This window comes from Gavia stellata, chromosome 7, assembly GCF_030936135.1.
Source record: "Gavia stellata isolate bGavSte3 chromosome 7, bGavSte3.hap2, whole genome shotgun sequence".
NCBI classification, from domain to species: domain Eukaryota; kingdom Metazoa; phylum Chordata; class Aves; order Gaviiformes; family Gaviidae; genus Gavia; species Gavia stellata.
The window spans coordinates 42499070-42629912 of NC_082600.1; the positions used below are offsets into that span (position 1 = coordinate 42499070).

The 130843-nt window shown below is 45.6% G+C and overlaps 2 protein-coding genes across 6 annotated transcripts; both read right to left on the reverse strand.

The window, feature by feature from the left end:
* Positions 1 to 531: 531 nt before the first annotated feature.
* On the reverse strand, positions 532 to 14530 carry JMJD7 (jumonji domain containing 7). Of its 4 annotated transcripts, none has more exons than XM_059819904.1 (8): positions 13644 to 13765; positions 12428 to 12681; positions 11539 to 11595; positions 11031 to 11126; positions 9861 to 9937; positions 8605 to 8764; positions 3107 to 3309; positions 532 to 1765 (listed from the first exon to the last, which is right to left on the reverse strand). In XM_059819904.1, the coding sequence occupies exons 2-8, from the start codon at positions 12597 to 12599 to the stop codon at positions 1163 to 1165; spliced, it is 1368 nt and encodes a 455-aa protein (XP_059675887.1). In that variant the 5' UTR covers positions 12600 to 12681; positions 13644 to 13765; the 3' UTR covers positions 532 to 1162. The 4 variants fall into 4 exon arrangements, with proteins under 4 accessions (XP_059675887.1, XP_059675886.1, XP_009807390.2 ...); XM_059819903.1 differs by having other exon boundaries at positions 12428 to 12611; positions 13644 to 13697; XM_059819905.1 differs by lacking the exons at positions 532 to 1765; positions 3107 to 3309 and adding exons at positions 6087 to 6924; positions 14464 to 14530 and having other exon boundaries at positions 13644 to 13797.
* Positions 14531 to 15665: 1135 nt separating this feature from the next.
* Positions 15666 to 117333, reverse strand: MAPKBP1 (mitogen-activated protein kinase binding protein 1). 2 transcript variants are annotated; one of them, XM_059819887.1, is made up of 31 exons: positions 117198 to 117333; positions 88331 to 88422; positions 64805 to 64867; positions 64152 to 64209; positions 60876 to 61046; positions 58158 to 58295; positions 57151 to 57333; positions 55826 to 55986; positions 53363 to 53552; positions 52189 to 52335; positions 51084 to 51268; positions 50881 to 50972; positions 50369 to 50494; positions 48564 to 48634; positions 47991 to 48112; positions 46820 to 46895; positions 44048 to 44159; positions 43398 to 43461; positions 40333 to 40458; positions 33989 to 34137; positions 33232 to 33281; positions 32485 to 32721; positions 31281 to 31450; positions 29490 to 29635; positions 28832 to 29002; positions 27875 to 27953; positions 26010 to 26320; positions 24973 to 25215; positions 24304 to 24843; positions 20741 to 20826; positions 15666 to 19735 (listed from the first exon to the last, which is right to left on the reverse strand). In XM_059819887.1, exons 1-31 carry the CDS (start codon positions 117312 to 117314, stop codon positions 19442 to 19444), a joined length of 4770 nt encoding a protein of 1589 aa, XP_059675870.1. In that variant the 5' UTR covers positions 117315 to 117333; the 3' UTR covers positions 15666 to 19441. The 2 variants fall into 2 exon arrangements, with proteins under 2 accessions (XP_059675870.1, XP_059675871.1); XM_059819888.1 differs by lacking the exons at positions 24304 to 24843; positions 24973 to 25215 and having other exon boundaries at positions 20741 to 20838; positions 26265 to 26320.
* Positions 117334 to 130843: the final 13510 nt, after the last annotated feature.

Below are 130843 nucleotides of genomic sequence, written 5' to 3' on the forward strand. Positions count from 1 at the left end.
ATGCACGAGGTAGATTACAGCCACCCTTGGCAGGTTTGGACCTCAGTAAAGGGTGAGATAATGCATTCTCCCCAGAAGGCAAGGTCAGTCCTCTCTGAAGAGTGGCATTTCCTAGCTGTCACTGAGCCCACAGCTGTCTGCTATAGTGGCAAGACCACTGAGACAGCCCACTCCACAGTGCTTCTGGGAACTCAGCCGCAGCGGTGGCTTTATTCTTCCTCCCCAAAACAGGGATAAACTGACTTTCAACATTCAAGGGCAGGTACTTAGCACATCTCTATCACCTCCATCTTGAGCACTGTGCAGACCCCTACTGCAAACTCCACCACTCCTCTTACCAATAGGAGGTAAAAGGCTTCTGTATACAAACTCTTCAGCCAGGCGAAGCGACAGCTTGTGACTACACCGGGATTGCTGCCTATGTATTTGTAGGCATCAAGACAGTCGAAGGCTTAATTCAGATAATTTGAAGTAAACTGTGCATACACATATACATATTGTATTTATTGAGTAGTGCAGTGGAAACTTTACCCTGATACATAACTTTTCTGAAGTCAGCAGAAATACAAAACCAGTGTAACCCAGGTAAGATTCACTTCTGTTTTTTGAGGTACCAGAAAAAAAAGTTATCGCTGCACTTCAGAATAAGTCGGAAGAGTGCCTCTTTACTTAGTTGAGATCAGAACTGCCACAACCTTTTTACTAAGAAATGTGACAAAATTATATACCAAGAGGAAAGGTGAGTGTACTAATGTGTTGTCCCAAGAAAGCATTGTTTATATCTAGGTTAGTTAAAGGTGCAAGACTAAACAATTCAATAGAAAACTCCTCCTATGAGTGTATTTCCTGCTACCAAAGGAGATGGTTGGAGATTGAGGGCAAAGATAGCTCAGAACAAATGCAATCCGCATGACGGGATGCTGGGTTTTTCTCAGATGACTACAGCACATAGGCAGATCAGATGGTGACAATCTACCACACAGCTGGGGCCAGAAGACAACTTAAATTCAACTAAAAAATGGAAAATTATTTCGGGAATGAAAATAAACAACTATGCAACAGTGGGGTTTAGAGGAAGGCAAGCCAGGAAACTTTTGATGAGTTTCCAAGATTCAGTGAGAGCTGAAATACCAACCCTGCTCAGTATCTTTGACAGCTTGCACTACAGCTTGCTCTTAGGGATGTCTGAGTCCATCAAGTGTTGCCAGAAAAAGGCCTGTATCCTGCGCCATGCATCTTCTTGGGCTTTGGCATGCTCCCTCCATTGCCCTCCCCAATGCACAAACACCCCAAGCACTTTGTGGATCGAAGCCTGGCACAGAGGCAAGTATGGTGGCTCCAAGAGGTGTCCTGCTCCAGAATAGGAGCAAAACTCCACTTCCCGTCCATACTGCTGAAGGCGCTGAACAGCATCCCGGCAATAGAGGTCACTTTTCCAGTTTGTGTCATCCAGTCCTGACAAGAAGAGGAACTTGGCCAAGGACCTCTCCACTGGAATGCGACAATCCCAAGTCGCTGGGTCCCTGTGATCATCTAGGACATCTGAAAAATCTACTAGGCCAGACTCGTCACTGGTCTTCATCCTCCCCAAATCATATGGGTGGGGAGGAACAGTGAAGCCATCCCCCCGCAGGGGAATGAAAGAATTAAAACCACTTCCAGATATGCTGACAGCTGCCTTGATGCCAGGTAGAAATGTGGCCATGGAAAGGGCTAGATCAGCTCCTTTGGACAAGCCCAAAACGCCAATCCCAGTATCTTTCACCTGAAACATAGTTATGAAACAACCATTATCAACTACTCCTCATTCCTGAGCTGACATAATGTCCCCAGTTCTGCTTCCTCACTCCTCATCCAACTAAGACCACCCATATTTTACCCTTCCCTCTCTCTATTCAGGTTACATCACTCCCATATCTATCCCTTTGCTGAGCCTCCACAAGAGTGACTATGAATTCTACAGTGCCTCAACATTTCTCCTCCTGTAACACTTTTTCTCCCTGGTGACCTCTATAGACAAAGCCTCTTTGCTCCCTCCACATCCTGGCTCGACACTTGCTCTCAGTATTGTATCTTTTACTGCTCCTGTCTCCAAACCTCCTCGATCTTCTCTCCTTAGGTCCCCTTTGGAAAACCACTTTTTCATGGGTTTACTTGCATTGATTTTCTTTCACGCCATTGTTTTTTGATACTCTCCTACTGAGAGAGTAGGAGCTGACCTGTTATCTTCTGTTTTGTCTTGGAACACATAAGGTTGATTACACCTGAGGCTGAGTAAGCCCAACAACTGTTTAAATCAACTTATTTATAGGGAAGGCTCTTCACACCAAATTAATTTTGTAACGTGTGCCTTGTAAGATACTCTGGAAGTTTCAGAGCTCTATGAGGAACAAAACAAACAAGCAAGGCTGTATTCTGCTCTCACACCGGCAACATTCCTGGTGTTCACGTGCTAGAAAATGAATAACTTTGTGAAATGAATACCGCATTAAGTAGCATTCAATTCAAAGTTAAAATGCTACTTAGTTCTCTTGGTCTCTTTTGGTTTAAGTATGATGATATATTGCTGTAAAGTGCCCTTCTCATCCCACATACTTGTTCAAATACAGCCCCAGATTCTTAAGACATGGCACACTTCCCAGTGCTACAACCATAAGGGATTCTGTTGTTAAAGTGTTTTATTACTGTCTTGTGAAATTTACACAGAATCAAAAGCCTGTAACGTTTCAGAAATAGTAGAAAAAGTCAATGGATTTTTTTTTCCCCCTTCTAAAATCTTGAAAGATGCAAAAGTAGGGAAAAAACATAAGCAGTGTTATGCTTCTAGTCCAGGAACTGCTTTGATTTAATCTTGCACAAACACTGGTTTGCACAACACTCAACAGACTATCATAAGATGCTGTGCAAAACCAGCTATCCAACCACTTACAAAATTGGAGTTGAGGCACATGCTTTTCCATCTCTCTCAGCTCACACTGTCTTTCAGACAACGCTATCTCCTTCTAACATCTCAGAAACTTAGTTGCATTCAGTGACATACAGCATTTCACATTAGAAAACTGGAAAATAGTTTCCAACAGGACGAGCTTCATCATTTGTCTCTTACCTGCTGCTGCTTCCGCAAAAAGTTTACGGCTTCCTCAAAATAGCCCAGTTCAAGAACCTCTGGCATAGCAGGGAGATCTTCAAAGGCCATGTAAGCAAGAGCCAGAGTCACGAAGCCTCTGCTAGCCAGAAGACTTGCTCTGTATTCAACAAGACCTCCTCCAGATCCATACAAATCGATAAGTCCAGGGAATGGACCAGGTCCTGCAATGAAAGGGGGGGTGGGGGGGTGGGGTGGGGTGTATGTATATACACACACACTCTCAAAGAGAAAAGCTTCTACAGCTGTCCTTTCAGTTTTGCCCCCTCAGCACATATCAGGACAGTAGACATCACAAGGAAAGCATCCTCTGAAGCTTTTCATGAAGGTTCTCATTCCCAAGCACACACACAATCACTGTAAGGACACCAACTTGAATATTTCTTCTCTCTCTTAGGAACTCGCTATAGGAAGTTCATATGTTGGGCATTCTTTTCTCACCATGATTTCAGCTGAAATTGACCTAGATGTTCTCAGGCCATTGGGGATTGATGAACAAACAGTATCGCTGCATGAGCTGCGCTTCATTAGGAACTGTGCTAGCAGGTTTTCCAGGGAGGGAATACTGGAGTTATGAAGTGCACCCACAAACGCCAGCACTGACCTACACCAATTCAGGCTTCAGTCTGATCTGGGTAACTACCCCTGGGCTTCTCAGTTTTCCTCCTGCAGCCACAGAACCTTCCTTTCCTGCTGCTGCTCTGCCCCTTCTTACAGCCAGACTTCCTGTTCAAGATTTGGTGTCGCAGCAGCCGCAAGGGACTTTTTAATTCATTACAGAGCAAGACATTCATGTTTAAGTACTGCTCAAGGAACATAAACAGTTCAGGGCTCAGAGCAGCTTTCCACAGGATCCAGTCTCAGCACTGTCTCCGTACAGAGCTGTGGAATGTGATGCTTGTTTAATTAAAGACCTTGCTTTTTTCATCTGTCTCCCATCTTTCCTAAGTACCCCATGCAGCCAAGCTGCTCAACCAGGTAGAGACTTCTTTCTTTGACTTTTCCTTAACCAAAGAGAGAAAGAGAGAGACAAGTCCAGAGCCTGCAGGAAGATCCGTGGCAGCTGTTGGAGCAGCCTAGACTGGCTGCAGCCCAAATCCAGCGCTCCCACCACACCTCGTCATTCCTCGCTCCGCAGCTGGAGCCGTCACACCTCACAGCTCTGCCGAAGACCAGGGGCCTCTCTGTCCTGTCAGCTGAACAGAAGAGCTAGGACATAAACACACCTTTTCCCAGAGCTCTCGCTGCAGGAGAGGTCCTGGCCCCCTCAGCAAGAGCAAACAGGTCGGGCCTCGTGTTCCCACCGCTGCCCTCCCTGCGCCCCCCGCCTCGGCGCCTGACCCGCCTGGGCAACGCCTGCCTCTCCCTGCTCTGCTGTGGGGATCCGAGCCGCGGGACCAAGGCCAGGCTGAGGGAACCATTAGTCCAGGCTTTTCTCTGGGTTGCCGAGGGCATCCAGGGACCACGGGGCACAATACGTGGCGTAAGTCACGCCTGGGAAACCAGAACGGAATTAAAACTCACCAGGAGGGAGGAAGAGGGTTGCTTTCAGACGACCTTCTCTGACCGAAATCCTCTTCACCCCCTCTCCTAAAAACCACCGTTCGTTGGTGCACTTTCCCAGCAAGCGGCTCGTGTCCCCGTGGCCCTCATACACTTCCAAGTCCACACAGAAAGGGGTCAGGACGTTCCTCTTTGCCAGCCGCTTATAGGGCGCTTTGGGCTGCAGAGACCAGAGCAGCCCCATCGGCTCCACGCCCGAGTAGCTGCCCCCCAGCGCCGGGGAGCGGCTGAGGTCGAGCTCTCCGCTGCTCCCAGCTCTGTAGCGAGCGTGGGCTTGGAAGAGCTCCCCGCTCTCGTCCACCAGGCTGGCTCGGAGGGTGACCGCCTGCTGCGGCTGGAGACCCGCCACGCGGATCTGCACGGGGTCATCGAACAGGCACCTGGGGGAAGGCAGAACCGCCACCCGCACCGCCATCCCAGCTCTCCTGCCGGGAGCCGAGCCGCCCGCTTCTGTGGCGAGACACGGGCCGCGCCGCACGGGCCGGCCGGGAACCCGCCGCCTCTCGGGCTGAGCGCCTCTGCCCCCCGTCCCGAGGAACCACCCGGCCGCTTCCTTCAGCCGGCGCGCAGGGGCTGCTGGGAGACGTAGTTCAGCGCCGGCCTCCCGCCCGGCGCGCAGAGCACCGTCCGCCCGCCCAGCCCCATGGCGGCTGCTCCGGCGTGCTTGTCATCACGGAGAGAGACTGAATTAAAAACCCCGGAGGGACAGAAAGAGATATTCAAGCCGCCTTTCCCCGCGACTGTGGGGCAGTCCAGACTCGGCTGCAGAACTGGCTCGGGCGCCTTTGCCCGGGCACCGCGGTCACAAACAAACTGGAAAGTCTGAGGTAAGGCGGCATCTTCATCTCGCTGTGAAACGAACCCTGCCCTTAATCCCTCTTGAGTTTTCAGCAGTTTTTGGGCAAGACGACAAGGTAAGATGATGCTTTGTGCTTTAACTGTGTTTCTTCAAAAAACAAAAGAAAGAGACGAAGCAAAAGAATTACCTTTTTTCTTCACAATCATCAATCTTGTCTAAAGGGGACCTGCATTTTCCTAATTAATACCTGGAAAATAAACTTCCCACCATATCACTAATGTTTCTAAGGAACTCTCTGAAGATTTGACGATAAACACCAACTTTTGGGTTTCATAAACAACAATACTACATTTTTGCAATGTCCACATATTTAATAGCCTTCTAGTCCTACCCCAAGGGTCTCAGGCACGTGAGTAGTCTCATCCTGTATTGTGGAAATATAAACGGGAATTAAGGCTGCCGACGTAGGCTCCTGGTTCACACAACTCGCCTGACCGTGTGTTAGGCAGCAATTAACGGCAAAGGAATAGCACAATCAATGAGCCGACAAGCTGCACATCATGCATCACGCCACGAGACCACAGGTGAGTGCACGTCATAGATCTGGCAAAGCAACTCTAAAATCATCACTCGATGTAAGAGAATGCAGCTACATTTAAATACAACTGTGGAAAGAAATAAAAACCAGCAATAAAAACACATAGCTTAACATGGAAAATAGCCAGCATCAACTTCTGCATGTCCTCCTAGATGTCCTTCACCCATCACATGATTTGAAAAAAAGGTAAGAAATTAGTCCAGAAATAAGTTTTTAAACTGACCTTTTATTGCAGAAGTTGTAATTTCTCACCATCAAAACACCACAGCCACTGAACTGAGTGAATTACAACTGGACAGGACTTTTGCCTTAAGCGGAACGCGTGTGTTGGGCTGATGCAGCCTGCTGCATCAGGTAAGTGGTGGAACAGATTCTTCCTTGTCCGCTTGGATTGTTACAAAAACAATCTGTAGATCTGAACAAACAGTCATGGCTTCTGTTTTGGGATTTCCAAAATCTAGATTGCCTCCCTTCAAATTTTATTTCGCTCACCATCACAGAGGCAACATGCAAAGACCTAAAAATGCTATTATCAAACCTTCTACTCACAAGCCAAAAAATCTGGCCGATTGATCTGGACTCTGAAATCAAGCAAAATAGCCATGATCTGTTTGACAGATGTTGTTGAGAATAATTCAATGTTCAGTTCTTTTCACTTGAATCACGTTTGTACTCCAGTCACAGATGCTGATGATTGTATCACATCGGAGAGAGAGGTCACCCACCTCCGCTATAACACTTTCACGGTTTTTGTGAGACAATCTAGTAGTTGATAATAGCTGTACTTAAGGTCATATTCCATGTCATACCAATAATTGACTGAGGAGACAAGAAAAAGGAAAAACACTTCTAAGGCTAGAATGTAATGATTTACAAATGTGCTCATAGACTGTTTTACACAGTTCAGCTAGTACAGGCTTTTCCTTATTACTGACTGAACTTTGAAATGAGCAAATCTTTGACTACAGCCAAAAATAACGTAAGCAAACACTGGAGTTCTTTAATAGTGCTGCCAATGCAACTCTGTCTTAACCCAAACCAACTCCTCTTCAGACTCTATACTGGGGATTCCTTGGAGCAGAAGCTGGCAAAATGTTTAGGAACAGAAAAACGTATGCTTCTATTTAAACCAAAAATACCAAATACGCTGCAAAGTTTAATAATCTGGATAGGAACCTCTCTTCTTCTGAGTGTGTAAAGGATGGCAAATTCACCACTATTTCACAATAGTCATCAATTAGACAGTGCTTTAATTCTGCTTCTCATTTTAATTTTGGTGTACGTCTCCTAGAAAAAATAAGCCAAGCAGTATAGTATTGTACCAATGGTTCTTGGAGGAGGATATACTTTAGCTTCAGACATTCACTGGACCAGACCCAGAGAATATTGATTTTTCAAGTGTGTACAGACCATAGTGCAGTTAACAGACTAAAGGCCAAATAAACTCATGAACTCTTTAGCATTTCTGCTAGACGGAGAAAAAGAGAGTGGCCGGGGGCTTGCAACTGGAAACAACTCTACTTTTTCTAAAAAATCTTTAAGGTAATCTGCAGCAGTACCAGGAAAAGAGGATCAGAAATACTGCTTTACTGCTAGCTTGTCTTTTTATCACAGTATCGCAAATACTGGAGAAAAGGGCTTGCAATATTTGCAATGTTACACAAATACTGAATTTACCTTGTTCAAAATACTGTATTTACTCTTCCTGGGCAGACAGGATTATTTCAGGTAAAAGACAGCAAAAAACTCTTCCTCAAACCTTGCAAAACTTACAGGATATAATGATAATGCTTTGCACCACCCCCACCCCTTCACCTGCATCAAATGAGCAATGCTTGAAATTCTGGAATTCTCTTTGGGAAGAAAAAAAAAAAGAAGATAGAGAAAGATGATGATAAATCCTATGAAGAAAGAGATTACTTTAGATAAGTGCAGGGTAATAGTAACACAAACATAGGCTTATTAGCAAGGTAGGAGACAGGGTCGGAGCAGATTCCAGCTCACATGACAACAGAATATATTCCACGTTGTGTCTGTATCCATGCCTAAAACTCATACACTTTCTGGTTTCCTTTTCTTCCCCAGATCCTTTTTTGTTAATGTGATAACAGCACACACAACATACGGTTTCTTTGTGAAAGGTATGTAGATGACCAATTTGCAGTCAGCAGGGTAGGCAGACAAACTGCTTAGCTCCATGTTATGAACAGAAACTGGATCATGATCACTGAGTTAGCTATCCTTCTGCAGACTTGACAACTTAGAAAGACTTCTTCTGCTACATCCCTAGCACTTGTCAACAACGCTATGAATTATAAGCAAAAGAGACTGCAAGGAGGTAGCCCCATGGCATCTGCCAAGATTGCTACTTCCTCCTGAGGGGAGGTAGATGATCTTAAAGGGACCATTGGTCCCAGTTATGCTTTGCTGTAGCTGTTTTGCTCTAGCTGCACACCCACCACAGTTCAAAAACATATCTGGAAATCCTGTGTATTTTACCTGCTATACAGCCATGTGATTGCTGAACATGATGGAACCAGAGAGAAGGCAGGTATAACATCTCACCAGCTTTCACTGTACACCGCAAAGGTTTTGCCTGAGCATACTCTGGATACTGTTCCAGATTTGGGTTCAATGGGTCCAGGGGGATCCAGGGCACCTAAAAGCAAAAGAGTATGTATATGGTACTGACCCTGGCAAAAAATTCCAGCAAGCTTCCAGAAAAACAACTGATAACCAAACTTACTAGGTTACAAAACATTTATTTTGCCTAGCAAAACACATACAGCTACACAGCTTTCCACATTCAACTGGGAACAGGTCAAGGATGCAAAAATTTGCCTCCTTCAGTGAAGCGTTTCTGATTAGGGAAAAGGTGCTAAATGTCAGCCATGAAATTTCAGTCTCATGGCATACTTTCAAAACACCTCCAGCCCCTTAAGTCACTTGTTCCTCCTACATTCAGTACTTGAGTATTTTATCTGCACCATTCTTTTTAGAAATTCCTTTCTTCTTCCAAAGCTCTCTGGTCTAATTTTATTCCCAGCAGCTAAAACCCCGCTTCCTGCTAGGAAATCCCTCTTGCCTGCACTCATTTCTTCTATGCCCTACAGAGTTATAAACCTCAGCACTCCACCTTACTGCGTTACAGGAATGCTCCCATGAGATTCCATGAGCACCACTCTGGAAAGAGGGAAAAAGCCCAGCTCAAATTCAGCTGTAATGAGTCACACATTGCAGAGGCAAAAGGAGAGAGATTAGATACCAAAGGCTACTGAGTTTTTGTAAAGTGCCTCCAGATCTATACATACTAATCAAATAGATATTGCTACTGCTAAGAAAACACAACTTATTCATTGACACAGATACGGTTTGTTGCACTGACTGATACTGCTGTAGAGCAAAATCTAGCCCTGAGTAGAAGGGCAAAAGAAAGTGAATGCAGAGGAGTCTATTTCAGTCTTAACGAAATGAATTCCTTTATTGTCAATTCATTTAAAAGTCCTTTACTGGATCTATTTAAGTTTGGTGCAAGGAAGACAGTTTATGGTATCAGTGGTTTCAGGCGTGCAGTAAAAATCTTTTCTGGAAGCTGGGTATCCTTTGCGAATAGCAAAATACAAGTGAAATATCTGGGCATTCTTTTTCCAGTAATGAAGGATTTCTAAATATCAATCAATATGCTCAGTTTGAGGGCTCAGCAGTGCCCAAAACTATCTTTACTGTAGTGACTCTGTTCTTTATATACTTTTTACCTTATCTGCATTCTTCTCATCCACAATTTCAAATGAGCCATCTTCTGATACCTGGTAGGTTGCTGGCTGATAGAGCTCTGGAACCACAGAAAGAATTAAATGACACAACTCAAGAGTAGTACTCAGAAAAACTAATGGCAGGGCACGTCACACTTTCACCAAGTAAAAGAAAAAATTAAGACAAAACCATTTACAACTTACTGTCTTCACTGTCCTTCCCTTTGTCTATTTCAATTTTTATCCAGTTTCTTAATTTTTTTTTTTTTAAAGTCAATCTGAACACTGAACTGCCTTCCTGTTTGGAATTCCAACCTTCTCTCTTCACAGGAATTATTCTCCTCAAAAGCCATGTTACTCCTGGTCCTATTTGTTCCAGTAACTGTCTTGTTTCCCTTTCAGAAGTCATAAATGCATCCCTGACTTACACATCGTTCTATATTCTGGCGTTTCTTCTTAGGTCAGTCTAGCATGATAACACTCACAAGAGTTATTAGTACCTTGTGGCCAGCGTTTCACTTCTAATTTTATCTGATAGGGCTCATCAACTGCTTCAGATACTGCAGGTTGCTTTTCTTTCATTGCTTCAGCACATGTGGTTTTCTAAGCCCTCCCTTGAGAGAGTTTCTCTCCATTAACCTGATGTTCAAAAAGATGGAGTCATCTTTTTACTACACACTATAAAATGTAAGCATTGTATCTGTTCTATGCTTTAACAGTAACTTGTTTTACAAAGTATGACTCATATGACATTTGTGTGTTTCATACATTCACGTACAGATGACACCACCTCTCCTGTGTAGAAAGGCTGAGACAGATGGGGCTGTTCAGCCTGGACAAGAGAATGCTAAGGGGAAACCTTATAGCGGCCTTTCATTATATAAAGAGGGCTCATAAGCAAGACAGAGAAAGACTTTTTACCAAGGCCTGTAGTGACAGGACAGTGGGCAACAGTTTCAAACTGAGAGAGGGTAAATTTAGATTGGATATAAGGGAGACATTTTTTACAATGAGGGTGGTGAGACACTGGAACAGGTTGCCCAGAGAAGCTGTGGATGTCCGTAACACTGCATAAACATAAAAATGTTATCTCTGCTTCCTTTTTCATATCTTTCAACATTTTAGCCTCTCCTCTTTCCAACCTCCAGACATACTGCATAGTAAATTAGGTACCATATGGGATGAAGGGACGGTCACTCGGTGGATGCAGTAGAAAATGTTTCTCTCCAGATATCACACAGTACAAGTTCTCATAATGATCTTTATGTACTAGGATTAAGGAAGAAAAAGATGTGGAGAAAGAGAGAAAATCAGTGTTATTTCCTTCTCTCCATCAGAAACCATAGTAAACTGATAGCGTCAGCTTGCCCTCTTATTATCAGGCTGCTTCCTCCTCCTGCAGCCACTGGGAGTAGAAAGTAACAATATAATGTTGTAGCAAATGTATTCAATAAAGCAAATTGTCAGCGTCTTGCCTGACACCATGTCAGGTAGATGCACTCAGAGACACAGCAGCAAGAGGCTGCAGCAGTGCAGGAGACAGAATGCAAAAAAGCATGTTAAAGTAGAACTGCCTTGTCAGAGAAAACACACAGTCCTACCGAGCCACTAACTCAAAACAAGTCCGCTTAACCCTGTGCTGAAAGCACACAGGAGACTTACAGTGCCATACAATACGTACAAGATGTCACAGCAGCTGATTCCCCAAGCCAGAAATTCACAGCATCGGGCTTCTTCCCTGTATGGTTAGGGAACAGAGGAACGTTGTCAACAAAAAAAAAGAATTTGGAGTGTTGTGTTTAAAAGCGTTTCAACTAGTTTTCTGCCAATTGCTGCCAAATTCTGTCCTTTAACTTCCTTCATAACTGTGACAGGTTTCATTGCAAATAGCACTCTGTGAGCAACAGCAAACTCCTTCCACACTGGAAGCCAATGTAGTGCCCTTCAGACTTCATGACATAGTATTATCCATCCCCAAACAGATGGTTACAACCCTCTGTTTCCACGTTCTGAATCCCCAAGACTTAGCTCACAGAGAAAACCACAGCACATCCACGTACAGTTGCAGAAAGAAGGTGAGACCACAAGAAATCATTTTCATTGACAATTTAAGGAAAGACATGCGGTCAACTAGAAACCAACCGAAACACAACAGCGTTTAACTAGAAGCAAGCATCTGTGATTTTACCAAAGGGGGTGGGAGCTGTGTGGTATTCCGCTCATTCGTTACGCTAGCTTTGGTAGCAACAGCATGAATCCGAGTCGGAACATGACTCTAAATCAGAGAAAAGCCACTAAATGAAAAGAATTGCTATATGGCACTATCAACACGTTGTTTCAGTTGTGATGGTCCCAATACACAACTGAGAGACTGATCCTGGAGTAACCCAAACCCAAAACATGGATCGCTCTATTATGAAGTATTTTACCTCTCCTACTTTCTAAGAGGATGAAACCAAACTGAGCTGTGTCATCCAGAAACAGAACAAACATTCACCATGTACCTAGCCTGATTGTTTTAAAGCTCCATACAAAATATTTACTGAATATAGGAGAAATAGAAGGTTTACCAAGTGCCTCACTCATCCATGGTATGTCAGGCTGCACATCACAGACAAGTTCGGGGAGCTCCTTGGTGAGGTTTGAACACTGCTTCTGCACATAGAATACGTTGGGAGAGGTCACTTTCTTCTCCACTACGTCCAAAAAGTCCATGAAGGGCATTTGGCGCTCCTCCGGCATGACAAAACGGTCCTGAAACACCGCATCTGCATAACCATTTGGTGTCACTGCCACACTCACTACCTTGGCACCTACTACCTCCCTGCAAAATAAATCAAAGGTTTATAGCCAGACCTCCAGTTGGCCCATATATATTGGACACGGGTTACTTTAAAAAGAGCACGTTTCATGGCCAGCAAAAATAAGAAGCCTGGCTTTCCACGGATGGGTGTCTCTAGACTAGATTTTTCTGCTGTCCGATAAGGACTCTGGCATTCTGCTCCGATTGATCCCTGTGGTCAAGGCAACCGTAGCATCTCGTGCCTCTCTAAATTCTCGCGTCTAACAAGTGAGCTGACAAAGGAGCTCCCTTCTCCTCCCCTCTCCTCCCTCCCTCCATGCAGGCAGAGGGCCCTCTTCGGCTATTTCTTTTCATGAATCGTGGTGGAACTTGATATTCTCGGGACCACTCAACCCAGCCAGATCTCAGTGGTCATGTATGTTCAAAAGCAATCGAGGAGGGAGAGAGGGCGGACAGAGACCGATGGGGACACACACGTCGTGAGGTTAACAGCCCTTATTTCTGTGAGAAATTTAATTTCAAACCCACAGATTTTAGGTCTAACCAGAAATCCCCTCTCAAAAAAAGAACTTTTAAAAAAAAAACATCAGTCATTGTTAAAACACTCATCATTTGGTGTTTTTTATTAAAGAAAACAAGGTGTACTCAGTCACAAACAAGTCAGTCTGTTCTCACAGTGCTACAGCCCCACTCCAACCGGGAGGCTAGGAGTGCTGGCCAGAGCGCAGCGATGGGACAGGTTTTGGATAGCCTGAGCCTGCTGGCTGCACACAGCCAGGACACCCACCCTTCCTACTGCATCGCAACGGGGCAGGGCAGATTGTTTGCAGGAAGAAAGTTACACCGGAGTTTGGCAAGACTGACACCTTCACACAAAAGCAGGGAGGAATCTGAGCTAATCTTACAGATCAAAACAAAGATTAATGAGTAAACCGAGGTCAACCGAAACTGACCACCAGTCCTGCTCCAGAGCTCATTCATACCTGAGGTACGCTGAGGTCCATTTCTTCAGAGCCGGCCAGTGACTGATGGCATTCTGAATTATACAGGGTTTATTCGGACTCACCCATTCTCGGTAAAACTCCAGCGGGGACGGAGGCCTATCAAGATAGGGTATGAACTCCGTCCACCCCAGCTCTGTCCAGGCAAACAAGAAAGAGTTTTACTCAGCGTCCCGAGAGAAGCACCCTCTGCTAGCGCACTAGCCGGCTTCAAATCCTGCAGCACGGGTGCTCAACCGAAAGCAAGCAGTGTCCCGTCCCCTCCCGGCTCCAGCAACCTCTGTTAAAGCCCAGAGGCCCTTCGGGAGGGCTTCAGCGCCCGATGGATACCTGAGGCCATCGCCCCGCTCCTCCTCTGCTCTCAGCCACAGCTCCTCCGTGGGCCCACGGACATACGTTACAGGAGATGCACCTCCGATACGCAGATGATACCACAGGAGGGTTTTTGGAAGCTGGAACAGTGCTGTGTTTTGCTATTCTATACACACAAAAATAACCTGGAAGGGCCATTTTCCCCGAGTTCCCTTTCCTTTTTGCAGCGGCCTTTCTACCGCGCCTTCACCGGGGAAACATTTGGCAGAAAACGGAGGAGGAGCGCGGACGCCCCAGCCCAACCCATGCAGGGCCATCTGCGGCTGCTGCGGCCCAGCCGGGACTCCGAGGCGGCCGGAGACCCACTCTTCCTTCCCGCAGCGCGGGCTGGGGCCCGGCCCAGGCCCCGGCGCCCGCCGCTCCCGCGCGGCCGCCACAGGCGGGCCCAGCCCCGCGGCCCCCCGCCGCCCTCCCCTCTCCCCGCGCTCACCGCGGGCCTCCCGCGGGAAGGCGGCCAGGCAGCCCCTGACGGCCCGCAGCGCCGCGCCCTCCGCCATGCCCGGGCCCCCGGCGGAGGAGCGGAGTGGGCCCCAGCCCGGCCCCGGAGGAGGAGGTGCCGCCCGCCTCCGCCCTCCTCCCCCGCCGCGGCCTCCCGGCCCGGCCCGGCCGCCCGCCCGCGGTAAATGAAACCCCGGGGTCGCGAGGGGGTCGCGCACTCAGCCGCAGCTCGGTAACAAATGATCACATTTTTATTGAAACGGTTTAAAGACACGGAGTACAAATGAATATAGAGTTAAAAACAGCGCCCGGAGGGAGCCTCACAGTGCAAAAAAACAAACAAACTGTTTTTACTGTTTTTTCCCCAAATAATTAAAAAAAAAAAGACATTTTAAAGGATTACTTTACCTAAAGCCGAAAGTATAAAAACACACATTTATAAATAAAGCAAGAAGGATTTTTTTTTTTTGCTTTCTTTTTTAAAGGGGTGAAGGAAAAGGGCAGTGTCGGAGAAGACAGGTAAGGAGGTGCCTGCCTGGTGCCTCGGGCGCAGGTACGACATGCGGAGTGGACATGGCTTATTCCTAACGCTGCTGCCCCACGCAGCTCCCCTCCACGCTTTACAGCAGGTTACCCACAGGAATACAGTCCCAGCCGCCCCCCCGTTACTTACACACACGATCTGAAGTACGGGACGTGTTGGTCTTACCCAGAGAAGGAAGCACCTGCTCGCTCAGGGGCCGCTGCTATGAGACCTGTCCGTTAATTTAATGAGGTTTTTGTCATTTAGTATCCTGGACGCTACACATCCAACGGGGCGGGGTGAGGGGAGACACCATATACATGCATGGGTTTACCAATGGTGTTTAAATACCTGTATTTCGATTTTTCTTATATATAATTATATACATACTCTTTCTCTTAAAAAAATCAAGTCTGTATGTCTCTACTCCCGGAAAGAAACGTCCCGATTCCTCTGAGTCACAATGAAGTCTGCAAAACAAGGGACTGGGGAGGGGGCTGCTGTAAGGCCGGCCCCAACCATCACCTGGGAGGTTGCATGGGAAGGAGAGGACAACCTGAGAGAGGAGGTGGAAGAAACGCAGACTCCCATACACACAGCTCCTGGGTGCTACTGAGGGATGGGGAGGAGGAAGGTGTTAGCCTGACTGCAGCAGGAAATAAAACAGAGTCTGCTGCCCTCTCAGGTTGCAGCCCTTCCTACTGCACCAGTTCAGAGGGCCCAAGAATGAACCATGGGGTCCCACAGGCAAAGTAACACTATTTACAAGATGGAAAAGAAAAAAACAAACCCAACAACTATTCTCATTTTGACCAGGAATGTTGGGTTGGAGGGGACAAAAATGTATGTAAAGAGGATAGGTAGGTCCAAATTATTTTTGCAGGCTTTATGTTAAACAAATAACTTGCCTTAATAAAAATATCTGGTTGTGCCTATGCTAACATCCACACAAAACCAGTAAGAGGGATCACAAACCAGTAAGAGGGATAGACTCAAGTTTATTACCTCCTCCCACAAGGCTATTCACTTCCCAGGCAGTTACCATTCAGTACTTCTCTACCCGGCCCAATGGACAGCCTGTGGTGAAACATATTCACAAGGTGCAACAAAATGTAACATATTTACGCTCTCTTTGTTCTGTAAACTAGAATTTTTAGGAATATTTCCTACTGCCAGCAATAGGAATTTAGCAGGGAAGAATCAGTTGGATCAGTCCTAAATTATAAAGAGCAACACTATCTCCTCACCCCTCTCAGCAACAAACTTGCGACACCAGCATCTCCTTCACTGGACTTCTACTACTCAAGTCGTAACATCCAAGCCTTGGGCAAACAGCTCCTGACTTTGCCATTTAAGAAAAAACAGTTGCTTAGAGGACAGCAAGCAAAGAAATGAGAGGTCCAATAGGACATATTTAAAAACAAAAACCCCTTCCAATTCATTCTTCAGTTACAGATCACCACCTCAGTCCTAAATCTACTTTCCTCAAGCCTTTCTGTACTGTATCTTTCACAGGTATTGGCCAAATGGTGTTCCTCAGGCCAAGACTATCTCTACCTCTACTTTGTTTTCCTGTGTATACTACCTATACTATTCTAATTTATTTTAAACCACACAACCATACTCCAGCTGATCTACTTGCCCGACACTTCTCTTACCATCCCTCTGATCGGATTTTACCTCTGATTTCCCGTATGCAGCCACGACCCCAAGCAAAATCCATTCCAGGAAGCAAAACCCACTCTGATCAGCTTAAAAATCAGATTTGCTTCACGCGACTCACATCCAAGGAGCTTTGTTCCATATCGCTATGCCAGCTTCACTGGTTGTTGCTCTTCACCTTCATGGGAATTTCATTCTCACCACTGGCTCTTCTGCATCATCTCTGACCCTTTCTGTCACTACGTCAAAGTTTAAATAATAAAACGGAATAAAATTGCACAGGGAAGTAATATAAAGGACCCTCAAACCGTTATCACCAGTACCAAAAGATACCTGGGTTGAAGGGATTGCTATTTTACCTGAGTGTCTTGTGGCCCCAGTACAGCAAGAAATTCCCTGTATACTAGGACATATGTTCACAGTCTGAAAGTGGAGGAACTAAGGACCTCAAAAGCAAGCTTGACCCACACTAACTCCATCACAGACCCAACATGACTGCCATCATACATTCCACTCACGGCATCTCCAGCACACCTTTTCACTCAAGGAAACTGCCAGAAGTTTCCTCTCTGGTTTTCAACTTGCCTTCCTTTGCAAAACCTGTCTGTGCAAGAGAAGCTGCCCATGGGACCGAGCACACCAGCTGATTCAGCACAGTGCAATGCTGAGACAGGACTAGAAAATGACACTTTTAAAGTTTCAGTACAAGCCCAAGGAAGGAAAGGTTAGCAAGGACACCTGAAACGTGATTAGGCCAATTTAAATTACAGGCAGAAGTAGCTGGAAAGCTCTCAAAAGTGCACCCCATACTGCCAAGTCCTGAAGCACTCGGCAGCGGTGATCAGCCAACAAACCTGTTAGGGGGAGAGCGAGAACTGCAGATTATTCAGCCCTGGAGTTATTCGGAAGAAACACCACTCTGGCCAGCCCAGGAGAAAAAAAGGCTGCACTGCAGACCTCCAGTCACAGAAAGATGAGAAGTCAACAGACCGCATTTCCGAGTGCCACAGAGTTTCAAAGAGATGACAGCCAGGACAGGAAGATGAAAGAAAACTGCTTCAAGCCTGTAACCCGTGGAACCAAGTGATGCAGTCTGACTGCCTTTGAATGACTTCCACAGATGCCAGCAGTCTCTCTCTAACCTAAAGCTTGTTCTTGCATTAGTTTTATAAACTGGGATTATACTGCTCTGCTTTAAAATAAAGACAAGACAGACTGGAGATGGAGGAAGGAATAAAGCATTTTGCGTATCTGTCCCTATTGTGGAAAGGAATGGGAGTAAGGGGGAAGGTGCTGAAGAATTTCATTGGTTTGAAATTTTTTTTTTCTTAGCTTATCATTGATCAGAAACACATCATTGGACAGTTTTAAGCCACAACAAACACAAGTTAGCATGGGCTTAGAGAAACTCCACAAGGTGAGAAGAGTATTGCACACACAAATGCAAGAAGTGAAGACTTTCTGTTTCTCGGACAAGAAATTAATGAAAAGCAAAGAGGCTGGGGGCATGGGAAATGGTAGTAATCACATCCCAAAATATCTTGTTCGAAGTTCTTGGGAAACCATTTTCTATGGGTAGTTGAAATAGCTTTACAAAAGGTAAGAGAATCCCAGCTTTTGGGGGATGTAAATACTCTGTTTTCCTGGAAAAGCAAGAAGAAAACATTTTCCTATCACAGTGAAATGAACAAATTACATGGATGAGCCGTTGCACTGAAGATCTCAAATCCAGAGTTACACTGTAAGAGCTGGAAACCAGCTTTTCCATGTCACTTCTCAACAAATAAATCATCACCCCAAATTTCCCAGTCATGATAACATCAAAGTCAATATCCAATGCCTAATCATGAAAGGTGGCTGAAACAAACTTTCATATTTGTATCTAAATCCCATTTTTAAAATGTCTGCAGAAAACCCAGTCCGAAGTAACAATATAGCATCAAATTCCAGATTAAAAACACCACTACTGAATTAATTAAGTAATCTCCAAAGCATGGTCCAAGGGTTGCAGAGCCTCTCCCCCGGAGGTGAATGCAGATAAAATACAGTGTGGAGACTGTCTTGAAACAGGAGAAAAGCAGACAGGGTTGTCATGACAACAGTAGGATTACTCCAGGTAACAAAACTAAGGCAAGAAAAGAAAGAACAGCAAGACAAGATTTAAGCAGAAAACAGTTCATTAATTGCACAGACACTCCAGCCTGTCTCCCTGTTGGGGGTTTATAATACAGAGATTGTTTCTCGCTGGGATATGGCAAAGGGATTGACAGTTTTTGTTAAAGGACAAAGATAATAGCCACAAATGTGACATAGAGCAACAGTCAGAAAAATAAATTAATAAATAAACCCATAAAAAGTCTGCTTCTTGATTCTCATGAAGCCTTGGAGAGGAAGGGATTGGCTTCACTTGGACTCCTTTATTTTTAGTCAGCAGTTCAGAATTTCTTGGATAAACTGGATTTTCTTCCTTTCTTTAGGTGCCAAACATCCTGACCTCCTGGCTATGAAGAAATTTCAAGGCAATTTCTCCAAACTCCTCTTTTCAAGACTTTCTCTAGAGACAGGAAGTTGAAGACCATTGGGGAAAAAAATATTAAAATTGTGGCCAGCACATTGCTAAGAATTAGAGCAAGTCAGTTGTAGGGGCCTGAGGAAATCAATTTATAAAGGTCTCCCCACCAGCCCTAGACCAGTGCCATGATAGCATCAGTCTGAAGCTCTCTCTCTGTGGTCCTCTTCTTGGGATCATTTCTGTGTATTCACAAACACCTAAAAGCCACCCCTCTTAGAGTTTCTTGTCCATGCGTCGTTCCACAGCTTGTAGCAATAGCTCTGAGTACTGTTCCAGCAAAGCTAGTGTCTGCTCATCTCCCAGACTCTTGGGACTCGGTAGATTGGCACCACATCCCTCATTCAGAGGGCTAGTGGTATCTTGTGGCTTCACCAGTACCTCTTTAACCTTTGGAAGATCTTCCTCATCCTTCAGAGAGTCCAATTCTTTCTTCATTGAGGAGAATGTTTCTGTCAGGAGGCCTGCTATTTTATCTTTGTCAGTAGAAGACTCCATATCGTTTAACACCTGAAAATAGAGAGGGAAAAGAAAAAAAAGAATGCATTGGGGTTTAAGTAGAGGACCAAGTAAGCAGTTTCAGCCTTTTACAGAAGTGAAGCCATGAAGATTTGCAGATGACTCAAGTGTCCTTTTCTTCAACATTCAAGACTGGCAATTTAGTCATATAGCAGGGCATGCATCCAATACTGCTAGTCACACAAAATCCAGAGGCATTACTCCAATAGGACAGAGATGGGAAGCACATTTCTGGGTAGTGTTCTCCTAACACTGGGCCTAAGGAGGTGCTATGTTTCCCAGCTGCAGCACAGGGCCACAGTCTCCTTTTCTTCCTGTCTGCGAGACGCAGCTAGTCACCAGAACAGAGCAAGGTCAGAGCGCTAATGCAAGCGCTAAGGCCAGGGCTGCGGAGGACCACATGGCAGAAGCTCACTGTGGAAGTTTCACGCTCGTTACAGGAGACTTGACAGATCAGCGCTGAGCGAAGAAAGGAAGAACTGTTACGTTGCTCTGCATGTAATTCTGGTCTGGCAATGAGAGGGACAGGCGAGTGGTTGCATGTTCCCTCTCACAGCTGGATTCCCATGGTATCTCACATTTGCTAACCCTTTTCCCAGGCATCAAAGACAGAGAACCGATGGGGATAATAAAACCTAGAGCTCCGCTAATACTTTGTGTCTCTGAAGCACCATACAAATATTAACTGATTCACTAATACCCCTTTGAAAAAGAGTGTACTGCTATCTTCAGTTTACAAATAGGCTAAACAGACTGAAAAGTTAATTGATTTACTCAGAGTACCATAGCAAGCCACTGGAAAATCCAAAAGTTGGAAGTCAGGAGTTCCTGCCTCCCCAGTTCAAGCTTAAGGTGCAGTCAAGTGGACAACCAGGCAGCTTGTGTCACTGAACACCCAGTCAAGAGAACACCTTGAGGCAGCAAGCACATACATTGGATGCTCGCGGGCTGTAAAGCCAATCTACTGCAACAGAGCCCGTGTGTGAGGTCACTCACCATGCGGTAAAGATGAATGGCTTTGCGCATGCTGTCCTGGAGTTCGGATACCACGTGCTCACACTGCTCTACACTGATGCACGATTCTGAAGGGGAGGAAAAAATAAAAACCCAAACTAAGGCACAGACACACTCCAATCTCCACGATCTCACAGATGGGTAAGAAAACTTTTTTTTTAATATATATTTGAAAGACCATGTGCACACACTTCTCATTAATTTTTAAGGGCTGGTTTGAGCCAATCATTAAAGAGGCAAGTTCTACATAAGCTTTCCTTCACACTACCTAGGGATGCTGCTTGTTTCAAACACTCCTATTTTTCCAGTGTTTAGCCTCTCCAAAGTCCACAGTGTTTTTTCTCAGATTGCACATTTTTGTTACAGTCAAGGGCAGTCACAGATTACCCATGCCATTCTCAATTATAATTCAAGTCAAGTTTTAATGAAGGCTTTCTGTGGCAAAAGGGACAGATCTGAGGAGCCTCTAATTTAGCCTCCACCTAGTCAGAAATCTACACACTCCCCCTCATGTACCCTTCTGCATAGTGTACAACTGAGTGCTGAGGATGAAGGATTGTACTGAATTATTACAGTATTCTCTAGTGAGGACTGAGGTCCAGAGGAGTATTGACAGAAACTGTATCACAACAGAATCACATTTCTGAGCAACCCAGGATATACACTGCTGATACACTGTAATTTGAAAATGAAAAATAAAAGCAAGCAACTGAAGAACACCGTCTTCTGCCTGCCCCCACCAGATATTATCTCCAAAGGATCAGAGTTGAAGGCCTGCAATGTTTTAATAAAGTAAACACTTTCATGAGTTAGACATAAACCATGAACAAAGACACAGACACACACACAATCTGCAGTTATCTTCAATTTGCAAAGGCCTGGACAAAGGCCATTCAACTTCCTTTAGTTACCTAAAAACAAAACTTGGTCACATTAGCACTATTATTTCTGCACTTCTAAGAACGTCATCTTTGAACAGGCTGGAGGGGACCTTAGCTAATTTTATGAATACATCTAGATGATATATAAACAAATACAGCTAGAAAAACATCTATTTATACATAAACAAACACATCTAGAAGAACAAAGGGGCAGGAACAAATCCTTCCATCTGCATTTTTTGTTCCCAAAACACCGAACCTTGTAGAGTTTGAGCACAGTGGGCTTCAGTGCAGTCCAAGATTCTTGCCTTTTTCTTTTTTTTTTTCCATTTTTTTTTTTTTTTCTGCTCCCCTCCTCCCCTCTTTTTGTTTTAAACCCAGCTGTTTCTTCTCATGATCATTTCTGGATTTCTCCTCTGATCATGCTTTTTATGCTGGTCTCCAGCTCTGAGCTGCCAGTCTGGAGAAAGGTCACAAATATAACATAAATGCTTCAGTAACAGGCATTTTCTGCCTTTTGGGTGTGCAGAGCAGAGCTCTTCAGAAACCAGCAGAGAATATTAAACACAGCAACAGTACTAAGCACATCTACAGCACTTTAACTGTAGATGTCAAAATGCTTTAACAAAAACAATTAAGTCTCTTTATCTGCAGCCGTTATACAGGCACGAAAATGGAAAGACAGAAAAACTGAGTGGAAACCCAAAGTCACAGAGCAAGTCAGAAGCAGAACAGGTCTTTGTCAACCATACAGTTCTAATCTAAACTGCCACACTATGATCCACAGAAGCCACAGTAAATTGTTCACAGCAATAGCCAACTTGGATCTAAACAGCTTTTCCAGCATGTACTGCTAAAAATCTGGGAAATGTGGTCTGCAAGAAGTTGAAGGCTGTCAGCTGTCTGTTGAGAAAAAAAATTGAGGATCCAATGTGCTAAATCATCCTAACTCACTAAACAATTCTGCTAAATATTCTGTCAGGGCGTGCTATGTATTGGGAGCTGCTTTAAAGAAAAATAATAATCACTGCTGCAAAAAATTGCCCTCTCTCTGCGCTATCTGCGCTAATTCTGCAAACAAAGATTCACAGCAACTGACCAAAACCCATGTGATACGTAGCTTGACTCCCAAGCCTAGAAGAGAAAACTCAGCCTAAAGAGTACAGGCAACTGGGCTGTTACTTTTCTGCTGTGGAATGCGATTCCACAGCTCCAGGCTGCATCTGCTGTTGGAAGAAACCTCACCCCTGTGGGGGTAGGGTCTGAAAGTTTCAGATGCACTTGCCATTCTACAGAGCAGCTACCCTACGGTGTAAGAACAGCAGGTCCCTCAGACAAAACACCACATTTCCTGTTTTACATGAGAGTGCTTCAATCTTAGGATGTTTGATACCTCTAGAAATGCAAAAAGAAACGTAACAGTGCATCAAAACCAGATTATCCCTCTGCAATGCTTTGGTGCAGAAATATTGCACTTAACCATTGTGATGAACGGCGGAGCAGCCTGGCGCCGCAGAAGGTAGTTGATCAGAGGATTACAGAGGTGTCCCTTCTCAGAAATGAATAAGAACAACATAGCAAAAGGGATTAAAAACTGTGCACTGTATAGTCGTCTGAAAGTACAAGGTATCAGCGCAGTGGTTAACATCCAGCTTCCTACTGCACGACTCAGCTGAGTATTTCAGGAAGGCATATTTCCTTTCAGGTTGTTACACAAAAGAAAAACCTCTGGAGGTTAAGCATTTGCTGTGGGACTAAACTGTGTCTTCTCTGCCACTGGCTGTTTTCCTGCCTTGGAGGGCAGGATTTTTGCTTCAGTTTGAAGTTACCTGCTAGTTTTCATTTGATTGAAATACCTTCAACCAGGGCCTGTAACAGATCCAAGAGCTGTTTTCAGCAGGTAAAACAGTTTCCCACCTCGTACCTTTTTCTCCAAACTAGAGATAATTCAAAAATTAATCCATGTTCTTTATGCTGAAACCCAAAGGCTAGGCCTGGACGTGCAATGCATACCCAGTTTGCAGACATGTCCTCAAAGCAGAGTGATAGCAACACAGAGACTTTCTCACTCTCACAGGTGGCTACAGCAAGGAACTCGCCTTGGTCAAGCCTCATCTGCAAGAAAACTGTATGCAAACCCTTCTGGAACCTGCACACTTGCACATTAACAAAGTAAAGCCTGAGCTGCCTGGTGTAACTTCACTGTCACTATTTTTCTGTGCTTGCTAGGTTCAGCTAGCACATGTTGGCTTGCACCTTCATCTGCTGGTCAGACGTGCTCTGAGGGGGGCATGGGAGATGTAACCTACACACACCCACGGGGATTCCCAGCACGTCAGCTTTTAGCATTGACCAGAAAGAGGTTTTAGCCCCTACAGGTAACTGTATGACTAAAAACATGAGAGTGTCATGGTCTACAAAACATTCACCTAAGAAGGACCTTCAGACATAAGACCCAGAGGCAATGGAAATTAAAGACTGAGAAAAAGATGTCAGGCTGACGAAGTGTCTCACCATTGAGGGGATGGCTTATGGAACGAGACAGGTGCAGACAGGACGAGACAGGCCAGAAGCTGGACGTAAAGAAATGTGATGGGATCGTGAGGCGGTTCACAAAGACAGGAGACAGAAGGGGGAAGATAAGAGATGGGTATCCATGCACACCTGAGACCTGTGCCGAGGCAGTTACAGATGTAGGAGACCTCGGCCTGACGGGATCTAGTGGGCAAAGTCCAGGTTGGTTGTCTAGCACACAGCCGATGCCGGTGATCCTCTCCCTGCACCTGGGCAGTGTGCCCTCAGGAGACCTTAGGTGCCGGCCCTCTGACAACTCCCTCAGTTTTGGATTAGTGACCCCTGGCTCATCCTGGCAACTTGTCCTTGAGACTGGACTCTCCGCTGGGTTCTCCTTAGCAAGTCCTGTTGGGATCTCTCTACCAGGAACCAGAGACCCAGCAGTTTGATTCTCCCTCCTGGAGGTTCGGACCTCAGGAAAAGAGGGTTTCTTTTTACAGGCCCCAGCAGGTGACTGCGGAGACTGTGGCTCAAGCAGGGTTTTTATTTTGGTAGTGGGTGAGAAGGAAGCCAGCGTGGGTCTATCAGGCAATGGCTTGGGAATGTCAAGAATCAGATGTGCTCGATTTGATGATGCCAACTTGCTATGGAAGGACTTGGGAGATGAGCAGTTTACAACTGGCTGAAGTGCTGGCTTCACTGGAACATTTTCTTTCACTGGTAACTTAATCTTCTCAGCATCTGCTGTGGAACTAAACTGTGTCTTCTCTGCCACTGGAGGGCTAGTCCTCCCATCAGTCAACATTTCGGCGGAGTAACCAAGGTACAGATTTTCCCCTACAGATACGCTCCTTGACATCTTAGCCCGGAAGCTGGTTGTGGGGTTCATGTAGGACTTTGGTTTTGCAGCCCTGACATCTTTGGCCAGCAGAGCACCAGATCCATCCATCTTCAACATACTGGCTGATAACACCCTGCAATTGTTAGGTCTGGGATCCTTCTCAACCACCATAAGAGTCTGAGGACGCTGCTTGGCAGAGGATATCACTCCAGGACCCTTATCTGTGAAAATTAAACAGACAAACATACCAAAAATAGACAAGAGCCTGCAGTGAATTCCAAAATCGGAATGTAACAGAGCTGCTCCAGCCTATATGCCTCAGCTCAGCCACTGGGAGAGGTGTACAGAACCACTACTTCAGGTTAATATCACCAAGCCTCAACAGCTTTCTTTTTCACCCATCCCTCATCCTGCTCACACACCTCTGCTTACCTGATGAGAAAGACTTGTTCTTAAAGTGTATGGCCAGAAGACCTCAGACCACTGTGACCGTTAACTGAGAGGCCAGAGGAAGCAGGCAAAAACTTATATATGGTGTTGCAGTGATAAGATTTTTTTTTTAAAAAAAAAAACCAAACTGAGTGCTTATTGATGGTTCATGAGTTGACTTTTTCAAAAATGGAGTTCTTTCACACAGAGTGCATGGATACAGTAAGCTCCCTCTTACTGCCCCCCCTCCTTTCCTCTTTCTCTCCTCTCCACCCTGGGGAGCTTCAGTCTTGGCCTGGAGCAACCACTCACAGCAAGAGAGAATTTCTTTGCAAATAGTTCATTTCACCCTTGGCATTGCTCCTCCCACAACTGCCAGACAAGTATCAGAGATTGATAATTAGAAGACCAGCATCTGTATTACAAAATAAAAATATTTTCCCTTGACAGGCTGAGAATTAGAAGACATGCAAAGCCTGTAGCTCAGAATGCAGAAAGACGTAAGTTTAAATTAAATCTCTACTCAAACTCAAATCTCCTCATTTCATTCTTGGGTTTATACCATCATTCCAACCTGTGTCCTTACCCTCATGAACGAGGTCGTGTACTGACTGTGCCTTTCTCATCACTGCATTCACAGGGCCTTCTGGAAAGGATGCAATAACCCGTCCAGGAGCCATACCAACTCTGCTGGCCTCCAAAGCTGATCTGCGTTTTTTCTGGACATAAATAGCCCGATTTGAATTTACACTCTCCAGGAGTTGGCTGTTCTCCAATGCATCATCAGGATGGCTGCTGCCATTTTTCAACGGGTCTGGTGTAAACCTATTGGTCTGGGTTGGCAGCTCAACTGGCTTCGAATCCAGTATCAGATTTGACGAAGAGAGTGACAATCGTCTAGAGAACACAATAAAGAAATCCCAGTTAAAACAAGTAAGTACGTTGCCCTGGACAAACAGCCACACGCATTAAGCCAGTTTCTCTGGGATAAAGAGCCCTTCCCTATCTGGATTTTTTTAAAGTAAAGAATGCCCTAGGCTGTTACCACTTCATTCTACTCATCCCTGGAAGCGCTGGTCTTCAGGCATTTGACCTTAGGCTGCACGATCACAAATAGCATTGGGTCACTGTTTCCGGGGGGGACACTGTAAAAGGTGAAGGCAAAACAGAAGGAAAAATCCAGGCAGAGGGAAGACTGGGCAAAGTCAGGTCAGGTCTTTTCTCTCAGCTCACCTTACTAACAATGAAACCTTATCCATTCTAAGATACCCTAAGAAAAAGTAATTATACTTTCCTAACATTATGAAAGCATAATTACTAGGAAAGCTGGTCAGGATCTTCAATAGGAAAGCCTAATTTCCTCTTCCTCTCCATTTCAGACAAGCACAGTGGCCTTACTTGGGAAAGGAGGCAACTTTCAATCTGGCAGGTTTAAACAGCTGAACAGATTACAAGCCCAGAGGTTTTCATAATCTAAAACTACCTCTCTTGTTACATCTCTAGAGCGCCAGTGACTTCCTTCACTCACCATTGCAACTCTCCAGAAGCTTACACAATAGCTAACCACTGGCTTTCTTCCCAAACGTATGATCCCAACGCGAGTCAGACTTAGAGGCACTCCTGACAGCAGCAACAGCAGCTGAATACAGCAATGACAAAAAAAATTCCCTAACATGGTGAATCTAGACACAGCTGGTGAACCATAGAAGATGTACCCCAATCTGCTCAGTCCTATACAAAGAAATTAATTTAAGCTGAGGCTTCAGGTTGTCATTTTAGAGGAATACATGAGTCTTTGTTTTAAACATTTATGAACCCAAATCAACAAAAGTATTTACCCCATTTTTTGTTCGTTTTTTATTTGTTTGTTTTGTTGGGTTTTTTTTTTTTAACAAGGGAAACAGCTTGGAGAGGCCTTTTGGGGTGCTTTAGGGTTGAGGTTTTCTTGGAAGAATAATATCCCCATGAGGCTTTGTATGAGACACCAGAGCACCCTGTGAAGGCATGGGAATAAGAAACGAAGCTGAGTAAGAAAGGACTGTAAAACAAAGGAAAAGTTGACAAGCCTACTTTCATTGTCCAAGCTGAATGAAATGCAAAAGAATAAACAGAGCATAAACAGTGAAGAGTAAATCAGATGATTAGCGATTCCTCCAGCTTAATCAATCAAGGCATTAATCATGAAACAGTTAAGCACACTGTTGAAAGAGGAAAAACAACGAAACAACAGCGTTGCTTTAGGAAGAAATAGAACAGTTAAGGTGACACAGGATGGCATGTCCAAATCACAAGGGTCTGCAACCAGCCTGCAGGTGCTATGCTAACGCTTTGCTGTGCCTAGGCACACTAAGGCCAGAAGTTTGCTCAACTATTTTGACCCCAGGGCCTTGCACAAGACCTACTCACACTAGTAAAAACAGACAGAAACACTCAAAACAAGCAGAGCCATACCTGAGAGTTGGGGACTGGGAAAGAAAGCGAGAGGAAATGCTGAGGTTTTCGGTTCTTTCCAGATTCCTACATGAGCCACCTAAAAATTTTGTTTAAAGGGGAGAGAAAAAGGGAGCAGTTTAGTTACAGAACAAACATTCTGACACACGCATTTTCTTATCACAGAGACTATAAAATGTTCCCCTATATCCAAGGGGATTTTTTTAACTAAAATCACAGAGAATGAAATTGCATTGCCTTTTCTGTTCTACTTAGACTACTCTGCCTTAAACTGCTACTCTCCCTAAGGGTACGCTACCTCCTTTTTCTCTTCCCTTTGTGTCCTATCCTGACTGTGAGGCACTGGCATCAAGCAAAAGACAAACCAATCAAAGGAAAGGGAAAAAAAAAAAGAAAACAGACAACTCACATAGATATTGCAGCCTGCAACCATTATCAATTCTAGAAAGATACGCTTTGTTCTGGAGTTGGTCGATAAAGACTAACCAGCTCCTTTGCCACTCTGATGTCTCCTCTTATTCTCTCCCTCCACCCAGCATTTCAGCCTTTTCTTTTGTGACATTTGTTATGCCTTCATATACCACTAGAGGCCACTACATGTCATCTAAGGCGGGGGGGCCGGTGGGGGGGGCGGTGCGGTGAACACACAGTTAATACCTTCATACACAACAGGAACAGCTAGTCTGGGAACAAGAGAACGGCTCGTCAGGATTCCGGGGACAATACTTAACCCAAACTGACACAGACCCCAATCTCACCCACGGACTGATGGAGTTAACAGATGTTGCTCTTCTTTAGGCCTCTACATCGGTTCCCCATTTTTGCCCCCTTGTACGCACACACACACACACACACACACCCCGAAAGCCTAGCAGAACTTGTCCCCTGTATAAATCAAACCAGGCTACAAATCTGGAGTGACCTTACAAAGTCCCCCCACCGAGCAGAGAGCTGTACCTTTTCCATCAGTGCTGCCCAGGGTCCCAAAATGCTGCTTGAGGAACTTTTCCTGATCGGGTGTATGGGGAATTTCTCCCTCTGGCATGCTAGTACCCACGTCCTCCTCTCCTTCCTCTCCCTCCAGGTCCGAGGTGCCATCCACACTTAAGGGCTCAGTGCTTTCAGAATCTGGGAAAAGGCAAAAAACACAATGATGTAACAGCTTAATCACAGTAACATTAGTCAGGTTGAAAAAAGATATTCAGCAAAGATGCTAAATTGAACCTAGAATGTTAAAGCAAAAATTGGTCAGTATAAAGTGTAATTCTCTAATCCACCCTATCCCACAAACAGTATAGCCTATCAGAAAATCAATACCAAACCTGCCTCCCTACCTAGCAAGGTAAAAGAAAGGCAAAGGCACGCAAGGGAAGCGTGCTTTAACCAACTCCTGCTTCTACAGTGGCTTCACTGAAGTGTCTGTTCAAATGTGCCTGAATCTTTACAGCAATACTAGTAAAACTAATAGGAATGCGACCTCAGTTCAGCTCATGAAGAGGATCAAGTATTAGACATCAGGATACCAACTGATAAACACAGCACAGAACAACCCCAGCAAGTTTCTGCAGTGTTCCACATCACATATATATACATTTATAATGTCTTTGCATCTTACCTTCATTTGGATGGTCTGGGCTGGACAGACGACTGCTGCTGTAATCTACAGAGCAGGCACTGTCAGGACTGTGCTTGTCTGGGCATCCATTGCTGTGATAACCTCTACTTAGCTTCCCGTGGGGCAACGCTTTTACCTGGAACTCACTACAAGAGAGACAGGAAAGATACAGCACTAGAAGAGATATTTGGTTTACGTGTAAAGAAGCACATATTTGATTCAGTTTACATGTAAAGAAGCACATTCTAACTTTAATAAGGCCTTACCTGTGTTAGTAACACCTTTGATTACAGAAGTAAGGCTTTAAAGAGAAAAAGAAGTTGATTCCTCTCATCATTATACAGTATATTTTTTGCATTTCATTAAGCTTGGACAATGAAGTCTCAAGGGGACTGTCTGACTTTCTGGGCGTTGTCAGTTTCCCATGATTACCAGGCACCAGCACTGCCCTGGCTTGATTTCCAGCACAGGTAAGGAACAAATGTAGAGATCTACGTAATGAAAAAGGGACTGAAACCAGGCCTATACCTACATGATAGAAGTTCCACTTTGCCATAGATTTGAGCCCTAATATAGTATTTTTTCCATGTTTATGACCTGCTTCTTTGGGCAACTTCTGTGTTGCAAAATAGAGAAGATTCTGGGTTTCAGAAAGACTAATTTACTGAAGAATGTTGTACAAAAATACAGTATTGTAGGACAGGGTTCCTGATTTCTGTTGGGTTTCACGAGTCTTATTTTGTCAAATGACACCAGCACCGTTCTTTTGGCTGATGCCTGAGGACTTAAGTTTTCTACTTTATGAAATATTTCAGTTTCAGATGTACTCCAACGCAAGGTAGGATGTATAAGTCACTCAACGCAACTGAATGGCAATTATCCCTGGCAGCTTTCAAACTTTGCGTACTTTGACATGTGTCCAGTCTGGTTCCAACATCACCAGAGGGCCTCCCTTTCTCACATGACGGAGCAGCACATGGGTCTGCTCTGTCCAAATGTTATCATAATAAAATCAAAAATGTAAATAAAGAGAAACTGGGAGAAACCTAGCAGCTTCAACTGCAAAATCTTACCATGCACTCTTGCATAAAAGCTCATCTAAAGCTATCAGTCCACTCTCTGTAACAGAGCAGGAGGAGACAGAGGAAATTAAACGGCTATTAGCATCAGGTTAAGAGGGGAAGGGAGGAATAAAATTCAGGGAAGGAAAAAAAATTGACCACAGAATGAAACAGAAAATTAAGTGAGGTAAAACTAAAACAGAAGAAACAGCAGAGGAAGAAAAAAGGTCTCCAGTGTCCTTTTCAATTCCACCTATCTCATGCAAGCCATTCTATTTCCCACAACAGGGTCATCACCTACTATATTTGTTAAATTCTTGCCCAATTAGGTTTTCAATTGTCATAAATAATAGGGTCCTGTCATTTCTCCTGGGCAGACATTTCACTGCCACATATATGTCACTGTTGGGTGGGTTTCCAGCTTCCAAGTTTTCTCTTGCTTATTTCAATCCAGATAAGGGAGAAAGCAAAAAAGCTGCTCCCAAGTTGTTTATTCAACAAAAAAACCCGGAGGAGGCTGCTGATGTGCAGTTTCCTCCACAGAAAGATTATTTTAATGGTGCCTTCTTCATTTCAGATTCCTTTAGCATCAGGCTGGCATAAAACTCTCAAGTAAACATGCCTGGTATCAATCAAGCAGTAAGTCAACTCATCCAAGTTATCACACAAGCTGCAAGCAAACTAAACGAGAAACATCTAAGCCATGCACAGCAGAGAGCTTATTTTTAACCTGCTAGGATCTGTGGGATGTATTTCATCTTGCTCAGGGTAGATTACACACTCCTCGCTCTCAGAAGGTTCCAGTTCCTGAGAGAAAATCCCCTCTTCACAAGACACAAGCCGAATCACTTGGGGTCGCACACAAGACCGGTTATCTTGGGAAGGTATTGAGCTGCCAACCTGTTTTTTAAAAAAATAAAATAAAATAAATAAAAACAAAAAAGAGAGAGAAAACTAGGTATTACCAGTGTTTTTCCTTAAGCCAGCAAACGCTGTGCAGAGCTAGAAAGCACGCATTACAGCACGCAATATGATCAGAAATCTAAGATCAGAAAACACAGCACTCCTATGTCTTTCCTGTTCCTTATCTCCTAAACTTGACAGACTACTGCTATAGTTTCCTATTTTGTTTCCTGTTTGCAGTCCCCTAAAATTCTCTGGTAAAGCACTGGACTCCCCATCCCCCTTTGACTACACACATCAGGAGTGTAAGCCACGTGGCAGCAGGTTCTTCCATTCCCTTTTGTAGACTGATCAGACATAGTTCAGAGAAGTCTGTGGGCCACAGCTGAAAAACACTGATTTACTGCACGCAGTGAGCCCAATCCTCTCCTCAGTCACTCAGTTATAAAGGCAGGAAAAACTCTAATGAAGTCAGACAGCAGGACAGACTGCTACTGGGAAACAGTCATTAGCCTTCTGATGTATGAGCATGCATTACTTGCTGTGACCCATCGACACTGAGATCTTGGATACATTTTAAAGATAACTTAATAATCTATCACAGCCCACAACTAATGGCATCATATAAGCCACATCTCAGTAGCTACTGGAGTCAAGAAACTGCACCCCAGCCCAGTGAGCTAACAGGTAATGAAGTACACGTCTGTAATTCCAAGCTCAGCTTCTCAGCTTGTTTTTGCCATAAATAATCAAAGAGCTAAAAGAAAACATGAGGCCTTCCTCTGTCACTGGAAAGAAACCTTGATCCCTTATGGGCTCTGCTACAAGATGGCAGAAAAGCCAGAGTCACACATTACAGGAGTACTAACTATGAAAGAGTTATCTGAACAGGTTTCTCAGAAGACATTTAGAGCCACCTCTAAAGACATGAAGAGTGGCATCAGGTAGTAATAAGTATAGGTAGTAATAAACAGAGGCAGGTCAGATGCAATCAGAGTAAATTCACCTCCTTAGAGTAGTACTGCCCTTACTTTGTTGATGTGCACAGGAAGATCTGCCTGTTCTTCTCTGTCATCCCCATTGCTGTTCTGAGACAGCGAGTCTCGACTCGGAGAACGGGAAACAGAGAAAGACTCCAACTGACGCAAGTCAAGCATGGATTTCACAGTCATCTCTATGTTGCTGGTTGGCTGGGACCAGCGCCCACGTTGCCGGGGCATCTTGCTCATCGGTGCCTCCGAGTGCTGGATTGCTGCTATCTCTTTGGCCTGAAGGAAATTGAAAGAAAGACAGTCTTAGGGACTGAGTTCTGCTGACAGAAAAACAGGAGAGAAAACAGAAGACCCACAGAAAAATGCAATTATATCCACCTCCATAAAAGCCCTGTCAGTGAGACAGCTTAAAATTCCTCCCTTAATCATAACAACATCAAGTAAAGATGATACTTCTGTTGCTGCTTCTTGCATAACTGAACATCTAAAGGCCTCACTCGGATCCAAGTATACAATCAGCACTATGTGACATTCAGGCCAGAAATGAAGGGGACAAAAGCATAACATCTAATGGAAAGATACTGGTGTAAAAATCCCAAGTGAAACTGTCTCTTAACTAGGCTATATTTTGCGATCCCCAAGTCGTTCTTCAGAGAGGCTTCTCAGTGGTTTCCCACCACAGCTGCACCTTTCCCACCAGTGAGAATGAAGTTTTTAATCTCTATGGGAATTTCTTTTCCAGTTTCTCTATGACAAGAAATAGAATTTGAAGGTTTAGCAACTCACCCTCCTCATTTCCCAATGGGAAAGGCTTCTTGAGAGGGTAAGGTCTGGATCTGGAAAGGGAAAAAGATATATACCTAGTTGACATGCTTGACCAGTAGTCCAGCTTTTTAAAGACCTCTTACCTCATCTTTCCTCAAAGACAGCATTCCTACACCTTTTGAACCAGCAGACCACTGCCAACACATGCTTTCCCATAGACTACTAAATTGCTGTATCAAAATTTTAATGGAGATGTACTGTTTTATACAACATTTTCACTGACTCAGCAGATCCATTGCAGAACACTTGCCATGGTGCAGTGGCTCACCAAAGGCTTGGGAAAAAAACCTGCTCCAATACAGTGTAGCATCTGTGGTAAAAATACCTCAGATTAGTAATGGTAATCTCTACTGTAAGCTTTACCAGACATCTCTAGAATCCTCTGTGAGATCTCTTTTGGCTTCTGTGGACTTTAATAGCTTGTAGACCCAAGCCCAGGACACTAATTCAAAATTTGTTTGGCCAGTTGGAACTAGCAAGAAACCTGGCAATTTAACAACTGAATTTCTAATCAGAGAACTCCAAAATGTACCCCTCTTCAGATGCAGGAATGAGCAACTCCACGTTACCCGTTGGTGTCGATCCATCTGTTTCTGTCTTGGTCTTTCTCCTTCTGCCAATATCTTGTTATCCCTAAGCCAGTGTCTCTCATCTTCTCCCCACTTCACATTCATGCCATTTTTCTCCATCTCTGCCCATGCCCCTCTCCCATTTATACCTGAGTCTCTCTCAGTGTTGCAGCTGGACTGAATATGGAAAGACTGCAGCCCACGTAACTCATCTTCGTCATTCCCTTCGTCTTCACCATCCTTGTCGCTGTCTGATGAGAGTGCAGGCACAGAGGACAGGGCAGAGATGGATTCATGCCTGGGAAGCAGGAATTGGAAGGAGTGTTATGGTCTGTCTCAAGAATTGCCCACCATTTCAATCCTTTCACCAGGCAGTTTTACACCTTATGTCCATCCACACTCAGCAGGCTGCCTCAACTGTCCCAAACAGCCCTTGCTCTAGCAAAACCCATCTCTGAGAAACAGGACAAGTTAAACCCTCCACAAAGGTGTGTAGACCCTTCCACAGCAATTGTCTCCTATGTGTGGAAGGATGACAGAAATCAGAACAGATGTAAACGAGTCTGAGAAAGTCAAGTGGAATGAAACTTGGCCTTCCATTTCAGACCCTGCCAATTCATAAGGTCAAGATGGTAGAGCATATTTGAAAGGCAAATATTTTCCCCACCCTTAAGCATCTCCTCTCTGGAACTGTTTTACACATCAAAAATGTCATAGAGATACTCCCTGTTTGACAGCAATTGGGTATATGGCAAATTATCACACAAGAGACAGGTTCACATCAAGGATTGCACCACACAGAACCTGCAGGAACAGCCCACTCACCGTAACAGCACTGTGCTGCCTTTTTTAGCCTTCAGGCACAACGAATAATGTAAAACATATTTTGGGCAGATCTTTAATCAAAGTAGATCAGACAAGTGTTCCCACACAGACCTCAGAGGCACTCCCAGCATAGAATTCCCCAGTACCAAATCAAGGACACTTACCAACATCAAACTCTATCTTCCCTCTTTCTTCTCCTCTTCCCCTTCCTCCCCTCACCCCTTCAGTCAACAGAACCAAATCATCTAACCCTCTTTGGACAATAATTGAACAAAGAAACCCTAACAAATAAATTCGAGTAGCGCCCACTCCATGGCCTTCAGCTAGAGTGCCAAACTCATCATTAGTGACATTTATAGGATATCACTGGTGGGTGTTGAGTGCCAAGCATTATTCATGAAATAAAAATAGCTCATCCACCAAATACAGCCTGGCCAGGGACCAACCTCTCCTGCAGCTGACAGATAGCACACAGTATTGAAACATGGTAAGGAGTTGTTATGGTATTTTCATCTTTTCTCTTCCCATATAGTGCCAGAATATTAATTTCCATTTTATTAGGAGTGGCTGAGCAGTAACTACCCAACGCTCTCAGATGAGCTTTGAGGTGTTCTGGCAAAAAGAAGAGTGAAACTGAGTGTAGTCTGCAGAGTCCTCCAGTGAAACACTTTCATGTTGGCTGCCCTCATCTCCTTTTGACATTTGAATTTGTCAGTCTCTTCCTCTTTTCTATTGTCCATCTTGTCACACTCAAGTTCTTGTGCCTAACCAGGGGAATCCCAACAAAGTTCAAGCACCACAACACATTTGAGGATATGCCATGTTTCAGCCTCTGAGGTATATTACATTTACATATGGTAGACAATATTAACTTTGTATCAGTAACTTTGATAGCATCCTTCTGCTTGTATTCATGATGGTTGTTTGAGGAATTTATTGAGGAAGAAGGGTAGGATTATTAGACATTTTAACATCCTTCTGGTTGAATCTCTCACTACGATGAGGTGATATGGCAAGGCAAGGTTATGTGACTGCTAAATTCCTGCATGTACTGTCACTGGTGTAAATGGAGAAGGGAGGATTGCTATCAATGTGTTTTATGTTACAAACAGAAAGATGGTCTCTGTCCATCAGACGGTGACTGACAAAATTAGTAAGGGGGAAAAAATGTATGCTGCAATATTGTCAAAGGAGCTGAGTAAGAGAATGCGAAACATATTTTGGAAGTCAGATGGGCATTTTTTCATACTTCACAGGAAGTGCCAAATAAATTATGAAGTCACATGCGTCTGATATAAACGTAAGGTTATCTTGCATTATCCCAGCAAAAATTCATGCCCCCCTTTCACATCCTCCTTTTTACAACTCAAATATGCTTTTCGAACTCAGTCCTGTGACTTGAAGGGACATAACTGAATGGCGTTTTCAAAAGGATCTTAGGCCCACTGACTTGAAACAGAGATACTGCTGAAAATTAAACCTAGGTTCACACGGTCTTGAATGTTTTAACTGTTGTGCTTGCCCAAGTCAATCCCTCAATTCAGCCTTTACTGCCTTCTCCCTTCCTTCCCTGCCTTCCTCTATGTACTTTGGATTTTCTTCTAAGCCCCACTCTGTTGCACACATCTCCTCAACACTCTTCCTCAGTTCTTGTTCATGCTTAGATGGAAGTCAGAGTAACGTAGGGTGAGGTTTCAATCATGGGAGCTGCTTCCAAATAAGCATCACATGAGAGCATTCTGAAAGCAAAGAAATAAAATTCCTGGATTTTGCTGAATTCCTGCTAAGAGCAGGTTCAGCCAAACCCCAACAAAGCATCACTATACCAGAATAAATGTTTCCGAGCAGCTATTCCAGAACAGCATGTACAGACATGTCCAATTCTCATGATACATGTGACATTGCCCTTTCTCTTGTCTTCTTCCTTTGCTGAGGAACTATCCCATTCTAGTACCATGCCTGGGTCTTGCTCTGTATGGATGCGCAGAGTCAGTTGCACTTCAGCTCCCAGTTTCTGAAGGGTCTGCCAGTACAGGGTCAATGGCAAGGAATGACCTTCAATTAGAAAGTCTTCAGGACACATATATAGACTTAAAAGCACCACATTTCTTTATGGAGTTCTTGTATTAAGACATCTGATATTAGGTACTCTGTATTCTTTTGCATGTCCTGACTTCAGCCCTTCTTTCTTATAACAAAACAAAACAGACAAGAATGGCAACTATCCATTTAAAGACGTATGTTGTTAGCATTCCCCCTCTGATCTTGTCTACTTAAACCCGCAGCTTTAGGGGCCTATTTATGAAACTGTAACACCCTGTGTGGTAGGGATCCCTAGCAGATTGCCTCCCCTCCTCCCCAAATGCCTAAGGGTTTCGAAAAGAAAGTTACCCTGCTTTTCCCCACAGAAAGATCATAAGGCTTCTGACTTCAGAGTTTCCCTGGTGTTATAACTGCAGTAGTTCAGCACAGGCTCAGGCACCACTTCTGATCTGGCATCAAAAGCCTGGCCCATTCTGAGTCCTGGAAACGGCACAGCTTTCCTGGACTGGACCAAAGCCTCACTGAGAATTTGATAAGATGCTCTTCTTTCCAAATATATCTGAGGGCACACAGTACTTCTTCAGCATACATATATTAGTTTTAGCTCATTTAATTTGGATAACATTTCTATCTCCTGCTATTTATACTAAAGCTTCAATGAAAGTCACAGAAAAAGTGACTTTTAAAATTAAATTAAAAAAATATAAATGCTCAGCTAAAACATGACTATAAGCCCTGCAAACATTCCACAGTAAAATCAATTTAAAACTTCCCTTCCAAAAATTTGAGACAAGCTTTTCTAAACAATAAATGCACACTTGGATCAAAATCAAAACTGTATTAAAAGGCCTTTACATGGTTCCTTCTCTGAAAATATAAATACCTCAAAACCAAAATGTACCAGCAATATCAGCTGAGTACAAGTTCTATTATCCTGAACAATCAAAGCTCCTCATGTTCAGCAGATGAGAGAAAAAGCACACATCTGCAATTACCACAACCAGGCAGAACTGAAAGGCTCTCAGGGGCACTATGGAGAACTGTGGGCCAGTTCAGTTCCAAAATAGTCCTATGTCCCACATAAAGGCAAGTCAAAGAAATCCTTCAGAGGAAAAACTTTCATCTCTCTAGAAGTTTTTGGAGGGACTGAAATGGCTGGGACTCTTCAGTTTGTAGAGAGGACTGGATGGAGAAATGTTATGACAGATGTTTACAAAACCATGGGGACTACAGATAGCTGGATACAGAACTGTAGTTCACCAAAGCTAACAATACTCAGAAGCAGGGAGCTTTCAACGAAACTAGCAGGAGTGTGGTTTTATAGAGACAAAAAAAGTCCTTCTTTCCACAGAGAGCAGTGAACTCCTGGAACTTGTCACCACAGGAAGCTGCAGAGGCAGGCAATATTACAAAGTTCAAAAAGGATTTATACAAATTCAGTGGACAATAGGTCCATGACCAAATACTAAGGGGAACAGGCAGAGATGTACCTCCTAACATCCCCGATACAACAATTGAGCATGAGGCAAATGGACCACAAAGGTCCACACAGCAAGGCTCACACAGTGTCTCACAAAATAGAATCTTACATTGCCACTGTCACAGGCAGAATACTGGGCTTCATGGAGCACCGGTTTGACCCAGAAAGGCATTTTTATGCTCCAGATGTTACTCACCTGGGCCAATCTCTGCCCTGCCAGTCACAGCTGGATAGAGACAGCACTGAATTGGAAATCTTCATCTCCCCACTGCCTCCTCAGTTCAGTTTTGTTTCCCAGTATTATTTTGATTATTCATCTTGTCATACATGCATACTACAAAACTAGGAGAATGCATTACTACCCCCACAACATTCTAGCAATACCATTCTAGAGAAAATATCATAGAACAAATGACCTATCACCAGGCAGGGACCTTCCTTATACTACTGTGAGTCCTTTTGAGACAACAATTTTAAACCACAAGGTGCAACCCCAGTCTCCACAGCAACCTACACAGACAGACTTTGGAAACACAACCAGAACAGGTACAGGGCATCTAGAAAACCAATCTTACTCAAGTTCATTAGTTTTTCTTCTCCCACCTCAGTAATGCTGGTCCAATAGGCTCTTCCTCCATATTCAGTCCCAATCCAAAATCCAAATGTCTTTGCTGATCTCCAGTGACCACAGCGGTCGATCAAAACTGAAAACAAGCTTTCAAAGCTGACCAAACAAGTAGATTCCAGGCTTGCAAAGAGGTTACCAAACAAGTTTAATAAAGTGCCGGGCTTGGCGTGGCACTAACACCGCCCTTCAGCAAACGTCTGTGACGGAAACAAGTATCACCTAATGCGGAAGAGGACTGGGATTATCTGTCACAGGCTGAGCCTCGGTAGGGTAAGGCTGCAGCTGCTGGAATAATGGAGAGTCTGCTATAAAAAGCACATTGCTTGACAGCTCCAGAATTTTGGCTAGAAAAAAGGTTTCCTGAGTTCTCCCAGCATCATTACCAAAAGCACTTATTAGACAAGACTCATTTCAAGAATGAGCAGATCAAGACTTCCCCAAATGAAACTATGCAGACAGACTTGTTTCAACATTACTTGCTCCCAAAGGGAGTGGGAAGGTCCCTGTGATACTCTAACAACCAGTGCGGTAAGTCCTCCAATGCTTTGGCACTTTTATACCCAGAACTCAATTTGTAGTCATCTGGAAGAAGAAAATTGTGGGACATAGCATCAAAAAAATCAGTGCTTATCCTTTTTTCCCCACTTTGATCCAATATCAGCTTGGTCAGGACTCTCTCCTGCATTGCTTACAGTCAAATTAGTCTCAGCTACTTACTAACTACAGAGAAACCAAATACATTACACTAATAATCTGTAATCCCCTGTCACTCTCGTTCTGTTTAAAAACAGGGTCTATGTTTAAGCACCAGTTTTTAAAGAAAGGTCACCAGATAAATTTAGATCTATTCAGTTTGTAGGCTGTGGTAGTTTGTTTTTAGATACGTTGTTTACAGAGCAAAAAATAATAATATGATTTAGCTGCCAAGAACTTTCTCATGGAAATTATTTTTATATTTATTGTTTATAATTATTTTTAGGTGATCTTTTTCAAAGCCTCCGTAAAATAGTTAACAAAGAAACAGCACAACTGTAAGGACACTTTCAGAATTATTATTAACATGGCAAAGTCATACAGCTCACAGGTATACTTCAGTACTGACACTGCAGAAAACAGCCTTTAAATTGCATTCAGCCTAGATCCAGAGAACTTTGTTCATGAAGGAGCAAGGCTTCCCTGGTGGGATGCTGTGTACCAGCCTCAGTATTGCTAGGTAAACTGCTTATTAAAGTTTCTGACCACATCATTAAACTAAATTAAGACACAAGGGGCATTGCATACACATTGCAGTCAGTGAAGCAACACTAAGTAAGTCTATCTGTAAGATCACAGTCAGGCTTCTGTATCCAAAGAAGGGGGGCACAAAAAACCATGGCTAATCCAACAGAAGAGTAAGAGAACTTTTGGAAGACACTATCAGTGAAGACAGCAGAAACCTTACGGTTGAATCCCAGTGCCACACTTTTCACATTAAACCCTACAAAGCCAGCCACCTCTTCTCAGTCTACTCTGCTCACCTCATGAGTCCAGCTGTCTTGTGTGGAGGAGACTTTTCTGCCTGTTTCCCTCTCTGCTTCATGTCAGACAGTCGCTGCCGCATGTTGATGGTCATCTCTGAGCTCAAACGCCAGATGAAGATACAGCTGAAAGAGGGAAAGGTGAGGCTGGGGTCAAGTCTCAATTCAGTTTCTTGGTATTATCAATTCCCACTGCAGAGGCAAACAAGAGCCCTTCTGTCTGTGGCAGGGAGACGCACAGGCAGAAACAGCTTCACAGAAAACCAATCCCATCACAAACCTCATGACAGAAAGGTAAAACCTGCCTGGCAAAGACTGCCTGTGGGTGAGAGCAACTGCAGAGGTATTAGCACAGACTTACGTCTAATCCTATACCTTTATTTTCTTTGCCATAACAAGTCCCTCCATGGTTAGCAGGATAAGGGGAGCCTACAGATGTCCTTTGCATCCTCTAACAGTGGCTAAGCTGCAGCCTCTGACTGCAACTACCCCCGGCCAGGCAAGGCCTTCCTAATGCCCGCCATCCCATGGAGTCTCTGTGGTGTAATAACGGTTAAGCTTATGTGGCAGTACTTTTTGCAGTCAGGGTACTCCTGATGTTTTACTTGGACTCCCTCCAGGAACCTTCTAAGGAATTTGATTGAATTTAGTCAATGGATTCAAATGCATTTAAGAGAGGGGAAACAAGCAGTGTGATCTCATTGGTCTCATTTTCTTCATAAATATGGCTAATAAATAAATAAATACATTCCTCATCACAGTAGAGAATACTGTATCTCATCTTCAGCTACTACAAAGTAAAATGACTAGCATTTTCTTTGAAATTTAACGTCAGTGCTAACTAATTCTTTTCATCTCACCCATCTTTCCTGTCTAGCTGGGTATACTTACACTGATGTAGAAACAGAGGTGGTGCTTTTACTATCACTTATCCTGTACACTGCTTTGGAATCCAAAGAGGATTTAATCAAGTTCTTCAAGACCCATCAGTGCCACCATACTCATGGGTACTCCAGTCCACCAAGGAGTTTTCAACAAGGGGCTTTCCCCTCTTCCTTGCTGGTTTGTAAAAATTCATTTGCTCTGCCATTTTGAACAATGGCCATGAACTTTGGTCTCCTGGACCTGAGGCAAATGCAAAAGCACCAGGATCCTGAATGCCTGCATCTTCTCCATTTTTTTCCTCTCATGAGAAGACATTTTAAAAGGTTTTATTTCCATGCCACATGAAAAGAAAACAGAAACCCCACTTTGCAGCCTGTGGAGATTTTAATGAAAAACTAAAAATTCCCTTCTCACCCCCAGTGCCACTCCCTTTGCAACAAAACTCAGGAGCGTCACTCCCAGCTACTGAAGTCATACACAGACACAGACGCTTCCTCTCAACAGTGAACATGCTGTCATCCTCCCGCCCCAGCTTTTCAGCCAGGAGAAAGTGGTGAGGCACTGCATCTGGGAACTATGGCAACCCAGGGGCAGCCAGCTGCTTCCCTTCAAGCAGCAGCTCTCTCAAACGTAACAGCAACCATAATCTGCTGCTGAGAAAATACTGAAAAGCAGGAAACAAAATTCAGAAAGCAGATCTGGCTTGTTCATTTATCCCACCCCCACAGCTATCAAACCTAGAGATAAGCAGCAAACAGTATGAACTTGCAAATACATTAACATTCAACACAAAGCTCTACAGAAGCATGCTCCCACCTACCCCTTTTGTCTTTTTTTTTTTTTTCCTTGCAGTACTTTTCTCACATGGGTCTCCCAGTCTTTGTGCCCTTCTCCATCTCCATTTCTCTTTCTGTTCTCAGTTTTATTCTTTGTGCATGCTGCTGTGTGTGAACAGACTATTTTCCCTGTTCTCCTTTGTAAAACACGCTTTCTCCTCTCCTTACAGCAAAGTTCTTCATGAATCCTTTCCTTGCTTCTTATTCACCTCCTCCACACCCTTAGTGAAGAAAATGACCCTTTCGCGCATGGAAATGGTCAACAAGGGAACACTGCACTAAACCACAATGATCACTGGGGACCTCAAACCAACCATGCTTCTGGAATTTATCAGAAATCCACAACAAAACTACTCTTTTTTCTGCAACTTTTCCCCTAATCTATTTACACACATGAAAAGTAGAGAAAGAGGAAAACCAAACTATTTACTTTTTACTGAAAGACAGAAATAACCAACTGATGCAGTTTAAGGTGATATATTGTATGTTCTGTGACAACTCACCCTCTAAAACTCTTTTTCTGGTTCAATTGTGGTTTATTAATAGAAAAGAGAAAGAAAGAAAGAGAATCTGGGTTGCTCTGGTCTTGAAAAAACACTCCAGGAACCATATTTCTCAAAGGAAAAATTTTATTCGGTTCAGCTGATTTAAGCATTCACTGATTCCAGAAGCAGTGGGTCCACTCACCTCTACAATCATTACATTAGACATGTATTCTCCTTTTCCCTTTGGGCTCAGTCTGGTGATTACTTAAGCTTTTGGTGAGCTGATTTAGCTCTCTAAATCAGCAGAAAATTCAGCTGGGGCAGGGTGCTGATGTAGTGACCTGAATCAGCTTAATGAGGGGTCAACCACACCACAGCTGACTTAGGGGAGTGGGGAAGACGACCGTATGGACAGGAGCAAAGAGTGGGGACGGGCCTGTCCCTTTTACTGGCTAGACAGGCTCATTCACCTGGTGAAACCTCACCAACAGGAGTTCTGTAAGACGAAGTTTTGGCACCACTGGTCAGAATATCACAAGCTGCATTACAGACCTGAAGGCTGATAAGGAAACAGGCCACATCCCTGTTTCCCTTCCGGCAGGGAATAGTACCTACACTCAGAAAACCACAAGGGAAGCACTTTCACATGGGAGTTTCATTCCATGGAAGGATAATATAAGCTCTGTAAGCTTTGCCAACAGCACACATTTAGGATTCAGAAAGCTCTGAGGTTTCTTTGGAATTCATAAAACATCCCACATAAAAAAAAAAATATAAATTCTACATTCCTTCAGGACACACTTTAAATCTAATGTGATATGGCAAGAGCTGATACCACAAACAAACAAACCCCTCTTACCTGTCACCAGAAACAGAGATCAGATGCTTGCAGTCATTACTGAATTTCATCCCGGTTACAATCTCTGTGTGAAATAAAGCACAAGAAAAAAAAACCTTTCCTGAATTATTCCAGTGGGCAGAAGAGATCATTAGCCAGATAGCCTATCTGTGCTCAGCAACTCAAATTCTGATTAAAGCCAACACACTTCACAGATCAATATGCCACAATTACCATAAGCATTTAACAAAGAATCTAGGCTTGACATAGAAAGGGTATCCCATGGCAAAATAAGCATGAAGACTGAAGTCTCTTTTTGCTATAATAGAATAGCCTATGCATGGTAGGAGCTGAGGGTATATCATAATGAAATTTAATATATGACAAAAAAACACAGACTACCTTATAGGCTATCAGAAAAAGTGTGTAAACAAATACATGGCCTGACAGGTGTGTGTGTGCTTGTGTTTTGCAATGCAAAATGAGGTCAGAAAAAAGTTGAAATTGCAATGAAATAAGCTATTACACTTCATCCAACCATAACGCACTCCAAAACACCCATTGGGTAAACTTTGGTGCGTAGGAACCTTCAGAAAGCTTTGACTAGTATCAGACCCCACTATATAGTCATCAGCAGAAAAAAAGCATTTCCAGAAGTTTACATGCCTTACCTGAATGTCCATACATGGTTGCAACACACTCGCCAGAATAGAAATCGAAGATGGAGAGGTTCTTGTCAGAACAACTGGTTGCAATATAAAGACCAGAGGGATCTGTTTGCACCTGGTTTAGGAGATAGAGAAGTGCAAAGATCTGGTGAGAAAGTGCCTTCAACCTGCATGAAAATGGTCCAGAATACCCAAGACAATCATAGTAGTTAAAAGAATAAAATGCAAGTAGCTCCCACAGGACTCCAATTGAGTACCAGGCTATCCAGCATCCCAGGACAAATCTCCGACCTGACTAAAGTGTCAAAACTATCTCCAACCTAATCAGATACTAAAGGCACATACATTAGGTATGTAGCCAGCAGGAGTAGGGAAGTGATCGTGCCCCTGTACTCGGCGCTGGTGAGGCCGCACCTCAACTACTGTGTTCAGTTTGGGCCCCTCACTACAAGAAAGACATTGAGGTGCTGGAGCGTGTCCAAAGAACAGCAATGAAGCTGGTGAGGGGTCTGGAGCACAAGTCCTATGAGGAGCAGCTGAGGGGGGAACTGGGGTTGTTCAGTCTGCAAAAGAGGAGGCTGAGGGGAGACCTCATCGGTCTCTACAACTACCTGAAAGGGGGTTGCAGAGAGGTGGGTGTTGATCTCTTCTCCCAAGTGACTAGCGACAGGAGAAGAAGAAATGGCCTCAAGTTGCACCAGGGGAGATTTTGGCTGGATATTAGGAAAAATTTCTTCACTGAGAGAGTGGTGAAACACTGGAACAGGCTGCCCAGGGAGGTGGTGGAGTCACTCTCACTGGAGGTGTTCAAGGAACATGTGGACGAGGCATTGCGGGACATGGTTTAGTGGGGATGGTGGTGTTGGGTTGATGGTTTGACTTGATGATCTTACAGGTCTTTTCCAACCTTAATGATTCTGTGATTAAACGCCTTCATGACTGTGAAGGCACCACTACCAATAAACAGACTTACACCTCTCTCTCCTACCTCCTTTTAACCACTGGTGTCTTACTTTCTTCTGTCTTAAGACCAAAACAAAACAAAATGCCACACGTGCCAAAACACCGCCCCCCAAAAATAATCAGAGCTGACAGAGTTATGTGAAACATTAAAAGACTCCATTCTTGAGGAGAAAAACCAAAAAAGAACTCAACACTGTGGAGAAATTGTCTTTGATAATTATGCTGTCAGATCTCCAGCATTTGCAACTCCCCTTTTTGGTTGGAGGTTTTTTTCCCATACATACCTATTTGTTGCTTCGTCATGGATCAAATACAAAATCCCCTCCAAATGCCTCACCATGTCTAAAGCAACACTACACAGCAAATGCGGCTACTGTCACCACCAAATGTCCTGCTTTGGCCTTTGTAGAACTTTAAGGAACTGAGAGTGAAAATGTCTGTTTTTTGAGGGAGACATGATATTTAAATAATGATAACTTTTTTGGTTATGTTTCTTTTGTTGCTGTATCTTTTGCTTTGCATATCGCTGTTTGGGTTCTACTTGTTAAACTGCAATGTATATTACGATCTCAGAACCAACATGCCAAGAAAGCTTAAATTCCAGAGACAACCATAATCCCTTGGTTACATTATTGTCCTAAAAATGAACAAAGCAACATTAAAAATAATTGATATTCCCCACTTGAGCTACACATGAAAAAAACAAAGAATATTAAAAACAAAAAATCCAGCTCCCAGCAACATTTCATGGTTTGTGGTCGGAGAAAGATATTCTAGAGTACCTGACCTTACCAGCAATAAAGTGCAGCATCTATTTTTCATTTTCATTACTTTGGTTTATAAAAACCTTTGTAGGGATTATAATAGACAAAGAGAAAGAGAATTTATCTTTCTCTGTAAAACAGAAGAGGTGACACTGAATAAAGCTGTTTGCTTTCCTCTTCCTTTTTATCCAGTTATTTACACCCATCAATAATACTGCTGGCCTGTGCAGCTGAACAGAAATATTTGGGTTAAAAAGTAGAAAAATTATCAGTGAGAACAAATACCATGAAGCAGCTTGTTTGGCAACTTGAGAGATATTTTGGTTGTGGTGGCATCGCTCTTAGTGCTGAAACCTGAATGCACCTGGTTTACCAGGGGAAGCCCAGGACAGCGGCAGAAACAGGCACGCTACCCTACCCCAAGGCCTGGATGCACTCAGCAGGTGGGAAACATGAACAGACTCTCTCTAAGCAGTACCAGGCTTGTCCAGCACTCCAAGACCTGAAGAACATGGGCTTTTTAGGGCAGTTGCTACTGAATTTCATCAACTCATAAAGAGTTTCACTTGTACTTGCCCTCTGGCAACCATAAATTTCTCAAACACTGATCAACAGGCAGCTCCGCCTTAAAAATCCTAACAAAAATAGTCAAGAAAGCCAGAATGAGCTTTCTGGAGCAGAAAGTAGAGGATTAAAGTAAATGGACTCAACCATCTCCTGACAGATACTGGTACAGTTCTACTTCTTTCTACAGCATGGGCCTGTGCCTCACTTCTAAAACAGGACAAAAAGAGAAGTTATAGATCAACTTCAGCATTCACTGACTCTTTTCCTGTTTTACCTGATGGAACCCAAGTACGTTGCCGGCCCTTAAGGATGGAGGTAGGAAGCAGCAGCAGCAGGATAAGGGACAAAGTATGGAGCACGCAAAAAAAAAAAAAAAAAAAAAGTTCCTGTGTTCAGATTTGTATTTCATTTTCTTAGCCCTGAGCTGCATTCAGAAGAGCTGGAAAAAAGGAAAAGGGAAGAACGAAAGAAAACAGCTTACTTTGATGAGGGTGCCATCTTCACCTTGGGATCCCTTGTAAAGTTTCTTCTGCTTCCCACTGCTTATGTTGAAAACCCTGAAGGGGATGACATAAGACAACATTGCTCATTTTGCCCAGGTGCTGCTCTGCGGCTCTTGTCACCAGGATCCTTTTTCTGCTTCTCATTCCACATGAGATACAGGCAACAGGGCCAAGCAACAGGAAGTGGAGAAATGACCTCTGTGAACTATACCACCAATCATTTAAATGGTTCAAGAAACAACCTCGAAAGTAATGTAGGGGCCCAAGACTGGATGATATGATATCAAGCACATTATCTGAATTAAAATTGAGTCTTGATTCTCAAGCCAATAATCAAAAACAAGTATAGCATCATGGCACTAAAGGAGAGGTCAAATGGGGGAGAGAAAACCTTGCATACCTTGTAATGGCTAATGGTTATGTAGCAGGAACAGCTCTTAAGCTTCCGTCAGTCCTCCCTGCTATAAAAATACCTTTGGCTCCTTCACACTGAAGGAAAGGGTTGAGAGAGCAAGACCCTTTATTTACATTAGAATACAAAAAACAAATTACATTCAGCAGTGGTATTTAGCTATGACCAAAACTCTCAACATGTCACCCAGGCACAACAGGAGGAGACACACAACTACAAAGAGCGTCCTTTGCTTTGAAGACAGAAGCAGACAGATTCAAGAAATAGATAAAAAGAGATCAAAGAATGGATCCCACTTGGACAAAGACCATCACACCTAGCTCAATTTTAGGTTCCTACAGTCCCAGCTATTCCACAGGACCTCACAGCTTCTCACTAGACGTACCTTTAAAAGCAAAAATTATCACAGTGCAGAAATTCTTGCCCCACAGCTCAATGATGTGCCAAGGAAAGCACACTTGCTCTCCCAGTAGAAAGGCTTTGCTCTACAGAGCAACCCAACAAGAAGCCAAGAGTCCCACAGGCATTTGCATATATCCACAGCTTTTTATATATCCACAGCTTTTTATAAGTGAGGGGAAAGGCAGAGTTCAACCTCACAGAGTGTGAGGTGAGGCCTTAGATCTGTCTGAAAATGCTGTGTCAAAGAACCTAGAGGAACAATGATGGAGATGGGGCCACTTCGGCCAACTCATTTATGACTGCAAAAATATTTTCAAGACAAGAAGCAAACTAACCTGATGTTACGATCCTGGCATCCAATAGCTGCGTATTTCCAGCTGGGGTCCACGTCCATGTCATACAGAGTGGTCTTCCTAACAATATGATGCGTTCGGGTAAACTGAACCCCTTCTCCTGTCTAAGCATGCGAGTAAAGACTGTGTCAAAATCAAGTAGTTAACCCATTATTAAAAACTTCTAAACACAGATGAATCCTCTCACACAGCCACCACAAACCAACCCTTCCCACTAACCAGGTCTGCTGGGAACAGCTGGAACTGGAGGCACAATGAAATCCTCTCCAGCCCATACTCTTTCACCACTTCTCACAATAGCCCTGGCAGTGAAAGAAAAGCAGATATCCTAACAGTTCTCTGCTTTGTATCTTGCTGAGAGAGGTCAGGCTGGGAGCAGATGCATGCTTCACAGAACTAGTTCTCCAAATGTAATCCCTTGCATTGAGTCAGTGGGAGACACTGAGGCTGAAATAGCAACAAGCTCATACAGAAACTCTGATATCACTCTTTAAAGAAGTTCCTTTATGGAGAGATTATTAAAAAAAAGTGCACAAAAAGCTGTAATAAGGTTACCTTCTGTGCAGTGCGGAAATAGATGCTCTTGTCTGCCCCACAGCTTATCATTCGCACTTTCCCATCATTGGCTGGAACAAAAAGGCAGGAGCCGATCAAAAGATAAACACAAATACAAGGTGGAGGAAATGTTTCAATTTATACCACTGCTCATTTATTCCAGCTAAGACTGACGCCTACCAAAGTCACAGGATGCTGTAGCAAAACAGAAGCCCCTTCTCAGGGACAGCATTTGTTAATGCTCAGAGTGCATGGGGCCTTAATACAGAGGCTTTACACAACAGATTAGGATGGGATTGTGTATTCTCCCCCAACAGTACGCTCACATGCTTATTCTCTATGTGCCACAGCACTCTATGGCAATATGACAGGTTCACACTCAGTATGAGCTGAAAACAGGTAATAGGCACTTTTTAGTCCTCAAAGTCAGTCACATGTTTCTTGCTGCCCTTTCTTACAGAAGGATCAGGCTTTTCTTCTTCCCTTAGCACTCTTCTGTAACCCATCTGCTCCTTCAGCAAAGCAGCACCTGATAAAACTCCATGTAATGAAAAAGGATCCACTATCGCACAAGTCCACTTGAAATGCACCCACTTAGAGCAGGGCTGCACTTAGCTCAGAGACTAGCACAAAGGCCTTCGCTGCCAGGGCCCTGAGTGCAGTTCCCTCATCCTAGCAGTTTAGCTGGCTGCATTCAAGGCCAGCTCACTGATAAGACAGACCTGTCAGAGAAACTTTTGCTGGCCTTGGAGCTCCTTGAGAAAAAACTTGAAAAAGCCTCACAGCGGCTTTGGGGAGCCTCTGCTATGAAGCTTCAGCAGGGTCCCTGCCCTTCGCTTGGGAGCTACTTTCAAGCTGAGGTTCTCATCCTTGAACGCCAACTGAGCTACACTGCAGCAGCACTGCAGCCACACCTGTGCCTGGCCACATACCCTGCTGATCCAAAGCCTGACCCTGACCCACAGACTCAGCTTCCTGATTTGAACTTGAACCTCCCTTGCTGCTATGGGCTTGCCTGGCAGGCACTGAACTGTGGCTGACCCTGCTCACTGTTTCCAGACTGATCCTGGCCTTGAATTGCTGACCTGTCTTACTGCTATGGATTTGTCTGGTGATCTGGACTACTAGCTGGATCTAGTTACTGCCACTGGACTTGATCTGTTCCACCTTGTTCAGGTACTGTGCGACTTACCAATTGCCAGTGAGGCCACTAACTGTGCCTGCCTTCCTGTCACCCTTGACTACTGGCTCCCCCGGCAGAGCAGCCAAGCCTTGTTCCCTGACAATAGCACAATACACTATACTGATGTCTGACCATCAGCAGTATCAGAGTGCTGGGGATACAATGTGCTCCATTACCATGAATGCCAAGTCTTACACTGGTTTGCAATGACAAATTGACTTGTGACTAGTTAATCCCAAAATGTTTTTTGTGGGTTTGAGGATTTTTTTGGAGGATGACTGTTCCACAGTTCTCCTCACTAAGAACAGGGTGTAGCCATCTGACATCAGTTAAAGGGAGCAAATCATCACAGAAAACAGCTTTCCAAAGACATGCTGAGGACTTCAATCAGGACAGGTTTTTCAAGTGGGGAGGGAGAGGGAAAAAAAAAAAAAGGAAAAGAAGGTAAGTATCGTCAAATATCACCTTCTGTTAGGACTACAGCTACGGAGGATGACAAAAAAGCAGCTGCAGCTTCAGCCAGGCCTAACCCAGTGTTAAAGCAGTTAAAATTACTTTATAGCCACAGCAGGACAACAGCAGTGCTCAAATCCAGCTTTTGAGGGAGGCCGTGATTCTCTACCTGCAAACTTCACAGCAGTGATGGAAGAAGAATGTTCATCCAGGGTCTGCTGCAGGCTGTAGTCCTTTCCAGCATCCAAGACATGAATCAATCTATCTCGACTGGCTGAGGCTAAGAGCTTTAAGCCTGTCAGAAAGTTAAAAAGAGTGCAAGATCATTACTAAAAAGTCATTTGCTCTTCCAGTCGCTATTTTAAAACAGCTTCTCAAGTCATCTTAGGGACAAAACATTATACTGTAGCTAACTGCATGGATGGACACAGAGGAACACCCCTGGATTTCACACTGTAACAACAGACAGAACAAGTTTCAATCTCAAACTACAATACTCCAAGGAAAAGTATGAGAAAGAAGCCTTTCTCGAAGTCCAGCTCTACTGGCCCAACACTACAAGCCTGATGTGAAATCTGTGAGTAGCTCACCACTGAAAGTTCTGACATACCATGGCCGGACATTCTGACTTGCTCAACACTACATTCACGTGCAAAAGGGAAGAAGATCAGTTGCATTTACCTGTATCGGGTTTTGAGTACTCCAGACACAGGATCTCAGAGTCATGGGCTTCCACCTTCAGCATTTCCCTCAGAGACTGCAACTCATATATCCTAAAACACAACACGTCTGATTTCAGTATGCTTAATAAAATTAACAAGACCTGGTTTTGATTCTCATGCCTGCCCAGCCCGCTATCTGCACAAGAAGCTCTATGGGATTACCTGAGAGTGCCTATCCTGTCCCCCGAGGCCAGGTGCTCCCCACTGGGACTCACACAGACAGTACGTATCCCCACCTTCGTATCCATCACTTGTGCATCAGCTTTGTCTGCACTTCCTGCTGAGTTGTAATCAGTGTCCAGAAGTACCTGAGTGTTGTCATCTACATAGATGATTTTCATCAAGTCCTGGGGATACAATACACCCAGAAATATTAACTAGTTACAAAATTAAAGTGAAGCACCTGCCTTAGAAACTGGGCTCCTGGCCAACATACACACTTCAGTGGCAGTAATGCTGTAATTGGTGGGATCCTTTAGCTAGAAGCAAACACTCAGCCCCTTCATATTGTAGGATGAAAGTTTCACAGCTGTGTCTCACAATTACCCTTTGCAAAAGATTCCCCTTCAAGCTAGAAACCTACAACATCTCCTGCACAACAGACAAGCTCTGGGATTAGTGATTACAATGTAGTAGGGGACACAGCAGGAATCTAAAAGACTTCTAGGGATCATCCAAGTAAGCCCACGCCTTTTGAGAAATGACAGAAAAAGCAGGAGCTTCTTCCACCATGAGCAAATTGCTGAGAATGGGCAGGTCAGGGCTGCTGTGCTCATACATCTTCCAACACAACTGAGAACGGAAGCAAATGTCCATAAGTAATCACTGTTCCGTATGAGCATCCTCTCTCTTATATAGATGAAGTGAGTGTAAACTGTTTCTCGTTCAATTCTCCCAAATCTCTGCCTCATTTAAAGTACCTTTTCCAAACAAATCTTAAAGTGGTTACATATTACAGAGATAGAGAAAAAGAGAAACAGCTCTCCTGAAGCATATGGCATGAGCCATTTTGGAAGAGAGTAAGCTTGGCGAATCCTTGGGTGGTTTATGGAAAAAGCAATAGTCCCCAGAGCCAAACTGTCTTTCCACCTGATACTCTTTTCATGTTTCTTCAGGTTCATCCATTTTACCAGACTTGTACTCTGTTTACAGAGAAGCTTGTGTTGACTTAGAGATCCAAAGAAGTTTGGGTCTTAACTTGGGAATACCTGTGCATGAGGAAGAGCAACCCCAAGGGCAAGGAGGCGATCAAAGCCTGGGATCTTACATTGCTGAGGATGTTGCGGTGCAGGGCTGTGCCATGAATGTTGGAGCTCTCAGTGTTCCACAGACGAATGGTGTTGTCAGAGGAACAGGTGATGAAGGAACCGGGGGGGAGGCACGACGGATTGCTGTCCTTCACCTCTGGATACATCTAAGGGCAGGTAAAATCAACCCCTGAATGAGACTGCCTGGCATCCCAGACACTGGTAGCAAGTTTCAAAACAAAATGAGATAAAAGAGCTGTCCTCTCCATTTTGTAAAGGCAAGAGCCAGCCAGTTCTCCTAATGAAAACCTGTTTGCAGACCGGAGCTTCATATTCACTTCAAACAAATGCTCACTGAGCTTCCCTGAATGTACAACGTCTCCTTAAGAAGCGTGCAACAAGCCAGTATCCTTTATTTCTAACAGTTCAAAGAGAGCACCTCAAAGACCACGCAACAACAACCGTGCAACAACAGCCTTGCGCTGTTATTTGCAACTTTCAACTACTACTGTCAATTTATAATCCAGAAGGAAAGGGCGAGATGCAATTAATAAATAATAACAAAGAGAGTCCTCAACCTCTTCCCACTTTCTTTTCACTTCCCCCTTTCCTAACCACTGCTGGACATATTTCAACATATTAACAATCACATTGTTTCCTATACCTCCTTTCCTTCCCTCTGTCCCTCTGAGGGAAAGCCAACTAGACAGACTGGAAGATGACAGCCACTTGAGAGGCTAATTCCAGATGTCCTGGTAAATAGGTTAAGAAGGATCAGAGCTGAGATCTTATCACTTGTTTCATTCCTTTGACTATGGAGCACTTGCTCACCACAGACCTCAAACAATCTTTTTTGAGGTCAGGAGTAAACTCTTGTGCATTTTGTGAAAGGAGCCCCTGCATTCAGCTCTGTCCAGTTCTGCTCCTTCTCCCACCTCTCACCTTTTAATGGTGAGGTTTTTTTTTTTCCAGTAACACACTGCATCTAACGCATTTGGTCAGCCATTGCAGCACAGCCAAAGAACTGTTCCCAACTCCAACTCAAGCCCTGTGGCAACCACACTAACCACAGGAGGAAATCTGAGTCAATTCTTTCTCTCTGCAGAAAGTGTTTGCATTCAAATTTGGCAGCTCTTCAGATGCCTTTCTCAGCTGCAACGCGCAATCTGACACTTGTGTCTGCAGACAACGTACCTCAATGTTCCACACGCAGGAAGAGTGGTACAAAGCGGAGTACACCTTGCCAACTTTCTTCGGGTCTTTGACATCCCACACATACAGGCTGTGGTCATTGTATACACAGGAAAGCCACTGGTTGGTGGAGTCAAAAGTCAAGGCAATCGTGTCTGGATACTTCGCATCAGCCATACCAGAGAAAAGACGACTGCACAAAAAGAGAACAACAGCCTGGTTAACTTGCGCTGTCTTGGAGTCAGAGCAAGGAGGTAAAGCACGAGAGCTCAGATTCTCCACAGGGCACTGGCGAAGTGAACAATACACTGTGGCCTATATAGGTAGACAGAGTAGCTGACTGGGAAGACCTGTCTCTTGAACAACCAGAGTCCCAAAAGAAGCCTGAAAGTCCCATGGCAAAAGTCATTCTCCTTGCCATCCAACCCAGAGTCTCACCACAGACAGGGGACTGACTTTCCCTGAAGAAGGGCCAAACAGGACACTTGATCATCACTGGAGATCATCATCATTTACCCCTGCATAACCAGGTGGTAAAATCCAAGTCAAATAATCTCAAAACAAAGGGGAGGGTGATCATCTTTTGGTGGGTACTATATTTTGTTTACTCATCGCAGGAACTGCTTTTGTGCGTGACCAAGCAGAAGAACACTGCACTCAAAAGACAGGAGCACTCTAGCACAAGGAACAAAGGACTGATTCATTTCAGCGGCTGCTTGTCTGTCGTGCTTCCCTTCCACCCCCATGCCAGCTTGGTGCTGCTTGCAGCAGCTCATGAGATGGGCGACTGCAGATGGGTACAGTCCTTTCTAGACAGGCAAGTTCTCTGATGCAAACTTAAAAACAGAGCAATTCTGCAGAACAAGGAAACATCCCTTTCCCCAGGTTAGACCAAGATCACGCCATGTGAACCCTGTATCTCCTCTACAGGACTCCTCTGTTAAGTCCTGCTGCCATGCACGTGAAGAAGGAGCTGCTCTCTTGACCTGAGATAAACAACCATCCCACAATGCTGCTAATAGTATCGAATAAGGTAATTATTGCCAGTGTCAGGGTGTTGAGAGCGAGTAATTTGGAAGGACTGATGGAGATGCAAGGATGAAGGCCAAAGCACATATAGCACACCAAACAATTAGAGCCCTGCTTCTGCAAGTGCAAAGCTTTGAGGGCTAAAAGAGTACCGCCCAGATCCTATTGAAAAATCAAGTCATTGATACAGTTGTGGGCAGTTCATTGTGGGCAACTGGCATCCCACAGAGAGGCTCTGGCATGCATGGGAATATAAGGAGTCCTGTGTTTTCAAGCTTCTTTGGAAGTAATAACAAAAAAAAATAATCATTAAGATTGTAATCAGCGCTACAAATGCATGTTTAAGAATCACATGAGTATTTCTGCTCGACTGATGCATGAGAGCAGCAGAGTATTTTTAAAGGGTCCATGTATACAATTGCTTGACTTTAGCACTAAGAAACTGGTTAACATTTTAAATTGAGAGAGCTCCTTCTCCAGCTCCCTTACTGGAATATCATTATCTCCCACTGATCTTCTGGAGGAGGACTATACAGTGCACTGTTTGAACCTTCACCTCAAGTTCCCAAGAAAAGTTTAGAGAAAACCTGTTGACACATAAGAGAAAAAAAAAAGAAAAAGAAGAAAAAACCCCCCAAAAGAGTATATATCCGTAGACATGGGAACTCCAGATATCCAGTGGAATGATGGCTGGTGGATTCATACACCTTTGGATTTCTTTCCCCACTAGTGACAGAAGTGAAAGAGGTCAACAGAAGAAGATTAGGAAAGCCTCCAACCAAGACTGGCAAACAGCAACACATGAAGGGTTTTCTCTAGCATAAGCCTCTGCAAGCTGGCAGACAGAACTGTACGGAAATCACATTACCCATCTCAGAAGGTGAGAAATAGAGAGCCAAGGCAGAAGATACTGGACCAAGGTAGGAAAACAAGACGACAGAATGCACAAAATTGAGGGAGAAGAAAGATTACAGACAATAGTAGGAGATTTGGGTCTATGAAAGATTGCAAAGGAGCCTTTGAAAAAGTGCCCCATGAGAGCCTGGGCATCTCTTGGCAACATCATCATATTGCTACAGAGGAGAGTCTTCAGCCCCTACCAGTGATAAGCAAAGGATGTGCCATGATACAGGAACAACTGAAGCATGCCGCAGCATCCCGTGCCCTCTGCCTGCTTGCTCACGGCAACCAATGTCAAAAGGCCACCAGACCTGAGCTATCCCAGGGAGATGCGGAGCAAGATGCGCTGTGTAGTCCAGCAACCAGCTTTGGGCTGTAGCCCAGCCACAGAAGGCAAGGCTGTAACAACTCGGGGAAATCTGCAACAGGCTGCCAGTTTAAATCCATAAAAAGAGGACACTCCAGATAGCAAAGGTCTGGGGAACAGTTCTAACCCCCACAAGCCACCCTTGCTCCCTTCCACCCTCTCCACAGTACCTGGCCTCAGTCACACTCGCGATGTCTGTTCCCAGGAAGTGTGGCTTCGGCAGTGTGGTGACAAAGTGAAGGTTCAGAGGGTTAAAAATCCGCACGGTACCATCAGCGCAGCCACAGAAGATGTAGTCATGATTCACAGAGATGCAGTTTGCCACAGTGGTCTGAGGAGGACACAGCACACAAGAAGACAAATAAGCAATGAGCTTTCACTTCAGAGGGCACCAGACACACGACATGGAGAACAGCAAACTGACAGACAAAGGAGTCATGGTCAGAAGAGCTGAAGTGAAGTGAAGTCAAGCCCTGGGAGTAAGGAAAAGCCTAAAAATCCAATTTTCCTTTCTGAGGAGCTTCCCAGCCAAGGTCCATTGCAGATTCCGAGTGATTAAGGAAAAAGCCCAGTTCATCTGCCACCCACTGTGGTGGGAGGTCAGCAGAGCTACACATTTGCTCCAGCTGAGTCTTACTCTGAACAATGCTTTCTGTTCCTCTGTGACATTCAGCGCCACTGGCAGGCAAGCAGCACCTCACCCTGTACGAGCACATCAATACATTACCTGTCACAAGGGGATAAGAAAAGAAAAAAAATGGATTTTCCTCCCCCTCCCACTGGGATCTGTACAAATGGCAGAAAATGGTACAAAATGGAGTGTGGTGATAAGGGGAGGAGTTCAATGCAAAACTTTTTTCCAACTTACTGTGAAGCTGTCTGTATTCTGAGCGAGAGTGAAAGGCAGATTTTAGAGAGGAAAGGAAAGAAAAGAAGAGGCATTTCACTTGAGTGAAAGCGTGGAAAGATTTGTCCCTTGATTTTAGTACACTGGATCCTTTCAGGTGGGCATCTTACATTCAGTGAAAGGAAAATAAGCACCATCAAATTCTTAACTATGGGCCAACCTGGTGGTTTAGAATAGCCAAACCAACTAGCACCTTGGGGACCTGCATTTGAGATGCACAAGCCAAGTAAGACACTGCAGAGTGGGTAGAAATCAGAATGCTTCTAAAACTCCCACTTGTCCAGGCCAAGCCAGGAGGGACAACACAGGGGTTGCCAAAGCTACATCAGGACATGGCTTTGCCAGAAGGGCAGTAGCTGTAATGCTGAGGCTTGAGAATGAAAGAGCCTCAGTGATTAATAAAATCCCTTTGCGAAGAAGCAATGCTATTTTTGCCTGGCCTTCCAGAGTAAATCACAAAGTGGCAAAGGCCTAATGACTTTCACTGCTGGTGGTCAGCTTGCACTCCCTGAGGGCCCTTATTATTTGTTGTTCCTGCTCTGCTTCAGCAGGCACAAATATTGTAGGACAGGAGGACATAAAACTCACCCTCAGCTCCACCCACTTGTCTAGCAGCCTTTTTTCATTGAATTCACAGAGCAGGCCTGAGGATGTGATACAGAAGGTGCTGTCAGCTTTTTTGCCCCTTCCACACGCCACATCTGCGAAGAAGTTGTTCCTCAGTTCTCCAAGCAATCCCGAGCGACCTAGCAATGGGACTGTGGCATTGACCTACCAAAAAAACCCAGTTTGTTAGAAACAGAGCGAGGCGCTCCAGGCAGGCAGACATTTTTCAGAACATCAACCCTTGAGTGCTGAAGCGCCTCAAAGAAAGAGAGCTGCAAACAGCCTACAAGGAGAGGCAGTGACACGTTTTACTTGCTGCAGACCCACTGGTTGCATAGTTTATTGAGACCATCAGCATTAGCACGTCAGTGGAACAAAACACTATTAGTGCCACCAATACTGCGCATCCAGAGATGCAGATCAATCACTGGAAGAACAACCTTTCCGTGGCCAATCTGTGCTCTATACCAAATGCCAAAGCAGGGTTCAAGCATGAACTAGGAACATTTGTTCATAAGAACACAGAAAAATTATAATATGTGGATTCCATGCCCCAGAGAAGAATCAAACAGCTAAAAGTTTAAACACTTTAGTTAATGCTTCAAAATAACACTCACAACCATTTGAAATGCTTGTACCAACGTCAAACAGCTCTCCCCACCTCTGTGCTCCAAATTGTTCAATGACTGCAGCTCTTTGCTAGTTTTTTTGTCCTTCGGTATGTGCGACTACTAAAGAACAAGCATGCTGCTATACAACTCCAGGAGCCATGCCCCTGCCTCAGCGCAAGACAAGACAAGCTTTTGGTGCTTTTTGGTGCTACCAGCTCATGGGGAGACTGAGACTTGAGACCTAGGGGTGGAGGGCTATCCCTGAATCCCAGGAAAATCAAAGAATTCCCACTTCCCACAGCTCACTGGGGAAAAATCCACCCTGCTGTAAGATGGAAATGCCTGTTCACAGCTTTGCCTTGATGCACCTTCTCTCACCTTGGAGGTTTTGCTGTCATCCAGGTACCAGAACTTGATGTGTCGATTTCCAGCAGTGACAAAGTAACTGCAGTCCTCCGAGAATGACACTGCTGTCACTTTACTTGAGACTTTGTTGGCTGCCACTACAATGTTTTTCTGGAAAAATAATTGTTTAGATAGCTTAATTCTTTGCTCAGAAGCAAAGAAAACTCATTTCCATTACAGGCACGTATCCAGTACAAATCCTGCAGCAGGGAAAAGATGAGGCTCAAACTGTTCTGCATCCATCCCTCCATACAATCTCCCCAGCATTAGCTGGGAGCATTGATTTGGCAGATAGTACAATTCACATTTACATTCAATCCCACTTCCACATTGACTGGGATCTAGAACAAATCAGCAGACACTAGTGCCTGCAGGAACTTGCTGTCTGAGCCATGACAAACATGTTGGTTTCTCAATCACCAGGAGCTCAGAGTAAACCCATTTCCCTTTCTAAACAGCAAAAGCATACGTAGGCCAACACAAGGAGAAGCATTCCCAGCCTCCAGGCAGCAATGAGGACAAGGCACTCAAGATGAGGAATAGGTATTTTCCCCAGGGAAAACAGTACTGGTTCCTCCATAAATTCTCCCTTCTGTTTAAAGACATGACGCTTTATCGAAAGACCCAAAACACAAAAAGACCATGCCTGTATTGGAAGGGAGAAAGCAAAATCTGCTACAGCTCAAATGTGCACCTTGAAACATCAAAGAGTTCGGGAAAGGAGGAAGAACACAGCAGGGACAGAAAAAAGGAACGGACACTGCCCAAGCAGAACGATCAGATGGCAGGAGCTCCCTATCCACAATACCAGCACTCAGTTGTCCTCCCCCTGCCTTTCCCCAGGGATTGATAGAAGTGAGAATAAAGAGTTTTCACCTCTGCCTGTGGTGGGTTTTCAACCACGCAGCACGTGGTTGACAACAGTGCACCACTTTTTACTCTCACTGTTTCCTTTACTCTTCCTTTTAGGGACTTGGTTGCTTGCAGTCTTCCCAACACAATGCCCTCAGCACACAAACCACGTCACTCCAAGGGTCCCATCGGACTGCGTGCTGACACAACTGAAGAAACCGGCAATAGAAGAGTCTAGGCTGCTGCACCGTCACCACCAAGGAGCCCCCAACCCAGAATGGGGGAAAAGCAAGGAGGACTGCCATTAACATAACTTCTTTCAAGACAGCGCACAGACAAAGGCCTAGGGCCCTCGCAGACCTCAACATCTGGATCGTTGCTTTGGCCTCTGTTTAGGGAAGCAAGGGAACCCCACAGACAACAGGGGTTTTCTTTTCCATCACAGTCAAATGACTGACCAAGTCTCCCAGCCAGGAAAAACAGGGAAACCGAAGCAGCAGCACAGTGGATAGAAGAAGGGTTGTGGTTAAAAGTGCAGGAAAGTGCTTCAGGAGATCTGTTTTCACATCTTGGTCTCTTGCTCTTTACTTTGGTCAGGTAAAGTCTCTCTAGTTTTGGTACACAGCTTGCAAAATAGAGGCTAGCTGGACCTCCCCAGAGTCACAGTCCAGAGCGTATGCTTAGAGCATGTGTTCTTCAGCACAGAAGGGTGAGATAACCCTTACCTCACAGGCTCTCATGCACATAATTATAAAAAGGATCACAGTGAACAGAAAAACCTGCATAACCAAGGGAAAACAAAGCTACTTGTACTCAGACCCACACACGCCATGCATTATGACCATCTCCAAGTCACTACTTTCATTTGTATAACTAGAAAGAACCAAAAGGCTGAGCACTTGATTTTCAACACTGACAAACACACTTAGGTTTTATCGCTACAGAGTTCAGCTTCACAAAAAAAGAGCAAGGTCAAACTTCAGCTCACGCAGGAGAGAACTAACAAACAGAGCTTAAATTACAACACAGGAAATGTGGTGAAGAGCATAACATACTAAATGAGCACAGACTTACAAGCTGCATCATGTGAGATTTAACAGATACATTGAAGTTTTTTTTAAATCGCATCTCTTTTAGAGAGAGTTACAGCACCTGAAGAGGTAGCAGTAGCTGAATAAGTGCTTAGCATTTATTAACACAGAAGGCTCCAAGCCTACTGACAATAAATGTTTCTTTTTTAAATATACAAACAGCACACATTTAAATGTTTTCTAGAGGGTAAGACATGGGTTTTGTTTCCACAGAGTGCTGCCCCAATCCAGTGGCAGACAGAGTGACCTCCATCAGCATTCACCCACTGTGCTTTCTCTGTGTTCCATTTCTCAGTCATCAAGGATGGGATTAAAGTATTCACAAACCCTGACACAACAAAAACAAAACAAGCCAAAAGCATCCACTACACCACAAAAGAAATCCCTGGCTGATGAGAGTTTCCTTCCTCAACCTCATAAATTAGGTTTTAATAAGCCTCTAAAAAAGCACAAGACTTTGACAAGGTTTCAAAGTCCAGGCTTTTCTGACTGGACAGCAAGATGTCACACGTCTCCAAGTATAGAGAATATCCCTTCACTGAAGTGACTTAGACCTTCCCTAAGGGACCATAGCGCTCTCTCATGTCCAAACTTGTCTCTGTCTATGAATGTCAAAAAACAAACAACAACAACAGAATAATAATTAAAAAAAAAAGCAGAAAGCAAGATGGAACTGAAACAGTTTACAGACAGACTCTTTTTAATTTAGCAAAACCCTGTGGTCCACCCAACCTCCTGGTGAACTTACCTTCCACGACCACACGTTGACAATCATGTCATGCTGGTACCCCACTGAAACAATGTACTTGGAGCTGGGGGAGAAGGCCACGCAGGCCACGCCATACTTGTGCTCCTGGAGCTCAGCCACCTGGGTTCGCTCGGCCACATCCCATACCCGAACTGCTGGCATGTGTCCGCTCTGGAGGGGACAAGAGCAGACACAGAACAGGAAATAAAACCCCCGAGGTCAGTTCTGACAGATTGAAGTACGCAAATATGTGGGGGCTTGGAAAAAGATGTCTAGGTGGTGCATTCACAATAGGGTTAGAGGTTAGACCTCAGTTCCTTCGACTCTTTAAATCCCACGTTAAGACTGAGAACCTAAGGAGTATATGCATTTCAATAGGTGTCTGAAAGAATTAATATGAGCTCCCCCGCTTTAATCCTTTTCTTACGCTACTCACAAAACAGCCAGAGACTAGAACAATACTTTTGATGCACATCCCTGATCTTTGCAATGGGAACTCACAGCCAGCTCATGAAAAGGATTATAATAGATCATATCTCTGGACTCAGTGAACCAAAAGGCCCTCACATCCTCTGCTCCTTACACAGCGTGGACATCCGAGATCTGAAGCCAGGTCATGCCATACAAAAACATGACATGACTGTTGTGATAACTATCACACATCATTTGAGGGAGCCCTCTGGGAGACTAGCAGCATCATTTCTGTCGCAAAGGTAACACACGGATGCATGCTGCCTGAAAGAGTATGGGCAGGGTAGTGTCAAAGAAAAAGATGTTGAGGGAACAGAGCCTCTGGTTTTATGCTTGTTCTCCAGAGAAACAGAAGGTCATCAACTTCAGAAATGCCAATTTAGCCAGCACTTTCTGCCAGACAATTCTATTCTTGTGTTTAATTGTTTGTTATTAAACCAAAAATAAAACAAGGTGCACAAGATGAGCTGAAATGCTGGACAAAAATGTGCCTGATGGGCAAATCCTACTCAAGAGGCTGCTCATGATTTCACACTGAAGTCTGTCAAAACAGTAGCTTGCAAGATAACATATCCATGGCAACATGGCAAAATGGTACCTTTTCTGATCAGTTTTAAATAAGTCATTTGATTGTGTGGGAGAGGCAAGTCTGATCACAAGGAGAAGTCAAAGCTTTAAAAACTCAGAATTGTGCATGTTTTAATTGTTTTCTTCCAAAGCTTTGCCAAGCAACTGCTTGTGGCCTGGAAAAACACTGTGGTCAGATTTTGCTGCAGTTGTTACAGTTCTCCCTCCTGCAAGGCAGAGCTCAGGTCTCAAGGTGGCTGGCAAGATGTTACAATGAGCTGAATCAGCTGCTCTTCAAAGCAACTACTGTACTTAAACACATACATACATACGTGTGTATATACATACACATATATATTTCCCAGCATCTTAGCATACACCCCAAGACCTTAACAAATTGAATTTGTATTTCACCATTTAAGAAATGCTCACCAAAAGTGAGCTCTGTGTGATCCCCATGGATGAGGAATCTATGCCTCTATGGGGAGAAAGAAAAAATAAAAATAGAATAAAGTAAAAAAAGAAAAAACAGAAAGAAAGAAGAAATCAATTTTCTTTTGGATTTGAAATATGTAAAAGACATTTAATATGTACGGCCAAGGACTAACCTCCATGCTCTCCTCCCTGAAAAGCCAGCCATGCAGAAAACTAAAGTGATACTAGGCAGAATTAGCATGAGGTTGCTAAAAGGGAGCTTGACAAGGTGAACTCGGAAAGCATTTCCCTATGCGACCACCCACAAGACAGAGGTTGAACTACGACGAGGCTGCTGACACCGGCAGGGGACACTGCTACACCAAGTAATAACTCAAGTGTCAGACACGTGGGAGGATACTGAAAAGAGAAATGGTCTTATAACAGGGCAAGAGGAGACATGTTTTGCAACAAGGCAAAAAAAAAAGCTTTCAAGTATAACTGGAAAGGCGCTTTTTTTTTTGTTAAATCTGAACTTGCCATTTACCCCAATGAAGTTTCAAACTGAAACATTTGAGTTGTCAGTAAGAAAAATACCCATTTCATTTTTCACCACTTTTTCTATCCCACGTGAGAAGAATAGAGCACCAGAGATTTAAGAAAAAAAAAAGGCGGCACCAGAATCATCAGAACTGAACACCAGGGAGAAAAAAAATATGTATTATAATTTTAATAGAAAGGGGGTTTCATTACATTACGACTTCTAGAGTGTAAGGAGGCATTAAAACAAATTACAGCTATAAAACCTCATGCTTTCACTAAAAAGTTAACAACAACAATCTCTGATGGAAAATTTGTGCTTACTTTTTCTGTGTCAAGGTAGCTTTCATCACAAAACACTGGTGTTTCTGTCCTTGGCCTGATCCACACAGGATTCATGCCCAGCTTGGGAGCCACCCAGTGACATGACAGCTGCCGTTATGGTGGCAGCACCAGGGACCTCTGGAGTGAACAGCCTCTGTCTTGACAGCTCTGACACAGGGCTGTGACATACTTCTCTGTGGCTGAGGCTCAGGAGGGGACCTGTTTCACACATGCTCCCTCTCCATGTCTTACAGAGGCACAGAGACTAGTGGTAAATTACCATTAATCACACACAAGAGCAAACTGAGCCCAACCATACGGGGGACAGTCAGCATTTTCTGTGGATTCCTAACATCCAGCAATTCCAAGCTCATGACACACAGCCCATGTCTTGAACTTTTAACGCAGAACAGACACGCACTGCACTCATCCTTATTCTCCCCCTCGGGCATGTTTGGAAAGAGGAAGCAGTTGTCACCCCCAGCCAAACATACAATGCCAAACCACAGGCACCAACATCTTCTGTCACTGTTCCTAAAGCTCCATTCCACATGCACTTTTCACTTTTTCCATGACACTGTTACCGGCTTCAGTTACTTCCTGAAATCCTAAAAGGACAATGCTAAACTCAGACCAAGATTAAGGACCATCCAAGTACTCTTCATTGATGCTAGAGCAGAGCCACGTTGTGTGTCCTTCCACTCATTTTCACTCTACCTTCAGCCCACAGATGCCACCCCAGGAGATCCATCCCCCAAGCTGATGAGAGACAACATGCTGAAGAACTGCCAGCAGGACCACCCAGAGCCACCCATAACCCAGTAGGTCCACCCAGAGATGCCACACTGAAATACATTTGTCTGTGTCAAGGCAGCTCCCTGGCTTGCTTCTTCTAACACCCACTCTGCCCTGCTTCAAAATGCAATGGACAAGGTATGCCCTCTTTCCTCTCACACTTACCTCTCCTGTAACCAAATATTTTCCATCTGGAGAGAAAGCAAGTGCTGTAATTGTTTTCCTAAAACAGAGAAAATGACACTGAGAAACATTTCCAACATGTGATTTCATTTCAATACGTCATGACTGGGGAGTAGGTTGGGACAAACTGGAAAGAGGCTAAAATCACACATAATAGCCTGACAAAATGGTTTTGCTTTACCAGAGGTCTAAAACTTGCCATAGGGATTCCCTGCTGCCCAAGTCTCAAGCAGCGTGCCTACAGCACCAGAAAAGCTCCAAAGTCAAGGTTCATCCTTGTGCCTTTGTTCCAGATGCAGGACCATGTCCCAGTCCTGGCTTCAATGATGAAGTCATAGTTTTAGGTGGAGAAAAAAAGAAGTCAGATACCATGGAGTTCTAGTAAGATCTCCTCCATGTCATGCCTGTTAGCAGTTCCTCATGGGACCACAACGTTTATGAGGTGGTACCTTGTCAGCAATAGCACCTCACATTAGAAGGAGCTGGAGTCAAACTGGCAGGCAGCCTCTCCCCAAGGCAGCTCTTCACGAGGGGATTTACCCTGGAGCAACAGCAGCTCCTGCACTTCACTCAAGCCATAAAAACCTTGAATTCACCTCCCACAGAAAGCAAGCCCAGCTTAAAGCTTCACTCACCTGGAACTGTTTAGAATATGGTGTTGCTTATTTTTTCTAGGGTTGAACAGCACAACAACACACCTAGATGGAGGAAACAGAAGAACAAGAAGAGTTGACATGACCATGTGTATAAAGAAAACCAAAGAGCTATCCTTGCTGGCAGAACAGCAGCAAAAGCAGCCCCAAAAAGCTGTTTCATCCCCTAATCTCATAGACTGAGCTGGGGTTAACCAGAAACCACAAAGAAAAAGCACAGCCCAGAGGGAAATCACAAGGCCCTCCCATGTTGAGGAGTACCATGTGCTAGTACCATAAATAATTACCTTTCTAGCATCTGGGAGCCCTGAGTCTCTGATTGTTCAAGCTGGACAGAAAGGTTAACCATGAAAGTTTGTGCAACAGATCTAATGGATTATGTCCCCTGCCATAAAAGTGACCCTATGTACTGGGCACCAAACCAGCATGTCTAGAACAGAGTAAGAAGGTCAAGAAGAACGAAAGAGGGGATCTTTCAGAAAAGCTCTCGGCGGGGAAGAAGGGGAGGTAGAGGGGCTAAATTTCTGTGCCTGGCCATAACACTAGACAGGACAGAAACTTCTGAGTATAGCACAAGAAGTGGCTGGCCAGTTGAGAAGTGAGACATATGACGCCAAAAACTATTGACCCAAGGGACGTATCTGAATAAACAACTTGCTCAGGGGCCTTACAGAAATCTCTCAGCAAGATGAACTGCAAAAGCAAGCAGTAGTAACCTCCTGGTAAGTAACATAATCACCTCCATTGGGAGCAAAACAGTCACTGACTTTGAGGGGAAGGAAGGAAGGAGAAGCAGCCCCATTTCCCCACTGATCTTGTCCATAGCACATTGCCTTGGTGCCTCAGCACACCACAACAAGCCTGGGGCAGTTCCGGGTACTGGAGCCTTTCCTTCTCTCCACGAACACCCTACACACACAATAGCATTTGTCTCATAGCAGAGAGCAGTAGCCACCGGTAACAGAAAATGCACAGCCCTTACTGCCCCCTCCCAAAAGAGTAACTGTTAAGTGAATAAAAGGAAGGGAAAACTGGCCTCAGGTAGAACAGCAATTGCTCTAATGACCTTGTGCCCTATCTCTCACTTCACCTCTAAAACAGAAATTGTGATCTTCGCCTGTCCCTCTACTAGTACACACTGCCAGTGCTCGGAGAGTCCCGGCTCCTCCTTTGCTGCAGTGCCAGGGGAGCACTGCGGGATGCCTCTGCTCCACTGCCAGCAGCCCTGGCCGCCCTGGGGACTTCGCTCACGTCACCATCATGCTGGGGCTCGCCTGCAATGCATGCCAGGCTGCAGATGTCAGGGGGAGAAATGGGAGGACAGAGAAGTAGAGGCGTTGGCCTGAAGCAGCCAAGCAGAGAGGCAAAAGCTGAGGCATCACAGAAACCCATTGCAGCAGCTCACCTACAGATCTCACCAACATTTCAACACAGGCAGTACACACTCACGTGCAGGGCTTTAGCCAGGACTAAACATACCTTGGTGCCGTGCTGCCCAGGACAAAGCCGTGTGTCCTTCCAGGCCCCTCTCCGCACCCCCAGCAGCAGGCAGGGCTAGCAGTGCTGCAGGCATGGCTCTGGCGTGGCAGGGACCTAGGATGTCTCTGGCACCTCCTCACCTAGCACCGGGCAGCTGACCCCTCCCTTGATCTGACCCGGCTACCCTGCCAGAAGTACTGTAAATTTTGAACCGGAAAAAAGAGCAGAAGGGAGGGCTGACTCACCAAGACCTTGAGCTCACAGTCCTTGGCTGAAGCTGTCAGGCTCCATTAACATTGCTAGCTCAAAGTAGACACCATCAGAGGGTACCAAAGCTTTAACCTTCAAAGCACCAACTACTCACAAGATAGCACCCCCTCATTAGACCACTCCTCTCCACCCATGCCATGCCACCTACTCTTCTCCACCCACACCCTACCCAAAAGGCCAAGGCAATAAAGGCACCAAACTTTCTTGATAGTTAAAACAGACAGACATGGTTAGAGAGGTAATCTTGTGGAAGAGCAGGGAAAGTGTAAATAAGCAGTTTGTTCAGACCAGGATTGATCCTTCTGTGCTTTTTACCCTGGGGAACCAATCTGGAGAGTTTCAAGTCAAAGCTATGCTATATATTTCTGAGGGATTAGTGTAAAGAAGCAGGTGGTTTGTGATCCATTAACAAGTCAGGGGAGGTTAAGCCTTGCAAATCACAAGATATGAAACAGGAAGTTAGCAGATGTGAAAATCTATCTAATCCCAAGTCTCTGGCTAATCAGAAAAGCAAAGCAAAATGCCATTATGGGGAGTTGGATAGGGTTAATGGACCAAAATCTTGCTGAGTTATGACAGGGATGAACTGTGCTCAAAATAAGCTTCAAAAAACCAGAAAGAATAAACGAAAGACACGAAATCCTGGCAAAGACTTTCCTATGCAGTTCTTAAAGTTACTGTTTTATTGTGAGGAACTCTGCAGAAAAACATGACTTCAGAGACGTGAACACAGTCTAAAAACACAGGAAAGATGCAACAAAACAAACCATGGTCTTCAAACCAGGCAAGAAAACAAACCACTTCCTAGAATAGTATAGTGAACCATGAAGACCCAGGGCTTTGCCATTATTAACTTACATGACAGAGCCTTTGGCCATCTACAATCATGAATTTTAGCTCAGTTGCACTGCTGAGCAGGCTGTCTGCCAGCAGGCTTCCTCCCCGCTTCCCAGCCCTCGGCCAAGTCCAGAGCCCACAGTGAAGGTAAGAGCCACCCAGCTCACACACCAGGGCGAATTGACAAACCGCTCCAAGAGCCACACGGCTTCTAGTGCCAGGGCAGCCATCATAAACATGGATATTTTAACTGTCTTGAGACACCCCTATGCTCAGTTCACTGAGTTTGACACATAATTAAAAAATTCTATCTGGAAGGGGCGAGGCAAAGAGGGAAGTAAATCACAGTATCTCCTTACTGGTCAGCAAGCATTGATTTATGCCATGAAAAGGTAATTTTAATTCATAGTCTCGGTGAAATAAGATTGCATGTGGTTATGCTGAGTTGGAAGCTAACAGCGAACATAACTTGCTAATTGGTTATGACCTTCTATACCAATAAAGTCATTTAGCCAGGATAAACTAGTCTTCTAAACTTGCTTTCTTAGATTAGCTGCTACCCAACAAAAGCTACCCCACTGCTATGCTGACGCATGCCGATTTTCCACCATCACTCTCCTGTCTGCCATACACAAGGGCAGTGAAGACTCCAGCCAACTCCAAGGACACGTTATCCAGCAGGATGGCAGGCCATAAACCGCAAATCTTACAGCAGCACACAGATACTGTTCTGGGAGTCAGGAGCACCCAACTTTGAAAACTGGCTCCCTCTCAAAATGCTTGGGAAGGTGTCTAGTCCACTCCACCCCAGAGAGCACACCTCCTCAACGAGCAGAAATTAACCATTTCTAGCACTTTAATGTCTTCTGAGTGTTCAGGGCGGCCTCAGTTGCCTGCTCAGACACGCACAGCTCAGCTCAGTGTGGCCCCAGAGCAGCTCCCTCCAGCCCAGGCAGGCAGCAAGTCATTCTTCAGCAGAGCCTGCAGTGGTTCCCCAAACAAGGTGGCTCAGAGCCTGTTAGGACTCTGGGTGTGCTGTTTTAGCAAAGGAAATTGGTCTAGCAAAATAAAGGGAATGGAGACATTGAATGGTCAGATCACTGACCCACCTACTCCATGTTGTCTCCAAGTCCAGTAAGGGTACCAAGCCCTCAGGAGACTCAAAGTATCAACTTCTTTCCGTTTATGCTGGCTTTAATCTTACAGCAGTTAAAATAATAAAAATAATTACCATGGAAAATTAATTGCATACAAGAGCATACACCCATCTATCCATCCTCCACCTTTGTCTGCTCCTTTATAAGGCTCCATTCAGCATTTTACAGCCAGAGGGATGGAAAGGATGCAAGGGAAGAAAGCACTGATGGTTTTGTTCCTAGCTTCCAATTGTGGATGTAGACCAAGCAAAGTACTGCAAACCTGCACTTCTATAATGGTCACATCACCTCTTCCACCTGCCCCACCCCTTTCCTAAACTGAAGCTTTCAAAACAAATTCAAGTTCTCAAGACACCTTTGTCTGAAGAGACCTTTTTAAATGCTAGTGCCAACATGCAAACTAAGACTAGCTCCAAAAGCACCTCACATGGGACCTACAGAGAGAAACACTGGCCCCGGCGCACACTAGCTGTTTAGAAGGTAAACATTGTTAGTACCCTTGTTTCAGCACAAACCCTACCTCCTCTGCATCTGCAGGCAGCACTTGATGACCACGGCACCTTTATAATCCAGAAGTATATTCTGATTTCCAAGACATTTATAGAAACTATTCACTGCTGTATGGATTACTGCCATACAAACCATCTATCAGACAGCTGAGATCAAGTGTCCTGTTTGCATGCTCGTTCCTGCAGAGGCCGTTGGCAATGGCATACATATTTAAAGGTATTACTTCTGGGTCTACGATGCCACCCCACAACCTTTAAGTACACCTTCCTGATGCAAGCAGCTTTTTAAAACAACTTGACTGTGGAATCTCTCCCAGTTCTCTTCTTTCTTGTGAGACATTCAGGTAACCTCAAACACAAGGGAAGGACAGAAATCAGCTCTCACAGCGATGTCAAAGATTTTTGCAGACAGTCTGAGCTCTCTCCATCAGGGAGCCCATTTGGGTCAGCCAACAAGAAAGCAGTGAAAGGTTCCTTGCAGAGCTTTGCAAACATCCATGATGGCACAGCCCTATCTTATACATGCACCACATATGCAGATAAATAGCTGGCGTTGTTTCAAAGGTGGGGGCAGTGACAGGAGTGTCAGAGCAGTTTCCATTGGCTCCAGCAAGAGAGAAAAAAAAAAATATAAAAAAGAAGCAATTTCCCTAAGCTAAATATAGGAGTAGGACTGGGGAGGAATCAGACGTCAGTATCACATTTACACGAAGTATCTGACTCACTAAATCAGCAGCAGTGGGTCACTCCATGCAGCTCTCCCCACCTTTACTTCTGCCTTTTCTCCTACTGGCTTCACTCCTGCTCTTCCCAAAATCCTCTTCTCATGGTTCTCCTGTTTCCCCGCACATCCCTCTAGTCTCAGCTGCCTTCCCCCAGCCACCTCCTTCCTCATGCTTCTTCAGCAAGCTAATAAAAAACAGATTTCTCCAGAAGTCAGTTTTCCTCTTTCCTTCCTCTGCAGGCCACACTCCCCTCCAGGGGGCCTGGGAAAATTAAAAGCCCATGATAGCATTCCTTTCCAAGTTATCCATCAACTCAGCGTTGCCCTATCTTGTGGGACACATGACTGGAGGCAGAGTTCATGGGTCAAGTCCTCCTCTCCTAAATGCATGCAGCCTATGCTATAAAGAGGATGCTGTATGGAAGAAAGAAAACTCCATTAAGACATCAAAACAAACATTGGCTTTCTTTTTTTCCCACAATATATTCCTTTCAGGCTGCTGCAAGAATAAATGAAAAGAGCGAACAGTCCCATCCCTTCAAAATCATTCCATTTCTCAATTGCTGGCCCATACTCGGCTCTCTACCCCCCCACACCCAAAGCTATTCAAATAAGAATGCAATAGCTTCCTACGCACTAAATGCATGAAAAAGAAAAAAAGACATTGATAAGAACAAAATCTTTTTTACACTGCACTGGTTGCCAAGGGAAGCTTGATCAGAGTGAAGCAGTGTCTACAAAAGCTGGTGTTAATTTTCTATGTGGCAACTCTTCCTGCCAAAAAGCTTCTTTAATTCACAGCCAGTACTGGGAGTGGGCTAACAACGATGAGAGAGGATGTGCACACTATGTAACTGAATAGGTATTTTCATGCAAGCTGTATTAATTAAATGCATGCTGAGAAGAAAGATGTATCTGTTGAGAGGTTAAGATTTGGGTGTCGCTGCCTGAGCGGAAAAGCCTTTGGAGCTCCCTGCACCAAACCATGACCAAGAAGATTGGAAAGGTGGGAGCCTGAGAGATGCAGCTAAATTGATGCTTCAGAAACCAGCACAGGCTAACAAAAAGCCACAAATACTGAACAAGAAACCCACTGTGAAAAAGAAAGCGAGCAATAGAGTGTCACTAGACTAGTAGCGTAGGAATTTCTGATTGCCAACCAGGGACACGGTTATTCTGTTTAAAAGGCTGTGTGGCACCCCAAGTCTGCAGGAGTGGGAGCTCAAACGCACCACAGAACAGATTCTGCTCCAAAAACCACAAGAAGAACGAGGCCAAACTAAAGTCCAGTATCTAGCCTCCAAAAGCCCAGGCCTAGGGAAGAACAGGGCAGATTTTAAGATACTTGTCCAGACTATTCTCCCAGCCCCAAGAAATTTGACATTCAGAGATGTCTTAAGCCAGTGGACACCCACAGACAAGAAGAGGGAGAGCAGCACTGTAAACTGAGTCTACAAGAAGGCACAGCAGAACCAACAAGAATGATTTGTAGGGATAATCCTCAAAGGGACAAGGGCAGCCTCTGCTCCCCCCACCATTTCAGCCTACTCAATTCACATCGCCCGTTGCATTGACTGATAGGGCAGACGTGTCCAGTACGAGGGAACAGAAGACAAAGGAGTCCAACAGCCTCTGTCTCTGCCCAGTGTCATTTGCTTTGTACAACCACAGGACAGTGCTCTGATTACTCTCCTCCGCTGAGGTAGGGTTAACACCAGTGACAGCTTGCTTCCCATTCAACCTTCAAGACAAACTCCTGCCATGCATGGCCAACAGCTTCCACCAGCAGCTCCCAACAGCCCCTTTACACCTGCCAGACTATATCTTTAAAACAACCAGCCGCGTCTCTGACCTCAAGCTGCAGATGGCAGAGAACAGATGCACAGATCTGAAAAGACACCCAAAACACTTTAAGAAGACTTTAAAAAACCCAACACAAAAATGGATGAAAAAATCCAATAAGGAGAAGAGATGGTGACTGTACACGGACCGATCTTGCATACACATAGACACCACTGAAGTTTCAGCTTTACCAGGAACCCAGAGTAGAAATTCTGCAGGAGTCCTCCTGCCTGCCTCCTACCAGAGCGAGGGTACTGCCTGCCCACAAGGACTGGCCACAGTGATTTCTGCTGGACCCAGCTGATCCTACTGCTACGTATCCTTGCCCCCCTGGAACTACCACACGTGGAAGACTCCATCTTAGCACGGAAACCTCCAATGCTAGGTTATTTCAAGGTCTCTTTTTAAGAGGGCCGAGCAGAAGAGGAGGAGGAGGAGGAGGAGTTTTAAAACCAGCAATCCTTCTGACACTGGGCAAACATAAGGCAGGGTGATGATTCAGGGAAACAAACTCAGACTCCACGCTTTGCACAAAATGGATGCAGGGACAAAAGACAGCCCGGGTCCTGTCTCCCGCTGGGTAAGTTGTACGCAACTCCCCAGCAGCCACACTGGAGCCAGTAGTGCCCTCAGGAGAGTGACAGCTTTTCACAGAGCTGCACAATAAGGAGGCACCTTTTCTGGGAGGCAAAGAGCTACGCCAGACATAGATTGTGAAAGACTTGGGCAAGAAGTGCATGTGGGGAAAGCAGAGGAGAAAAGGGCTCTAAGGAAAACCATGAAATTTAAGCCAGCTTACCAACTGGGAATCATTACAGTTGCAAGGAAGATGAAAATGATTCCAGTTAATTGTCATGGCTCACGGCTGCCTAGTCACCAGTGATTCAGCAGGAGCTTCACCTTCAAAACATCCCGATTGCCTTCAACACTCCAAAGCCAGGAAAGGACAAAAAACCTCATGGATGAGAAACCAGGGATAAAACCCTGCCCCAGCAGAACTGGGGACAGGCCATCTCCCCTGCCTTGCAGAATATCCCATCCCTCCTCCAGCCTGCAGCAAAGGTAGGTGGAACAACGAAGCCTCGCAAAACAGCAGCTGCACATACATGCGCTGAATTGCCTGTTGGTTTGAATGTCTGACAAGCTTCAAAGGACATAAGGCACTGATGACAAACGCATGTGCACACACATATATATAGGTATATATACAGACATATGCATACATATGGCTCATGGCTGACTATAACACATACACACATACAGAGTCCACATTTCTCCCTCCCTCTCTCCAAAACCACTCACCTCCCTAGGGGCAGGGAAGCAACGCCAGCAATACACCTACATGAAGCATTAAATCAACTAGGCTGGGAGTAGGAGTTGCAGAGCTGTGTTTTATTTCAGCCATCTTGGCAAACACCCACTGAACACTGCAAATGAGCAGCAGCCCCGGGGGCTAGAGCAATGGGCAGCTGATGATAGGAAGGCTGGAGGAATAAAAGGATCACTGAGACAGTTCATGACAAGAAAATCTGCTGATCAGTCAGACAGGAGAGACTAAGAAGCAGTAGAAAATGGAGCCCTGAGCAGAACCTGGCTGGTCCCAGATGCAGCCAAGAAGGATGAAACAAACAGCCAGCACATGGCTGAAAATCTGAAGAGCTTTGCATGAAGGCAAGGAATGCAACTTTTTCCAGGATGGATGCTACAGAATCACAGCATACTATGTTAATTCTTCAGAAAGGACTTGTCTCCATACGCTGAGGTCTCCTCCCAAAGTTACGGCTGTCACGGGCACATCAACAAGTAGAAGAGAACAACTCTCCGTCCTGACAGACTAGCCAAGACACCTGCTTTGGGGATCTCTTGCTCCCCAGTTGTGCTCCACCCCTCCGCTTGCTCTCAAGAGCCAGTCCCTCTTTGATCAGCATCTGGCTGACAGCCCCAGATTTGCCATTCTCAGCAACAGGCCATAAGCTTTCTACTGAGTCTGAAAGGCCTCCGGCTTCCTGGGCTTGCTCACTCTTAACTTTTCTTGACCTGCCTGTAGCTCTGTTTTACTTGGTTGAGCTGTGATAGCAATTTCTCTAACTGAACAGGTGTGTATGACTAATTTGTTTTACCTCTGTTTATCTTTGTGTGATACAACCATAGTTTTATATAAATAACAGTAACAAGCAGTTATTTTATGTAGACTGAGATATTTACAGCTAACACCAGGATGTAGTGGAGAGAAATGCAGGCATGGTATGATAGCAGATGCCTTGAGAAGTGGAGATGAGGGATGCAGTGCAGAGGAGTACAGGCATGGGATGATAAGAGATGAGGCACATGCTTGGCAGCAGAGACCCCTCGACTGTGAACAACTCACCCACGGTCCGTTAAAGAAATACAGACCTGGAGCTGGACAAAAGAGGTTTTAGGAGTAACAAAGAAATAATATCCCACGTGCATGAAAGACACCATACATAGTGAATTCAGAAGCATCGTGGAGCTGCAGACCAACTAAGAAAGAGAAAGGTGTGAAAGTGTGTTAGCAAACACACAAAAAATGACCCAGGTGGACCCTGGAGTGAGGAAGAATCCAGCAACATCCACATTATATTCCCCCCAGTGAAGGGCTACAAAGGCTAAATATTTACGGTGTTACCCTCCAACGACTGATTTTAAGATCCAAAGGAGCAACACAAGGGTGAACATAACACCAGGAAAAACACACAGAAACAAAGAAATGTGTTACAGTTTTAGTTGCATTATCACAATTATTGAGACCTTTCCTATATAGAAGTTTTCTAATGCATTATTATTCTTTCTTTTTCTGTCATAATTAGTGGTAGAGTAAAATGATTCTTGAATTAGAGCGTTAAGAATTCAGTTATACTAACAATAAATTCTTGCCTTTTTTATTTCTACACACACTCAGCCCATATACGTAAGGGGTACTTTCTCTTTACCCATGAACAACACCGAGTGTAACAAAACCCAAGGGGAGTGCCTCAGAGAAAAGAAAATGCACAAATCTAGGGGAAGAGGAAGCAATGAAAGACAAGCTGAAGAAAAAAAAAAAAAAGATATTTCAAAACCCCAGGCAAATAGCAGTTCAGAAGGAAGGGCGAGAAAGATAGAGAGAAGTGAAGTTTACAATAAAATTCCTGCAGAATAATCAAATCTGCCATCAAGCACTGAGCAAATTCAGCTCTCCAGCCCAAACAGTATAACGAGAGAAGATGGGAGCTCTCTCTGAAGGCACCCTCCTGGGAGCAAGCAGCTCCCTGCAGAGATTTGCGGATCCAGCTGGGCTTACATGGGAACATCTGGCTCTACACTTCAGGTCTGCACCGACTTCTCTGCAAGTGCAGCTCTCACCACACCACAAAGCCTCAAAAGCTGAGTAAGTGTCTTCCTTTAAAAATCAAGTCCCAAAGGAAAAACATATCCCACTTGCAAGCAATTGGCCAACACCTCCGTTTCCAGCAGCAAGCACAGCCAGAGTATTCCCTCATTGTGCCTGAGCAGCTTGGGAGCAGGGAGAAAGATCTATACATCAAACTAATAATCTGGAGCAGATGAACATGACAGCTCATGGCAGATGCCTCAGGGCTTTAATTGTTTTACCATGAGCAAGCAGTGTAGCCAATATTAAAGTGGCATCAATCAAAGAGGCAAAACAAAAAGTAATACGATTTAACTCTCTCCCCCCTTCTCATCTAATTAACCTTCAGAAAGAAGCAGACTGAGGCAGGTCTGTCTCCCAGCCCCCTCCCCACCACCATCTCCCTGGGGAGGATGGCCACACAGAGGGGATAAGGTGCTGGGCAGCCCCTCCGGTGCCCATCGACCCAGCGTTGATCTCTGCTGCGTTCCAGAGCAGATGGCAAAAGCCCCCACCGCGGCAGGGAAACTGGAGCAGGTTTTCCCCTTGAATGCTTCGGTAAGCATAATCCCCGCCGTATCTCTGTAAGAGTGTCAGAGACAAAAAAAAAACCAAGCCCACTTCTTTGAAAGCATGGAGTTAAAGAATCACCCGCTCCAAATGGTCAGCTGTTTTCGGCTCCTGTAGGCATGGCACAGCTCACAGCTGCCTCGGGCAGCAGGCTGCCAGGGCCAGCAAAAAGGCAATAAAGCCTCCTGCCAGCCCTGCCTATTCGGAGCCCTACGAGGTCAGGCTGGCGGGTGCTGAAAGAAGGGGCAGGGGGGAGCCTGCTTCTCCCCCCAGCTGCTGTCGGTGCCACAACCCACGGGAAGCCTGCCATGGCTCCTGGGCCCCAACGCCCAGAGCTCTCCCCGGTTCCCTGCCCCAGCCCCGCTGCTTCTCAGAGCGGGAACAGCTCAGACATTGCCAGACTGGCAAAATTCAATTCTGACTATGTTATCTTTTTAGGAGCCTTGTGACAGCTCTGGCTTTAATGGAAGATGAACATTTACCTCTGCTTTTCCTGTATCTCAGCATAATGTAGAGCATTTTAAATGCACTACAATTTTTCTTCAGAGAAGCTAATGAGCATCAGTTGTCAGGAGATCTGAAAAGACAGCTTTCCTGGAAGGAGAAGCAATCATGATAAAACCCAGTTTTGCTTTCTCATACATCTACAACTCTTGTCACAGAGAAACGTGGCCAGGTTAGAGTCCAGGACTAAGAAGCATTAGGTCAGAATTGCAGAAGTGTAGCAACTGACACCAAAGGCAAGGAAGTGGCTGCTATCAGCTCTATCAGCCCTTGACTGCCAGCCAAAAGAACCAGGTTCAGGTGCACAACAGGCCAGTGCACGTGTGCGTGCGTTGCCCAGCACGGCTTCCAGCACTAGGCCAGCGTGGAGGGCCAAGTCCTACATCTGGTTCCTGAGCAATAGTCAGGGCACTTCTGGGCATGCCTACAATAAACAAAACACACTGCTTCTTGGCACTTCTTAGCTATCCTAACATGATGCTCTTTCACCTTTAACTTGTTGCCTGACACTGACTGAAATCTGAGACCATCTACAGATTTCCCAAGAAGAGGAAAAGGACGGACTCCCTGTTGTTCACACCTGGTGATGGGATATGTCCTTTGGACTGTATGTACTTCTTTTAAGTTAAACTCTACGATTTGTGTCAAGGTTGCCAGGAGACACAGTGCCTGTTTTGAGATTCTTAGAAAGGGTGGAGCTCAGCTGAGCCGGCTGGTATCTCATTTTCATCCCAGACTTTGCTATTCAAGTCCCCATTCCCCCCCGCGCCGCTCTTATGCAAGCTCAGGACTTGGCTCACGAGCAAGTCCTGTTGCCGCACCAAGGCGCTGGTTGCTAGGAGGTGTAACTGCTGGAGAGATACAGAGCAGGTAGAGGAGAGAGCAGGTTGCTACCTGCAGGTACACAGGCTTTCGGGCACTCCTGCTCTATGCCATCCCCCTCCTTTCTCAGGCAATGGGCAAACCCCAGGAGGTTGCAAAGCTTCAAGCTGAGAAAAGGCCTACATGTTCCAAAATAGCCGAGGCAGCATGAGCTTTGCAACCGCTCCTCTTCCCTATTCTGCTAGCATGCAGTAGCTTTCCAAACCTGTCAAAGCTTCCTCTTGCAGAGCTCTACCAGAGTGTTTAGCTCTGTTATTAAATAAAGCAGGCACGCTTGTTGTCTCACTTCAATGTCTTTGCACACAAACTGTAAGTGACCCTCACCACGGGACTGCCTTTTGTTTTTTTTAAATAGTGACTTCCCTTTAGTTCACATGCCGGTTAATGAGGTCAAAGCACAAAGTAACAAACTAACCATCTACATGGGATTATTTTCAGCTTGCCTCCCAATTTAAAAATCAAGTGGGTAAAACTGGCACAGTGAAAGATTGAGGACTGTCAGCGTTTCTCTTACTAAGTCAGATATGACCAATACAATCATTACAACAGCAACTGTTGTAGCTATTCTGACAGGCATGATAACACTCCCGTTGAGGGAACTGGAATATTTGCCCTGGAACTAGGATGGAAGCAGTAACAAGCATGTACTATATAGTTCTCCTTAATACGGTTTGTCAGGCAACCCAAACAGCAGCAATTCGCAGGACTCCTCCAAGAAGCCCTACCTTTCCCTCCTTGCAGCCTCAGGAATCCAGCGCAACGAAGCTTCAAGGGCAGTTAAGTGCTTTTTTTTTTTTTTTGTCACAAGAATTTTCATTGCAGCCTTGCAAAGATAAAAGTATTTCCATTTCCCTGCTCTCACTTTCTTCATCACTAACATTTTTGGCAACAGCAAGAATCCACACTCTAACATAAACTTTCTTGAGGACACAGCTAATACTTCTGGCCCCCCAACACACACTGCACAGGCAGCGCCTGGACCTGCCACACCAGTTGTGTGAGGCAGTGCGGGACTGAAGCTACCTAACTAGATTTGCCCTACCCACACTACCAAACTTCATTTATGGCTCACTCACACCACTGCAGCATCACACACGGAACAAACCCCCCTCTCCAGGATTTCCATCACTGGAGGTGAGAGCACATTCACAATGCCAGCGCGCACACTGCAGGCAAGAAGCCTTCCCTGGCCCAGAGTAAGAGTCCTGCGATTCATTCTTACACTAAAACCCATCCCCAACTTCATTGTCAGTTAAGCACAAAAGTTGCTTATGGTTAACACAATTGTGTGCCACGCTGTGGTACTGAAGGGTCAGAGTTCAAAGGTACATAGTATGGAAGAGGAGAGGGGTGGAACAAGAAAAGCTTTTACTTATTTCTTTGAAATAATCAAAGAAATTGCATGTAAAAACACTCTGATGTTAAAAAAAAAATGCAAAATGTAGCACTGAAGCGATGCCTATGCAACCACCATCCAATTTCCTTCTACAAAACCATTCTGAGAACATTTCTTTCCATCACCACCTCAATTTGCTCTCCTCTCTCTTTCAAGCACCGGGCTTGCTCGGCGCTGGGAACAGGTACAAAGGAGGACACAGAGGCAGTGGAGTCGGCAGCATCTGGTGGTCTTTGCCTTAATGACGTCCTTAACTTTCTATGCATATACCTCCCACAACATCACCTGAGCTCATGTCCCACGTGTGGAACCAGCTGTGGAACATTCAGCAGCACACTGCAGAGGCTCTCAAGAAGCAGCAGAACATGTCTTTGAGGACCCTACTGCCCTGAGGGCTAGCTAGTGTGTGATGTTGGGAGAAGAGCGTCCAAACTAGCAAGGGTAAGGATTGCTGTACAAGACAGCACTTTAAGTCTCCTTTTTTTTTTTTTTTTAAAGTCAACTGTTTAATACCCAGCTCCTATTATCTGCAGCTTTATAAAGGAGAAAACAGAAACCGTTACTGTTATTTTTAGAAAAAGGTGCAAGCCAGGAGAAGCAAAGTGATTTTCTCTACCATCCAGTCCCATGGCAGACCAAAAATAGAGGGAAAAAAAGTCTAAGTTCTCCATGCCCTACAATACATTGCCTCTTCCCCATTGCTGGCTTTTTTCAGAAAAGTCTTCCTGTCCTTCAGACAAACTCTCACTATCATCCCAAATACAGAACAACATACTTCTGGTGAGACCCCACCTGGAGTACCACATCCAGCTCTGCAGTCCTCAGCACAGGAAAGACATGGATCTGTTGGAGTGGCTCCAGAGGAGGCACAAAAATGATCAGAGGGATGGAACACCTCTCCTACGAGGACAGGCTGAGAGAGTTGGGCTTGTTCAGCCTGGATAAGAGAAGGCTCCGGGGAGACCTTATTGTGGCCTTTTAATACTTAAAGGGGGTTTATAAGAAAGATGGGAACAAACTTTTTAGTAGGACTGGTTGCAGTCGGGCAAGGCGTAATGGTTTTAAACTAGAAGAGGTAGATTTAGACTAGATATAAGGAAGAAACTTTTTACAACGAGGGTGGTGAAACACTGGAACAAGTTGCCCCGGAGACGTGCTAGATGCCCCATCCCTGGAAACACTCAAGGTCAGGTTGGACGGGGCTCTGAGCAATCTGATCTAGTTGAAGGTGCCCCTGCTCATTGCAGGCAGGGGTTGAACTAGATGACCTTTAAAGGTCCCTTCCAACCCAAACGGTTCTATGATTTTCCTGCCCTCAACCCTGTAATTTTGAAGGTGGGGAGGGAAGGAGGAATAGAGTTACCAGCTCATCTCTGAAGTGAACCCAGTTTTCTGCTCAACTCAAAGCAGGGCTGCCCACATCCCAAGGAGATGTTCTCAGGCAATTTGTTCTGGGAAAAGGCACCTGCTCCTGCTCATGCACTCCCTCTCTCCACAGAATTCCTGGTGAAATTTGTGAAACGTTTCCCAAAATGTTTCATTGTAACTGGACCATTCCCTTGAAAAATTCTCAATTTAATGCCAAAAACCATCTGGCAATCTAAACAGATCAAGGCTTCCTGTTCTGGGTTTTAGGGGTTTGTTTGGTTTGGGGTGTTGGGTGGTTTGGGGGGGGGGGGGGGGGTTGTGCTTTTTTTTTTTAAAAAGAGCAGCAAACTCTGCTACCAAGGGTCACCAGGCTTCAGCTTCGATTCACCCCTGAGCCTAGAAAGCAGGTACTGCCTGTCAACAGGGTGGGTCCTCCCACTGGAAGGGCTGCAAGAGGAAGCACAGACTGCCGCTCCTCACCTGGGGGGGTTCTAGAGCGACACCAGGATGTAGCAGCACTCTCCTACGCTGAGTACAGCTGCAGACTCCAGCCCTTTCCTGCTGCCTGACAGAAAGGAGGAAGCACAAACGCATGAAACAGGCTCACCGCAGATAGGATGGGGTGTACAAAGGAAGTGCTTTGGGAGAAAGGGCCCATATCACGCGGCTTCTGTGGAAAGACAGGGGATAAACGGGCACGTTGGTACCCGGCAGCTTGAGGGAGGATGCCATATCAGACCTACTGCTGCTGCCAGATACTCAAATAGTAACTGTGGGACAAAGCATCACATTTTATCTCTATTTCTCCCAAGGCTGTAGCAGCTGGCTACAGAACAGCGACTCACCCCCTTGTAACTTGAAGGCTAGATTAGCGTATGGCACTCTGGAGAAGTAACCAGAAGCTCTGTGTACATCAGAACAGCAGCTCTACATACAACAAGACAGCAGCTTGTCTCAAAGGGAGCTGGCAACACCAAACACCAGCACTGCCCTGACTAGTTTTTCAATACCAAGCGCGACACAAGGTACAACGTCACACAGGGTCCGAAGCCAAGCGTCCCACAAGATTCCCACTGTCCACCACAACAGCTTCAACTTACTCCACTCCTGACAAAGATGGCATTAACCACCTCCCCAGCCAGCGGCTGAGCTTTCAGAGTTAAGGGCTCATGCTCCCAACACCTTCCCTCCAGCAGTCTGACAGCACCCTGGTGCTGCAGTCTTCAGTGCATGCAGCACAGATTGCAGCACTGTTGGCAGAAACTTGACACAGTCTCCCTCTGGTTTAGTAAGAAGCTTTTCTGCCCAACTATTTTGAGCTTTTGTCCTATTTTTCTCCCTTTTCTGCTGGGCAGCAGGTTTGCTGCGGGTCTGAAGCTTCGCGGCTATCTCATTGTTTAAGATTCTACCAAATGTTATGTTCTCAGTTGTTCGTCGCAGGTAAAGATTTTAAATTAATTAGACAGGACATAAAAAGCCTCACACACACACCCACACACCCCCCTCGGGGCTGGCTGGTGGAAACTGCCTGAAGTTGATTTGACAGGCTTGACTCCATTCTGCTAAGAAGGAGTTTGCCCCCAGCTCTAGGTGATCGCTAGTACTGCTTTGTTTGCTTCTTCATCTCCTCTTCTGCCAAACCAAGTGAGATTACTGCTGAACTGGATCAATACACAACCATTCAGCAAACAACTCTACTTTTTAGCTGCAGTTTTATTACAGAGACATGGATTAAATGTGAAAAAGTCTCCAACACTCACAAAAAGGGAAACCAAGCAAAAACCAATGTAGAAATTCTTGCCTAACTGTACAGGCATCTGGAAACAGCTCAGACGAGTAAGACTGCACCTACTCCATTAGGCAAGGTCTTTTCTGTTTGAAGTGCGATGATGGGGATTCAGGACTGGACCCAGCTGCTACCTAGATGGGAAAAGGGCAATTGCTCCAGAACTGCATGATTGTTACCTGGGAATCTCACAGGCCAACAGCAAGAGAGCTTGGGAGACACCATAGCCTCCTTAAATCCACCTCTGCAAATTAAAATATCAAAGTTATGATTCTTTGGCTTGAGAATAAAGCACTGTTGCAAAGGGGATCTCCATTCTCTTGTCCCAAGTGCAAAGAGTTTGCTCACTTGCCAGAAACTAAGACTGCATTAGCCTTCCTCAGCCCACCCTCTCTGTCTAATCTACATTAATAAAAGCAAGGAGTGAAAGGAAGTATTTTATACTTCAGGTCTTCATGCCTCAGTGCAGATATGCTCCTTTCCTTCCAGTGGGTATTTAAGACAGGGAGATTTAAGAGTTAAAGTATCCCTGCTTCTTTCTGAGAGATCTGCTACTGCTGGGGAAGGAAAGGGAGGGAAGGGTTTGGCTACTTTTCATCATCTTTTTGGACACTTTCAGGACACTGAAACCTGGTGGTGTTCCCTCTTGGCGCAGAAAAATTTGTTTGGTTTGCTGGCAATGGCCCAACTCAAACCCAGCTGCAGTCACAGCTCTTCAATTCAAATCGTGTTTAACAATCTCAATGAAGGGGATTTTCTTATCTTCCTCTCCGGGTCCACCACCACAATTGTGCCAGCTGGAAAACCTCCTCAGATGGCATGTACAAGCACAGTAGCCTCACAGAAGAAATGCATTAACAACAGTCCAGATTCCTGGGAGATGGGGAGGGGAAAGAGGTCTAACCCTTGAAATGCAACTCTCCCATTTTAAAGAGGACAAAGCAAGCTGCCTCTGGTGTGGGTAAAGATGCTGAAATTTGCTTTGAACCATAGATGAGAACTTCTCTTCATTTTAGGGTAGGTTTCTACAGTCTTTACAACACCGCAGGATTCTCCTTTAGAAAAGTACGTACAAAGAAGGCCCTGAAATTCTCCTTCAGAGGTTTGGGTAAAGTAAAATTGAAGGAGCCAGCACCAGCAGAACTGGATTTATCTACTGGGAGCCCAGCAGTTTGAGTATGTCGATGTCCCTGTACCCATTCAAGCTGCATTTGCGATACAGCCCAACAGCATTAGCATTTATACTAGGGAAAAATTAGTGAAGAACTGTACCTGCACAGAGCAGTAGAGCTTTGCACAAACTGCATGTGTACCAAAAGGTACACTGGATCTATAAAGAAGTGGATTTCTCCTGTGTACCTACAACTTTCTAAAGGCAACTACCATTGTGGCGTCCAAGCAAAGTAATCAATTAGTTAAGAAAAATATGCTCTGAAATAAGGCAGGAATACTTGTCATCTTACAAATTAGGATTTCATTGTCCATGTAGCCACCAATTCTAATCTGACCACAATGGTCATAAGCCTTGAAAAGATCCCAGTTCAGAACAGCATTTTGTCTCATTCACCAGCAGTCATCTACTAGATCTGCCTCTCACAATTCATTCCTGTACCCCACTGACCAAAAAGCTTCCACTTTAAAGAGGAAAGAAAGAGCAAGGCAACATCATTCCTGGTAAAGTTACACAACATTTACCCTAAATGTTATTCTTCTACTGTGGGTTATATGCAGCTTAAGGTAAAGGGAAATTGTTCTAAGCTGATAAGTTATTATGTTGTGCAGTAATCTATCCATATAATGATGGAAAATGATGATTAAAACTTTCCAAGAGACTTCACAAGTGGATGGGCTGGAAACCACTTAGCCTTACAGCCTATCTACTGGAACTGGAAAGAGGTATTTGGGAGCAAACCAACAACCACTTCCGGAAAAGAAAAATCCTCACTCCTTCAGCTCCACACATGCTGAGCAGACTCCTGGCTGGATTAAAACCAAATTCACTCATTTCCCACTGTGCTCCTCCCCTTCCTCCCTTCACTGTGACACAGACCATGGTCACTGCCCTGCCTGTGCAGGACCTGACACTTACCTCCCTGAATCCATGGACAGGGAGCCAGGAGGGGTATGACTCAGAAGGGCTGACAGACTTAAGAGGCTTCCACTCAGTACTGCAAACCAGCCAAGGACAAGGGGTGGAACAGGGGGAGACACAGTGAAAGAAGAGGAGACTGTTGCTCAATTCTGCTGCAGCGCAGGTTGGCACACGAGAGGCTGCTGCACTGCCATCCAACATGCATGGCCCAGGAGCAGTAAAATAAAATTTGACCCAGACAGCTGTGCAGTTTTCTGATTTTGAACATATCATACCACTATTCACTTCTGAATATTAGTTGTCCTATCTCAGAAAACCCTCAAGGTGATAAAGCTGAAGCAAGAACAAGTCTAGCTCTTCCACAAGATCTTGTGGCAAAAAGCAGCAGGAGAAGAGACTTAATACCTTCATCCTAACTTTGATCATATAGCTCCTTCTTTTATTGTCCCTCCTTTCCTAAGTACAAACAAGGGTGATTCATTCTGAAATGGTACAGAATATGGGGGCATCCAAATCATTTGTTCATCAAATGTACTGTGCACACACAGAGCTAGCCAGGGGGCTGTGTCTGTACTGGCTACAGTGATTTCTGAGAGAAACCCAAAGAAACTCATTTCACTATATCTCAGAGAGGATTCGCTATATTAAGCCCGTGTCTGCCTTTAGCAGGAGTTGCTGTATGTAAAGAGCTATGCTAGAGAGCTGAAGGGGAGGGAAGAATATGCAAGCTGAGACTGATCAGCTCATTACATGTGCTATGTATCAATACCAATTTTCCCAGCAAGGAACACTAATGTGAAAAATCCCTGACTTCTGTCAGAGTGGTTGGGAATTGACAAGCAGAGCTAGAGAGAGGTTTAAGCTTGCCAGAACATAACAGAATAGTGTTTAAAAGACATTGCACACTGAACAGCACGAAGTGCTACTTTCCTGTTCCTACGGAAGAAAAAGCACAGGCTGCTCCCTCAAGCAGGCAAGTGCCTCATATGAAGACACAGTTCCCAACCAGCTATCATGACCAACTGAGAGCCAAGGAAAGAAGAATAGAGAAGCAAAATAAATCAGTCACACCAACCTACAAGGCTTAAAAAACAACAGCAAACACAACCCCAAAACAGATAAGCTGACTCAAGCTATCTGAGCGGCTGGTCTAGAATTTAAATGCATAGACATTTCACCCCCCCTGCTTTTTTTTTCCCCCCCCTTTTTTAATGCTAGTCATCCTCAGAGGATTTTCTTAGCTTTGTTTCCCTTCTTGTTTCTAGGAAACAGAACCTCAACTAGCTACTGAAAAAAAACCAGAATAAACCAAAAATGTGAGAAGGGCAGGGAAAAAGCAAAGGGGAAAAAAAAAAACCTGAAAGGAAGGGAGGACAGAGCATCAGTCCTGCCACAAGAAGGAAAAAATTCACATTTCTGTCCCCCTCACTCCTCCCACAAGACTGACTTTGTTATTCACTGCATAACCCTAACAAAGATCAAATTAAGCAACTTTGGGTTTATTTCATTTGCCAGCATAAGAACAGGCGAGCAGAGGCAGCAGTTGTAAGACCTTCACAAAGGATGTAATTTTCTCTCCTATGTTGTCTCATCTCCCAAGACAACAGCCTTATATGAAAGTGTGGCCTGGAATATCTGCAGCACTCGGTGCCTGTAGCCTTTATGGCAGACATGAAGAAAAAGTCTCCTATAACACAAGCATCCCACCAAAACAATACCAGGGTTGGAGCAAAAGCCTCATTAGGGTCAAAGAAGGGAAAGGATAAAAGGTTCAAAAGCCAGTGAGAAGGAAAGGAAGTAATAATGTAACACTCAGCCCTTTGGCACCACTGTGGACTTGGAACGAGCTTGGATTGCGTTGGGAACTGCTTCTTTCAGGAGATTCAGAAACTCCAGGGAAGAGAAAAATCCAGAAAAGCAAATCGTATTTTTTAAAAAAATTACTTTAGGCAAACCAGAGACCAGAGTTAAGATTCTGCTCAAAGAACACCGCAGCTTCTAATACACAAGTCCTCATTCACATATGCATTCATATGCCTGGTGTGGATGAAGTCAGGATGCCTGGGGCAACTGTTTTGATCTCAACCAAATGAATCTAGGTATGTGGAAAGTGTTCTTAGGAAAGTACAGAGTTGTTACATAAATTCAGCTTTCAGGGGTAGGACTGACTGGAGGAGCAAAGCATCTGCATGTCAGGATTGCAAAACCTCACTGGATGAGCAGAGGGCTGAGGAAATCACTGGAGTACCTGGAGCACAGCTGAAGATGACCAAGTTGCGTGGACAGGTCATGAACCAACTGTGCATGAGCCATACCCAGTCTGCTACATCAGCCTCATGTAAGAAGTTTCCATGTCCGGTAAATTCAAACAAATAGAAACAAACATAAACAAAATAAAGCCAGTGTACCAGAAATGCCAGGATTCTTGCAAATCAAGAGAAATTCACTGGAAATGAGAATGGGGAAAAAAAAAAACTAACAAAACCCAACAACAACAAAGTGAACTTGCATCAACTTAGTAAGGTCGGCACCAGTACCCCTCTCATGTTTTGACTCCTTAACTAATCCTAGTTTTGCTAGAGATTGTGTTGACTGCAGCAAATCACAACAGCATCACAAAACAGGCCAGCTGTGGCACACAAGCCCCAAGTCATATATGCCATTAAACTGTCACAACACACATCTGGTATATTCCATAAGTTTCCTGCCCAGGCCATGAGATGCTACCACCAACAAGTAAGAACAGGAAATCCCCTGTAAAGCCCTAAGGAACCACATAACCTTTTAATTACCCAAAAGAATCCCCAGGTGTCCTCATGCTTGATTAAATCAACGTTAGGCAAGCACAAGCTCATCAGAGGACATCGCTATTAACAAAACTAATCTATCTTTAGCTATGCAAGAGCCCAAAACATCTGTTTACTGCACTTGTTTTCTTCTCTCTCTCCTTGCCCTCTTCAAGCGTGAACATATTCAGTGTCAGAAAAGATGCAGAGGAAGAGGCAACATGCACTGGAATATATTTGCCTGGCTCCAAAGAGTTCAAGCATAAAGGATGCTGTCAAACACAAATGTGGATCTCAAATTGTCTGCAGTTTAACAGACTGCCCAGTGATCGAAAAAGAGGGAATGGGCAGAAATTAAAACACATGAAATTCCATTTGAACACAAAGGAAAAAGAAAATTTTAAAAAAAGACAGTATTTTTTTTCCTTTTTTTTTCTTCCTTTTTTTTTTTTTTGTTTTGTTACTGTGAGAGTAGTCAAGCACTGCAAAATGCTGCCCAGAGAGGCTATGGAGTCTCCATCTTTGGAGATACTCAAAAGCTGCCTCACCATGGTCCTGGGAAACCCGCTCTAGGTGACCCTGCTTGAGCATGCGGGTCGGTCTAGACGATCTCAAGAGGTTCCTCCCAACCACAACAATTCTGTGATTCTGTGAACTAGGATATCACCAGGATGGGCAAAAATTTCCAGCCAGTTTTACTGACCCCATCTTTCATTTTGGCCACAAACACAGAATCCTTAAGTGTTGTTAGCCTGTTTCTTGTACATGTGAAAATGTCATCTATAATTGTTGTGGAAGTTCCTTTCTTCTAATTCCAGCTTTCATGTCTTAAGAGTATGCCTATGCAATGTCACTTGGAGATACTGCCCTTCCGCTTCTCCTTTAGCTCGCTGACCAGCAGAATAAACTAGCTTGGAGGAAGAGCCAAGCTCATGTGGACTTCTGCAACCCAGCCAGCTGGAGTATCCCCGCATAGTGCTACATTAGGTAGTGAAGGCTTTTCCCGAAGAGTCACTCTTCTGTCTTCCCCATCTATTCCCACTACAGGATCTTATCTTTTCATTTAAGTCATAGATATACCCCATCTCAACAACCACGCTTCCACTGGCAGGGTAAAATGTTTTTCCTCTCTGGCTTTTCAAAATGCCATCTATTATGAGACCTCTACCTGCCTCTTTCACAGTCCCTTTAAAAATTTTTAGGGGCTTCATTCTTTCAGACAAGTCCCATCCCACAGATCAGCAACAATGACATGCGCTGCTCCTCCATGGACACGTGTCCTTTGGGCGAGCTCTACCTTCATCAAGATCAGGATCTGGCCCCAGATGTCTATGATTTTGTTAAATGTGAAATACACAAAGCCACCTCTCCAGCCCTCAGCTATCTCACTCTAGGTAGCTCTTTCGCTGTCCATCAAAATCTCCTTCTGGATACTTCTGTTTGGACTTAGACTGTGGTTGATAGATGTGTTGCACTCCAGAGAACCCACATGCAAGGGGCTGTCAGCTTGAAATCTTTCTCCGCGTTTGGATGAGGAACACGGTAAGTCAGAAATTGGAAGGCTTTTGTCAATTCATTGAAAGCATCACCTGCTCCATTAGGTACTCGCTGGCTTGAGCATCGCATGGAGTTATGTGCAAGTTCACAACACCACAAAGCATAGTTAAAAAGCCCACAATCTGACACCCTGCTTAGAGAAAGTAGAGTGAGAGGGGTTCCATTACAAGGTATCCCGTTAAAACTTCACAGGTAAAATGCAATCCCTCTCCCTTGCCAACTACACTAACAGTGCTGAGACTCATCATGCTCCGATGTTAAAAGACTGAAGAATGGTAAATAGCCTTCCTATAGAAGACCATAGTGGAAACAACCTAAATCTTTATGTTGATACATCAGTCCTGGTTTACCTTAGCTTTGAATGCGCTTAGTGACTCACCCTGCTGGATAAGCAACGAGGCCAGTTCTGGGGTCGCAGGCTAATCCTCTGCCTCCCGACACAGTTATCCCCAACACCTTCTCCAAAGTCACCTAGTGAGTATGGAAAAGAAAACAAGAAGTATTATGAAATATGAGTGCAGTTCAAAAGGACCAATACACAGATGCTGATGGTCTGGTTCACACTGGCACTGAGAAGAATCACAGATCCTAAAAATTCACATAAGCAACCCTACCCAGTTTTCAACACAGGCACAGTAAAATACTGCTGGGGTACAGAGAAGGCATTATCAATCCACTGATTACTTTGTCTATGCCAAAGCATTGCAAAGAGAGAGGATTGCAAGCAGCAGATAGTACTGGTGAGAAGCTGGGATGCACATTCACTGCCCACTGATTCCCATCCTCTCAGAAAGAGCAGCAAACCACTTTCTCCAGAGCTCTTTCCCAAAAATTGTTTCCAGGTTGACCCATTCTCTCCTCCATCCAGTGGTAGGTGGTTCAGCCTGGTCCCAGCCCCATATTCCTAGGAATTGAATAGTCAATTTTTCCCACAGTGCTTGAATTGGAAATCACATCCAGTGGACCAGGGCATCCCTCCCCAGGAATCTCAAGAGACGGAACAGCTTACATGACTGGGTTCACAAGACCAAATACCAGTGACCCATGCAAGAGACAGTAATCCAAAATGCTTGCTTTCCCCTCTGAGCAAAGATCTCAACTATTTTTAGGAAAAGAAAAGAAATGCAACTGGGAAGAGCTACTTGGAAGATACAAAGATTCATAGCCAGGCCTCTGTGGCAAGAAGCTGGGAAAAGCAAAAACAAAAGGGGAAAGGAGAGGGACAAACGGACACAACATAGTATTTTGGGGAGCACTCCCTGGCAGAGAAAGCATCAGAATTTAGCAATTACCCCAAAGCAAAAGGTTGCAGTGGAATTACACTGCACAAAATCTGGTCTGTAGCATGAAAGGACTCAACCGCTGAGCACAAACCAGTTCTCAACCCTGCGGTTATTTTGACCAACACAAAATTATTCTCTTTCCTTTACATTTGCACAGCTTGATTTTATTTATTATATATTTGATGCATACATTCCTCCTTAGCATTGCTGTCCCTGCCAAACTCATGGATTTTACTGGGTCACGGTCTTCTGTTTTTAATTATCATCATCTAAGTTATATTTGGTTAAGGCCTTAAGGGCATGGACGCGGCATAAGAAGTTACTATTGTAATAATTACTACTATCTTTAATAGCTGCCCTGAAGACGAACATCTTGTAGTTATGCCAACATGGTGCACAAAAGGCAGGGGCAGGGCAGGTTCCCCACACCACCCTCGCCACGCAGCTTACCAGACCTGAGGAGTTCAGCTGTAGGGTGAAGAAGCGAGGTCTCGCTGAGCTCATAGCCCAGGTTACTAGAGATGGTGACAGAAGTAACCCCCCCCAGAGAACCAGCTTGCTTCAACAGGTAAAGCAGGGCTGAGGTGCCACCACTTAAAGTGAGCTGTCCATGCTTTAGCTAGTTCGAATTTGGCCTGCCTTCCACTTTCCATGTCACTGGTTTGAAGATTTCATATCCCAGTCTCTGGAATAACTTGGTCTTTTTTCCCCTTTTACTAATAATATACCCCAGATACTTTGAAACAGTATGAGAGAACACCAAATTGTCCCCTTCCCTTGCAAAATGAGTATCTCTAGAAACATGGCTTTTACAGAACTCCACTGGATTTTTGTTTAGTATACAGAATATACAATTAAAAATCCATTTACAAATTCACCAGTAAAGAAAGGAAATAGTTTTGTTCCAGCTTAATGTTGTAACAAAAATGCTGTGGGAGGGAAAGGAGTGAGGGGGGCTACAAGGATATCTACTCTTCCAGGCTTGTTAACAATACTTCAAAACTCATTTATTTTTAAAGCAACCTCAGAAATGCACAGAAATAAGAACCCAATGCTTCTACTGCTGAGATTCCAGCTCACATCAGCAGTTCCCAACCCATCAAACTAAAAAAGAGGTTTAAATGCCTATAGAAACCACATTCTTGACAGAGGAGGAGGAAGTGGAAGAGACATGTGCCATTCAAGTGCTCCAATCTAGATAAGGCACCAATTACTTGATGCTGTTAGCAAACATCAATTTAGCAATGCTGTATTTACGCTGCTCAGCACAGTCTTTAGCTCAGGCTGGCTGTAATTGCAACTATCCTAAAAGGCACCACTTGACCTTGGCTATGTAGCTATTCAGCAGCAATTCAGCAACCTACTTTCACCAACAGGTACATTTCTGCTCTGCGAGGATGTATATCGAGCCTTTCAGTGTGCAGTCTTACACCACAGCTAAGCTGATCTTACAGCTGCCTGCTCTGGAGGGCACAGTTCCTTCCTCCCTCATCCCACTCATCCCAATGACACCCCATGCCGTTTCCCTTGTGCCAGCACTGGCATGGCAACTGCCTGCCCAGCAGGCCAAACCAGCAGAAAACCATGTTGTAGTTTTTATTTTCTGTTTGCCAGCCTGGGGAAGCCACAGGGAGCTCAAAGCCAGGGAAAAGAAAAACTGTCCCCTTTCACCAGCAACTACATCAATCCAGCTGTACCTCCAAAACCCACCCTGCACTGGGTGGTCTGGAAAAATCTGTCCCCTCCTAGTCTTTAAGAGGGAGAGAAACTGAACAAGAGCACTAACTGATTCATCTTGGCACTCTCACCTCACCAACAGCAAAATGTCCCACTTGCCCCAGCTTCCTCTCTCACCCTAGGGTCTGTGGAGGCCCCACGCTGCTCTGCCAAGAGACTATTTGTGGCAATGCTAGGAGGTGGAAAGTCTACCTTTCTCCTATGGTCAGCACACAGCTTGACACAAAAGGAGTAGCTCAGTCTTCGGGTCCAATTATTCTATCTTCTGGCCTCCAACAGATCACTCATTCCATTGGAAAAAGACAACAACCACCAAGGCCATACCACTGGTATTGATAGATGTAGTGCCACAGAAACAGATACCTGTGTCCAGAGACTCATAACGAACTTTCTGAAAAGGACTCCCCCCCTTTTGCTCCCAGTCTTAGCTTTAAAACCTTCCTAATATAAAGAATCTGAAAGGCAACCCCATGAGCCTATCCAATGGATGCTCTTACAACACCTCCACATTATAATTCTTGAGTATTAAAATCAACTTGCTTCGAAAAGGAGTACACACAGATTTAAGATTTGGTCTTATGACACTTGTGAGCTCCACTCCCACCACCCTGCCCACAATACACCACAGCTTTATCCCCATGACCAACCTCCAGACTAGGTGACATAAGAGCAAGAGATAGTCAGTCACTTGTCACAAAACTTGACAGAGGAATGAAAAACATTTCAGAGAGAAAAAAACAATAGGCAACCACACAGAATAAACTGGATTCCTCTCAACTTGCCAGCTAAAACAAACAAATTATTAATATAGTTAATGTGGGCAGAAGTACACCAACTTTAACCTCCTAATCTGGAATTAAGATTTGTCAGCAAAGGGCAAATTTGCTAATACAGGTTTGCCACTATCCCACCTCTGAAGTTATGACTTACACCCAGGTAGGAACCCACTTCCTCACGTGGCAAGCGCAGCCGCCCAGTCCTACACAGCCATAACCACTGCCATTCATACAAGTCTCTCAGGTGGTACTTCAGCACATCCCAATCAGAAATAAATTCCCTGACACACCTTTCCAAGTCTGACCTGAGCTAACCACAGGACCTGTGGAGTCCCCCTGCCCATCTGAAACACCGTGTTCTTTACCAATAGCTCCCATGTTGGCCCAATTTGCTTCCCGCAGTTGTCAGACATGTTACTGCTTGCTCAGGCCTTCACAAGCAATCCATGGGCCACCTCGTCACCCTCATCCAAGCCTGGAAACAACTGCAAGATTAAACCTGTCATTTTGTGCGCCTAAATTAGAGGCGCAGAGAGGAGGCTGGCTATCCACATTTGTTACTTCACCTCGAGGCTTCTATTAATAGTATTCGGCAGTTTCAGTCAAGGTTTTCTACGTGATTTGCAAGCGTTAACGAATTGATCCACACACAACATGCTCCTGCAGCTCACTTTGCACTGCTACTAAGCTACCTGTAACCACCCCATCTCCATCCCTTTAAGGTCAACTTTTCTTTTCAAATTTGGAGGCTCAATACACACTCTTAGGCACCAAAAACAGAATCAGCTGTGCAGCTAACACCTGTCTTGCAAAACCTGATATTCACCCGTTTTATGGGCTTAAATCTACATTTGGCTGCTCAGAGTTGCACAAGTGAGTAACGAAATTTTAGTGCCTAAGCAGATCACTTACCCTGTTCCTTCTACGTCAGATCCCAAGATCATCAGATAGTTCCCACACCTGGTAGGACCAGACCAGCAGAGTCCCGAATTGCAAGACTGGAGGTACCGACAGGTATTTATGGCAGCCACGCCTTCCCAGGGAGAGGGGCCTTGCTGCAGCCCAATCCCACCTGGAAGTCAAAGGGCACGTCTGAGAGCAGCCCTTGCTTCCCTCGGGCACAGTCCCACGCAGCACGAGGGGAAAGCCCACACTTGGGTGACAAGGCTACACCACCTCTGCCTTACTACCGAGGTGCAGATAATCCTTTCAGAAAGCCTGGTCTAAACAGCCCTGGCCAGCCTTGTTTGTCTTTTCAGGAAACAAGATGCATGACCAGCTGCTCCCAGCTCTCAGCGAGCGAGTTTTGCACTTGCACGAGCTCTTTCTGTTGTTTTGAGGAAGTTACCACAAGCAATTGTTTCCACATGCTAAAAGGACAACACAGAAATCCTTGAAGCGTCAGCTCAACTTCAGCCCCCTGCAAACACTCTTCTCCTTCCCATCCTTTGCATCCCTTTGGGACCATCTACACTGCAAAGCCACACAGGAGGTACAGGAGGCAAACACTGTGGCCTGCACATCTAGGCAGCACGCTGTTAGAAAGCAATAGTAAAACACACCCAGTGCAGTAATAATTTCTACCAAAATGGGTGCCAAAGGGAACAACCTAGTCCAAGTGACAGTCCTGCCTGACCCAAGCTCACAGGCGCTCTCCCTCCAGCTGCGCTGTTTTACTACTGAGCTACTGCTGCTGGGCAGGAGCTCCTGTGTCTATGCCTGCTTGCCCACCAGACTTCTGCAGTCTGGCTTCACCTTAAAGAAAGAAAGGAAAAGAAAATTTCAAAGGAAAGACATTTTTAACACCAGCCATCCCTCAAAGAGTTTCAACTGTAGGCTGAATGATTCTGCTACTCACCCCATCACCCTCCCAAGGCCAGCAAAAGACTAAGCAGGAGTTATGTAGTATTTCAGTCCCTCTTCCTCATACTCATATGCTCAAGAAATTAAAGAGTTTTCTGACTCAATCACCTCACCTCCCACCTTCTAATACTATCCACTTTCTCTTCTGGGCCCAAAACTTCATCTTCCTCTGTAAACGCAATTTGTTTAAGCATGGGAATAAAGCAAAGCATTTGAGAGGACACATGCAACTCTCCAGTGCTCAAAAAGACCAACGAGGACAGAAAACTGGTGTTACTGCATAGGGCTGCCCATATGTCCCAGTACCTATGGCATCAGGCAGGAGGCTACAGCCTGGGAAAACCACGTCCAGCAAGCAGATGAGTCTGTTCCAGACTTCATGAGATTGGCCATCTTGGATCAGACAGTATCTAGCCCTGGCTCCTGTTTCCATTTGCAGCCATAAGTGAAGGAGAAAAGTCAGAAAGAACAGTATCAAAAACAAATGTACAAATAAAGTTTAAGAGCAGGGAAAGCAAATTTTACTCTTCCTCACCTCTTGTCAATATCCCAGTCTCAAAATAGATATTCTCAGTTTTTAACCTATTTCAGTAGAGTTTTCTACCATGAACTTATCCACTATGTCTTTAAAAGCTTGGTATTCACACCATCTTTTAGCAAGAAACTCCACCAGTCTGGTACATGTTGCAAGAAGAACCATCTTTCATTGCTTGTTTTAAACCTGACTTCTCTTAGTTTCATTTGATGTGCCTTAGCTCCTGTACGGGAAAAGAGAGTAAACAGTCAATCCCCACCTACCATCTTTACATGGCTCATGATTTTGTAAGGAGCTATGCTATCACCCCAAAGTCATCTGTGTTCCAAGTACAAGAGTCTTCATTTACTCAGTTTATGGCTCTCCTGAAAGCCATTTCATATATTTGATCAGTTCTGACGCTCTTTTGTGAACCACCTTCCAGGTCCACTATATCCTTCCTGAGATGAAAGAGGAAACACCAAGACCACGTACAGCTTTCAAAGTGTGGTCACAGCAAGTGTTTACAGAGCAGAATAATACAGTCTTCTGTTTTGCTCTCCATTCTTTTTTCCCATTAATACTTTACACTTGATCTGCCTTTTTGACATCTAAGATCATTTACAAACAGCAGCGAAGAGGTCACCCTGCTCAACAAAGTCACGGATAAGAACTCCTGCTGCTTTGCACTTGAAAACTCGTCCCCCATTCTCTCCTCTCTGCTCCCCTCTGAAAAGGGAAATCCTATTCTTGAATCAACAGTTTGATTTCAACTTCCCCCTTCCTCTCCATGCCTTTGTGAGCACTTATTCATGAACAAGAGCATCCCCAGAGGGAGTTCTTGCAGCTCAATTATTCCATTCCACTCCAGAATGGCTACTTCAATAAATGCCCACATGCAGACAAGTTCTATTTTAAAAAGCCTTCCCATGGGCCTGTGTATAACACAGTTAACGTTTGATTCCATTTAATTAACTAGCGGCATCGAGTCAGCATGAAAAGACATCATCCATCAGAGTTCATCTATCATCCACTGCACAATGTGCCTGCCCTCATCCTTCTCCTGCCTGAATGCGAGCGTATTAATAATGTATGTGCAAAAGCACACATTCCTGAGAAAGTGATGGACACAGAAATCCCAGAGATACATAACCCATTAAGGTTCCTTTGGAAAGCCTTCCCTAGCACATCAAGTAATCAGTTACCATCTTGTCTGAGGAGTGGCTACATAATCATCTGTTCTTTTGCCTTAACAAAAAAAAAAAAAAAAAAAAAAAGGCTTTTAGGGCTCGACTGGAGACCCCAATACTCTTGAGTCCTGGCAATACACTGACACAGGGAGCTCCAAAATCAGGCCCAAGTTTCACAACAGCACTGTGCTTTTCACATTCGTATCCCTATATTCTGCTCCCAGAGTTTTCAGCACCGCTGCACGCACTCCAATGTGTTTTCCGTGCTGCAACACAGCAAAGACATATCAATGCACTCTGGCATCCAATACGTGAAAATGCATCGTAGCTGTACATTGTCAGCGTCAGCATTTAAGAAATAGCTGTCTATTTCTTACATAAGTGAAATTCGATATGGAGAGCCAAATCTCACAGCTGGCCCTGTTTGTACATCTCTCCTGCCGCCCCTGAGCCCCACCGCAAAAAAGCACGTTTAACCTCCAGAGACCAGCGCGCACGTTGTAGGCTCTAATCCATCGTCTGAACACGCTGTCTGATCTCCTGTTACTCTTGCAGAAAAACAAAAGCTTGAAGTTTTACATTTAGCTCTGCTGCGCTCCTTCTGGCACATTAAACACAGAACACTAATTACAGTATACTATTCTACTTAAGGGGCTGTCAGCATTTCCACTGCAAAGCCTTCATTTCAGGGCTTTAAAGCACAGCTGTGAAATATTCATTTTGCACTTGAGCTTGACATGCAAAGGTCTGGCTTTGGTCCAGGTTCCTCTGCCTGTTTGTTTTTTTGGGAGTTGGGGTTTTTGGCGTTGGTCTGGCAGTGGGAGGGCTGAAGACGGGTGGACAGAATTAACTGCAGGGCATGTTTGACTTACAAGAGCACACAAACAACAAAACCACCCAGCTTCACAGTTGGTTTCTGTTCGTCACCTACCTAATGCCTAATGTTTTGTATGTGCACATAGAATATGCACTTCTAAAAAAATATTTTTTATATAATTTTTTCTCTTTTCAAGAGGCTGTTCTATCCCCTCCCTCCTCTCCAGCCTGAGCCTTCTGTCCCTCAGCATCCAGTGCAAGCAAAGAGTACTATCTTGACAAGCCTAGAGACTGAAAATATTCCACCTGCAAAAGCAACAGTAGTAAGGTGAAGTCCAACACACGAGCAATTCGGGATACCTCTGCCTTGCCAGAGCAGTCTCCATGGCTCTTGCAGTAAGCTTCACAAGCCTTGCTCGCTGCCACCATTGCAGACTCATACCAATTGCCTAACTCACCCCCTAGGAACTACTCCAAGACCATCAAACTGGTTTCATGCAATCCACCACACAGACTTGTTGCAACATTTCAAGGTGTTTCCAGCCAATGCTTAATTTGAAGCAGCATTCATGGGGAAAAAGGATTCAGAGCTATGTCTGGCTACTGAACAGGTCCTCACATTTTAATCAATTAAAAAAAACCAAACACCTGACATCATCATCTGCAACAAGCAATTGCCAAGTCTAGGCAGCTGGATTTCAAGATAACCACTTTAAGAAATTCAGGGAATGATCTCCCACAACACAAATTATTACTGATGCACCCTGGCACAAGAGTGGCAAGGGTGGAAACTGACTGGTCCAAAGGTTTTGAATCACTGAGTTATGGGAAGCATCACATTACATTCACAAACCTGCATAAAAGTGGAGGGGGGGTGTTCTAATGTAAATGCTGAGCTCCAACTCTAATGGCTCTGCCAGGTGTGTCACTACAATGGTTGTGCACGGGTGAGCACACACATTTATTAAAAATGATCCAGGCAGTTGAGAGAACAGGGAACAAAACGGGGATGGAGGTGGAAGAAAGGGAATGTGAGCAACCCAGGGTCCCAGCAGGCTGTCTTTCCACATGCGCCTGCACACAGCGTGCATGCGTTTGTCCATCTCTCCACACAGCCCCTCTTGCGTGCTTTCCCCTCCTGGCCTCTCCACCATGCTTTCAGTCTGCTTTCAGTCCGATTCCAGCTGTCAGGACTGCATTCCTGTCCTGTCAGCCCCAGCTGTCGGGGGCTACGTGCTGAATCTGCACTCTGCCGCCTTCTCCATGCACCTGGAGTAAGGCAGTCCCAGAGAGGCCATAAATACTGTTGTATAGCCCAGGGGAAGTGGGTGGGAGGCTATTAAAAGCACCTCTACCAGGAACCGTAGTGAGGGAACTCAGAACTGACAGCAGCACACATCTGCAAGTGTCCCTGTGGCCTGCAAAAGAGCATACATAGAGGGTTAATTTCCTACCAGCTTCTGCAGCATGACCTAGCCATCACTAAATAATTACCTTCTGTTTTTTCACTTAACACTAGCCTTATACCCCAACTTTCTCTTCCCTGCCCCCACACCAAGGTCCAATTTCTTCTAAAATATTGCAGGGATGAAGAAAGGCACATATAACCTTATCAACCCCGGCTAAAGACATGGCAAGCAGCAACTTCTCCTTCTTCTCTCATTCAGCCATCATTTTCACCATAAAAGCGGCCCCAATTCAGATTTTCATGAGATGTCACAAAACCTTCAGAATATCTCAGCTTCAGATACACAAATGTGGTGAAGGGACAAGGGGTGGAGTATGTGTAAATTGTCCGCTTTTGTCAGTGTTGTGATGATGCTATTTTGACTTTGGTGTGGGGAATTCTTTTTGTTGATGTAAGCAAAGTTTGTGAAGATTGTGTGATGAATGTATGCTTTAAAAAAGAAGAAGTGACATCAAACAGGCTACAGGTTTGCTGGCACATAAAGACTAAATCCTGATTTATTCCAGACTAAGAATCTGCACATGGAGTCAATCGGACCAGCTCCATAGGCAGGCGAGCTCTGTGGGACACAACAGAGAGATGCATCCTGTGTGGGCAGGCTTCAAAGAAGCCATTCCTTGAGCTCTTGGGACCTGGAATTGTGCACGATCACTTCTTCACAAGGAACAGATTTTTTCCAATTTGTAAACGTGCATTACTTTTTCATAAGGAAAGAGAGCAGGCAAAATACCAGACCTTACGTAGGGGGTGCTTTTGCCCTCCCACATAGGCAATTTGTCAAGCGATCCCTTCTTTGTAGTAGAAAGAGGAACTAATTCACCTTCCCCTGAGCGGAGAACTATCTGTAAGAGGATAGGTACAAGCAAGGACTTGCAATGCTCCCCCATCAATCTGTCCCAACAGTGGACATCACAGAAAGCAACTTCTGACTCTCTGGCAGTGTCATACATTGGTCTCCTTCAAATCCATGCACAGGGCCTGAATATAGGCAAAGAAAGTGCTTCAGTGAGAAGAAGTAGTAAAAAAAAAGTAAATACAGCTCCCTTGGGCAGCGTTTCAGTTACTCATATAAGGGTTTGAAATCAAGCAGGAACAAACGGTTCTCGCAGAGTAAGGGTCACTGTTTATCATTGTTAATCATCACTTCCCAGATAGGAAAGGCTCTTTTCCCTCTGTTTCGCCCAGGCTTTAGCACTCACGAGGAGCAAGAGAGAAGAACAAGGAAAAGAGCCAAACAGGGATGCGGGCACGGGCTGGCAAGGCAGCTCTGCCAAAGTCCCTCCCCACAGCCCTGGCCCCAAGCTGCGCCTGCTCCTAAATACAAAGAGCCAACGGTTAAAAGTCCACAGCTTCATGTCAGAGATGGGCATCCACTCCAAGGAAACTGTGGCAGCTCTGCATAACTCCTGGCTCCGGAGAAGTCAAACACACGGGCCATAACACGGCATTTCTAATACCGATACCGCCGTGGCGAGAAGCTCCGTCCTGAACTCTATAAACAACGCATACGTTCAAACTAAACTTAGACACGGGGAAGACAGACCGAAAGAGAGGGCGCAGAAAGCCTTCCCCACAGTTAACCCTGCCGAGGGGAGCCAGAGAAGGAAAGCTGCATCTCAGCGCCTCAATTACCAGGTAACAATCCCCTTCCCCTTTGTTTCTTCTCACTGAGGCTGATTTTTGGTATTAACGGATCAGTGCCCTGCTTGAGAAGGCCTGGGGGTAGAACTTGGTCGTTGACCTTGAGTCCAAGAGTAGAAACACACAAGCTAGAGCTAAGCAGGGTAAAGAAAAGCCTTCCCATCAGCCTGCCTGAGGTGACACTCATAGTTCGTGATTTCTTTATTCACGCACAACGCCCCATGCCAAATCAATCTATTTTTATCCTTCACTGATTTGCACAGCAGTTCTGTCCTAAAAGTCATCGAATGTTACTTCTAAATTGTGTCTCTAGATCTCCTCCCTACCTGCCCAGCCCTCATTGCCATGAAGGCAACCACGTGGGTTTTTTGGAGAACAGCTGTAAGTAGTGTATTTAAGTCCCCAGGAAAGATTTAAAGAGACTCTCTGTATGTAAAAGCCTCGCCTTTTTATGCCGAGATTCCTTACCCAGAGCAGGTTATCTGTCCCCTCTATAGGAGGTCAGAGAGCTCACCTCTCCCGATGCCTGAAGGCTCCTGCCTGTAACACGTGAACCACTCCAGGACTAGACACCTCGTCCTCCCACGCATGCTTCTCCTTAAGACTGCAGTGATGCTATGGGGGAAAGTACATACTCACATCCTCAGGGGATTAGAAAATGGTTTTGTTGTAAGCCGATTTAAATTATATTAAAAAAACACTTAACAGCAATTTAAAAGATGCTAAGATTGGAATAAATACAACAGGAGGGACAGAGCGAGTACACAGCATTTATCACATAGACAACATCCCTGCAGAAGGAGGCAGGTGGTAAAGAGATTAGCATTCAATCTTTCCCTAAACATTGTCTGGACTATTTAGTACTTATTTCACAGTACTCGCAAGAAGTCCAAACGAACATGAAGGCGTCCTACGCTTACAGCAGGTAGAAGCACGTACTCTCACAGCTTGCAATCTATAACCAGATATAAGAGGACTAGGTGGCAAAAAACCAGAAACCCTGAGGTAAGATGTCTCGATCATGGTCATGCAACAAATTCCCAGCAGAGCTAGGAATAACCTCACCTCCCTCCCAAATTCCAGCAGCTATCTACTGCATGGACCATGCTGCACCATTGCTGTATCTCACTCCTGCTTGAGGCTAGGGACAATATTTTTAAAGAATGCTTAAAAATGAATCAAAGGAAAGCATGAGAGATTTCTTTTTTCACCCAAACCAATAAGGATATACAGAAGGAGCCACCCAAGCTTCCTGCCACCCCCAGCCACCTCTCATGGCCTAGCTCTTGGCAATCCCTTCCTGCACCCCTCCCTGCCCTCTGCCCTGAGGAATAAGCTTCTTACAGAACAGCCTTTATCATCATCTGCCCTTCATGCATCCTAGAATTAAGAAGCTCTTCACATCTGTCAGTCAACATGCATATAGAGCACCCAAGAGATTTCTCCTGTCAGCCAGAAAGGAGACCATGTCCTCCAGGAGAAGCCATACATAGGAACACGGGCCAAAGATCAAGAAAACAAACTTGAGAGAACAGCACAAGCACTGATTTCCATTGTCTCCTCAACAACCCTGCTGCCACCTCCTCCTGTTCCAGTACAGCTGGAAAGTCCTTCACCGGTAATAGAGTGTCCCCATCACTGCACCCGCTGCTCAGCCACCAGCACGGACAACTCCAGCAAGCCCTCACGCGCTCACTCGGGTACACACTGCTGGGCCATCTTTCTGCTTTAGAGATGCAAACTGGTACTACAGGAGAGGCAGTCATCGTTCACCGTCACAGCTATTCCAGATGCAGAACTTGGTTTAATCTTTTCCAAACAGTTAAATTTTTTTGCAAGTTTTATGGCCTAGACCCAGCACCCCAAAGACCTGAAAAACTCCCCCTGCAACTCAGCAGCAAGAAACACCATCGATTCTCTCTCCCTTAGACACACACACACACAGAGGAAACCACCACTAGACAATAAACCGCACAGAGAGACAAAAGGTTATAAAGACAACTACAAAGCAATCCTAAACAAACTCATTAAGTCATTCATTCAGCCCACTTTCCTTCTTCACATACTTTGCCCTTAAATCACTTCTTCCTGTGATTTTTCCCAAGCACCTTTTCAGTTTCTTTTCCTAAAGGAAACAAAGTCTGTAAACGAGAGGTACAATAGTCCAACATAAGCTGACTTATTTGAGGAGTTTGTTAAAGGTGACTTAACAAAAAGAAAAAGGGAGCAGGCTGCCATCTAAGTGATTTACAACCCTGCATTGGGGGAGTAACACTGGAAAAGCAGGTCTTCTCTAGCCTACATTTAGGCTCAGGGGCAAGGGTAACTGGTAGAATTACCAACTGTGAGAACTGAGGAAGTAAAATCACACTCAGAGGAAGCAATTTTTATCCACAGGCTTAAAAAATGCTTTGGTTTTTGTTACCACTTAGCTACTGCCATACTTCAAGAAAGCAAACCATTACAATGACCACCATTTCTTTACTGCCCTTGTTCAGAAATTCAGAAAGCTCTAGATCCAGGCACACAACCAACTCCTGTTCCTTCAACGCTTCACAAAGTACTTTTGTTTCTACATGCTTAGTTCTTAGCAAAAATTATGCTGTAAAAAGCAGAACACAAAAAAAGATATTATGGAACTCCAGTCTTCAGCAAAGATGCGATGCTCCCAGTGCATGATTTTCCAGTCAATAGTTTTAGACACATTCACCTACTCAGAAGCATTTAGCAGAATCTGTCTTGGTAAGAAATAACTTTGAGCAACACATATAGTTCAGAAATACCTGAACTACTAGTCCTAAGCACATTTCTACAGTTTAAACAAAGGATATAAGAAGTAGACAAACACTTGAAGGGCAAGCAGTAAGACTGAACAGCAAAGCAATGCTTAAGAGTCAGAACATCCCTTTTAACTGTCATTTGTACCGAACCACTATGCTAACCCTGCTCAAGCTGTATTTCATGTCCTCCAGCAAAAAGATAGCTATAAAGCTTCTATACAGTTTCTGTCCACTCCTTGCAGTGGTGCACTGGCAGTTAGGTACAAGCTTTACTCTCACCCCTGCACAGGAACTGGCGCCTTTGTGAAGCCAGTCTGCAATTTCCATCACCGACCAGAGAAGAGGTGTTGGATGAAACGGAGCTGATTGCCCACCAGAGTTGTAAGAACGCAACTGATGATTCGGACTCTTAAAAAAACAAAAAAATTGCAGAAAGAAATTGTTGTAGAGAATTGTTCATGCAACACTGAACCCTGAAGATGCTCCCACCTGTCCACAATCTCACCTCTCTTCTAATTGTATCAGTCTGTTTAAGAAAAGACATTACTTCTACCTGCAAACCTTGCCTCTCTTATGTCCTTAGAACATCACAGATTGATGCCTGCAATAAAGCATTTAGGAGACAATACCGTAGAAGGATCTGTTCACAAATTAGCCAAAGACAAACAAGCACTTAGAGTTTAAAGATGGAATTAACACCAGCAACAAGTAAAGACTAAAACTGGCTGCTCAGTGCTTATCAGTACTTTCTGCTATTTCTATAGAGGTCACTTCCTACATTTCTTTGGGGCGAGATAAAAATCTGTTAGTGACAGAAAGGACCACAGAAATTGGCACAATCTGCTACGGCAACCAAGCTGACTGAGCAAAGACTTGCACTAATCAATCTCGTACAAAGAACCAGAAAGGTACTTAGAAATTGCAGAAGTTGTTTTGCTTACAAGCACTGCCTGAGAGAACTCCTGTGCACACTTCACATGGTTCAAAAGATAACAGCAGCATCCCAGTGCACCTGTGAAGCACAGCCGCACAATGACATCACTTCAAAATACTGCTCCCTACAATATGTCACAACATGATGACCAGGGCGACTAGAAGCTCCACATGTACCCAGACTACTTGTCTAATAGCTAGAGGACAGAAATGTCTGCCAGAAGGAGTTCAAGAAAACTCAGCAGCAGTTTTGGAGTCACAAGAATCCAACAGACTGTCACAGACCAAACCCCGTGGCTTCAGGGGACCAGGACGCTGCAAACTGAACTCTGTGGGGTTTCTGACAGATGTTCCACCACAAGAGAAAAAAGCTGGGCAACCGTCAAGCAGGAAGCCAATGCTCCAGACCCAAGTATCTCGCACATTATGCTCTTCCCTGAAGGCCAGCTGCGTGGCATTTTGTTGCTGCTTTCAGTCACCTTCCCCAGCCTTTTCCACTGCAGATGGAGCACCAGGAAGTCTTCTTGAATCAGTTCTAAGGAAGGGAAGCCCTGGTGCTACCCCTTTCTCCTATTTATACCGACAACATTACTGCAACAGTTCAAACATATTTTATATATAGCTCTGTGGCTTATTTCCAGGCAGAAGTAACTCAATGCTGGTGTACATATGTTTAGACCACAGCAATTGGAAAGAATGTCCCATAAACGCTGTTAACTCTGCTGCTCCACTGTGACCAGGACAGGCTCTACCACTGCAGAAATACAAGCCATGTTAGGAAAATTAAAAAATAAAAAAAAAGAAATCACCCACCCAGAAGCTAAGCGAGCCACTCACCACCTGCACAGCACTGACAGACTTCCATATAGCCCCAACAGATTTATAGCTGTACGTTAACAGCCAGCTCTTGCCACATCAAGATACAGTGTCTGACTGCCAAGAGACCACGTAGAGGTGACGGGGGTGTGTGTCAGCATAAGGGCAGACATGCAATACATAGAGCATCTGTCCGTATCCACTTGCACTTTAAAGAAATCTCATAAACTTAAGGCCTGGGCAAACAGAAGGTAGTCAGATTTGCACAGCCCTGTCTGCAAACCCTGCTTGTACTAAAAATATCAGTAGTGCTACCATATTTTAATGAGTCTGACTTTAGCCCAATACCCCTAAGCTGAGGCACTGAAAAGAAACAAGGAGGGCAAGGTGCAGGAGCCATGGACCAACATCCAAAATGTACTTCCCCCAGAGCTGGTTGCAGGGACCTCAGTGACAGGTAGATAAGAGAGGTGCCTGCTACAAACCCACTGGATGCTGATCCCGGTGCTAGACCTAGGTTTTAACATGACCCCGGGTGAGCCAAACCCCAGGCAGCAGCCCACAGGGAGACACAGGGTCTGCTGTATTTCCTCTCCTTAAGGAGGGTGCTCCCGCTACCACATGTAGACAACTACCAAGTGGTAACTACCATGCCTTTCACCAGATTGTCCCTCTCATGGGCTGCAGAGACAGCTCTGCCAGTCTTCCCAGAATACATTAAAACTACCTTTGATCACATTTTTCTCTGCAACAGCTAAATACTGGGGGGAGGATTAATGTGTTTTTAAAAAAAAAATTTTGCCTTTTCTTATGTCTGAATCCAATGGGACTGGACTTCAGAAAGGAGGAAAGCATAATCAACACTTCAGAATTATCTAAAATGGCACGGCATCTTTGGTTATATGATGCGGAAAAGTTAATGACCACCATCTCAGGCCTCTGCAGAGACGGGCATCTCTTGTCCTGGGGTATAAATAACCTAGCTTTATCCTCGCATAAACCCGTTTATAACTTCAGGGATGAAACTGTCCTTCCTGAACATGTCAGGTCAGCATCTTGCTTGGATCAGAGGAGGCTCTGTCAGGGAGCCTCTAGCTGGGGAGAAAAGGGGAAACCAAGTCCACATTTTGGGGATGATGATGGGGGTACAAAAGAAAAATGTAACTTCTCTGGTTAACTGTTTATTTGGGGGATGGGAAACAGGGAAAGAGAAACAGTCTCCGTTCCAGGCTTCACAAGACTGGTTAGCAACATGCCCAGGGAATATGGATTAATGGACAAAGTGCAGCTGAGCTGGTCAAAACAACATGATAAAGACAACTGCATGATATACATATAAGGCATGCACACACATACAGTTATGTGCATGAAATGAATCATTATACATAGACTCTGATCTTGCAATCGGCCACAGAGGCACTTATCTTTACATCCATCAGGTGAAATGGAACTACTCACGCTCATACTACCTCACATAAAATAAGCACATGCTTAAGTATCCTCAGGAACGGTGCCAGAGTTTGCATTCAGTCTTTTAAACCCTTCAAGGTCATCACGACTGTAAAAATGTTACACGAAGGGTTGTGCAAGACATTGTGTATGTTACAGCTGTAACACAATACCAGTGTCACTTTATAAGCAGGGTAAAAGAGTGGGTGGTAAGTTACTGTACTAACGGGCACACTAAGAAAAGTAACATACACTCAGCTAGAACAGAGTATGTTCTTCCTATTAAACACACACACAGAAAAATAGAAACATACTCATACCATCATCCAACCAGGCCCCAGCATTTAAGTATGCTCTACAATGCAAAATCCTGCTTGGCAGCTGTTTACAGTACTTTCCTTTCTGAGGAGCTGAGAAAAGCATCCAAACTAAATCCCACTAGAGAGTGGGAGGGCAGGACGCGGGACAGAACCCAGGCAACAGACCTGGAAGTAAATCCCTCTTCCAGAGGAATGGCCACAATGCATAGGCAGCGTTCCCTCTGCTGCCCAGAGACAAGACCCCCTCCCCAGCAAGGGAAATCACCCACTTTGACATTTTATAATGGATTTTGCTTTTAAGCCCTTCCCTCTGCCCTAACTGCTTCTGGAGCTTACATAGATCACTGATGATTTACAATTCTGCCATCTCCTCAGCACGAGAGCTCCCGGACTCAACTAATCCCAAATGCTACACAAACATGCTTCAGGCCCACAACTCCCTTCCCCACAGCCCAGGGCGGGAATACCAGCTCCCATCTGCCTGGAGAGTTACAGTATTGTTTATACAGCCTCCTCCCCTCCTCAGCCAGGGCTACTGGCTAAGGCGGGCCAGGTTGCTCCTCCCAGTACAACAGGCCCTAAGTGCCAGAAAAAACTACCAGTAGAAAGAAGGTTTCTGTTGCTTGCCAACAAACCTTTAGGCAGTAGGTGATGAGTGTTCCCAATTGCTTTAAACCTCTGGAAAGCACTGATAGCAAAACTAAATGCCTTATCGCAGCAGGCACTCTCCTCTTCCCGCTGGAAGATCACAGGGCTCTCCACAGCGAGCAGTATTTCTCCAACCCCTGCTGACCTGGGAGTTGCCCAGGTGCCCTGTAAAACCCTTTTCTTTCACAACAGCAAGAGGCAGATTTTCCCAAACTAACCAGACAATTCAGCTCCCTCGGCAGAGATGGAGACCTGGAAGCTGCCCAGCGCATCTCATGCAACCACATCCTCTACCACAGAGGACAGTGTTATTATCCAGGGCAACCTGGTGCTCTCTTCCAGCCTTGCTGGTCAGCTTGGAACTTTGGTCACCAGAGCTCCACCACGAAGGACTAAACACTGGAGACAGAGACTCTTGAGCGTGTTATATAGGGTTCATCTAGACTGGAAGCTTGGTTTGTCTATTTTTTCCAAAACCTGTCTTTAAACTAAGCGGCATGGGCTTACCCAAGGGTACAGTCCCTGGGGAACGCATCGGGAGAGCGGTGCCCGCAGGAGCCCTCCCCAACGCGGCAGCCGCCCGTCGCTCCCTGCCAGGCGGTAAATATAGCGCCGCGCACACGGCACGCCGCGGCCGCCCGGGGGCGGGGCCAGGGCACCCCCCACCTCCCATTGGCCGGGCGACGTCTCCATGGCGACGGGCGACAGCAGGCACCGCCCCTCCCGCGGCAGCGCGCCGGGAGCCGGCCCGGCCGGAGACAGACCGGCCCACCCGAGAGGCCGCCGCGCGGCTGCAGGGCCGGGGCACGGGGGGAGAAGCGAGAGCTGAGGGCGCGGGCCCACCCCGCGAACAGCGAGCGGGCAGGCCAGGCCGTGCGACTGCAGCCTGGTGCTGCGTCGCCCACCGGCTGTCGCCTCCGCTCCAGCACGCCTTGGAGGAGGCCGTAAATCAGCCCGCTGGCCGTTTTATTAACGGTCGCGTTTACATTCAGACGCTCCCGAGCAGAGGCGTTCATTCTAAGGGCCTGGAGCTGCTCCGATGCACAGCACAGATAGTCCTGGCACTGCATCTTCTCCCCCCCACCCCCCGCTCTGTTTTCCAGCGATGGCTCCATCAAGAAAATATTTATCCCAGGTCTCGGACATTAAAAAAAGCTTATTTGCAGCCCCAGTACAGAAAGCAGGCTGAGAACTTGGCAAAGCAAGCATCTGTAAGCCACCCACCACAACAGTGATGTGGGACCCGCTCTTCCCAACGTTGCGGCCAAAAACACAGCCAAAGCAGCCAGCGGCGAGGAAGCTGAAGGAAGACACCTCTAGTCCGGAGTACCCTACCCTCATCCTCCCCCAGCGCCAGTTATTCGCCCTGCTGATTGCCTGTAAAATACATCTCAACAGCTTAGCTCGGGAAGCCTGCAGGGACATGCAGAGCAAACCATGGATTATCAGGGAGGAAGATTATCCTCCCAGTGCAGGAGAAGGTGGAATCCCAATTCCAGCCTCAAAAGCAGCTCAGGGTTTTAGAAACACACCACACATTCATCAGAAATATTTGTTAATGCATTTCATTAAGAGCGTTTCATGTCGTCTTGTCCTCATTCCCCTCCACCACCACTCCCATAGCGGGGTTCGGGGCGCAGGCTGGGCAAACACCCTCCAGCCAGCTCTCACGGTCAGGCAAGACACACAGAACCACTTCTGCAGCCTGTCTGGCCATGATTCAGTCCAAGAAAACCAGGTGAGCTGGGACCAGATGGGCTTAAACAAATGAAGCAGAGCACAAATTTGTGAGTTCCAGTTTACAGTCAGCACTGCTTTTGGACCCAGCTGCTCGAAAGGGATGACACCCCAAAGCAGGTTTGAAACAACTGTGCTTGGGACCACTATATCTAGCTCAAAACTGGGAGACAAGCCAAACGCAAGGAGTTACGCAGCTGTTTTAAAGCCCTGGATGCTGGGACACTTTGCAGTAAGTGGATAAGTATCCTGACTGTTTTACATTGAGGGGAAAAAAGAGGTTCAAAGACAGTCTGAAGAGCGGAGCACAGTACCCAAAACATTAACTGCATTTAAAAAAAAAAAATACACAGCTCTGTTTCAAGGTTCGGTCTACCTTTACATATTTCAGCAGCACAGAAGCGTTCGTTAGGAGCACGAAAAACATCACTCTTAGCCCGGACAAAGCTCTTGCAGAAAAGGCTAATATCAATGCAATGTAACTGGCAAAAAGAAGTCCTTTTACTGGTACAGCCTGTTTCTTTGAGGGACAGGATCATTCAATGGACTCTTTTGATGCTGTGTCACCACTGAGACAGCTGCTTGGGGAAGCTCAGCTTGCAAATTGTTTCTAGCACAGGCAAGTTCTTGCCTGAGTACACCCTTACACTCACGCCCACTCTGGATACCTCGGACACCATCCCCATCCTCTTATGGTCCAGGTCACAACCCCACAGCACGGCCACGGCTGAAGCACAGAGCACAGCGAGTTCTGAGCACCAAGAACAGTCACCAAAGAAGGAGGCAAGTCTTGCACACACTCCTTTCACCCTCAGTCCTATTCAATGTTTCGGCAACTCCAGCATCTAGATTGCGTTAGGGACTGTGTAATGAACTCAAGCTCCTTTGGTGGAAAGTCCTGGGCTGAGCAATGGTGCTTTTTTTTTTTTTTTTGGCAAATGAAAGCATCCCTATTACAAACAAGACTTCAAAGGCAAGCGGCCCCTTTTGTGCTACTCAAACGTGAGCAGGCAATTTCAAAGCCCTTGGGTGAGCTCAAAGCCTACCACTGTTGAGCACAGGAGAGGTAGCTAACACTTCAGTACTAGCACTTCAAACAACAGCTGTGCTATGCTGAGCCTGCCTGTCCACAGGGAAGGGTTTCTGAACAGGCAGCACTGTTTTTCACAGTGCCTACTTAGAAAAAAAACAGGAGCAGAGAGCTTTAGAAGTCTGCATCCTTGAATTCACTGACACTGCCATAAAGTTGCTTTCTCCTTCTTTCAGAAACTCCTCCATCTGCCTGCTCTCAAGCCATTTGTTAATGTTGTGACTCTCTACTACCATTCAACCTCCAATAATCTACTTTCTTCCAGGGAAAGGAGTGTCTCTGGATCCATGATGGGGGAAGTTTCAGCCTAACTATGCACAGTGTTTGGGAGATGCAGAAACTAAGGAACCAACGCTGTAAGGAAGGAATGTCATTGTTCAAATTCCACCAGGTAAGAAATCTCATATTAGTTGTTAAATCACACTAGCCTTCTTGACCAATTGTGAATTTTAATACTGTATTTGGGAGAACAAGCAGGACTGTCTTTTATTGCTATTGGCTTGGAAACACTGAATACAACAGCAGTTCATAGACTCTCCTATAGTACTATTTTCACTCAGAGTTTCCCTACAGTAACTAACAACAGTACTGGTCTCCTGGGACACTAGCAAAATTACAAGGCTTACTGGGGTTTCCACAGCTCTAATTCATGTGGTGCTTAATCTTCTTGAGCCTGTTGGAAAGTCATCATCACCAGAGCTACCGAAATCATTAGTGACAATGGAACCAAGTCAGCATTTACAACAGCACGATTTGGGGACTTTTAAGCAAATAATCCTAAATGAACACACAGTCTTCACATGGGAGAGGTGAGAAACATCCCTGGTAATCTGCAAGAGTCTGGGCTTTGTGGCTAAGGCTAAGATTTGGCCTCAGAGGATCAGGATTCAATTTCTAGGTCTGCCTCAGACTTCCTGTGGGAGTTTGGAGCCGTGTCTGTATAGGAAAAGCATGCCCCATTCATCCCACACCTTTTTTTTAAGCCTGAAGCTCCTCTGGACTAGGTCTGCTTTAGCACATGTCTGTCCCATGCTCACCAAAGCAAGGTAGAGATGGGATGCTCCTGCAGTCTGTGGTCATACAAATACCAGCAGCGACTCACCTTTGCACTAAGATTTTTGAAGACAGATCACACGGCACAGATCCGCTGCTGGTTACAACAGCCGCAGGCCTCAGCTGTATTTTCCTTGCACAACACGCAGACATACTCAGGGCAAGGCTAAGCAGCACTGTGGTGAAAGGAAACAGTGAGAGATTTTCCTGAATTGCAGTAGCCACCCTTTGGTGGGTACAGCCTCAGCAGAGCCCGCAGGGTTTCAGGCACAGGAACAAGCCCACATCTGGAGCTGGAAACCAGAGCAGAGAGCACGCTACAACCCTGCTACGCATGTAGAGCAGCCCTCAGAAACTTACAGCTCTGTGGAGGCAGGGACATCAGACACAAACAGAAGCCTGAAGTGACTGAAACTGGGCTTGGTGCTAGTTAATTATTCAGACCTTAGCTGGGGTCACTTGGCACTAATATCAGGGCTTCATTCTGCTAAGCACTGTTGGAGTGCTGTGTAAGTGCCACTCCCTGCCCCAAACATCAAGAAAAGAGACCTTTTAAAAAAGCCAAAGACTAGCTAGTACATGGTGTTTGCTTTCACTCTCACAGAGCAAACTGTACCAAGGCTAACCAAGCAACTTCTTCCCAAGACCTGATCAACAGGAAGCAAGCTATCTTGGCTTTTCCAGGCCAACAAAATGCTGACCACCACATTTTCAGCTGGAAATGGAGGTGATGCCTTGCAGTTGCTTTCCACTAGACACAGAGGAGAGTGAAAAAATATACAAGTCATCTTACAGGCACTTGCAGACCCCTGATGATACAAAAGCAGATAGTGGTCCAACCTGCCCTGAATCCCAACCATCACTTCAACTGTTCTGCCCTCCTGAAACAAATGAGGTGATACAGGTAGTGCCAAGCACACAGCTAGTGAAACAGATGGTACACTTTGGAGGAGGTCTCCTTCCTCTGTGTCTGTGGATGCCTTTCTCCACTAGCCTTCCCTGCACCACAGTGAACAACAGCTCTGACCAGCAAGCAGCAAATGTACCACCTGCAACAGCTCTGACCAGCCCTGACCTCAGCCATCTTACCATCCCAGCCAGGTCTTTAGCAAAACACTACCTGCTTCACAGCCCACTGCAGAACAGCAGCCCACAAGCAAAAGGGTGTCATCAGTCTATATGCGTACGGTTTATCCAGCACAGCAGGAACAGAGTAAAACCTGCTTACGAGTCTCTCCAGCCAGGTCAGCTAAGTCCCACGTGCCTTCTCAGAATACCCAGCTCATCTGAAGGAGGTGAAGAACAACATGGAAGCCAAGACCTCAGCAGATCTAAAAGACTGTCCAGGAAGGCAGCGTGTGACCACCCAAGGGAAGCAATAACCATTTAAACTCACTCAGCAAATGACCTGGTATGTGTAATTTATGCTGACTGCACCCCAGCTGTTAGCACATCATCGCTCCCCCCATGCCATGGAGGGGTCTTCCTGCTGTCTTTCATGGTAAAGATGGCACATTTATTTAGGGGTGGACAGAAGGGTGGATCTTTCCAGCAGTCTCACGATTGGCAAGAAGGGTCACAGTGGGTCATGGATACAATTGCAGACTACAAAACCGAACATGTTGAATTGCTATATGCTTTTATATCCATCCTACTTCAAGAACCGGAAGCAACTGGTGCCGCAGTCCACCGGCAGAAAAACTTTGACTTTGATATGCCCTGTGGGTATAAGGCACATTTAACACTCATGTTCGGCTCCAATTCAGGCCAGGAGAGCTAGCCAGATCGCCCTGTAATTTCAGGACAAGGCATAACACACACAGAGCGATGAATGGAGTGAGGAAAACCTGTGTGTGAAATTGTTACCAAACACAGGGTCATCTTGAGCACCATGTATTTGAGGATGAAGGAGAAGGGACCAGAGCAGCCCAGAAGGGAAGGATTCAGCCCCTGAGCTATGACACTTTCAGTTGTTCCACTGACTCTATCCACAGATACAGACATGCCACTGAAATGCAGGTCTGGCTATGGAGAAGCTAACCAGCCTTTGTCCTCTGCTTTAAGAGACACTTACAAGCCTGACCAGAGACAGACATGAAATCCCTTCTATCCCTGGACAGCAGCCCCTAAGCTGCTGAAGCAATTGGGTGTGTTTAGACTGAGCAGTGCAGAGCTGTAAGAGAGATCCACAGCTATCAACCAGGGCCAAGCAACATTCATGGATATTAGCTTTGAAGCAGAACAGGCACAGCAGCAGAAGGCCAGACCAGGGTTAGATGCATCCTCTCAGCTGTGCCACTGGCTGCGCTGGTCCTAGAGCTGGTGGGCTGAGCACTGCTCAGACTGCAGTGAACTGGAGAAGTGGAATAGGGCAATACTGCACTGAACAGCTTCTCAAAACCACCATCATTATGTAAAAGATCCTTCGAAATCCTGCCAAAACAAAAGCTTATGACAGCAACAGACAGGCTGCGCTCTACCTCAGCCATACAGCCAGGCTGCTCAGCCCCTCATCCAGCTCCCTTGGAAATGCTGCCCACAAGTAACCCGGCAGGCTCTGCTGCTGCAGGACCAAGTTGTTCCCAAAGACTTACAAAGAATCCAACTCCCCAACAAGCCTCAGCTGCACCTTAAACGATTTAATAAGAGGTGATGATTTTTGAAGCATTTATACCAGTGAATGAAACTTGTGTGTTTTTTGGTTCTGTTCCAGCTCAGGTTCAGCAATTCTCAGCTGATCCAGTTAAGACGAGTAGCAGTCTAAACTGATTCATGTTGGAAGCTACAATATTTTCAAACAAAAAGGACTGTGTACCGAACGCAGGAAACTACAGCCAGGCCAGAAACATTACTCCACTCTCCTGTGTCCAGGACAGCTTGTGGTCCTAGCCAAGCCCTGCAGCTTCTCAGGGGATTGAGGAGCTGGAGAACTGCACTGGGAATGCGAGGGGCATGACAAGGCACGAGGGGTCTCAAGCTTCCATGGATCTGCTTCTGTCCTAAATCTGTGCCTGTGCACATCCTGCTCACCAGCTGGACACAGACGCAGGCATACCTGTTTCTGCTGCCCTAACCAGGGAGCTACCATCAGGCTGATGGGAGCCCAGAGGCTGGCAGTAAGAACAGACCATGCCTCACCAAAGGACAGGAAACCCTGTCCCACTAGGAGGAACTTAGTCAGGGCTCATTTTCAGAACAGAAGCTCTCAAAAACGTTTTGCAAAGCCACCCTGTCCAACCCAGCATCATGGAGCAGGAACAGGCACTCCAGCTGCACGTGCTCGCACGCACTTGGTGGGGGAGACCACAATACAACAGTCCCTGTGCTGAATGACTTCCTGCTGGGGAACGTCAGGTTTTAGTCAAAGCACTCTTTTGAACTGGCAACTTGAAATATTTCTGGCTTAGAAAAAAACAGGAGAGATCAAAGAAACAAGCAGCAAATTCCAAATGTGTTTCTTTGACTCACTGGCTTATCGTTTTAGGGAAAAGCCTGTAGCAGGTTTTGTAGCAATTTGTTTCTACATTGAAAATCATAATCGGGTTTGACTCAGGATACCCCCCCACACACCCCCTAAAATAGGCACAGCTACATCAGTTAAAAAGACGCTTACATTTACAAGAGTAGAGCTTAACAACATGAACAGCCCCTGCAGGAACTGTACCTGCTTAGGTACATTACTTCTGTGAGCAGAGAGAGATTTGTGTAGCCAAGTTCCAGAGTACTACAGCAACCAGGGCATTTTAGCAATGGGAGGTGGCTCAACCCTTAGCTTCTCCCACTGTCCTGCTAGTGCTGCTCGCTTGTTCAGGGTGATCAACGCTGCTTCAAAGGCACTCTGTGCCCAGTTTTTAACTCTGTGTCTCTACTGGAATCACAAGCACGGTGACCAGATGCACGGCTGGGTTTCTAGTAGGGCTAGTAATCCTCTAGAAATTGAACTCAGGCCAACCAACTTATGTGAGGAAATTTTAGCTTCCAGCCACCACATTGACATGTTGCAATCCCAACAATCAACAGGCCTAGACTTAAGTCACTGTACTCTAAGTCTATATTGGCTCAACACAAAAAACAGAGATCTGGAGAGGACAGGAAAAGTGGATTCAAGCCATGAACATCAGAAGACGCAAAAAAAGAAGTCTAAACACAGAGCTAGTCACGCAGCAACAAAAATCAGGACTCCCACAAAACAAAAGTTGTTTTCAGAAAGCAGCCACAAAACGGAACACTACATCCAATTTGTCAACAAACTTTACTTAAAGAGCTCCTGTTCCTTCCCCTTATTTTTTTTAAATATGCATGATTATGTATTGGTTCCTTAGTTTTACTCCTGTAGAGACCTCCTGGGGCTGCACAGTAAAACCATGAATTAATTATAGGCAAGGAATAAGTCCTAACAAAAGTCACAAAACAAGTTCTCTCTTGTACAACTCCCAAGTAACACATTGCATGTCCTGCACAGCTCTCATGAAAAAATATCTGTACTTACCCGCACTCCCCCTTCCAGAGCAATGCACAAACAGGACTCTGCGGAGCCAGCCTCCCACAGCCAACCCACGTCCAGCCCAGCATTACACGGCTGCTTCACTGGAAGGAGTCAATTTTCACAGGGCTTCTCTTCAGCGTGATGAGCTGCCCAAGGGGTCTGTCCCTAACCACCGAGAGAGCCTGGCAAGCCTCACACTGCCAAAGGGCTGTTTAGGAAAGAGCAAGGACAGCAGGGACACTTTCCACTGGAGGGGAAAAATCACAGCTCATGGAAGTTGAGGCGGTGCCACTGAGGGTACTTGTCCATCTTAAACTGAGCAGCTGGTTGCAATAAAAGCTTGAGGGACTCAGAAGAACCACAGTGCTGTTGAGCACTTGCTCTTTACGTACACCTGCACGTACAAAGCGCATCACCTTTCAGGCATTAATCTAGGGCGACAGTCCTGCTCCATCCTATGTAACCAAGCAGCATTCAGCAGAGATGAGCAGCCAAAGCTACCAGCTTCACAGGCCCTTCCATACTTCCATGTGACTAGAGTCACGTGCATCTCTTGGAGCAGTAATTTCTCAAAAAGGCCAAGAGATAAAGATGCCTGAAAAACCCCTCCCTGCAGGTCAGCGAAGATCCTTCAGGAGCGATGTGTATGATGCTCAATTTCAGTCCCAAAGGATTTACACTCACACCAAACAGCAGATTGAGACGATCTGTTTCCTGCTATTTTAGAAAAGTGGAGCTGCTTCTCACCTTGGAAGGCAGGGGAGCACACGTATAGCAGAGGGAGCATCTCCACAGATATCCAGCGTATGTCAGACCCTTGGAAAAGGGCCCACTGCTTTTTGCCTTGCCCACTCCAGCTGTCCCACTGAAGGCAGGCGATAACTCAAATGAGGGAAATTGAGAGCAGATCACTTTAGGAAACCAACACCAGCATCCAATTCCTCATCATGACAAATTGCTTCTACCCAGCAAACTCCCCAGCAGTTCCTTTGCATCTCACTGATTAACTGCTCTTACTAATAAGATACACAAAATTCAGCCCTCAAACCCTCATTTGATGGTGTGGAATGAACCCATGATATCCCCAGGGGATCAGACAGCCCTGGCTGCACACTGGGAGACAGCACAAGGGATACAACAGAGCTCTTCCAAAAGGCACACGCAAGGAAAACAAAATGAAACGGGTACCAGAGAAGACCCAGGGTATGTAGTAGCAGGTCCCAACTCTGAAAAGGAGTGTGCAGACTCAGCTCCTAATGACAGAGCCAGAATCCAATGCCTACTGTATGTGTTGGTACAAGTGGCTTTTGGCTCTTTTGACAGAGGTCTCTGCAGAATACAGATCAACAAACTGCTCTTCAGCAACAGCTACAAAGCACATTTCACTAGCAGTCCACAGGCTGCATTAAATGCAGCACATACATGCACACACTGAGGTCACGGACAAACACCAAAGACACTCCTCTAGACAACTTTGAGGAAGCCAAGCAGGTTTTTCTCTTGCTTGTCAAGAGAATAATATTGTGTTCCTTGGTACTGAACAGCCATGTCAGGGAAACTCCAACCAGAACCGGAGTTCTGAGAACAGGATTTCATGCTGGGGACAGGCCATTTAGGTAAGGTGTCATTTATTGCCCCTGAAGTTTTACACACCCTCTTCACTCCAAGAGACAAATTTTGAAGCACTACTGGTTTGAGACAAATGAATGCACTTTGCAGCCAAGGATTACAAGCATTTTTTATCTATTAGTGAGTCTTCACAAGGGGGGAGAGATTAAGCTTTCTATTTACGGAGAAAGAGCGCTACACAAAGGCTGAGTGATTTGCCCAGGGTTATAAGTGAATCAGTGGCAGGGACAGAATGAGGTGCCCTGACTCAGAGGCGCCTGCTGTCAGCACAAGGCAATGCCACCCCGCTCTTGTTCTCCCTGCAGCCGGGGTTAAGTCATCCTCCTCTCCTCATAACACCAGTCAGTTGACAGTGAGTGACTGTCAGGAATTCTGCACAACACCAAGAATAATGATGGATTTTTCAGGTAGAAGCAATTATACCCCAGACAAGACATCCCCCCAAGGGAAGGGGCTCTGAGGTACACAAGAGGAACACAGAGGAAAGCGCATCCACGTCTGTGGACTGCACGCCCCATCTGAACAATTACCTCCCAGACGTGTCTCGCATCCTCCATCTTTCAGACCATCCCACCCTTTCCCACATGCTCACAGAACACTCCTTTGCAGGGCTGAGAGCAACTGCTTACACAGAAGAACAGGTCTTTGTGTATCATTAGCTGCCGGTAATGCAGGTTAGCAGTTGGAAACGTGGAGGAAGAGGCAGCATTGTATTTCTCCTGTCAGTCATCTGTAACAAGTCCACACACCACAGCGTGGGAAATCCCACAAGCGTTCTGATACAGACTGGGTATGTAACACACAAGCAAAAAGAGTGTGTTTCAGAAGAGGGACCAGGGCTTTAGCAAGGATCTGCAGCACAGTAAAGATCCCAACTAAAAGACAGACTACAGTTACGTATCAATTGCTCTGCATCACTCTACAGTTACACCAGGTCTCCCAAAGCAGTATTGTTAGTACAGATGGGGCCTTAGGCAACAAAGTTAAAGCACGCTGGCCACACCACGCAGCACTCACCTTGCTGCCTATGTCTTCACGCTTGTTCCCAGGCTTGCTTCTCCTCAGCTTGATGGAAGGGGAGCGAAGTAGATTTTTGATCCGACTTGTTATTGTAGACCCTTCGACCGACATCATCTCCAGGTGCCAAGAGGGTATTTACCCCACACGCAAACCGTGCCTGGGGAACGAACCCAGGTTTGAGGCAGAAATACTGATGTGCTCAGCTTCTCTTACACTCGTTCACATATCTCTCAGCGATTCTGCTTGGGAACTCCACTCCTGTTACACTGCAAAGCTATTCACAGAGGCTGGCAGACTTTCCTTTTGCAGATTCCAGAGGATCAAATCAGCAGTAATCTAAACTGAAAGATGTACCCGTGGGTCAATACGACATTCACAATAAATTCTAGCCTCATTCTTTGCAAGAAATGCCAAATGCAAGAGTTTGTGATAAGGATGGGTGCAGTATTATTTATTCTCAGAGGATTGTACAAAAATTATCACCCTTTTAGTAACAATTAGTACGTCTAAAACAATTCCCAGATCCAAAATTTAGATGTTTCACAATTCAGTATCATCTTATGACAAAGACAAAAAAATTCCCACCATAGCAGTCCATTAACGGGGCCCATCCAGCCCCTTGCTTTTTCTCCATACACATCCATTCCACCTTAGACTTCACAGCCTGGAAAGCACAACCCTGTACGTGATTATTAAACACCAAGTCGCAGAAGCACACCGAGAATAAACACGAGGGAGTTTTTAACTCCACAAATTTAGCCGTGCTTTACGTACACGTATATAAAGTGTGTGATCTCTAATAATAAGGGCATATAATATTTCACATCCCCGCACGCCCTACGTATAAAGGGGATCAACGAGGAACTGTAACTGCTGCCAACGACTACAGACCCCCCGCCAAAACCTTCACCCTTCCCCAAGCCCCGGGGGTGGCCGGAGAGAAGGGGGGGAAGGAGGGATCCAGTCAAAGCCTGCAGTAAGTTATCCTGCCGGCTTCCGTGCAAAATGGGGGCGGGGGGAAGAGGGAGCGAGAGAGAGAGAAGGGGAGAGAGGGGAGAGCAGCGGAGAGGAAGGGAGAAACGTCCAAGTCAGCACAGCCGCCAGCCCCGCTCCCTGCGGCGGCAGCACTGCGGGCTGAGGGGACGCGCCTCCTCCCCCCGCTCGCCCCCCGCGCCAGCCGAACCCGCCGGGTTAAACCTCTCCTACCTGGTGCCCAGGAGCGGCTCTGCCGGCGAGGCCGGCGACCACGGGGCCCCGCAGCGCCTGCCCATGCAGCCGGCCTCCCCCGAGGAGGGGCCGCGGCGCGGGCCGCCCCCGCGGGCGGGGCGGGGGCCGTTCCCTCAGAGGCGGCGGCGGCAGCGAGGGGGCGGCTCCGCAGCCTCAGGTCTCGGCCAGACGCGGGGGGCCGAGGCCGCCCGCCGAGCCCCGCGCCGGCCCCGGGAGCCCAGCGGCGAGCGCCCGCCCGCGCCGCCCAGCCGCTCCCCCCGGCGGCCGCAGCGCCGCCCGCATCCCCGGGCCGGCCGCACTACGGCGGCCCGCGCGGGTCAAAACGCGGCGCGGAGCTGGGGGAGGGCGGCGGAGGGAGACGGGGCGGCGCGCGGCCGGCGGAGGGATCGTGGTGCGGCGGCCGGACGGACGTTAGCGCGGGGCGGGGTGGGCGCTGGCAGAGTCCCGGGGCAGTGTTGCGGCGGGGAACCGGCAGTGCGTCTCCCACCCGAGAGACAGGCGGGACGCGGAGGGAGGCGAGGGCCGTGGCACTGGCCGGTCTGCCCCGCGGCACCGGGGAAGCGGCAGGGCGGGGGCCGTGGGGCTGCGTGGCCCTGCCGCTCCGGGGCGGGAGCGGGGACAGAGGGTGTCGGCCTGTGCCCGCGTGCTGTGGCGTCGCCGGGTTGGCCTTGTCACACCCAGCGCTGCGCTGAGGCCCGCGGGCTCTTCGGGCCTTCTTGAGGGCAGCGGTGCCGGGGGTGCTTCTGGAGAGACGTGGGTCCTGCATGCCACTGTGGAGGTGGAAGAGTTGTCGAGTGACCACCCTGCCTCAGGGCAGCCAGACTTGGATGATACGCATCTGCCAAATCACTGGTGTTCGGATCCGTCACTGGGGCTTCAGCCCTCACAGCTGGTGCAGACACCGCCGGCAAAGCCAAACCCATAGCAGCCGAGCTGGGTGTTCCCGGGTGACCACGGGACTCCACAGCCCCAGGATGGCATGGTAGGATTCCACTGCAACTGTGGTCGGTTCCCACCTATGAGGAGGTCCTGGAGCTCCTTCTCCCCTCTGCTCTCTAAAGCTTTTGCTAAGAGTCTGGCAGCCCAGTGTCACATCAAGATGTGGGAATGGGGCCTATGGAGTCAGAAATTTGGATGCTTGTGTGCTGGCTCATAGCGGGTGAGACCCTAGAAGCAAACATAACACCAGGCCAGCAAGAAGGTTTTGCACTGGAGCTGCTGTTCCCCATGGAAGAGTTCAGAAGCCATTACGCTAATTCTTGTGCTTCCCAAACAGGGACAGACAGCTGCCCTACCATGCCGTGGCAGGTACTAACCACAGGAGAGGAAGTGGGGAGGCAGATTTCACAGGCCACCAAGCCTGAATTGCTATAAAAGGATGTACATTTAGGATGTAGCACTCTCTCTAAGAGTTCAAAGAGACTGTACGTGTCCACACGGAGCTAACGTGCATCTCCACACCAAAGCTCTAAAGGAGGCAAAGGAAACCAGCATTTCTTAGGGTGGTGAAGTCCTGCTAGCACCCACTGCCTTAACGTGCTCTGCCATTTATCACAATCTATCCTCCGTCCTTGGATCATCTTTCTGGCTCCCTATTTCCTATAGCAGCCACCCTCCCCACATTTCCCCGTCTTTGGTGACTGTCCCATCTTCAGTGACTAATGCAAACCCAGAGTATTCATAGCAATTGGAGACAATAATTCCAAAAATACAGTCCATGAAAATTAGCTGAAGTTCAGGCACAGATTTACCATGACAGATGATCCACATGTGGGCTATGGTCTTCCCCTTAGCGGTGCCCATTGTGGCCAGCACACTGCCACTGTCACAGCTTGTGACTATGTGAACCTGCACCACCTGAATTTCAGGAAAAGGTTGTTTGCATTCAAAGTGGGATCCTGAGCAGGGACAAGGGCTTGCAGGATTAGGATCTTAAGGCTTGACTGGTCAGAAACCTGCCAGTATTGAGGAAAACACACAGAGGCATAACACAGCACATCTTTCTAGTCTCTATCAGCTCCAGTCATATCATAGTAACCTGCAGGAAGTGATTTTAAAATGTCAGTTTCTAACTTTTGTTAGGCTTTAGTTTTGATACAACGGTGCCATAGAGAAATCCATGCTTGTTGCTATGTCAAAAAGTCACAAGGTTCCAGGAACCAGGGCTTTCCGAAACATACTAGATTTTGTGAGATTTACAATAAAATTGCAAGAGTTGGTAGTGTTGCAATTATTTTTAAAATAAAAGTAATCTAAATCTATGGGAGCTAGGAATGTAAGTATAGAATCATAGAATCATTTAGGTATCTTCGCTTTCAGCCCCAGACATGGTCTGCAACCCAAGAGGTGGCACATAAGAAAAGGATTCTTCTAGAAAATGTTCATGTTGTCCATTGCTACTGACCCTATTGTCCTATTGCTGAATAACAGTGCCCTGTTGCTAAGGGTGAGAAGAAATTCATGAAGGAAACCAGAGCTGCTGCAAGAATAAAATCCCTCTTCTATGAAGATTTACACGTGTGTTTAGTTTTATCCAGACTATCAATTCTAGTGAATGGAACTACTCACACTGGACATGGATTTAAAAATGTGCACCAGCCTGCACAGGACTGGGACCTGGCACTGCACAGGGGGAAAAAAAAATAGTTGCTAGTTCTCAAATTTCTGCTGTTCGACAGTAAAACATCAGAGTCATCACATTTGGGAGAAACATGCATACATTTGAGAAAGATCTGAGGAATGTCTTTGAAAACAAGGGACAGCCGAGATGTTTGCTTGGGAGATGTTTGCTTGGGAGACGCTGTTTAAATGCAACTAGCATTGTTCCTCTTTTGTTGAAAGCTGAGCACAGCATAATGTGATTTGTGATTACAATTCTTTGTGTCTGGGAAGCGACTGAAGAGCCAGGCTAACTCTGAAACATCAGTGGACTTCTAAAATCAGTGAAAAGGAACTGGGACAGGGAACGGATGTTTCTGATTTTCTCACTAAAGCATACTACCTTTCTAGTTATTTTTTAAGGAGGATGAAATGTCACAGAGTTTCTTCAGTTTGTCTTAAAGAGAAGGATCTTGCCAGTGATTTTTAAAGAAACTTTTTCGATAGTTTTGTTAATAGAAGCACTTACTCTTTTTTTCTTTGATCCTATTAATACAAAAGGAAAACAAGCAGGAATCATCAGCTTCCTCTAGGTATTGCAGTACAAGTCTTACCACACACCTATTTCATCATTAGAAAAGCCCGGTTTTCCAATTGTAATCTCAAAACCTATGAAAGGTTAGGCAAAACCCTTGCACTGACTCTACAACTAGTAGACCTTTAGCTTGGGTGAAACTGGAGCAGATGATGCTAACCTGCATGGCTTCTGTTCTCCCAGTCCGATCCTCCAATAAATACCAAATAACTTGAACTGAGAGAAATAGACTTCTACTTTTCATCCAGTGGCATGTCTCAACACAATCAGTAAACCCACTGCTCCATGACATGCCTCCTGATGTTGCTCTTGCTCATGGTGTCCAAAACAAGCCGTCCCACGGCAGCAGTCAAGCAGGTAGCGTGCTGGCCCGTCATTTGCTGCTGCTTCTGTCAAAGCTCACTAAAGGTACGCGTGTGTGCCTTGTGGGGCCGGTGTGCTTCTCCCTATTGCTCGCCTTTTTATAGATTGCCTTTACTTCGGAACAAAGCTTGTCTTTTACGGTATGTTCCTGTAGGGCTCGTCTCCATAGGGCAGCACCTTGACTGAAATCAGTTAATAGTAACTGAAGGCAAGAGGATTTTCAGCTTCCCTCTAAAGGTCGTGAGTTTTTCCTTGCCAGAAAGGACAATGTACCATGAATAAATTATATCATTTTTCTTTGGCATTTACGGCATTTGGTCTTGAATGATGTGTTCTTAAAGTAGTCTTCTGAGGGATGCCATAAATAATGAGAGAGAACAGATGCCTCAATAAATGAAATGCCCTATTTTTAAGCATTAGGTAATGAAGTATCTGAAAATGTTTTTCTCTGTTGCAGAAATCCTCTGTGCTTTTCTAAGAAATAGCATCTTGCAAATAATCCTGTAATCCTCTGGTGGGGCTCCAAGCAAAAGGAACATTTTAGAAGTGTTTTTAAACAAAATTATTTTCCTAGTCAAAAATATCATGATAAAAAAGAGCACGTAAAAGGAAGCACAAAGCAACAGAGCAGAAGTGCTACACGAGCCCTCTCAGTGCAATATTAAAACCTTTCCTTGAACTTGATCTCCTTACACCCAAAGCTCTTCTCGTCACCCGCAGCCAGGCAGGGAGTGTGAGGTGACCCTCCGGCCAGCCGTGCTGACATGATGAGAGCAGTCGTGGTCCCGTCACCGGATCCCCTGAGCGCTGCCCAAGCACTGTGTGACGGGGCAGCAAGGGGCTCCGTGCCTCTGAGACCCCAGTGTGTTGATACCACACCGCAGCCATGACCCCGGATGTCTGCTTGATCAGCTTGTTTCTGCCGTTTTTTTATTGATTTCTTAGTCAGAGGAACAGATCTGAGAAAGGTTTTCATTTTTTCAGACACCGACGTGCCAGAGCTGACCTGCTGTCCTGGTACTAGAGGGAGCTCCAAACTGGAAGTTGTGGCAGCCAGCATGAGCAATTGAGGCCAGCTCAGAGACCAGGTGAGTTAGTCAGGGAGCAGCATCACACTCGTGCAGATTCATAGCTTCCAGACAGCTTAGAGCATGGCTTGAACTTGCTCACGTGTGTCTGCAAAAATAGCGGGGACAGACATTTTGCTTCACACTCTCATTGCCACTTTCCTGAGCAGTTTTCAGGCCGAGTGAAGCGCAGAGAACACATTTTTCCCACAAACTTTGAAACCCTGTGGAAGAATAGCATTCAGTCAGAGTAAGAGCATTCAGTAAGAGTTGTCTACCCTGCTACCTCCAAAGGCCCACGGCACTGCTTTCCAGTTAGGCTAATGGCTATTATTTTAGCCTCAGAGGATGTTGATTCAGCAGGGTCATGACACCTTTTTCCACCTGTTGACTTGTTGCTAGATCAGTGAACAGCAGGAACTCAGACAGGGAGAGAGGGTGGAGGAGGAAAGATAAACAGCTTTGGTCTAGTCCAGAATGACAATAACTATATGAGAAAATAGAAGGGGAGAGGGCAAGAGAAGAAAAGCAGCTACCGTGCAGTATATATAGAGGGCATTTTACATTTCATTTTTCTCCAGCTATGAAAATGACTGCAAGCTTAATAATAATTTCATTATTAACCTCTTAATTAGATATGAGTTGGCCCTGGCAAAATGCACTAAGGATTCTTCGCTGGACACACAAAGGTCTCCAAAGCTTAATGTACAGCATGTCAAGTGATGAACCCCAGCTGGAGTTAGTTGTTTTTGTTGACTTGTTTTCCCCCAGTGAGCTTTGTCCCTTCCTCTCTCTCCTTTATTGCCACAGCTACAAGGGATAAGCAAAATGAGTTTCTGGAAATTGTTTCCAACCATAGTCCAGGTCTTTTTATCAGACTCCTGGTACTTGACTTAAAATGTTTAGATTCCAGCCAGAGGTTACACAGGATCTTTTCTTCATGTGTTCCCATGGAAAAGTCATGTAGACATCTATGGTTCATAATGCATCCAGGAAGAATATGCTTATATCACACATCCCAGCTGAGCTTTAAAAAAAGAAAAATATCCATGCATGAATGCCATTCAGCTGGCTGCCAGGAAATTGTTCTGATAAAGAGAAACCATGGGGAGTACAAACAAAAGGTGAAGTATAGAGACCCCAACTGAAGATAGGAAGATGTTGCTTAGAAAAGGCTTGTATCCACCGAGGATGGATAATTTCTGTAATAAGACAAAAGGTGCACAGATGTCATTGGAAATCTCAAGCACAGCTACACTGATTTTTTTTTCTGAATTAGAAGAATGTGCCCTAAACTGAAGGAAAAAATTACAAATCCATTTAAATTTTGGCTCTGCTATTATAACAGGTGAACTAGTCCACTTACGTCTCACTCGGGTATTTCAAGGGATCAACAAAATCCATGCCCTCATTTAAAACTATTTTTAACGTAATTAGCAAAGTGCGTACACGTGTCCATTCAGCTGTCAAACCAACGCCACGTTCTGACTCACCTGGTGCCTGAGGCACGTGCGCATCCGGTGTGCAGCGAGGTGTGCTTCCAAGCTTGCTGTGAGGTGGCAGATGTGATTGATAAAAAAAGAATCTGGGCTGGCTGATTTAAGCTTGGAGGAATGGCTGCAGGACTTCCCGCAGCCACCTTGGGCAGCACGTGCTGTGAACGGTCCTCACGAGAGCCTCGTCAGCGCTTGGACGTCACGGGGGCAGACAAGCCTGCCAGGGCACCACGGGGGCCAGCAGCTCCCCGGCGGCGATGCCGCAGCCCCAGCTACTTCTGCTCCAGCTTCTCAGCTCGTACAGCACTACGTGCAAACAGTTATCCCCACTAGCTGTTGGCCTGGCCCACACATATATGTGTTAGCCAGCTTGTGAAGGGAAGTAAATTGTGTTACAAGCCTGTTAAATTTTCACCAGAAGCAAGACCTGAGTTGTTCATTTTTCAGTGGCAGGGGATCAGAATACCATGCGGTAGCTGCTGAAGGTAAACGCGTTGTGCTTCCTGCCGTCTATGTGGAGGCTATTAGAGAGGACATACAGCAAGTACCGAGGCAAAACTCAGCCCAGACTCTGTCTGGGTCCTGTGAACTGCCCTCTATCACAGCTTTGGCTGGTCAGATAAGCCATGACCTGTTACTCAGGCTAATCTATGGGGGTTTCTTTAAGCATGGATCTAACTGAGTTTGGTCCGATTTACACGCAGGACCAAATGGTTTGACAGCCTCAAAAGCCCGCAGTGGAACTGCAGTCTTGCATGAACTCTGTCTTTTTTGAAGAGTAGTTAGCTGGGACCTGAGATGTGGATAGAGACAAGAACAGCGGCGTGCAGATAGGAGAGGGCTGGCTCTCATTGACGGGCCAGGCGCCAGGGCTGGCAGGCACACAGAGATTGGATGTTGGATACAGAGGTTCCTACTTGCAAGGGGAGTCCAGAGCTGAAAACCACATGATAGGAAAGCATTTGACTGAGCTGGTACTTAAATAAAGAATGCCAAATCCTTGTTCCCTTTTGTTGGAGTTATTTGTGTTCCATTGTTCTCCTTAATTACCGCTCTCTGGAAATATGAAGCACAGGATGAACTTACCATTGAACTCTATGAGGAATGATAAAGGTTTCCCTTAGAGCAGTCACTTTACACCTTGCCCAGTTTTGGGCCCATAAACATTTTGCAGTGGAGGTGCGGCTACCTTTCACAAACATCTTAAAACTACTTGCAAGGGCTCACTGAGCGGAGGTTGAAAGCTGCTGCCTTACTGCTCTAAGATCACCCAAGGGCCTGTTCCCTGTAGAAAGGCTGGGTTAGGCTATGTTGGGTCAGGTTAGGTTAGAGAGAGCTCCTTACCATTACAGATGCAGAAAAGGGATCACAAGTTACGTTTTCCAGCATGTGTCTACGCAACTGAATGTCATTCACTTGTCCTCCCTCTGGCAGCATAAACAAGAGCGTACAAACGACACCTTTTTCACTCCAGGGCTGTTCTGCACAGAAAGTGGGGGGCTGTTATTTTCCAGGTCTGCCCTGAGGCTCAGGGAGGATGTCTTGCAGCTTCCTGCGGGGCTAAACGTCACATAGGAACGATGCCTCTGCATCACTTGGCTGATATCTCCCTGGATGTTCTTACGTGTTTAGGCCAGCTCTGCGCAGACCGCAGGGACGGCGCTCAGCACGCAGGCTGGCCCTGGCCCAGGGACCTGAAAGGAGAGAAGCATGCAAACCCCTCTCGTGCTGAGCTGTGCGTTCCCCAGCGCCTGCTCTCTAACCTCCCTCTCCCTCCCCGAGAGTATGTAGGTCACTGTTGACATTGTTTGCCTCTGAGCCCCGTCCGCTCCTGTTTTACCACTTTCTTTGCAATTAGCCCGTACTTTTGTAATTGACCTAAATAAGCCTGTTTGTTTCATTCTCCTTCATCCCATGCCTTGTGTTTCCAGAGAGCAGTAATTAAGGAAAAAAATGTAGCACCAATATCTTCAGCCAGGGCACTGTTTGCTTTGGGCTTGCAGGAGTTAGTGTTGTTCTTGGTGATCCTCAGCAAGCTGACAGTGTAAACCAGAACTCAACCAGCTTTGGGTTTTGCACTGAGGAGAAGACGGCGTGACAGATCTTACAGCTTAGATGTGCTGTACAGCTGCCTGGCCTCCACAGATGTATTTTATTATTACTACTGTTAGCAAAATTAAAGAACTACAGCAAAACCGAGCAAGTAAAAACGAAAGTCCCTCTGATGACAAGTGATTTCAAAGCATTATATTGCAAGCCATGAAATCCACCCTTTTATATCATTTTTCGCAGCTGCTCACTGTGTCTCCTGCAGTCACATTTAGGATGATGTTCTAAATTTCCTCTCATGTCACGACCTTGCCCTCCCCATTAGGGCTCAGGTATGAATGTTGGAAAATCAACATGCCTGCAAGTTCTCTCTCTTTCTCTCATGTTGTTGAGCCACACTCAGCTGGCCAGGTTTCAAGCACTGCCTTTTGCCTCAGTTTCCCTATCTGTTCTCATGAAGTCCTGCCTGGAGGGTGGCATTTCATGAATGTTTCCTTTCCTCACTCTGCTTTTTCCCTTTCACATCCTTAAAAACAAAAAGCAAACATCAAAACAAAACCTTGCAGGAGAGTTTTTTCCAAAACTTCCTGCTGAGTCCCAGACCCTCCCGCAGAGATGTTCTGCTGCTTCCCACTGGGGTGCCCCGCTCTGTGTCCCCCTCCTGCAGGCAGGGCTGCGTCAGGGTCCATACATAGGGTTGGTACGGAGGTCAGTACGGAGGCCCCCGGGGGTTGTTACGGAGCCTGTAGGCGAGGGCTTAGCACTGTGGCATCCCTGAACGCCAAGCTCCATCCTCTTACCTCAGGGATGCTGAAATGAGGCACAGGGGCTGAAATGCAAACAACGTTTCATGCTGTTTGGAAACCAAATACCAGAAATGCTGGCACTCCATCTATTTGCATTTTTCCAGACCCGTTGCTGGTACCCTGCCCAGCCTTACCTAGAAGTACACAGTTTACGTCTGTCCCCTTGCTTGTGCTTGGTTCTCTAGAGAGACTCTTTGAGAGGACTTCGGTAGGTGTCTGAGGCAAAGCACGACTCTGTCCCAGAGGAGACTCCGGCCAGAAAGCAGAGAGACAGCATGGAGATAGGCACACAAAGAGCTGTGGCGCTTGGCTGTGGAGCTGGGGTTTTCCAATAAGCCTAAATTTGGTACCCAACTCCAACTGCATTTCCTTGGGAACTAGGGCAACAAGTTACCATAAACCCCTTTTAAAATCCCCATCAGTTCAACCTCTGGCTCCTTGACACAGACTTTGAGAGCCAGGTTTCCCCCTTCCTCTGTAACACACCTTGGCTTGCAGAATTCATGATGCAGAATGAAATTTGACCTTTCCACTACCCATGGCAACCATAATTCAATTAAACAGGACAAACCTTGGACAGCAGTTGCCCTCAGGACATGGTATACTAAATACGATACAAGCAGGAGAAGAGTGAAACACAAAACTCATGAAACAATCCTCTCAAAAGAGAGCTGGCAAGTGGGTGCCCTTCAGGACAAGGACACGCATAAACACGCGTGCTCTCTCCTTTCTTTAGGACAGTGCACTTTCCATAGATGACAACAAACAGGAAGGACTGGGATAAATGGCAACATTTGTGTGCTTGTGAGTCTATCTGAAGAGCAGGTCAAGCACACATTTAACTTGTATGTATGGATGCGTTTGTTCTCATTGCTAATGTGCAAATATTGTTCTGACTAGGGATGCTTTCCTCAAGCAGTGCCAGTGTGGGCAGAAAACAAATGTCAAATACAAGAAAACACAGCCAGTTAGTCATCTGGCAAGATGACTAGCCAAAAAAGAGGGAAATATAAAAGTACAGACAGATGTTAAGCTCACGGGAGAAACTCTTCAGATGTCACAGTGATCAGCATGGCCGCAAAAACCTCAGCAGATAAGAGAATGCAAGATAGCGGTGTGGCCTACGCTAGTGTGTTCATGAAAAATGAAGTGAGGTGTAACAACCCTGCAGACAGAGAAAGAAATCAAAGTGGAAGGGAAATTCCTCTTCTGGATAGACTCAAGGTGGTAAAAATAGAGAGCACAGTGAATAAATGTCAAAAGACACAGCAAACCCAAAATACTATTCCCAGAATGACTGGAATTAGGAAGGCTAGAAGGTTGGTAGCAACAGCCTAGAAACATTGCCCAGGGAAGTGGCACCATCTCCATGCCTTGAGGTTTTTAAGTCCTGGCTGGAGAAAGCCTTGAGCAACCTGGTTTGGTCTCATGGTTGACCCTGTCCTGAGTGGGAGGCTCAGCTCTCCAGAGATCCCTTCCCACCTGAATTTTCCTATGATCCTATGAGTGCCTACGATTTGGCATACAGATAAGGCAACTACTGACATTGCCATGACAACAAACTGGGTTTATGCTGGTGTTGCAGCTTCCTGCAAAGAGGAGAGTGCACACTTCCTTGAGAGAAATGTTCACAAAAAAACCAGTGAGATTTTTAGCACTAGACTCATTCCAGCTTTGCTTTCAATCTGATGAAAGAATTAATAGGTTATCAGCTTGTTATACAGTTCATTTCTGCTTCTGTTTCAGGGGTTTTTTTTAAGATAGAGGGGAGAAAATGACATGCAATCTCGCAAAAAGAAGATAATTACATCCTTCCCCTTGGGGAGACAACCAAAATGGCTTCAGCTAATACTCCCAACACCGGGGGGAAGGCAGCCAGTCAGCAGCCCGGGCCAGCTGCATGTGGCTCATCACAGCCAACCCAGCGCTGTAAAACATATTCCTTCGATATTCGCCCTGTCGTCCTCCTAAGTAAAAACACATGAAGCAAAACGCTGCCAACACTTTGCTCAAATACTGCAAATGAAATCACAACTGTGGTAATTGGGAGTTGAAACCAGGCAAATTCTAGGCAGCAGCGCTCCTGCGGCACGATGTCATCCACCTGGCGAGCGGCGTCAGGGAGCCCACCGCCCGCGCGGGTTCGTGACTCCTGGGAGGAGCGCTGCGCTGACCTGCTCCGAAGCACCTGCGGGCTCCTGAGTCAGCAGGCGGAGGATAGGGACGAGCAGGCCTGCCGCCACAGCTTCTGCCCCGGCAAACACCCGTTGGTGTCTCCAGACACGAGGGCGTTGGGGCCCAAGCACAACGCAGCTGCAGCGACGGCTCTCTGCCCAGCCACGGCGAGGGCTCTGCTGTCTGCCCTGCCCGCCTCGCGCCCGGCTGTGCACGGAGCAGCTCCGGAGGCGGAGGAGTGCTTGGTTTCCCGCACGCTTTCCACTCGCACTGCCTGCCTCCCAGACAGAGCCAAGGATCCGGCCCCCTGGGACCCACCTTCAGCCAGGAATAACTTCTGTCTTGAGGCAATTTTAGTAGGTCACCGAAGCCGCTGGCTTTTCCGTTTGGCAGTTATGCCTCTCTTCCTCACCCTATGAAAATCAAGTTTTCTTTCAAACATGAATGTGCCCCTTGTAAGCTGATCTGCAATATAATTATTTTCTCCCTTGCTCAGCAAAGTTTGTGAAACTGGACATTTTCCCCATCAAAGCCAGACAATGAAGCCTTGTCTACGCTCGAGCACGGTAGTAAACAATTCCCACTGTGGCTGCCATCAGTTCAGCTCGCCTGGTGGGAGCCGTTTATTAAAATTTCTTCCTGGAGACTAAGCCTCCCGGTTCAAGTTGATTGCCCCATATGTCACAGCCACAAACTTTTGTGGGGTGAGATTCTGCAGGAAGACTTTTGTCTTTTTTTTTTTTTTTTTGCCATGGACATCCAAAAGCTGAAGAAGCAAATTTAAACCTTCACAAAGCAGTCACAAGCTGAAAGTCTGCTTGAGCCTTTTTTTAAAACCGAAGAGTCATTGTAACCTAGAAGTGAGAGCACTGATTGAGGAGCAGGGGGTAATCATTACTGTTGCAAAACATTTGCAGGCACTTCCTCTTTCTGTCATGTTGTTGCAGCCAGTCACCTTAACGCAAGTTATAACACGATCACATCAGATCTACATCATTAAAAAAAAGTATCAAGACAACCCGAGCAGGAAAATCCTACCTGCTGTGTTATCCTTCTTGTACCTGGAAACTTTCACATACGTTTGAACTTAGCTGAAGCTTGACCTGTCCGAATTTATCCAGCCCCATAACCTGTCCCAGGCCCTCAGAGAGGGGCTACCGGCCGTCAGTGGGCCCCACCACCGCCTCCCACATGCCCCAAACCCAGCAAAGCTCGGCCAAGCCAGCGGCGGCCCCTCACCCTGCGTCTGAGGGGCACGTTCTGCGGG

Coding starts and splice junctions, on each gene's coding strand:
- JMJD7 (XM_059819903.1), bottom strand. CDS start 13,664: ATGGACCTCAGCGTACCTCAG. Junction 9,938..11,030: donor CCGTCCCTTCATCCCATATG/GTACCTAATTTA, acceptor CTGTGGTTCCAG/AGCTCTATCAGCCAGCAACC. Junction 3,310..8,604: donor ATCACATGGCTGTATAGCAG/GTAAAATACACA, acceptor CTTTCATTGCAG/GACCTGGTCCATTCCCTGGA.
- MAPKBP1 (XM_059819887.1), bottom strand. CDS start 117,314: ATGATGTCGGTCGAAGGGTCTACAATAACAAGTCGGATCAAAAATCTA. Junction 31,451..32,484: donor TTCCTGTGCACATCAACAAA/GTAAGGGCAGTA, acceptor TTTAAAAAACAG/GTTGGCAGCTCAATACCTTC. Junction 29,636..31,280: donor CATCCCACAGATCCTAGCAG/GTTAAAAATAAG, acceptor TCTCTCTTGTAG/TGAGTTCCAGGTAAAAGCGT.